Raw genomic sequence first — 126,884 nt, forward strand, 5'->3', positions numbered from 1 at the left:
TAGTAAATCTAACACAAAGGTCATCAGGTCAGTTCCTCAGATGCCACAGAAGAAAACCTAAAATAATATTTTGTTAATACGTTATAAATTTGTCAAGGACAAATTATGTTGTCAACCAAGGATTCTCCAGCTGTCGAAGGAAGGTGTCAATATCTTGCAACTTTTAGAACAATGAAGTAATGAACAAAGTGTACAGGACACTTTGGGAGATCATTTCCTTAAAGCTGAGAGTCATTTTTAGCTGATTTGATCATATTTGGGCTATTATAACCCCATATCAATGAAGTTTACAAGTTTGGATAAAACGTCAAATTTCGTTTCAAATATTGGCGTCAATAATTATAGGATTTTATATATTTGAAGATGTTTTTATACATTAGATTAACAGCAATATGAAAAGTGTCTGTCTGACAAAACATTCGACGATTGATTCGAATCTGTTAATTTCTCTCTCTTTTAACGATCATTTGGAACAAAACAATCCATAAAGAAAGATTATAATCCTACTTTGACTTAAACTTATATGTAGCCCAAATTTGGTAATAGTTGTCGAGTAAACACACACATACACAAAACTTTGGAACTTTCAAGAACTTCTCGTTTATTTTTAATCATGTTTTTCTTTTTACGAGTATACATGGGGTATATTACAGATATGTGATTGTTACAGTAACTCAATTCATGAAAAACTTACACACACACAAACACACATACATTCAATAATACTATAAATAAAAGATAAATCGATTTTGAGAAGTTGACACGTAGTATAAAACATATATTCTACTATGTTATGTTATGTTTTGTTAATAAAAATTCAATGAGCCCCCAACTGTTTGCATATCATACAATACGGTATAAAATATAATTTCCCTTACAATATCAGAATGTACATTTTTCCCCACCCGCAACCCATTCATGACGGAGGGAACATTAAAAAATACAACATGTATATTACGTAAATTAAATAAGTTTTTTAATTTAAAGTTAATACTTTGCAAGCGTGTTAAAATTTATAGGAACAATTATACGCCAAAATTAATGAACCGAATAACGAATGAAAAATTACATATAACTATAATGGAATAGTCACTTTTATATCCTTATTTTCCTTACCAATTCCTGATAAGACAACATCGCTTATATATGGTAAACATATATCATTGCACGAACTAGCCCGACATCATTGAAACTAAATATTCACAGATTAATGTGTCCAAATATAAAGGACTATGTTTGCATAAACCTTGAAAGATACAGAATACCGTATACTGGACGAAATTGCTATGGTCAATTCTAGTAATACTTTCTCAGGCTCCCCTCATATTCCCCTCCCCTCTCATCCCATACCATACCACCCCCCCCCCACCTCCCCTCCTCACCCATACCTTTTTAGGCACGTCTTTCTTCAACGTTTTCTTTTAATCTCATATACGAGATGAAAGCTGAGAATGGATAGGATATATATCTACAGGCATAAATAACACGAGAGTCAAGGTGTATGTTCACACTTAATGCGTATGACGTCATCAGTAACATTCACTCACTTATATAAACTTTTACTGATGAAGGAACAGAAGGATGCAGAGGCGTAAAGAATCCTTTTTACTATCCCTCCACCCCCCCCCCACCCCTGCTCTAACCCTTCAACCTCTTCCTCCCCTTCGAAGGCAATGCACCTCTTTGATAATGATTGGTTGTCTGCTGGTTTTCACGTGTTCAAGATCTCTCTTTCTTGAAAGTTTTAAGCATTTTAGAGAGCATTTCCATTCCTTCAAATAGCCCCTCGCCTGTTGTCGCACATGTTCCTTGGATGGACCACGGGTTCCTGCGAAAGTTCCTCAACTGAAGGTTTTCGATGATTTTGGATGGACCAACAGCTCCTGTTTTGTTAAGAATGAAAAGAGTCTGTTTTTTCGTGCTGAATACAAGGGGGGGGGGGCGAGGTGGCTGACTACCATCTGGTATCACATGCCTATAGCCATATTGTGGACCGTCAGGGACCGATACCATCCATACAATGAAGGAAAAATATTTTGCATGGTGGATTTGATATGTATTGATTTCATTCCGAAAATGGGGAAGCGGGGAAGGGGCGGGGGCCGCCAGGGGTGGGTCGGCAAAGCAGTCTCCTTAATTAGTTGCATGCAGACTGGTACAATAATCTCCATATTAGAAGGTTCTTGATCTTTAAAATGCAGTTTATGTATTGCAGAACATTTAAAAAGGTTGTGGTACCTGGTAAGTCTTGCTTGTTCGCCATGACAACGAAGGGTATATCCCTAATAATGCCGTCATCTGTCAGAATTGCTTCTATTTCTTCTCGGGCAATCTTAAATCGTTCCACGTCAGTGCTATCCACAACAAATATTAAACCTGTAGAAAATCAATGCAAATTTGTTGTTCTATTTTATACCAAAGATTTTAAAAGAAAGATTATCGATCTAAAGAAGCGAAAAATATGTAAAAGAAAATGTTGGTGTCTAATTATTTATGACTTGATCATCAGAATTGGTGAAATTAATGTGCTTAAATTCCTTGGTGTAACTCGATGGCCCTCTATTTCTTTGCTAGATAAAATCAAAGCAAAATAATTTTCTTCCACTTATATAGTCATGTTAATGACCCTTCATTACCCCCTTCCTCCCGTTACCAGGAGAAAAATATATGTGTAGAGAATATATGAGTATCTAAAACAATTCTCTGAAGTCGACTCATTTAAGTATACCTTCCGCTCCGATGTAATAATGTCTCCATAGCTTTCTGATGGTTTCTTGGCCTCCAACATCCCAAACTGTTAAAGTTAAACCTGGAACTGGTGTGATTTCTTCTACATTAAAACCAATTGTTGGTATCGTGGTCACCACTTCATTCAACTTTAACTTGTACATAACAGTCGTTTTCCCTGAAAAGAAAAGAAACCTCTGCCTAATTGATGTATCCAGTCACTCGAATGATATATTAACGGTAAGAGTTGACTTGGAAACATGTAGGCCTAATGGGGGCGGGCAGTAGTTGAGTGACCACTTATTTTACTGTCCAGAATTTTTGGTTGCAATACTGATGACCTGCAAATTAAGGCCGAGAACTATTTTGTCAATTTTCCCGGATTGCACAGGTACGTAATACGACAGTGTATTATAATATGGCTACGTGGGAAGTTCGCTTTGAAATCACTCACGAGTACGCCAAAACTGGAATTATTGCCTTGAGTTTGCTTATTATACTTAATAATGGATCTATGCAAAACACTGGGGCCTTATAGGGTGCCCGGGGAAATAAGTGTCAAATTATTTGTTTTTTATTGTAAACTATTGGAAATATGTGGTCTCAGAACCCGGCGGACAGCTGACACTCAACGCCACTGATTCTGTCACAAATTTATCATTCCCCCCCCCCCCCCACCAAGTGTGCTGGTTAGGTAATTGCCCAAAAATTGAACTGAGTGTAATCAGTAATTTTGAGTCTTAAATGACTTAAAAGAGAATTTAACTTGGAATAACTTAAATCACTTACCTGCACCGTCAAGTCCGAGAAGAAGTACTCTGGTTGGTGGTCCATAGGTAAACCAATCATTGTACAGTGAAGACAGTTTAGCTAACAGCAGACCCATATTGGTATGGTTTCTTTTATAGATGTCTCGATAATCGCTGATTTACATTCCCCGTGCGCGTTGACGAGTTTGGACAAAATGAATACAGATGCATGTTGTCTCCCTTATTATATATATTTTGTAGTTCAATGTTGGCAATGAACACGTTGTTGGATTTACGATGATAATTAGTCACTGACTAACAGTTTTTTGAACACCTTACCAAATCCACGTTTCAGAAAAGTACATGGGAAGTTCCCATATGACGCATATTGTTTTGGGGATAAAAATAGACGAATTTTTCGAAATAAAATCTTGCACCAGTATTTGAATATTGCAACATATCATGCTTTATATCGAAAAAGTTTTATTTCCCTGCAAAATATAATAATTTTAATACTTAACAATATAATTATTTTGATACAGTTGTTATTAATAGTAAAAACTATAGGCCTAGGTCTCTAATGACTCTGAGCAAATAATTTTACATCTGGCTGCAGCTTCCAAAATTAAGCAACAGAGAAACCTCGATCAAGATAATAACACCTTGCTAGCAGTTGCAAAGTTTCTACTGCATTTGGTTAACGCTATACACTCAAAGGATCTGGGATAGCAATCTTGTTCGATATTCTCTTTGTGAGCTTTATTCAGTGTGTCTGTTTTAAATGGCGGAGACCAGAAAGATATGACGGACAAAACTGAGTCTGAACAACTTGTCAAAATGTCGGAAACATACGGTAAGTTTGTTTTGAATGTAATTTTTTCTTTTACTCAAATAAATGCTTTGATGGAGCATCCAAATTCAGAACAAATATCGAGTCCTTCTGGAAAGTAGCCGAACTATAACTTAGCCTACTGTAACAGTGTAAGTACGTGCAGTGCATTGCTATTTGATGTGGATTCTAATTACTGCCCTATACTTAAGTGTACCGTAGCCTTTTACGGTACATTAATTCAATGTCAATACTTCACTGTAATATTTAGGCCTAGCCTAGGTTGAACCAAAGTAATTCGGTTAGACATGATGCATCATTGAAAATCTTCCTACTGCACAGACTACAAAGAAAATGTGGTCAAAAGGAAAAGTTAGACTAGACCCTAATGAGTAATGTATAATTATGAGCCTAAGTTTCAATACTGTGCTAGGCTAGACCTATTACTACTAGTCCTAGGCTATAGTATGTTTGTTTTATTCCCACTCAGATTGTTAAAAATACAAAAAATTACATAGACATAATAGACGAATAGAACGGAACATATTGAAAAGAACAAAAAGAGTAACAGGAGCTAAACCCATTGGGCTGACAGAACGTCGGCCTATTTCCAATTGGGCCCATATAGACGAAAAATTGCATTTTCAATGGTAAATTCTAATAAAACCAATTGATAAATAAGACTAAAAAAAACACAACTATTGCACATAAATCTGAAAAGTGCCTCCCCCTCCCCCCACACCCTAAATTACATGAGATGCTTCCTTAACTCAGCTTTAAAAAGACGAGAAGGCTTGATGGATTTGATATGATTTGGAAGAGCATTCCAATCCTGAATTGCCGTGAAGTAGAAAGTAGAGCTAACACCACCCTTAGAATCAATAACATATAAATTGTGATGTCTTGAACGAGTCCCATGATTATGAATGACAGAGGTTTTGGTGAAATTGGTGGTGAGGTAGGGAGAGGTAGGGAGAACTAGTATACAGTAGTATAGTCAGTATTGCGAAGTTCAGAACACTGCGAAGTTCGGACACCCCTAAGAAATACACAATTTCACCATGACAACCTACAGGAAGAGCCATTTGCACCAAAAAGTACGAAGCTACAGTTATTTTCTCTCCAAAATGACCTGTGTGCTAGCAAGTACTTACATATTTGTCAGTAATAGTAAGTTATAGTTTTGGGGTGTTTTAAGGCTTAGGCTAGGTGTCGGAACTTCGCAGTAGGGCCTACTACTAGTATAGTAGTAGTACTAGAAGGGCTAATAGTATTAAGACTTGGACCCAATAAATTGAAAGATAGATTCATTTCATGTGGAAATATTTCTGTGATTAAATAAAAAATAGAGCGTATTTTCAAGGGCTAACCTTGAATTTTCCGTTTTTTTCTTAGTCAAACATTTTTTTTAGTCAAGCCGAGAAATTCAGTAGGAATGGGATCTTACTTTATTCATTAAAATGTGTAATGACTTGTTGATTCTTTGTCAAATTAAAACTGTTTATTCTATTATTGATCCTTTCACAAACTTGGCTAAGCTTTAGCAACTCCTAAAAGTTTGAGGTTGGAAACTTATGACCTTAGTAGGACTAGTCTTATGATGAACAAATAGTAATCCCCAGCTTTACGTACAGATATAAGACTATAGTGAAAATTTTCTACGATATTACTGCAAGAAACATTGAGCAAACTTCTGCAATTCAGCTATTTAAAATCCATGAGTCAGCAGGGCAAGAGAGCCTTGTAGCACTGATATGATGGGAATCAAATCCACAGCTCATGTTTATTTGCCACTTTTGTACAAACTTTTAACCAACAAAGCATGCAGTAGCATTGTTGTGAAGTACTCTAACAACAGTAGGATAGTACTTGGTGTGTTTATTACACCAAAACATTTAAAATGGCTAAGTTTTATGACAGACAACCAATACACCAGACTAGAGGTGGGCCAAACACACTCACAAATTATATACTCCACATCATATTGTTCATATGTGACAAACTTTAAAAATTAGAATTTTGAAACAAATTTGCTGTGGAAATATCAACAATTTAATTTTTTTTGTGGAAAATCAGTGCCCCTAGGGCCTATTGATTGATCTCGCTAGCTGCTCTGTGAAGATGTCTAAACTTTAAAGTTTGACATGTGGACTATTTTAAATGCAACTTTCTTTTATCTGCCTACAGATTTCCTTTTCAAATTTTTGGTTATTGGAAGTGCAGGAACTGGAAAGTCTTGTATCCTTCACCAGTTCATAGAAAACAAATGTGAGTACCAGTTGACCAACTTTTCACTTGAAGTCAAGTTTTCCACAAATTGTCAGTGCGTATACGTAAAGGACTGAATCTAACAACACATAGTCATATGAAGGTCTATTGCCAAATTTTGTTGATTCAGGTTGAATCTCTTGTTGGGACTGAAAAGTGATGTCACTTTTCCACAAGTGTTGCAAAGCCAGTGCCATGTTGATTGTTCCTACAATGACTTGAAATGTTTAAGTTATCTTGAACATACATGTTGTTTTGTTGCTAAAGTACAGTACATGTTTTTGTCATATGGCTGCCAGAAAGATGTAGAGTTGCCAAGTTGGTTGAACAGATGCCAAACTGGTTCGTCTTACAGCTTTTGGGAATATTTTATAAAGAAAGGTGGAAAAGTCTCTTGAGAAAGTATTATTGTCATCCTGATGCCAAAATGAAAAGATCACATTTCACTTAGTTTTTGATTACTAATGTAATTTCCTAGGTTTTATGGAAACATGCATTTGTCAACACATTGTATGCACAGTATTTAAAGTCTTAATTTAAAAAATATATGTATACAATACTGATAATGTACAAAACTATCTATTGATCAAACTGCAGTCTTTGTAGCATGTTTCATTGCTCTGAAAATACTAGCATTAAGTGGGTTCATATATATATTTATAGAGGGTCATTTGGAACCTGTTTGTGATGTCACATACTGCAGGGATTTATTGAATGTATACATTTTGCTAATAGCAGATTTTAAGTTTGAAAATGTTGGGTTCTCAAAGAAGTGTTAGAACTAAGAAGGTTAGTTTACAGGAACTTGTCCTCATTAAAGTAATGTAACATGCTGATGGTGCCAAGCTTGGTAAGTATCACCTTTGTAAAAAAACACTCCAGCTACTGTATAGTTACTGTCATTCCATACACAAGATGAAGAGTATTGTGTAAAGTGAATTACATTTATTGAATGTTATTATATCTAGAAATGTAGTACATTTATCTGTGTCAATTCAACCATAACTGATGGGTGGTTATTAGTTATCAATATTGCTTTCTTGTCGCTATTATGGTTTGAAACCATATTGTTCTTACAGTTAAGCAAGATTCAAACCACACAATTGGTGTAGAATTCGGTTCAAAGATAGTCAATGCTGGAGGAAAGTCTGTGAAGTTGCAAATTTGGGATACAGCAGGTCAAGAGAGGTTCAGGTAAGAAGTTGGTTTAGGCAGTCATCTGAAATTTCCTGCGATAGATGGCAAAATTTGTTAAAACAAAGAGTCTTCTGTACCAGAACTATCTTGTCCTTTCACCCCTAGCAAATTAACCTGAGCCACATTCTACTCACTAAGTCACTTAACTATCATGTTACAAAAAATGAGCTCCAGAAAGTCACCCCAGCCGCACACGTGTGTGTGGTTTCAATCTTTCGGCATACAGTAACGCCATTTAGTATTTACCACAGGTAAATTATTCAAACATGAAAGAGCCTTATAATGCCCAAGCTGAAACTATTATCTCCCTTACTTTTCTCTATAATTATCAAGGAAATTTCAGCTTGTTATGGGAATTAGTATTAGGCTAGGATAACCACTGACACTAGTGTTTCCTGCACTATAGTAAGTGGCGCATACAGCGGTCATGTGGTCAGAGTGGCGAAAGTATGCGAAAAATTCCTCCCCCCCCCCCATAAACATGGAAAATATATACAATCATTTAGAAGGCAGATAACAATGCTTTTCATGGGTGTCTATATAATTGAAAAATTAGTTAATTGATGAAAATTTGTTTATCCAAACTTTTTGATTATCCGAACTACCTTCGGTCCTGACCAGTTCAAATAATTGGGGTTTTACTGTACTTGTAGAGGATATTTTTAGCCATCTAACCCATCAAAACACCTTCACCTTTAACTATGCAGTTTTTTTTTAGGGCTTGTTCATACACCAATGTAGCAAGTTGGTGGAGAAGCATAAGTGTTACTTTGCCTCATTTCTGACTTCAGTATCAGTAACTTTTTTGGCTAATACTGACTTTTTGAGTAAATTTGAGTACAGGTCAAGGGTGCCAAGGTCAAATGTGTGTTGGTATGCTTGTGTTCATTTGCTTGAGAATATTTTTTTTCTGGTTTAAAACCCATACTTTGTAAAAGTGTTACCAGAAGGAGCTTGTGACATTTTATGTACAGATGACTATGTAGTATAAAACCATATGTGTATCATGATATGTCTGGAAATATTCAGAGTGAAATATCAGCTGTGTAGATTTAAGCTTGCACTCTCTTGAAAGCTCAGATTGTATATTCTTTCCTCCTTTTTTGTTTATTTGATCAGTCCAGAGTTTGATCAGTCATGAAGACTTAAACATTTATTTCATTTTAAATTTGTTCTTCTTAGTAATAAGCAACTTGTGATTGTCAGCATTTTTCTCTGCCTTAAACAGGGCAATCAAAACATATATAGATGGTTTATACAGTCAATATCAAAGATATGTGATATGGTTCAAACTTCCTAATCAGCGTACCATTTTTTTTTTTTTTTTGGGGTTCACAATATCTCATCAAATTAAAGTAGACATTCACATTGCTAAATCAAGGCTCTATTGTGTATTCAAAATAAATGGAAATTGAGCAAATGCTATCTGAAATTAAGCAAAAATTAAAGCAGATTTAGAAATGGAATTATTGATATTTTTTTATATTACCCAAATAGACTTATTAAGGAAGTAATACTGTCATTGAGTTTCTTGTGAATTCAGTAATTAATTGTTTCATGTAGCATGCTGTGTATTAATGTTACATCCTTTTTCCTGATAGGTCCGTTACAAGAAGTTACTATCGAGGAGCAGCTGGAGCCCTGCTTGTGTATGACATCACAAGGTAAAGGAACTATTTTGCATGCAGAAACTTCATGCATATTCATGTTAGAGTGGCAAGCTGCACAATGGTATCTGTTTTAGGTCACAAAGGATTTTCAGTGGGTCGATGGCTCTGTGCGCTAATATCAGGATCGCTCTGTAGCCTCTTCAAGCTAAGATCGATGAACCATATTCCATACATATGATACATATAAGGGAGTGGGTGGGGGGAGGGGGAAGGGGGAGGGGAGGATTGATCAGTCATGACTGAATACCAGAAATATTGACTGAGTCATAGCCTAGCCAGGTTGTGGACTGTTGCCATTGATAATCCATGTCTACATCACACCAGATGCAAGTTATGTGTACAATGTGCTTCAAAGTTTTGACAGAGGAGAGTTTGGTCCTGATTAAGGCACGACAACGGTATATATACTGGTATAACGTTACACAGGTGGATAGCTCGATGCCGGGGTATGGTATATTTCATTGTAGTGGTATACCAAAATAGTATATGTAGTTACACAATACCTTGTTGAGATTTTACTGGGGTGTGGATACAGTATGTATGGCATATTTCATTGTGGTGGTATACCAAAAAAATATATCTACAGTTGTTTCACAAATTCACAATACCTGGTTGAGATCATGACATCAGTATTCCCTTTCCTCTGGGGCATGGTCCTTTACATGAATGATCATGCACAACATTTTACAATCTTGAATCTAGGCAAAATAATCATGAAGTCTAAATAGTTTTGAAAGTCTAAAGAACACAGTTGTATGCATGTCAGGCCAGAATTAAGCATATGGTGGGCTGAAAACTAATGGGAAGGAAGGGACTTAAATTTGGTTGAATTATTATATACAATTGAAGCTTGGAACATAACAAGGAAGAAAATGTGAATGGTAAGGTATCCTTTTACAGATTTTACTTGAGAAAATTTTGCAAAATAACCATTCCAAAAAAGGTACATATTGGGAATTTCCAACTCCAGATCTTTCAAATGAATGTTAAAAAATTATGTTTTGGAACAATTTTTTTGCACACCAGAAATACAAATAAAAAGATGAAATTTGATCATGCCTAAAAACACTCTCAATCCCATTGACGATCCGAATTGGGAGACCTGAATCCTATAACCTCATTAGGGTATGGGTTGATCTGGTCGTATAGTGATGGATTATCTTCATTCAAACTTCATTGACACTTTCTTGCTCTTCTATCTTTCTTGATTTCCAAACAAAAAGGGAGAATTTATATAATCAATAAAGTAGCTGAATGTAATTGCTCTATTCTGTTTCAGTGCACACAGAAATGTTGCAACGAATGTTTAACTGAAACTGGGATAAAAATGATCAGCTGCTACAAGATAAATCAAATTTTACGATGACATTGCAAATAGAAAACATAAACAAGTAAATGCCTTGATTATCATACCATGAACTGTGGTCAATAAAAATGATCACTATTCTGATGGAATTAAACATTTTGGCGAAACTTTTGTGTAGGTTCTATGCATAGGGTTATTAATAATGATTGTTGAATGTTGAAGATTGTGTGAGCTTTCCAATGGTCGTCATAAATTATGAGAGTTGAAAAGTTTCAGCTACTGCACATGTTCTTAAACTTATCTTAGATAAACCAAATAAAGGAGATTTTGCAAATCTCTTAAATTTCTTTTTTTAACATGATTGAATCCTATTCAAGCCATAAATTTATTTGCTCTTTTCCAATTGTCTAAACTTTCTCAGTCACTTTCCCATTATGCATGTACTTTATAATTATATTCATAAAACCTGTCAGATTCAAGTAGCTGTTGTTTGGATGTGAAGTTTCTCCATGTTCTTTTTTCTATGGTGGGTACTTGTTCTGTACAATTGACATAATAAATAATGTGAGTAAGGAATCACACAGAAATTAATGTCATCATTAAGTCAAAAATTCTCCTCTTGCAGCCGTGAGACGTATAATGCTCTTTCCAGATGGCTAACAGATGCAAGGACTTTAGCAAGTCCAAACATTGTAATAATACTCTGTGGTAACAAGAAAGACCTGGACGCAGATAGGGAAGTTACATTTTTGGAAGCAAGCCGGTTTGCACAAGAAAATGGTAAGATTCCACCAACTGCTATTATCTCCGTTTTTTTAATCTTTTTCACTTAATTAAAATTGTACAAAAAAATGTTGTAAACACTGAAGGTTTACTATCGTCCAAGTGTATGGAAAGAATAAACTTTTCTTTCCCGTATTTATTTATATAGCATAATTTCTGTGTTGTTCACCTTGGAAGACATCCCCATCTCAAGAGAATAGCATAGTCTTGTTGATAGTACAAAAGACGGTTTATACTCATATGCCACCTCCATCAAACCAATGACAAACATAGCATCTCCCTCCCACCCCCCCCCCCCCTAAAGAAAGAGAATAGAATAGGCAAGTAAATAATACAGAACTAAGAGAACAAGTAAGGATACAATGTAATGATTTGAATGTCAGTTTAATGGTGCATGCATGCTCGTAAACACCTGTCAACTATTGATCCTTCCAAGAAAAGTCCAGGGAGTCCCATGGTTCAGTAGTTTAATAAAAGTTCACATGATCCTCTCTTTTGCTGAATGTTAAAGGTCATACGTACTGCCTGTTGGAGTTCACTATAAACATGGTCTATTGAGCATTTGTCATGGATGTGTCTATAAGAACAGACACTAGGTTGTACGAAGGTCTTGAAAATGGGGGGTGGGGGGGGGGGAGAACACTGTCTACTTCTGAGAGAGGGATAAGCCTGGTGTGAATCATGTTTTGTCTTGAAAGTAACTTGTATCAATAACTAAACATTTTTCTTGGTAGTGAGAGCTAAGGTCAAAACTAGTACAGTATTGGTGCATCACCACTCCCCATCTTCATTCGCACCTTCCCATTGTGGTTTAATTGTTTTGGTTGTGTACCACCATTGCCTGCTGAACTCTCCCATCTATAGACTGCTTTGACTGTTAAACATTCCTACATCCTGTCACCAGAAATGATGTTCATGGAGACTAGTGCGATGACTGGAGAAAACGTTGAAGAGGCTTTTCTCAGGTGTGCCAGGTCAATTCTTGGTAAAATAGAAACAGGTAGGTTGAGAACGATATGGAATGATCTCAGTTGAGTTGGTAACATATCAAGTTGCATTAATGTTTGCAAATGGTTCAGTCTTTGAACGTAAGGTGATACAATGACCTTGATATTAATAGAGACAACCTACTATCCAATGTAGCATGTAATTATGGGGCATTATGTCACAAAATATATAAAAAATACCAAAACAACAATTTGTCCAGGTTTAGTTGCTTTGTGTGAACCCTCATGGTCTCCCCATAATGAGTACAAAGTAATATAGTGTTTGGTGGGGTCAAAGATCAGAGGTCGCAATGTGGACATCTATAAAGGAAGAATCTTCACTTGGACAGAGGTTTGACATATATGATAGGTCGCTCTTTGACATGGATCTAAACCTACCAGTGTTGGTGAGGTTTAGAGGTCATTTCGGGTCAGCAAGTTTTCAAACTACTTAAATCTTGAAAGCTTTCTATCTCAACATGAATCTTTAACCTTCAACAAAAATTGGAATAGCTCTAATGATGATTATTCCTTCAGAGAAATCCATTCCTTTAAGAATAGCAACTTTCCACATTCCCTAATCCCTACAAGTTTCTTTTTCTGACTCCCAAAGGTATATAGGCAATATTAACTTAGTTTATCGATTGTCAGTAATGGTGCATACAAAACAATAGGTCATAATCACTTCAGCCTGTCATTGAAAGCTAATGTGAGGATTCCTTTCAACATGACACTTAATTACATGACAAAATTTGACTGGTCTTCAGGTGTCTGACAATTAAGGGTTCCCTTCGAATATGAGCTACTCTAATGTCAAGTTTCAGATATATTTCCCCTTGAGGGGTCTGCATGCTGGTTTCCCTTTGGGGCAAATATTTTCAACAGGTTGCAAAAATTGTCAAAAAGCATCCCTCCCTTCCCCTAAACCCCCCTCCCCACCCCATAAACTAACAAAATGTTAGTTTGATCACCTGAAAGTACTCGGCTACAATGCAGTCTAAACTTGCAAACGTAAACAGCTCAAGTGTCAGACAAAAATAATACTTTTGTTTGCATCTCCTGTGGAATATATATTCCAAAGAAGTTTGTAGTGCCTGGTAGAAGTTTTTAAGACAGAGTTCTATGATGGAGTCAATATGCTGTAAACGTCATTCACTCCTTTTTTTTTTGTTTTTGTTGTTTACTTGCAGGTGAATTGGATCCTGAGAGAATGGGTTCAGGTATTCAGTATGGGGACTCTGCTCTCAGAAGAGAAGCTCGCACCCCGTCCAGAGCCCCGAGCAAATGTGCTTGTTGAGGGCCATGCCCCCTTCATTCCATGCGATGAGATCCTCCACTATAACCTTCAATGTTACCCAGCTCTCTTCATCTCTACATAAATGTTACTCTTGCCAGCAAGTTACGATCTGTAAGAAAAAAAAACCTGGTTATCATTGTTGTCAGTGGGTATTTTTATTTTATTTTTTTTCTCAGTTCATTCCTGCTGCGAAAAAAAAATATGAGAAGAAAACTCCAGATGATTTTCCAGTAGTGGTCTGATCTTTTTAATGTTTCTCACTTACATAGACTGCCCATGGTCAGTGTTTTGATAAAGAAAGATGTATATTTAAGATATTTCTGGCTAGATCTTTCAAACAGAGATTTACACATTGTCTAAGGCTCTCACCTTGAGCTGGCTATGTGTCGTAATTGTTTCATGCGCTAACCCAGTCAGTGGTGTGAAAGAAACACTTGGTATATACCTATCCGTTATCACGTGATCGACGCCATCATTGCGGGCCGTCCGAGAATAATATCTCTACAAAGCTAGAATGCAGAGTGCAGAATTTAGCAAGCTGTGAAGTAGTAATTCCCCTTGTCAGTGTTCCAGCCATTTTTAACAAACATGAGCACTTGACATAGACCGACTACGGTTGTAGCTGTGGTAAGCCTAGCTACTCTAGGCTGATTTTAATTCCAGCTAGAGCTGTTAGTGGCTTTAATAGTGATGAGTGTATTGCTCCCAGTTATGCTAGAAAGTCAGTTAATGGCCACTGATGCTCCAACTGTCAGAAAGCATTTTACAACATACACTCGGAGGCACTTTAGCTCACCTAGACTATTAATCCTCAAATATGAACACATTTCAATATCTGGAAAAATCTGGAGGAGTCGTAACTACCAGGAGAAATGGACTTTTGAAAACTTGGAGCAATTTTTAACGTAAAAAAATTTGGGGCCAATCTCGATGGACTTTTAAACTGTTGCATCTGTGGGCTATTAGTGTGCATTGATGGGATGAAATGAAAGACTTGACAGACCTCATACAGAGCGTTGCTCAAGTAAACTCGATTGAATCTGCTGCAAAGTGAAATACTGTTATGGAAGGCAACCAGCTACGTATTAACGAAAATGATGTGCCGGTCGTCCTTATGTCCGCTTATTTTGGTTTTTAGTCTTATGCAATCTGTTACTACAGTTGTGCTACACGATAATTTGTTTGGATCAAGAGATGGCTCATGTTAACTCTTGAGTTAGCAAGCTTCAAATCTCTGTAATATTGTGATGTGGATTAATTTATGCTCATGTATAGAAAGTTAGAAACACTGAAAATGTAAATCAAGCTAAAAAAGTTATGTGTAAAGTAATGCCCAGTTGCATGATTGCTGTTTTTCTTTGCAGTTTAAAAAAAAAAAAAAAATTCATTGGATATCTCTTCGAGCAGACTTCCATATCACATGTATCTTCAATTCTGTAAATATTTGTTCGCTTTCTTGCACAAATTGTTTCATAAAAATGACCTTGGAGATACATCTTTAAGTCTGTATATTAACTGCGGGAGGATATCTGAAAGAAAAGTTCACCAACCATGTTGGGAACTGTACCACATTCTTTCAATGTTTTTCAGAGAGTATTTAGCGCTCACTTTACAGCTAGGTCAATGTAAAGCATGCTGAAATTACTGGGACATAAATCGGCATGTTGTAGTGATTGTATGGCCGTGTCTAAAAAAGACAAAAAGTTGATTTGCTGTGTTTCATAGAACTAAATACTACTGTCAAGAAGTGTTAACCAATAAAAGAAACTTTTTATTGGGGGGGGGGGGGGGGGTTCCTTCATTGTTCAAATGAACAACATCCAAATGGAATGAAATCTTTACATCAAAACTTTCATCAATTTTTATTTTTACACATCTTACTTGACATCTCATTTGTTGCAGTAGAATAAAACTCCCATTATTGGAGCATTATTTAGGGCTACCTTTTCTGCTCCTGAAATAATCTTAAACTTTATAAAATTCTATCCAAGTCTTATACATTGAGCTCAATGGGCCGTTTAGCAAGCAGTCAGTGTTGTGATTGCAGTTATAATAGCAGTGCTTGTGTGTTTTGGTATGAAATTCCATATTGTGACTAATCTACAAAAGAAATTATAAAAAAAAAACTTGTATTGTAACATTAATGTCATCAAGAGGGTGTGACATTGCTTGTCCCGGTTGGATATTTATCGAAAGCGGACAACAGTTAATATTGGGACTTTATAATAATAATTAATTCACTTTAAAAGTGAAGCAATTGGACGCATGACTTAGTGGGTAGCATACTTCAGTAACAGACTGCCATATTCAGTTTGTATCATCTAGAAAACTTCTGAGCATGGAATTGTCCCAAGAAAATATGAAATATATAGATACTGAAAACTGTCAAAAAAGTGTTGGAAATTGTGTTGAAATTTTTGAAATGTGACCATTTTGGCATATATCTAAAAGTGTTTGTGCCATCTGGTAGTCCCTTTAAATAAAACATAAGAAGCCGTTTGTATCAAAGATTTTGTCAGTTATTTCTGTCCATCATATGGTTATTTCAATCATGTTTGAAACATTTTTAAATGATTAAAAAAAATCTTTTTATGTAATTTATAATGAACACTAAAGTTTTCATGACAATTGGAATTGAGGTATTTTCTTGTGTCTGGGCATAAGACAACTATTTAATTATTACCATTATTCTTATTATATTGTTTAGGTGGGAGGGGTTCCGTGTTCTTTTGTTCCCCTTTGTGTAGTCTGATATTTTTCTTCATCTTTTTATACCTTCAGGCTAAATATTACTATTTCTGTTTGTATATTGCGCATTTGCAACCTCTTCACATAAATATTTATTCATCATAACATTCTCGTTCACCCAATTATCCACCACCCTCGCTAGGATATATGTTCTTGTGTTCTTGTCTGTGAAGGATATATACAAAGGGAGTGCATTCTTTTGTATGTAGAAGTTCACTCTCCATGGGATATATCCCTTACAGTTAAGCTTAACTGTGATCATATGGTGATTCTCAGTGGCGGAGATTTCTTGTCAGAAGTGGGGGGGTTGCAGGCCATTGATGAAATAAAAAGTCATAACTGCTGGCTCACTATATAAGTGGAGCGCCACCATAAGTTGGCGCGAAGTGCACAAGAATTTTTTGGCAAATATTGCCTCCCAGATTGCAGTAAATGGCACTGCCCAGGCCTTGAAAAGCTGGATTTAACCAGGGGTGTATGCAGGATTTTCTAACCCGGGGGGCGCGTATTACTATCTAAGCGGAGCGCCACCATTGGTTGGCGCGCAGCGTACAAGAAAATTTCTGGTTTTGGTACCCCCAGATCACCGGAAATGGCACTTGAAATGGCTTGAAACTGACCAACCATATGTACACTTTTGCCTGACAACCAAGTTTTTTCCAAATACTTTTTTCTCATCTATAACCTTTTTGAAGATTGTCACCAGTCACACATCATGTTCGACTTCATCACATATCCTGTGGATCATTGCTTTTGTAGGTGATTCTTCATCACGGCCCACAATATCCGTCAGCCCCACTGTTCAGAATTTGAAAATTCACAATTCTCGTGAATAAATTCACTTCAAAACATACCCATAATGTTGCACAAAATATCATCTATGGACAACCGATATAGAAAAACCTCCTTCAAACCCTAACAGACGGGTCAAAATTGCACGAGTATGATGAAGTATGATGAAGAATGTTGGTTAGGGAATTTTCGAAAATTCAGACGCTACTAAAAAATTTCGTTGAAGGAAATAAAAAATATACCAGATATTTCCGAAACCGAACACTACACACATCGACAGTTTTGACCATGGGCGCAGATCAGTCTTGGATAATGGTGGGGACGCGTGTCTGTTCTATGACACTATCTAAGCGGAGCGCGACCATGGGTTCGCGCGTAGCGTACGATTTTTTGGGGCAAATATACCTCCCAGATCGCCGGAAATAACACTTCCCAGACCTAATGATGCTCCTAAACCTCCTTAAGTTTTAGATCTCATTGCTTAGAAATTTAGTTTGGAGAAATACATGGGCGTCTGCAGAAAGAAAATCAGGGGGCAAATAATCCAAGTAGACTTTTGTATATACGATGGGTCTGGGGTCCTCTCCCAGAAAACAAATATAGACTGCCGCAAATGCGATTTCCGTCCTATATTTAACAACTGTGGATAAAATACAATAAAATGAGAACTGCTGCATGTCATTTGCACAATGCTGGATCAAACTGCGCCAAAGTTCCATACAGGGGAACTTGAAATGCAAAGACAAATTGGTGGGGACACGGTATATCATGTCCCCACTACTGAAAAAGTTTGTGGGGACGCGTCCCGCTGTCCTCACCAGGATCTGCGCCCATGGTTTGGAGGCTGTTTATCGTGGAACGCCATTTTCATGCTTACTGATATGATGTGATATCTGCTGTTTGTTTACAAATTCGAATAATTTTGTCACTGTTCCTCTTCCTCTTCCCGTTTTCTTGCCGTATTTTCTACTCCATCCTTTGGTCCTTTTCTCTCTTTCTTCTTTTTCTTTTCCTTCCTTCACCTCGTTGAAGTTGGCAAGTGTATACAGTTCCAAAGCTATTCAACAGCAACAAAACGTTATTTTGTGTATTTCTGTTGTGGGGTGAAGTTAGCGCTATGAGCTACAAGGTCCAATGCGCAAGGTGGGGGAAAGGGGCTAGAAATAATGTGTCGGTCAATTCTAACTCGGTTTTCGGTCGTTAATTGTTGATGTAGCCTACCAGGTAAAAGGTTGAAATGACTTTAACAATTTCAAATTTAATAATTTGATTTATTATGCCATTTGGAGCACATAACATAGGCTATAACAGAACATTACTGGCAAAAACTAGGGGGGGTTGATTGTGTGGGCCAACCCCCCCTCTTCAAAAAGTGGGGGGGTTAAAACCCCCCCAACCCCCCCTGTTTCTCCGCCACTGGTGATTCTCCTTTGCTACCCTACTTAATTACAATTTGAATTAACTCATTTTATGTTGATTGTTTTAGCAATAAAGCTCTTTGAGGATGTTGAATTAAACATTGTCAAAATGATCGTCAATTCTGCTTTAAAAAGTCAAGATAGAAAACCTAATATGATATAGCTGTAAATAGTTAATTTCACTTGTAAAATGTTTGTTTAATGGTGTATGGAGTGGGCAACCTACGACCCGCGGGCCACATGCAGCCCGCCAGTGATTTTTTTGCGGCCCTTAATTTGTCTCAAAAAAAAGAAAAAAATCAATCTATTTTACATCATCACAAAAAACGAGCTAGCTGCTTAGAATTTATCGGCACTAATGATGCTGTCAGGTAGGCCTATTATTTAATTTTTTGTGAATACACACACCTATTTTGGAATCAAAGGTTTGAAATCAACAGCAGGTCGTTGGTAAGGTGCGGCCCAGTCCATTTTTCACTCCATATATCTGGCCCATTCATTCACAAAGGTTGCCCATCCCTAGTAAAATCTAAAGACACGACACAGTATTGATCCTATCAGTGTCAGTTCACTTCCTGTGCTCAGTATCAACAAAGTTTGCTGTCATTTTTAATGTACTGTGGGAAGAATAAAATTATATCTGAAATAGTGATTCTTGTTACCTCTCATCAAACTAGTGGCTGATAGCCATTATTATTATTATCTATATTTGTTTGCAGTGGCGGAGATTTCTTGTCAGAAGTGGGGGGGTTGCAGGCCATTGATGAAATAAAAAGTCATAACTGCTGGCTCACTATCTAAGTGGAGCGCCACCATAAGTTGGCGCGAAGTGCACAAGAATTTTTTGGCAAATATTGCCTCCCAGATTGCAGTAAATGGCACTGCCCAGGCCTTGAAAAGCTGCATTTAACCAGGGGCGTATGCAGGATTTTCTAACCCGGGGGCGCGTATTACTATCTAAGCGGAGCGCCACCATTGGTTGGCGCGCAGCGTACAAGCAAATTTCTGGTTTTGGTACCCCCAGATCACCGGAAATGGCACTTCTCGGGCTTGAAACTGACCAACCATATGTACAATTTTGCCTGAGAACCAAGTTTTTTCCAAATACTTTTTTCTCATCTAACCTTTTTGAAGATTGTCACCAGTCACATCACGTTCGACTTCATCACATATCCTGTGGATCATTGCTTTTGTAGGTGATTCTTCATCGCGGCCCACAATATCCGTCATCCCCACTGTTCAGAATTTGAAAATTCACAATTCTCGTGAATAAATTCACTTCAAAACATACCCATAATGTTGCACAAAATATCATCTATGGACAACCGATATAGAAAAACCTCCTTCAAACCCTAACAGACGGGTCAAAATTGCACGAGTATGATGAAGTATGATGAAGAATGTTGGTTAGGGAATTTTCGAAAATTCAGACGGCTACTAAAAAATTTCGTTGAAGGAAATAAAAATATACCAGATATTTCCGAAACCGAACAATACACACATCGACAGTTTTGAGCATGGGCGCAGATCAGTCTTGGATAATGGTGGGGACGCGTGTCTGTTCTATGACACTATCTAAGCGGAGCGCGACCATGGGTTCGCGCGTAGCGTGGGATTTTTTTTGGGCAAATATACCTCCCAGATCGCCAGAAATAACACTTCCCAGACCTAATGATGCTCCTAAACCTCCTTAAGTTTTAGATCTCATGGCTTAGAAATTTAGTTTGGAGAAATACATGGGCGTCTGCAGAAAGAAAATCAGGGACAAATAATCCAAGTAGACTTATGTATATACGATGGGTCTGGGGTCCTCTCCCAGAAAACAAATATAGACTGCCGTAAATGCGATTTCCGTCCTATATTTAACAACTGTGGATAAAATACAATAAAATGAGAACTGCTGCATGTCATTTGCACAATGCTGGATCAAACTGCGCCAAAGTTCAATACAGGGGAACTTGAAATGCAGCTATTGGTCAAGACAAATTGGTGGGGCCACGGTATATCATGTCCCCACTACTGAAAAAGTTGGTGGGGACGCGTCCCGCTGTCCTCACCAGGATCTGCGCCCATGGTTTGGAGGCTGTTTATCGTGGAACGTTTGCTTTACAAATTCGAATAATTTTGTCACTGTTCCTCTTTCTCTTCCCGTTTTCTTGCCGTATTTTCTACTCCATCCTTTTCTCCTTTTCTCTCTTTCTTCTTTTTCTTTTCCTTCCTTCACCTCGTTGAAGTTGGCAAGTGTATACAGTTTCAAAGCTATTCAACAGCAACAAAACGTTATTTTGTGTATGTCTGTTGTGGGTGAAGTTAGCGCTATGAGCTACAAGTTCCAATGCGAAGGTGGGGGAAAGGGGCTAGAAATAATGTGTGGGTCAATTCTAACTCGGTTTTCGGTCGTTAATTGCTGATGTAGCCTACCAGGTAAATAGTTGAAATGACTTTAACAATTTCAAATTAATATAATTTGATTTATTATGCCATTTGGAGCACATAACATAGGCTATAACAGAACATTACTGGCAAAAACTAGGGGGGGTTGATTGTGTGGGCCAACCCCCCCTCTTCAAAAAGTGGGGGGGTTAAAACCCCCCCAACCCCCCCTGTTTCTCCGCCACTGTTTGTTTGTCATCTAAGGACAAGTGAGACATTTCTAATGTGTCTGTGTAAGAAGTGGACTGGTTTGGATAACTCTGACATCAACAGTTGAAGACATAAGTCATTCTTTCCTTGTCATGGGGTTCACCAACTAATTGAAATTCACCATATTTCTAGAAATGAACCTGATGCATATTGGTGTGTGTGAAATTGATGCCTAAGTATCAACACAATAGAAGGATAATGCTTTGTATGAGGGCTTGCAGTTCTCTGAAATGGGTATTCGATGGTTTAGAAGGTGGAAGCAAGGTTTTGTACACCTGCTTATTAGGGTGGTACATTTGGTTGCATCAACATTGAAGATCATGCCTGGGTTCATATGAAATGTTGCATTAGTGGTTAGATCTAGAGATATAACGAGGTCTCAAGACAGTACTTACAACTTATAGACGCTTTCCACACAGCTTCGTTTTGGGGCATTGCCATATAAAAGTTTGCGAGCAGTAATTGGTATGACTTATGGGATCATTATTGAATGAAAATAATAGAATATTACCAAATTATGCAGAATTGACAAAAATGTGACAAAACCCAAAAAGATTATCAGAGTACTTTCCTGAATGCTTTGAGACCCAAATCATTCCTAGATTAAAGAAGAAGGCATTAAATGACTCGATATTAAAGGGAAAATGTTTGGAAGGAGCCAGTTTATTCGACCTACGGGTGACCATATCGAAGTATAATAGCATATTTGTCGCTATTATTCCTCCATCTGTACTGTTGTGGATTACTTTCTAAATTCTTGCACATTTGCTAACACAGATATGTGAATAAGTCAATCCTCATTTATTAAAAGCTGCTGTATCATATATAACTCGTTAGATAGAATGTTCGCCGCTTCTTTGTACAAGTAATATTCCACCAGCTGTTCTTACAACGAGGAAGCATTTTTATTCTGAAGAAAATTTGTGAAATTGTGCAAAGTTTCTTATTCCATTATATCACTTTCTGGACATTGTTACTTATAACACAATTCGATCGGAATAAAAGCCCAAAAATTGTTGAAGGCTCTGCAGTAAATGTGCAAACAGCTTGAAGGTGGAAATTCCTTCAGAAGCTTTGCTAACATATGTGGGTTGGTATAACTTAAAGATGTTATACTGTACCCCTTAGGGTATTAAATCCTACTGTTGTAAAGAAATTGATTAGACCAGGGTAAGGCCATTATAGTAACCTGCGACATTGCCAACACATAACCTACGGCTTACATTTGATCAGGTTAATATCTAATCTTCACCTTTAATGAACGGTTAGTCTCTGCCTGGAAACCGTTTAGCTTAAAATAGTTAAATTATGAACGTAAAATTAAAAGTCACATGTGAAGTTATAGTATATATCTTGCACGTGCTACTGAACATAACATGACTGTCGCAGCATAAGCTTTCAAAAATTAAGTAACCAGGTATGTTAAATTCTGATTGGTTGCTGTGTAATGTGTTCAAGGAGTAACTCTCAAGGAGAGAACAGCTCTAGAATACTGATACATGCTACAAAGTAAAATTTAATTTGTATTTGTAGTATTTATGTACATTGTCATAATGTAACCCTTTTTTTGATAAGAACAGTTTAATACCCTGAAAGAATCAACGTTCTTGCCCAGATATTGGTTACAGGAAGTGTAAACTCTCGGACTCTGTGGAGGTAAATATAGATGGTGAGAAAAGTTTTGCACAGAAGCTTATCGAATGGATTAATTTCAGTTCAAAGTAGTTTTTCTATTTTGATATATGGATAATGATTGCTGTGGATGTGTTTATCTAGCAGATGTAAGATACTGATTGTATTAATAATATGTAAGTCTTCATCGGTCCAAGTAAGATGAGGATGGGAACTGTAAACTAAGAGATAGGCTAGTCTGGAGTTACACCTCAGAGGAGTATTGTGCAATAGGTCACAAGGTAACAGTATTAAACATTATGTCACAGACATTTACGTGACCATACACTGTATAAAGTGTTGTCTGTACACTAACGTGTGTTAATAGGGAACACATACTACATACTGTAGATCTGTGATAGCCTGATACATCCAGAGTAGTCATCAGCCGATATTTCACATATTTTCATTCAGATTTGGAAAGTGTTAAAGGAAGAACTATCAATGGAGATGGTATTTGACTGTGAAAGGCTGACTGAGTCTTAAACTGTCAAGGTCTGTTGACAGAGAGGGTGGGGGTACATACAGGTTCTGCGACACGAGTGTTGTACATGTTACATACCACACGCAATCAACAGCATAAATTTATGCAAAGTGCAAAGTTGTTAGTAGTGAACAGGTTACCAAGAGCAGGAGGACGTTATAGAAATATGTTTTCTTTTCCAAAACCTACACGGTTATGAAACAACATAGGTGAAAAAGATACCCTAGTTGAATTACGATGTTTGGAAATGTTGTGCTGTGGTATAGCATTACAGTGAATGGTTACCGATTGACCTATTCAGAAAGGTCACAGACAGAAACAACACATGCACAGATGTCGTCTCCCAACTAGCTTTTCCAAAATGGATTGATTGAGATGGTTGTAGCTATCAGTTAAATTCATGGTATTCAAACTGTTTGGTGAGACCCTACTTGTCACCTTCCTAATCTTACCCTCCAACGGCTGAGTTTGTGGCATGGGGAGGTGATCTAATGGGATGGGGCAACCTCTGTCCTTTGAGAAACTTTTATATGATATTTGCAGTGATTGATAGCTGCAAAAGAGGGCATATGCAGAACCAACAATTGAGGAAAGAAAGTGATCTGTACTTTTGAAATTACATGTTAACGTAAACAACTGATTAAATGGAACATGTATTGCAAAAAAAAGTGAACTCTGTAAATGATATTTACAGTTAACTTAAGTAAAAAAAAAAATTAGTCATGTGCTTTGTTTTTAGTTGAGGGTATAGCTATTTTTCTAATACATTATTGTAGAAGTTATTGTACAGTAAGCCATGTGTATGAAAGTTTGTTTATCCATGTTTTGGAACCAATTAAACATATTAACAATCTCTATGGACTAACTCTTGTCTCCATCTCTTTGTACTACATAGTAGATTAATCCTGGTCTCACAATGTTTCATAGGGAAGTGGATGCGAGTTGCCAATTCAGAATTGCATCAAATCCCAAAATGAGATGAATTCTTCATTATGTTAGGTATTGGTCTTGCTCTCTTCATCGCCCAACTTCTCTCTTTTGAAAGTACCTATTTTTTTAAAAACCATTTTAAGAAATTCTAAAATGTGAAAACTCAGTAAATAGTACACTATTTATTGAATGAAAGATATTAAAATGTCTTCAAGAATTTAAATTGAGATATTTTTATTTTTACATTTTTCAAATGTCTTTTGAACCAAATAAAATGCGGCCTTCAAATACACCGCTACCAATATACAGCAGTAGAAGCTGCTCACTCAGCATTCCACCAGTTTACGTGAAAATAATTGAACTTGCACAAAATACATTTGATAAAACTATCGCAGAACAGTGATTTCAATTTGAAATGCTAATGATGTGTTCAATATCTGCTCAACAATGTGTCTTCCACAGGGTTCCCACATCTTCTTAAACTTGAAATCCCATGGCTTCTTCATGACATTCGAAAATCCCATGATGTTTTTTTCAGAGATGTTTTTTCATGAGATGTGGGCAACTCTTTATGGTAAAAACAGAACCAGCAACAAAACAATTCAAGAAAATCACTCCACTTTCCATCACTTTTTGGCAATTGTTATTCTTCTCCATGACATTTTTCAAACCTGGAAATTAACTCTCAATGTTCCATGACTTTTCCAGGTTTTCCATGAGAATCCTATGCCGAATATGATGACTCACTGAATTCCCTACCTACTTAAGATGTCCACTTTACAGTTGCCCACAACATTTCCAACATTTTGCTGACCTAACTTGACCACTGTCTACCAACCAAACACCATATATTTCTTGTACTAAAGTGAATTCACATAGACCAACATGATCTACACACAATAATTAATTTCAGTCTTGGTTCATTCTCACAATTCTGTCTTAAAAGCATTGCAAAATGCAGTGAAATATAGGAGATGTCCCCCATTTTTTTTTTAACCATCTAATAAAGCCTTGCCTGCCCCAAAATATAGATTTTACAACTTGTGAGTAAAAGAATGATAGTGATTTCCTCTGAGGGGTTTTGTCATTTCCCAATTTATTAAAAAGCTTGTACCCCTTGAAATGGGAATAGTGTCACTTGTGGATTGCATGAGCCTAACTTCCAATTGACCAGAACAAATAACTTATAATTTATGTTAAAATACATCTTGTGATCTTCCATCGTCATGATTTGATATCCATGTCTCAGCTTTCAGAAGAATGTAAAATTGATCATTGTTACCATGGAATTGGACTGCAAAATAGGACTGACAACATCAACCATGATATTTCCTTCCATCTTGACTTAGTAAACATCTAATAAATTGATGCTCACACTATTAATCCGAGTCAGACTTGACTTAGACATTTCAAAATTACATTAAGGCATTAAAACATTTCAGACTGATTAAAAAGACTTAAAAGAGACTCCTTCTTCCTTCTTCTTAAAGCAAAACTATGGGTTCTTTATAGTCACTACATGAGTTAACATCATGTATCCTTATGAGAGACAGACAACATTTCATCATCATCATCTCGATGGAGTCCTTGCAGAAAAGTTTCTTTGATACTCGGTCAGCCATATATCATCCTCCTTGTCATTTAGATGAGTGGAAGCATTGAAGAGAGCCCTGGTCCTTTTCTTCTTCAAGGTCTCTCTTCGTCTTTCCTCCTCGTTTCTTAAGATGTCCAATTCTCTTCTCTTGAATGCTCTCAGTGCAGCTGGATGAACCTGCGAAAGGTATTTCCAAACATTTTACAAGAATACTTGAACATTTTCTCACGAGATAGAAGACTTGTGTAACTCTACCGTTGAGTAGGTAAATGCACACTGATATACTTTGATATTACAGCAAGCAGTCAGTAACAACTCCCAAGGAATCAACAAACCAAAAATGTAAATATACATAAATCAGCTTGAATATACCAAATTTGCTTGTTGATATATAGGGAATGATTTATCTAGCATTGTGTAGCAAAAATGGTCTGATTGCTACATGTAATTTGCAAAATTGTCGAGTAGTTTTTTTGTTTAACGCAGCATTCTATGAGGGACAATATTTAGAGCCTTCAAAACTAAACTACTAAAATTGAACAATAAATTATTCCCCTTCTCTGATGTCCTGAACTCCTGATTTATACTGACTCTGTCAATGGCTAACCAAAGTACGTATAATAACATTTTAAGCACAGTCTTGGATTTAAACTTACCAGTATATAATTTTAAATTGCCATATATATGCCACATACCAAATTTAAACTGGTGTACATTTTCAAATGCCTGAGATTTGTGAATTATAGACGTACCATAGTAACACTACATACTAAAAACGATTCATCTGAACTCATTAATCCAAGATCAATTCTCTCACTATGTAAAGCCAGCCATGCACTGCTTGAAGTGAATGCGAACAGACTCAACTTTTGTCATCCGTCGTTGTCGACACGCAGAGCCTCACAACTGAACCTAACACAATAAATGACTGCATATAAAGACATTCTTCTGTTGAGGACCAGTTCTCCTTAAGGTCACATGCAAAATTTATATCCCTGTGACTGGTTACATTAAATGAAACTGGGCAGTTGAAGTTGTGAACTGGCATGAAAGAGGAGGACTGCCAGTTAGGAAAACACTACATGTTGTGTTTCTCCGACTAAAGCTGACATTTATTTACAAGAGGCTGAAGTCTTATCATGATCAATCTCATATATATTCTTAAGCACACACACACTGCCTGACTAGACACAATTCTCCACCTCACGATGGTCAATTTGAATCGGTTTGCAGTCAGTCTAGAGCAGGTGCAAACATGTCACCCTGCCCACATCTAACTTTTCTTCAAATAGACCTTTCAGCGTAGAAGAGAATAGTGTGATCTGGACGAGTTGTCTTGGAGGAAACAAAGGCGCTGTGGAACAAGATTTACCTCATTTGCAGCTCTGACGTTGAACGTTTGTTTTGCGCCGACCCCTTTTGTGGCATCTGCCCAGCCAAATGCAAGGAAAGGTGGTGTGAGGTCACTTCTCTCACATTTAGCATCCTTATTTGGAGATGAGATTGGTCTAGACTTTCTCTTTTGTCTCAAACCTGACTGTTTCTTCTTTCCTGATGACTTTCTAGCTATTACGAGAAAAAAAGAAACATCTTTGGCGAGCTACAAAAAATATGATCTCGCTGTTAATGTGACTCTTTATCTTCCTTTTTTACTAGTGAAGAGAGTACTTTTCAAAGTTTCTCACATAAATAATTACAAACTTGTAAACCAAAAGACACAAAAAAGTACAAACCAAACAAAGTATGGGCGAAGGGAAGGAAAATCCCAGAGTAGTTTCGCACAACTAGTACAAATACAAAAAGTATATAAAGCAAAACATGTTTTGTAATTGTTACATATCTTTAAGTCAGAGCAAAGTAAGACACACACACGACCATCATCTTTAGCTTATAAATATGTCAGAGATGGTTTTTGATAGACAACTCCTGCAAACAACAAAGAAAACCCTTGTTCTTGTTTGGGAGATATCCTAATATCCTCTTTGGGATCTATAAGTTTGTAAATATGTGATGTCATAGTGCCACTAAAATATGAAACCTTTCACTTTATTTTTCTCTCTCTATTTTTGTTGTTGTTGCATCCTTCTTTTTAAGACCGTAGACTGCTAACAGTGCTGACACTGAAACCAATGACATCATAAATTTTGTAGTTCATAGGTCATGTTAAGAGGTTCAGTATGTTAAGATTCAGTATTTGCAAAAGCCAGCTCCATTACAGAATCATAAGTTAATATATAAAGTGAAACATTACAACATATGATGTCATAATCAGACTTGATAAAGTCTTCAACCTTCTTGGTAAGGAACATTAAGTCTGTGGTATCTCCCACACAGAATTTAGCATATTTAGCTCGGCTGTTTGAGGAAGTTTTTCATGACAGTTTTCTTCATCACATAGACCGTGGGTGGGAAACCTACGGCCCGGGGGCCACATGCGGCCCACCAGTGATCTTTTTGTGGCCTGCGAGATGTCTCAAGAAAAAGCAATTTATTTTACATCATCACAAGAAAACAAGCAAGCTGCTTAGAATTTATCGGCACTAATGATGCTGTCAAGTACAGTACTGCAGGCCTATTATCCCAATAAATTATCAACTGTACTGTATTGACATTATGTTTTTGTGAATACAGATTAAGTACACACACCTATTGCTTGAAAGTCCTCGGAATCAAAGGTTTGAAATTAACAGCAGGTCGTTGGTTAGGTGCGGCCCAGTCAATTTTTTCACCCCTTATATCGGGCCAATTCATTCAAAAAGGTTGCCCACCCCTGACATAGACCAATAAATGATGGTTAGTGTTCTGTCTCCAACTCTCCATTATGGGCTGAACTTTGGGAGTTCATGTTCTGAACACCTCAGATATAAAGAAAACCATAAAGAGACTTTGTTCAACGCATGTCACTGCCGATATTCAACCTTGAAAAGTTCAAACTTTTGTCTGCTTGATTAATAATATATTAACAAGTTTTATAACCCACTGTACTGTACCACTATGCAGTTCCACAACAGTGTCAGAGAACATGTTTCTATACTTCTAGCATAATATGAAATGTGAAACACATGTTTCGTGTTTGTTATCAAGTAATTAAGTTTTATTACTAGCTTTTACTTGAACACTTCCTTGTTCAGGAAGAAATGTTTTCTTCAGAATAATACACTAGCATGTATACATGAGATGAAACCAAGTGAATATGGTGAAAATTGAACTTAGGTTGGTTGTGCAATTAGTACATAAAATCCAACTGGCTGATTTTTAAAGTCAGAATCCTGTCTGTAACTTTCAGTTTCTTGTACAGAAATTTATTTCATGGACAAAAGAAAACACAAAGTTTTATAACAAACGCAAACAAGTGGTACCTGGTGGTGTTGGTGTGTTCTTCTCAGAACTGATATGACGGTTCCTGTCTGGAGTAGAACGAAGATGTTCCGGCCGTTTACCGCTCCATTCTGGTGTTTGAACTTCCTTCTCAGTCCTTGCTACATGTATTTCATTTTCATCTGGTAGTCTCTCTCTATTACTGTTGTTCAGATTCAGTTCATTTCTGCATAACTTTCCATTCTCTGATTCACTGTCCCAATCCCATTCCACGAAATTATGTTGATGTTCCAACTGCCTACGCAACACGCAGTACTGGTAGTTGCTCCTATATGCATCGTGCGTGTGCCTTGAAGGTTCTCGAAACTGTCTCTTGTATTCCGTCCTCTTTCCCATCTTTACTCTCTTATGCAGATGTCAACTGCAAGGAGGAAAATAAAGTCAATTGGACATAAGTAAGCTTGAGGCTATGGGACTAAGGACTTTTTGGGGTTAAGAGACCTTGTATAAACTGAGCTACTAAGTTTCTCGGTACTATTATCTTAACTGGAAAAATCATATTTCATATATCTGTAGTAAAATTGCCGGTGCAAATGGAATTATATATAGATTAAAACATGTTCTTCCGAAAGATACATTATTGACTTCATATAATACTCTAATACTTCCACACCTGAATTATAATTTACTTGCTTGGGGAGGTGCAAATAAATCACTGTTGCATAAATTATGTAAACTGCAAAACCGTGTAGTTGGTGACATTTGTATTGCCCCGTATATTGCTCACTTGGGTCCTCTTTTTAAGAGTCTGAACGTCTTAACTATTTTTGATTTATTTGATTATCAGCTTGGTATTTTTATGTTTAAGTTTAATAATGGAAATCTTCCTCTTATTTACAACTCATATTTTCATTATAGATATAATCTGCATCATTACAACACTAGATCGATGTATTCTCTAAACATTCCATATTCAAGAACTAGACTTAGACAGTCCCAGATTCGTTCAAGTGGTGTTACTCTCTGGAATTCACTCTCATCTAATCTCACTGAATTGAATATTACTTTATATACTTTTAAAAATAGGTTGAGAAAAAAATTGATGTTGACTTCATATTACATGTAATTATATGCATATTTAGACCAATCTTAAATGTTGCTGTTATTCTTTTGTAATTAGCACATTGCTAATTATTTTTTTAATTTCATTTCCTTTCTTTATTGTTAGGGGTCAGACTCGAAAAGCTTTGCTTATTCTGACTCCTCTACCCATCATATGTATATATAAACTGATTATTGCATATAATTTATTATATTTAAGTATATTAATTTAATAATTATCATGTTATAAAATATAAATTAATGATGATGGTACAAATAACTTGAAACTTGATGGTGTAGATGCTCAGATGCATTACTTAGTACCTAACCATGTTTTATGAAGAAAAGAGAGGTATGAAACCGTGACTGTGAATCGCAGAATTTGCAAGGTTGATTGAGACTACTCCAATGAAGTGTATATGATGTGTATAATCCAATGCATTTGGCCAAAACTACGGATGGAAAATAGCCACTCTAAAACCATGGTCTTTTGCCACATGTGGTTGTATATTTTGTGTTGTCAAGCCAATTATTAGGATACCTTTATTTTTTATTTCACTTATTTGTGTGACTGTATTTTCCATTCCATTTTTGGAAAAATCTGATGATCCATTGACTTTGATGTGCCATTCATCATTAAGGCTAAATATTAAATAAAAAGAAAAGCTGGGCAATACGTTGGGTAATAAAGTCTTTGAATTGTTGTTATGGCCCAAGTTTAATAGCAGCTTCTTTTCCTTGCATTGTCTTAAACTTTAATGGCACTATTGCATTGGTCTGGATTTTTTAAAATTCCATTGTCACTTTCATATGATGAAAGAGCGATTACTGTGATAGAATTTTTACTAAGCAAACCCAAATTAACCTTTTCGTAAACATTAACAATTTTGTTCTCCCAAACTATTATGCGTTCATATTTTAAACTCAACCAATCAAATCATCTCTAGTATATGACGTCAGACATTAACAAATGCTCCTGTTTTGCTCATAATACGTACTGTACTATGTTAAACATGCATACAACCTATACGATATACTGTACTATACTGTGTAATGACATTGCACACAATCACTTGCACAGACAAGTTTGCCAATGCACTACAAAATGACAAAGCTAGTATTGAAAGTGTTATTCCCATATCTGCCCTATTGTTCTTGTCCATAAAGATTCTTTTCCGTAGGCAGATTAATAGTGCATTAGGCCTTGGGTATAATCGTCCAGATCACATGATATGTTCCAAAAATTTTGCTAACTAGGCTAGGTACAGAACGTTAACATGTTGTTCAATATGACCAATCAGTGTCCAGGACTGGGTACTCTAGGTCACATCCGAAACAGACATGATTGACAACAGCTACAACACATTAATGAGCTTGGTCTTTACCGTTAACTGTGATAGTTTAAGTCATGATTTGTTTGTTTGTATCTCAAATTTTGAAAAGTTAAGTTTCATTTGACATCTTAAAAGGTTAAATTTGGAACAGGAAAGCTGGAAAGTCTTGCTAAATAAACAGGCTTTCAATGCAATATTGCCCTATAATGTACATCTGTAATCGAATTGAAGTTACTGTTTGCTCAGATGGGATTTGATCAAAATTTCTGGAAATTTAATAAGCATGATCTTTATTGCACAACTATAATCCTTGAAGATTTGATGAAACTTTGATGTGAAAAAAATCAGTGTTTTGTGGTCCTGATCCTTCTCTCATTCACACTTCACAGGTGTTGCCACGGTATTCCACAGTATTCACATATAAAATCTGTAATGTTTGGCGACGAGCTTTACCAAAGTATGGACGGCTTACAGTAGTCTGCCTTACTACGTAATAGGCCAGTGGCTAATTACAGTATGTATTGTATTGAGTCTAGCTGTTTATTTGACCCATTAAAAAGCTGATATGGCGATATTACTTTGTAAAACCTGGTCAGCAAACATTGACTGCTGCTGATGTATTAATTATAATTTGAGAACACTCCAATCCTATTTTCGAAACCTTTGTTAAATCTCTGTAACTGTGTAAGAAAATTTATCACTTTTTTATACCCCTCAAGAAAACACATAGGCATATCTGAATTCTGATTACTCTAGTCTAACAGTAAAAGGTAAAGTAACGCTGAAATGCAGCTCTAGAATAGGCCAACCACGTTTGTGTTGCCCTACGTTAGCGTAGATTTGAGAGATTCTTGCCATTTTCTCCGCAATTTTGATATACAAAAACTGTGGTATACGCTGGGGGCGCAACTATCTGCTTATTAACCCTGATCTGTACACTTAGTGTACAGATTAGTGGCTTATCATCGACCCCCTGTTGTAGTATTAGACCTAGGCACAGTTCCACGAAAACCGAGTAGGTGTAACACAAAACGTATGAGAATCATAATCAACATGGACAAAGAGATATTTTCAAACCTAGAAATACAGGGATGTGGAGAATGAACAACAAAGGATAATGTAAACGATACCTAACTCTTTGAAACCGAAAAAACGTTCAAACACGGAATACGGTTGCTTTTGTTCTTGCTTTTTAGTCTGGTGCACTCGTCGTTGCTAGTAATGAACATTTTGCATTCTGGGGATATTTAAATTTACCAAAACAATCAACAGCCTCGTTCAAAACCTCAAAATCTTTATGGAGCGCCGTTAATGATCGATAGCAATCTTAACTGAGGATTTTGAATTAAATTGTTGGAATTCAAACAAAACAAAAAGTGAGGAAAATCTCATTTTTCAGAGGCATAAAAATCATGCTGGTGGATAAGAATAAGGAGAGGAAGGGGAGGGGGTTGAGCTCAGTTCGCGCTGTTTACTTCTTCCTGTTCGGCCTCTTTTTGGAGTTCCAGAATAGAAAATATCCGAACATGCATAGGTCAATGTAACAAATTAAAAATCCATGATATGAAAATAATTCCCCCCCCCCTTTGCTTCCCTTTCCTCCCCTCAGTCCACCCTTTTTTCTCAGCTGCCGAACCCCTGCATAAAAAAAAATACACTGTAGTACCTCCATACTTTGCAGCTAACATGAGTTGACAGTGGAAATCCCACGAATCACTGAATCCGGTCACCTTCCAGCGACAATTCAAATCATGTTCGAAAGGTCAACAGTTTTGAAATGCCGTTAATACAGCCTAATCTGTCACAGTCGGAAGTTCATCAGGTCCCCAATATATGCTTACCATATGTATTACTGAAAGCGTATTTGCTGTTAGGTAGTGCTATAGACGAAGAGGTGGGAGTTAGTAAACGTAACGAATTTAATGTAACAACATCTGATATTTTTTATTTTGGTGTTTTAGTTAGCAGATTTACAAAACAGTGTTGATGAAACCGGGTTAAATTACAATGATCCAATCACATGATTTTCTTTATCCATCGAAAATTCATGGATGATTTTATGAGCCCAAAATTCAGTTTGATATGTCACAGACCATCATAGGCTAAAAATGGCACTGGCTTACATTTTCTGGTTAATTCGAGAATAACATAAATTCCTGATCAATTTATTTTGCCGAATTGACCACACTTAAAAGAGGTGGGCAAATAATTTCACCCAACACTGAGTAGCGTGTGTGACATCCCTCCGTAAGGGCCTTAACATTTACAGTAGAAATGATCTTCTGTCACGTGGAAAGTCTTTTAACTTGAAACTTTTTACCGTTAAATACATCAGATTTAGGCTAGCCTAATTTTCAATAATCTGCATATCAGAATCATATTAAGCAGTAGCTTTTTCTCGTTTGTCGAGTGGCGTCGCCAGACATTTCAATCTGGGTCGGGGGGGGGGAGGTTGGGCACAGTATTAATGAGGGGGCACAATGTTTATTTGTGAATGCCGTCATGGGGAGGGGCCTAAGGGAGGGGTGTCCCTCTCCCCTTTGAGAAATTTTTGAATAATTGAGGGTCCTATATTTTGCATTACAAAACAAAATCTATATTGCGACGGAGAAAGGGGGCCCAACGGTGTTTGTGTGTGTATGTGTGGTGAGGGGAGGGGTGGGGGTGGTAGGCCTGTATTGCGCACTTATAGGAATCTAGGAGGAAGTTATGATAGAATCCACATGAAGCGAGAAAAAAATTATTATATGATCTTTGCACTACTTTACTGAAAAGATTATCTATGACAATATATAATGTAAGTTACCGAGCAGACTGCTTAACAGAAGAACAAAATTATATCTTATAAGAGGCATTGATCCTGGATCAGACACATGAATTTAAAGAGATGATGATCAAATTTATAAATAGTGTGTTCCGATTAGAATACGATTAACAGAATGAAATTGATTTATCGTATTCATCGGCACTGTCAGTATGAAGTAGGTCACCAGTTTAGTTTATATATAGACGTATTTCATTTGCCTTGAAACCGTAAAGTTATATGAGCAATTGAGTTGGTCACATATGTAACCGAAGTTTGGCTACAGGCTTGTATATACAGGCAGCCCCCTTATTTTACGGAGAATGCTACTAATTTACTGACATAAGCCCATAAATGCAAGTTTATCAAAGCAGGAAGTCGAGGATATCCATCCTTTCCCAAGATATTCATTATTATGTTTACATATCCTGCTACGTGTCGTTGTCTTAAAGGGTAACATTTTTTCCCGACCGTACTAAACATATAATGTTTAGAAGCGTAGACTGCGTGTTTTATTATTTATTTGCCATAATGTCAAATTACTAATGCACAAACGCAGAACAATGGTGAAAAGAAGGTATGTGCCCTGAAAAAGGCTTCCTGGTAAATTCCAACAGCGTAGTATTACTTTCAAAGTACCGCCGTGCTCAGAACATTATCTTTTCTCAACCTAGATATATACTTACAGTTCATGTTGCCAAGATTAGAAAAAAGTAACCTTTTCCCCCCAAGAAGAAATACAGTGGGTCTGTACAGTTGAAATGGTACTGTCGCCCTCTATTTATAAGGGGCGGAGCTTCCGTGGCTATGTGTAACTTTCCCTACATGCTCCAGCTGCAGCTAGCTAGCTAGGTACGGTACGGTTTCAACTTCGGTGAGTATTCTGCGGTTCAACTCCACAGTACATATGCATGCTACACACTCACACACAGAACGAGCAGACTTCAACAATTGGTAGTTCCCTATTCTGGAAACGACTTTCCTGTTTAACGATTCTCGGTAGAAATCTTTTTTTCTTTAACACACAGTCGCCGTTTTCATCTCCGCGCGGTGATTCAGATTTGAAGTTCGTTGTGCTGAAAGAAGGACAAAAACCCCCGAACTTCTCACTTCAGAGCAGTGTCGTGAAAATGGCCACTGCGGACTATACTGTAACTTCACTGGCAAGTGGCAGCCATGAAAATGTTGGACATGTTAGCATGCCGTTAGATGTACAGTCAGTCATTGGGCAACCTATAATAGACGTTAATGGACTTAATGGAGATTCTAGTGATTCAAGAAAGCGACCATTAGATACTATGGAAGGTGATTTCGAAGCAATATTAACAAAACGGCAAAACGTTTTAATAGGTGAGTAGCGTTCGACAAAGAGTAGTATGGCTATCCCAATTTACCATTAGACCAGACTTTTAAGGTATCTGGGCTTAGACCTAATTTAGAGTTAGACCTTTTATATTCATACCACTCAGTAACATTCAGGACCTTTGCCAAGTTTAGGGTCCAATGTAGCTCTAAATAGTAGGACATAAGTTAGGCTTGTCAAATTAGCTTAGGATAGGTAATAGAGTTTGTTTAGACAGCACTGTGGTAGAAAGTTCCCACCGTGGAAAAGTTCATTAGAAATATCACTACGATAATTGGTATAATATGCTAGTAACCATATCATGCCACGCTTGTTAGCTAGACCAGTTGTGACCTACTCAACTGGTGCTCAGTGGTAGCCAACCATTGCCAAATCAACAGCTAACCCCAAATTTTAAACATTTAAGGAGGGACAGGAGCTATACAATTTGTTGATGTAGTTTATAATAAGTTTGAATTAGCGCCCAAACGTCAGTCTTAGTTTGGCCTAGTCCTACATCAACTTTAACCTCTGTCACTGGCAGACTCTTGTTGTGAAGAACAGATCAATCAAGCTTTTCTGAACCAAATGTTTTGAAGACAAAAGCACTTTTTTATATTTGACATGGGGTAAAATATTAAAATGCTTCACAGACTTTTCTAATATCAGATGAATTCAAATGTAGCTCCTTGCCTCAGATGACGTTAAGCAAGGTACTTGTTGGTCTTCATTGGGCCAGAATCTTATTATGGTATATGATCAAAAACTAGTATACGTATTTTTATTGAATGAGCCGAAATTAAATACCATACTTTTTCCTTGGTCAATGAGAAGTTGTCACTAATCTAATTGGTAAGAATGAATCCTTTGCACAATAACGTAAAAAGGAAGACTTAAATTAAGCTTAAAGTTGTAACAAGGTCGTAAGTTGTATTAACCGTGAGTTATTAATTAACTAAATATATGGTGAGCATGCCCCTATGCTACCATAATGCATAATGCAATTGATGTATTGTCTCCCTCAGTATTTTTTTCCTTCACAATGAATAAAACAGAAAAGAAGGGAAAAAGTGACTGGTTTCTATCGGAGTGTATTTTAAGAGGAACCATTTACTGTAAAACAGGCACAGATGACAGAGCAGTTTAATTTACTAAGTTGCTTACATTTCTTTTAGGCATATCATATATTGTTTACAGTTTGTGTTATGGGCCTGGCTATCGTCTCACCTGGCTAAGACATCCTAGGTTCAGTCTTGTATTTTGAATAACTGTACTATAAGATAGTACAGAGCATACAATGTTGTACCTTATAACTGAAATAGTTCCAACATTCTAATGAAAATAAACAGTATATAATGGTCTCCAGTTTTACAGCTTAACCCGCACAATATTGTATTATCAAGTTCATGATTCACTGTTTGTTGTTGTTATCAGTTAAAATCAATTACCTGTACAGGTACCACTGTGCAGTGTTCTTGAAAACTGTGCAAACCAGTCTGGTGCATAAAGTGTGTTCCCAGGGAACTAACTACAGTATATATGTGAATTTTTAAAGTAGTTTGCTGTTACAGTAGTGTATCTGATTCAATTATGTGAATCTAAGTGTGTGTGTTTTTTTGTTTTTTTTTTAAATTTCAAATTTATGCTGCAGAAAGGAATCCTGGGGATGAAATCTGAGTGAATTAAACTGCTTAAGAGAAGAAGCTGGGTTGCACTGTGTTCTTAAACATTAATTAATACAACTTATGTGATCTTTGGAGAGGCAATGATGTACCTGAAGATGTAATATTTGTTACTATAATACTCTAATACAGCAGCATGAATAGGAAAGACTTCAAAAACTTGCAAAGAAAACAAAATGTCTCTCTTTGCAATTTGTTAGACATATAGACAGTAAGTCTTTAAAGTGGAGTACTTTAACCAAATGGTTGTAACCACATTGAGGGCATAGTAGATCGTCATGGTTACATTTGCGATGTCTAACTAAAAGAAAAGTTAAAACTATACAAAATGCAGAGCTTTTAAGTAAGTGGTGCAAAAAAAAAAAAAAAATGGTGCTAAACTAATGGGAATGAAGTATTTTCACTTTCCCAAAACTGAAGTAAATCATCAATCACGAGTATATAAATCACAAGTTCTGAACGTTTTCAAAACATTTAATAGTTTCATAACCCAGAAAAGCTGTGATTGTAAACGCTTCAGATCTGCTCCTGAGTACTCATTGTGCGTAGTAATGTCAGATCCACTACTTCTAATACATTGCTACTCTCTGCACTGATGGTACACTGAAATCAATGGAAGACAGTACACACCTGTATGTCAAAGACAACCAGCTCGGATTTAAAGCATCACTTTGGGATCAAATCTTGTCCTTAAGTACCAAAAATTCTCTTTGCTTAAACTGATACGTCCCCCTGCCCCCTCCCCCCTTGCATTTGATTGAACGGTAGTATTTTATTGCCTGCATGTGATGAAAATCTGGAAAAAAAATGTGTTTTGATAACATTTTTTTAACCAGAATCATTTCCATTCCTATTTGAATTCAGTCAAAGAAGAAGCTACATTCCCACTGCCCCATTCACAGTACGTTCTTGGTAAAATTTCCCCAAGCTATGCGTTCTTGGTATTTCCCCAAGCTATGCGAACATCCAAAAAGATAATGTACTCTACAGCTCCCTGACAATGGCAAACCACACATAACAAATCTGGTCATGCTTCATTGTAACCTAATTGCTTCTGTTTTGTTACAAGGCTTGAGTCTTTTGCCTATAATGCTCTGCAGACAAGTTCATTTCAATACAGAATTTTCTTTTAACTTTGTCCTAGGTTCAGATATATATGCCAAGGCTATTAAGGTTATCCATCCAATACACTTCAATATTCCAAGGTTAGGCTACAGTACTGTCTAGTACAGTAGTAAGTAGTATCATTGATAATATATATACCAATGTATTGAATGGGTTTTTTCCACCAGAGCTCCTTTCACTGTGCAGAAAATAAATAACAAATAACAACCCAATGAGTTATACTTTGGAGACTAAAGGAAAAGGAAGATTATACAATTGTGGTTAAAATTAGAAAAAATGTTTAAAAAAAATTGGTAAAGAATGTAGCTCAGATATGAAAGATGTTAAATTTGTTATGTTATCACTATATTGAGAGGTAATTTAATTTGTTGAAATTTCTGACAAGTATGGCAGAAAAGGTTGTGACCTTGAGTAAAAGCTTAAAATTATTGAATTGCTTACTAGAAGGATGTGAAGAAGAATGGTAAAGTATGTGCCTTTTGCATAATTGGAGATAACTGGTGTTAAAAGTGTTGCTTTGTGATGTTTTTAGTTCTTAGTTCCTGTTTTCTGGTAAAATTTATAATCCACATAGACAACACAAAAGTATTACCGGCACATTTCAGTAAAAAACTAAAAATTATAAATAATTTTTATTATAAGATTGGTGGTACTGCAAAATGTCCAAGATACTTGATTACAGGAGAGTAGCCTCACACCATTTTTCGTTCTAATGACGTTGCCAATGTTTATCCGGGGAAAAAAAAGATAGATTTTTCAGTTAGTTGCAAAGCCTTCTTAAATTAGGTTGCGCCGTACCAGGTACATTAAAATTGTTCCGCAGGAATTAGAACCTCTTTGTTTGCTCGGGAGCTTCATATAAAACACTAATGAAGACTGTGCAGCTGTTTCAACAATTATCACAATCTGCATTCCCCACTTAAATCCTTAAATTTGCCGGTTGCCATGGATACCAACAAATTGCAACTATAATATCCACTTGACAGAATTTATAATAGGCATCCAGTGCCTTTGTATGTGCATTTCTGATTATGATTTTTTTAAATTTTGTTAAATTGAAAAAATTGAGAAAAAGAATACTATTCCTTTTTTTTAAAAGTTTTATGTTTGGGGGAAATTATGGACATTGGGAGCATATGGTGGAGTGAGTATGCAGCTTTTAGTGTTTTTAAGTTCTGAGGTAAAACTATTCATCATCTTGTAATTCTGTGTCTGTGCTGAATCAGTAAAGTTTGTGTTTATCTAGATTGAAATATGTACATTTTAATGATATTTTTGGTTTAATTAGGTAAATCTTATCTTCTCTTACAGGTCACATTGTTAGCCTGTTATATATATGTGTGCCTCAACAGATGTTTATCAACTGTTAAGTGTTAACCCTAAATACTTTAGGTTCACAATACTGTATGTTGTGGCAGCAGGTTCTTGAAAGAACATTACCTAGGCCTAGCATTATAAATTGCTACATTGGAGTTGTTATCTTTTCATAAATAGCTCTTGATGTTAATTACTACATGTTGTCATCATTAACTGATAATACAAATTATGAGCTTATGCTAATTGCATCTTGATAACCCTTTTCCCCTCTCCCCCCCCCCCAAAAAAGACTTAAAATACTCCCTACCTAGCCTTCATATGACAAACCTCGTCACACACATCAACTTGATTGAATATATTCTGGAAATTGAAATCTAGGTCTGATAATTGTACTGCCACAAACTGATGTATGAGTCACTGTACACAAATTTGATTTATTTAACATGATGCAACAAATTGTTAGAATTGTAGCTGTATTGTGCCGTATGAATGATTTCAGGAAATCATCAAAATTGATATGTTCTATGTTAGTGTGGAAAAGAACCAAATTGGCGAGATTAGTCAAACACTGATTAGTGCTAAAACAGCATTGCCACAAAAGGATGGATTTGTGCATATATATCTATGTTAATCCGAAATGTAAATTACCAAATCATTTTGTAACATTTCTCTTCCTGTTTTGAAACAAATTCTTTGGTTAATTGTTCAAATGGATTTTTGTAATTAAATTTCAAAATATTTGTCGTTACAGAAAACAATAATTTCCATTACTGTTAGACTGTTAACATTTCTTGTATCACAGTTAGTAGTGATTATAGAACCAACCTGTATGTGACCCGGTTTGCTTCCAATCTTTAGATTAGCATATTTTAAGGCAGCAGAATTACCTCCATGTGTCAATACTTTCCTCACCACTGTAATAGAAGGTAGGTATTGCATGATGTTTTTTTTTTTGTGGTCTAGGCAAGTGGTTACCAGTACTCTACAAGAGAGTCTACATGCATGAATGTGTGTGTGTTTATGTGTGCGTGTATGTGTGTTGACCTTGTACACCTGAAGTACATATGGAAAGGTGCCTCTAGGCACCTTTTTGAAATTTTGTGTAACAACAATAACATTGCTAAAAAGTAGGTTAGCTACTTTAAACGGTTGACTTATACAGTGAGAGTTGGTCTTTTAGTACAGATTTTTTCTTATTGAGTATAAACAGTACACAGACAGAAGACAATGGTTAATTCTGGACCTGACAGTGTACCCTACTGCCCCCCTCCCCTCCCTTAGCATATTTTCCTGTTTTATTTGTCAAAGACTCAATGTTTAACCACTACATCTTCTAAGTTTCCAACATGATGGTAAGTTTATAAACAAAAAAGTAGGATGATACTGTCACCTAGGTCACAAGTTTGAGGTCAGATGTATAGAGTCTGCTGGTATGGTATTATAAACCTTGGTGTTGTGGTCAACTTTAAACCATGGAAAGGGGGGGGGGGGTATGGGTGTGTGTGATAGGTAAGGAACTGTACATATATATCTTACTGTATACACTCAAGTTTCCTAATTCATGGTTGACCTACAGTAATGATGTTTCCCTTGGGTTGTAGTAATTTTCTTTCCTCACAAAGTACAACAACACAAAACAGCAATGCTAAAACCCATCACTCTCAAAAGGCAGTTGAATAACACCTATTGTCAAGGTTTATGGGCAGAGATAGCTCCATTCTGAAATACAATAGCTCAGAGGTCTTTGTTACTCTTCTGCCCACTGGAGAGTAAAATCCTTATGGTATGTTGATAAGGAAAGGAAATCCATAGTGATTTCTATAGGGTACCTGCTCAGTGTTTTCAATAGGTTTCTAGAGGAATTTCAAAGAAATGAGAGAGGACCATAAAAATCACAGCATGATGAATAGATTGAGGATTTGAAAGGGCTTTGACCATCCATATCATAGGATGACTCTTAGGCAGCCAACTTAAATGCCTAGTTTTAGTTGGCTAAGTTTGTCCATTCAATGGATTAGGCAATGGTGTGGTTGTCAGTGTTAACTGCTAAGCCAGTTTTGAATTGCCATTAAAAAAAAGACAATTCTTGTTTGATGATATTATGACTGAAATACCAAATCTCATACCCGTGTACAGTAGTGCATTTAACTCGGCTAGTTAAGTTTCATTCCAAGTATTGAAGTACAAGTTGGAAAATTCCAAAATTAATCATATTTGAATTTTACAGATAGATAGATACTAGACAGACATAGACAGGCAGACAGATAGATAGACAATCTTTTGCCAACTGGTGCTCATTCCACAAATTTACCAAAGTTTACAATGTTGCCTTATATTGGCATTGTTTCATCTACAGCACTGTTTAAGCACATCTTGTACAAATAGAAAGAGAACAATAAGGACAGTAGCAGGTTTCACTTCCTAGTTGCACTATTATAGATGGCTTTACACATTCACATAAAAATGGCAGCCCCAACACATCTCTGAAACCCTCCATGCACAGAGCAAGATTTTCCATAGCATTTTGCGATTGTAGTCTAATCCAAGCGTTGCTATGATTTCGGGTGAAGAATATGCCTAACTTGTTGTGTAGAGAGGACAGGAGTCTTTTTGCTACTGCGAACTTTTGCAGTGAACTCAATAATCTGGGAAACTGCAAAAATTTATCCTCAGTGTGTTCTGAGTCCAGATCTGCCATACCTTTTCTTTAAATATAAGAAACTGTATATTCAGGTCTTTACTCGAAACCAAATTCAGATAAACTGAAAAAAAAACTAAATAATTGGTTTGTTTTGTATAACAAACTGTTCCTCTCATTTAAAAGTTATGCCTTTCGAGCAGGGAACCACTACTGCCTATACAGCTCCATGATTCAAAGGTATATATGTTCACACAGCAAGACCCATTGGCATTGTTGTACCTGTGCAATTTTTACCCAAATGTCTATATAAGGTGAGAAAGTCAACACAAGTGTGCACTACAGTAGTTGAACTGTTATGCTTTTAAATCATGTATAGAACACTACATTGCTTATAGAAGTTTGCATATGTTACTACCGTTATACATTTAACCCTGTCAGCAGTATTACTGACTGTCTTTACCGGTGATGAATATTCGATCTAGATTAATGAATGCTGCTGACTTTTTCTATGCACTGTAGCTATCTTAACCAGACCAAGAATCTGTTTGCCCAATTCCCTCAAACATTACTTGTGACATATGGAGGTGCATGGCCTTATTACAAAATTGTAGGGCTTGGCCTGGACTTTGAGACATTGCTTTTTTTTTTTTTTTTTGCCTGTGTGGGAATATTGGAAGTTGCTTCATCTGACTGACTGATGGATGTTGGAATTGAAAACACTCACCTGAAAGGTTTACAGAGAATTTACTTTCCGAGGTGGTTTTTAGCTTTCAGAGATTGTTTAGGTTAGAGGAACAGTTCAAAGCATTCATTCCTTGATTCTCCTCTGTAGAGACAATTGTTCGCTTGTGAACTAAATTATTAGCTGCCAAGATTGGCAGTGGGAGGGTTATCGGGGTGCAGAGTTGGTCGTCCATTTGATATATGTTCACAGTGTCTGCGGTCTGATGATAAGTTTTTCCTGCCTAGTTACTGGCGTAATTTTGCCCCTAGTTTAATACAGATGTAGTTAATATTGCTGTTCTCGTTTCTCCCATGATGTTATTACATTTATTGATATTTAGGTTTCTTCTAAGAGTTTATGGGACAGTCTGTATATGAATACTGTATACTATAGGAGCTTTAATCTTGTAGCAAAAAATTTACCCTACTTACTATATATACAGTGTTAACTACTGTACATCCAGTCATATAATGGGTCTGTGTTCATGTGTTACTTCCCTTCCCCCCCCCTCCCCCCAATTCCAGTCAATATTGCGGCTGTCCATGATAAAAACATGGTAAATCATAGATTATTGATTTTATGATTTTAAATTAAAAAATCATAGTATTGTGCAGAACTTATATATTAATTGATCAGTCATGTTCAGACCGTACATATACAGACTTCTGCTTCCGTCGTAACTCATTCAGTTTTTAATTATCAAGGCACAAAGGGTTTTCTTACATTGTAAAATCATACAATCGGTTTAAATGCAAGCATTTCAGTGAATGCAATCTCTATGGGTCGTAGTAGGTTTTGAAGCTTTCAATGCAATGAGAAGAAGATGAAGTTGAATGGGTCCAAAGACCTTGGCTATTTTACTACCTAATAAATAGATACTGGGTGAAGTTCAAATGTTCTTATATGAGTAACCTTGCTTGGTTTTCCCTTCTTTCTGATAATGTCCTGTATTAAAGTACAAAACACTATCAGTCAGTCAGTGTTATGAACCAAATTTTAATAATTTCTAAATCCTTGGAGCAAAATTTGGAAGTTTTGAATTTTTACTAATTGTTACTTGTTGCTATCGAGAATTACTTGCAGCTACTTCTCTGTAATGTCACAAACTACTGTAAGTACAAAATTGCAATGATTATGTTATAAATATGCACAAAACCACCCACAGTCAGACATTTTGCATTAGTGTGTATAGAGAGATGTGTATATTTTGGTTTGAAATATGCTGTTTGCTTTACTGAAGTTCAAATTTGTTTCAGGTTTCAGGAAGGAAACCTGTAGGTCAATTTCTCAGAGATGTTAGTTAAGTGAAATGAAGTTGTTGTTTTTAGCCTAATATTAAATATCCAAAGGGATGTTAAAGAAAAAAAAGGCTGGCAATTCATTGTTTGTAGTTCTGTCAATAAATTTTTGTCGCATTTGTTAGTAATTCAGTGAAAATGCAGAAATGCAGATTTGCTAACCATAATTGGTTCATTTCAATTCAACATTTTTTTCCAAAATAAGGGCAGACTTGTAGTGAGTCCATCCGTCCCTGTCCCATCCCTGTCCCGTCCCTGTCCCCTTCCCGTCCCATGTTGTCTGTCAGTCTTACTCACCCTCATGGGTTTTTACTCGTACTCATACTCATACTCGTGGCATTTTGGAATCTGTACCACAGATAATAGTACAAGAGAACTACTGATATTCGTACTGTCTGTTATTTTACTTGTACCACTACTACAAGTCGGAAATAATTTTGTAAAATATTTTGTTTTAGTTCCATTCTAGATGTACCTAATAAGCAACTATTTATATACACCAGAAAAAGGTGATGACATGTGTGAATGAGACACTGTTCTGAAGCTGGTACACAACTGGTATGCTATCGCTTCTTGCACTTAAAAAAAAAAGAGAATTTGCTTGGGATTTCATTCATCCCGGTTGTAATACTGTGAGTTATTTTGGATTTTGAGGAATTAGTTTGTCTGAGGTTAGATCCATAAAATATTGTTATACAAAGCAATATACGGTCAAGTAAACTACATTAAAAGTAGCTTGACAACATTACCATGCATTCCTTTTGCCCTGGAGATATTTTTGAAGTTGTTTAGTCCCTTTTATTAACAGGTAGCTAATAGTTTTGACTTGCCTGTTTCTTGCCCAGAGGCAGTTGTTAGGTGGTAGTATCTCTCTTGTGGGAGGTTTATCCAGGTCTTTGTACTCTTCTGGGAGTTGAATAGAGGGTTTATATTATAAAAATGTTTATGTAACAGGTAGAAAAAAGGCGGGGGAATAGTTGTTTTCCTGTCAAATTTGCTAGTAGGTTCAAAGTCACATCAACTTTGTTCATCTTCCATGTAAATTTGATTGATGTCAGGAAGTAGAGATCAGAAGTGTAAGAAGTCTTGGCTTGGTGGAAAGGATTTCGTAGCATCCTAGAATATATACACAGTGCTAAGATACATCAGTTGTCATGATGTTACTATGGAAATTCCAGATCGTTCTCCAGAAGTGTGTTAATAGACTACAGCAAACATTGCAACCAGTCGGGTAATCTTTGTTGGTGGGGGACTACCATTTTGTCTACCCTGTGATGCCATCATGCCATTACCAGACTTTGTAGCTCACACCTAGTTTCTGATCTAAGTTACTTTCGTCATGTTTGTACGTGAGCGGTTTTAAAGATTAACAGTTTTATATCGATGTAGTCAATAAGAGTGGTGGTAGAACTAAGTTTATAAAATTATGAGAGAGGAAAACAAAAATTATGAAAGTCCTGCCCTGTTGGTTCTGTGATGTTTAAAAGTTCAGGACAATGTTCTTTTGGTCTACCCAGATTAATGATGGCTTTGTGGTTCATTTGCCATATTATATCATTCATACAATGCAAATGAAAGGAATGTAATAACATAATCATTTGAAACTTTTCATCAGTTGAAATTGAAGAAAAAATTAAGACAAGTCAGATAATGTTACAGTCCTGACTTCTATGAATTCAAAATTAGGAAACTTGGAATGTCTCTAGTTAAAAGTGTGATTTGTGAAGCTGAATGAAACTGAAATATGGATACCTCTGACTAGGGTTGACTTTTTCTCAGCCTGATCGTTAAATATTGGTAATGAGTTATTTTGATTCCTCAAAGGCTGACAGAGCCAATTATGTTGGATGCCTCACATTATATTAATTTGTAGCTTTGTAATTCACTGAGATGTCCCCTGGAAGAGCTGCTTTTTGGGTTTCTGTTTTACTTTCACAAGTTTCAAAAAGGTGTGCAAAATTTGATAAGTTCAGAGAAAGAAAAGGAAAACTATCGAGGCCAAAAATGATTGTATGATGCATCAAAGCCAGTGAAAGGAAAAGAGAAACACATAAAAAAGGAGATTAATCTGGTCATCATCCAGTATACTGAAACATATTCAATATTTCAAAGTACATATTTCATTGATTTTGTAGCCAACCCGACGTGCTGTTTCATCGGACAAGGATTCATAAACATAAGTATCGAAAACGAGCAGTGGATTGACATAATAAACAGACACCTGCGTGGCTGTACCGTCTCTGCAGGGATTGTTTGCAAGTCACATTCGCTAAAGTTGTAATTTCATTTTCAGCTCGGGTTGAGTCTGTCAAGAATGATTTTCTCGCCTGTTTTGATCCTAATGAAGCATAGTAGAAGTTCATGGGGGAAATTCTTGCTCGTTTCTTAACATTCAATCCCCACCTTCAAGTTGTTTCTACCAAATATTTTAAACAGATTCTTTAGATAGCTCAGACAATTAAACAGATGATTTCATTTTTTCTGTTGATACATTTGATCATTTTCTGTAGGAATGCAAATGATATGACCAGAGCATGGTTGGCTATTGATCGTTTATATGTAAAATAACCCTTATTTGTATCCAACTTCGTTCGGAAATTGGAATGCTTCGGGCAGAATGAGGACTGTCCTGCACTTTGCGTCTTACTGTGCTACATAGGACTCATTCTGTTTGCAAGGGCATGTAAGAGAGAGAGGGAAAGAATCCTCGTTTACCCATGAAATGGCCCCTTCAGCAAGTTTGAGCAAAGTACATCATAAACATTTCATTGAAAGCCGGTTTTTGAGTCGCTGCGGTAAATTAGCGGTAACATTTGTTACTTATTACAGTTCACTACAGTGCAGAATATAAGCTTGACTATAGGAAATTCTCATTTTAAGTGAATCAAATTTAAAATATTAAATTTCTGAAAACTTCTCAGTCACAACTTGCATGTTTTCAAATTAAATGTAAACTTCTCGTAAATGGAAGTGATTTACAATCATTGGTGTTTTTAATGGAATGAAGAAAATGGCTGTTTAGTTAGTTGTATATGCAGGGTAAAACCTAGCAGCGGGACATGTGCTTCAGAGGGTCACAAGTTGGGAAACTGTGCACCCACAACTTGCCTGTTCGAGTTCTTAGTACTTTGTGTTTCTTTGTGTTTCTTTGCATTCTTGTTATTTGTCAGTGCTTTTTATGCCCTGAATGTATTTTCAGAATAGACTTGGTTTTGTCGTTGCTCCCCATCTTTCTAGCTTCAACTTGTTGTGCTAATCAGGTTGCAGCTAAGGAGCCTAGGTAGGTTTGAATGAATAATTCAGTGATATAGTTAAATATAGTACTAGTACTATACAGATGTTATGTGTGTTAGGCTTGTCTATGTGCTGATATGTGCTGTGATATATATGCAGGCAGAGTGTGCACTATCGGGTAAGTTTACACTACACTAGAAGAGGGTATACACAAGTGCATTAAGCTTAGTCAGTTTCAGTTTTTTTCTATACCCGTTGTCTGTTCGTTTGCACTTGTTATAGAAATGCTGGTATAGGAATATAGACTTTATATCAGCAGAAAAGAACACATTCAAGGGTGGAGTGGAACCCAAACATATTGCAAAGCTTCAACAACGATAACTACTGACCTTTGACCCTGACCATATGGCAGCATGTTAAAAGGCATTAATGGTAGAGTTGTCCCCCCTCCCTATCTTATCTAAGATATTTCCACTAGCGAAGTCTTAACTAGCACAGAAAGACTTATCATGACTGGTTAATTTAAAGCTTGTTGTTTGTTTGATGGGTAAATATCAACCTTCCTTATAAGGCAGAGAGGCATTAAAGGTCGTATTTGTTTAATCTGTAGAATCTCTATCTGGTGATTGTCATAGGTGATGTATTGTTTGTAATTTGGTAAACTTTATCTTTTCCTTTTTTTTTTGAAGTGGTGTGGGAACCCTGGGAATGAAATCACTGATAACCCACCATTTAGCATCAGCACCCATGAGTTTAATGGCTCTGTTTGTGATCATGTGATGTCATTGTTGCTTGGTAGGTCTGATTACTATTAGCTGCCAGTTTACTTAAGACAAGCAGTGCCATTGCTCTAACAAGCATTTGGAGTGAAAAGTAAAGACCATTATTGTATAACCCGACAGATAAGATCAGAGGTAAACAGTGATTTACTTCTTACCCAAAGGTTATGGTCCAACTTATATTTTGAGTCTCCAGGTTGAAAAACACACATGAAAAAATAACCTAGAGCTCATAGGAATTAAGGATAACTTGCACTTTGGCATACATGTACTTATGTTATGTACAGATTGTATCCTCGGGCAACACACTTTTAAGACTTTGACATCGGAATCTACATCTAGGCTGCTTCACCTTCAAGGAAGGATACATACAATTGTGCCTTGGATTGGTGGTCATTACCAGTAGGTATAAGAGTAACAGGTGCAGGAGGTATCAGGGTATCAGAGTATCATGGTATCAGAGTGTCAGGTGGTATGAGGTGCATTCGTTTGTCGCCTTGAATTGCCAAATGTTGTGCTCTAAACTTAAATAACCGAACATAAGGTCCCACCCTCCCCCCACCCAACCCTCCCCCACCTATCACAAGCATGCTTGCAATGGAATTACATATTTGATATTAAAATGAGATCATCTATCCTGTGTACATTTAAATACAAAAAGTGGCAGTTTTAGTGAAAAACACTAACCACATTGGTTGATGATATTGGCATCAGTTCTGGAGAGACAGCCTTGACTAGTGACCTGTGACAACATATAGCTAACGACCCAAAGCTGTAACCGTGACTACCTTGCAGATGAATGGTCACTCTTGGATGACGGTATCAATGTATTTTAATATCTCTAGTGTTGAAAACCGATTCTCTTTGAGAATTTGATTCTGAAACATTTGTTTTTGAGGATTGCAAATATACAACTTAAATTACTATTTAACCTTGTCTGGAAAGGTGAAAGCTACTTGCCTAACAGATAGAAAATGTGTCAAAATTACAATGAAATACTATAACAACTCTTTCTAGACCACTTTTGTTTTGTCTGGCTCGGTATCACTTGAGACATAAAGAGTTCATGGATACATCTTTGCAGCAATAAACAATTTTGTCATACAAAGAATGGTGCTATATAGTGCACTGTCTCTGCACGTCTCTGCAATTATTGTCCTACATAGCAATCAGTTACAGTGTTATTCTGCACAGTTTGAAACACTTAGACCTGATTCCACAGGCAATTGTTACAGCATTAGGTCAATTTTAGACTGGAAGTGGAGACCGCTTTTAGCATGACGCTCCCCGCAGGTTCAGAGTGTGTCAGATTCACTCCTGCTGGTGCGAAGTTACCGAGCAGCTCGAATTAATTGAGACAAATTAGCCGAGCTGTCGGTCGACAGCCCGGTACAGATAAAACCTGTTGCTCCTAACGACTGAATTTGAAGAAAAAACGGCAGCGGAAAAAGGAGGATTTTGTCACTTTACATCTTTTGAAAATGAGCAGACAAAATGGCAGTAAAATTCATGCTTGATGAACTAAATGGGAGCTAATCATTCCTTTGAGATGAAATTGATAGTGTGTTGTGAAACTAATTGAAGCTAACAGCGCCTCGCGGAAAACAACGACATTCACTGCCTAAGGCTTCTGTATTGGAGGAGCATCTGGGAATGAATACAGCATGCGCAGAGAAAACTTAAAAAGAGTCAGATTGTATCAGAATATTATGAGTAAAAGACCCAGCGATCCGAGAACCGATGAAAAGTTAAAGAGTGAAAACATGTTTCTTTTTACCTGTGTGGAAAGGAAGCAATTTTTGAAGTTTTTTATTTAGTATTTCAAGTTTGATCATTTCTGCAACAACAGAGCAAGTGTTTGGCTGAATGAACTTTTATAAAGTTTTAGCCTGAAGAAATTTGCAAGTTTTGTACTTTTTAAACTCTCACTCATGCATTGAACCATAGGGTTTATCAGATTCGTCATTTCAGTACTTTCTCTCCTTTGGGAATAAATGAAGACTTTTCTCAAAATTTTAGAGCTCTTGAGTAGTTAAAATGGAAACCTAATCAGGTGTTAAAAATAGAAAAGCATTCATGTAGAGTGAAGTGATTTTTTGTTCTCAATGCTTCATTAATAAATGTAATGATATTTTCTACATGTATTGTACGACAATGTTCAAGATACGACAAATTCATTCGTTGCCTATATCCCAAATTATGCATTATAATCATTTTGATGCATGATCGTATAAGTACAGACTTGATGTGAAATTTGCTGCCAGCCAGTGGTTTTCGACTTTCTGTTGTTGAAAGTTTTCTTTTCAAATGAACAGCATACAGTAACTGTTCAGTGTATCTGTTAGCTTCTGTAGACTTGAATGTCGTTTAGTTAATATATATAGGCAGTACGTAACTCTTGCAGACTAAACTGAACCCATTTAGAGCTAGAAGGTCTGGTTTGTACCAGAATCGCTTTATTTTATACTTGACCCCTTGCCTAACAGTACAACATAAAGTTGACTTGTCCAGCCAGTCGTTTGGATTTCCTTTATCAACATCTTATCATCGGTATCTTTCTGGACATCCTGGTAGAGAACTTTAGTCTTCTTTAATGAGCATATCTTGCATAACATTCATTCTTGACCTAGAGATGTGTTCCACTGAATATGTATTTGCTGTCCAGTCATGGTTTGGACCTGAAGGCATTTTGACAAAGAAAAGCTGGCTAGAACCCTGCATGGTTTGGTTTATCTGCAAGACCTGCTGAAACGTTTTTGCCCGGGTTTACAGTCTCAACAGTGCAGGCATATCTAGCCTAGCTGCCGGCAGTTATCGTATGCCATTCTGTACGATTAAGAAGTATCAACGGATGTGGTGCTTTCACTTGACCACACAGGAAGCATTTCAAAAATGTTAAAAGTCTGCAGTAGTCAAAGATATACAAGAGGCTTCCCTAAAATGGATCTGTACACGCAATGCAGGTCAACTGATGTCACATTGTCCATGGTCGTGATGTAATAGTATGCTTTGATAACATAGTAAAGAGCCTGTAAATGGTTGGTGTAATACTGCTACTGTTGTGACTCTTCTTCGTTGGCTAAATATTTGTATCAAACCCTAGAGTATGCCTTAGTCCCAGACAAACAATACACTAGATACCAATACCAAATGTTCATAATTCCTTTGACATTGATGCTAGAAGGTCTCCAGTAAATGATGGATACACATTTCCAGAAAATGTCCTTCTTTCCTACCAAGTGAATATTTTTTAAATTGCAGAATTACTTCGATCATGTTTTATTGATGTTTTATAGACTAACAGCTCTGGGAAAATTATCAGCTTTTATACCAATGGATCATAAAGCAAGACCTACAGTTGCTAAAAATAAGTCAGTGATTGATTTGGGAATATGTCTTAATATTTCCATGTTTTTAGCTGGTCACTGGTATTATTTCATTTCATTTTAGTATATATATAGGTAAGAACTAAGTAGAACCATGGTTACCCAATGTTGTTTGTTGTTCATGTATACATCGGCTTTATACAGAAACTTCCTGTGAAATAAACATTCTGTACAGTTAGTAACTTGCACAGTACAGTATTATTTGTGTATATAGCATCTCAAACTTTTGTTTTGTACTCTTACATTTGTTCCTAAATTGTAGATAATTATAGCAAAGTCCTCAACAAATGATTCTTCTCCTATATGTTCAGAGTTGATAATTTATGTCAACTGTAATTTGCTAATACTTGAAACTAAATCGGGGAAGAGTTGGGGGATTGGAGGGGGGGGAGGGGTGTTGGTGGTGGAAGGAGGTGTGGGTTGTTGAAAGTGGGGAACCAGTTTGAATGAATTTTCCGAAAATACTGGAAGAATTAAGTGGCCGCTTGATATGATGTATAATGTATATACCATATGTTAGCTTTTCCTTTTAGTATCAATTTCAGCTCTGAATGAAATTAAGATGACTCAAAGAGAAACTTATTAACTTCTGCCCAGCATCTTGTGAGACTTTTCCAGCTGTTAGTTAAAGTTTTAACTGTCATAAGGTCCAATGTATAAAAAATCACACTGGATTGCAAACAGTGCTTAAGTTAATATACCAGCTAGCTTGGTGTCAAAATTCTCTTGTAAGTTATAGCAGATGTTAGCCATAAAAGTTCCTTTGACCGGATTTGGACAACTTAACTACGTCATCTGTATTCTCAATGAGGGGTTATTACACGCATGGACCAATACAAATAGTATTTGAAATGCTTTAAGCATACCGATCGTGGAGAGCGTTAACATATAGGAAGTGCTGAGGGATAAATGCTTCACAAATCTTTCTCAATAAACCTAACCAATAAAAATGGGATGGGGGGGGGGGTGTGGAGAGTTTGAGAGAGAAAGAAATGTTTTGCATGACCAAATTTGAGTAGAATTGTCTGACAACTGCAATGTAAATAAAGCAGTGTGCTTATAACTACAGTACATGGGTTACTCTTAACAATGGAGGAATTTTATCTTCTTAGGATGACCCATTCATCTTTTCTGTTAAACAGGATGTTTAGATGATTAGATTTGTATGGTGTTTCCAGAATCCAGGCTGGTATTACAGCACAAGGTTCTCTACAGATGGATTAAAGTTGTATTCATCTTTAGACAATAATCAAGAAACTTTCGCTTTTCCCATCAACCTCAAAATCTGTTTTACTAAGAGGTGTGTACAATATCTTTAAAGAATGTACATGGCATATATTCCAATGGTCAAATTTAAGCAATATATGAAAAAAGGTGTAAAGGATAGAGGTGGGGGTGGAGGGACTGATGTTTTTATCCTAGCTCAGGATCCTCTTCAAGGGCAGACTGAAACAAGTAGAGAGGAAGCAAGTAAAATGGACCAATAGTTGTAACATTGAGCAGTGAAAAGAGTAAATTTAGACGGAGCAAAGTGTAGGAGATGAAATTGCTGCAGGAGATCAACCGTGCAAGAGGGATTTAAGAAATAGAGTTGAACAAAGTAGTTCGTGAGGAATAGGGAGGAAGGAAACAAAGGGGGGGGGGGGAGGTGTGGAGGAGATACAAGAGAGAGAGTTGAAAAATGAAAACAGGGACAAATACTTAATTCTCACAAACTAGAATACTAGCAGCTAGAGTCAACAATGGAACTGGCTCTACTAAATTCCATACACCCAAACACACAGGCTTGGCTTAAAGTTAAAAAAGAAGCCAAATTCTTTTGGTTCCCTGACGTGCAATATTTCTATCAATTGAATAGAGAAAATTTTCTGGTGGAATACTTAAGGAATACGTTGTACATGCCTCTTAGCATCCTTCTTGAAGTCTAAGATAACTCATGTGATTCATGTCATACTTGGAAATAATACCTTGTTCCTTCTCAACCCATCCTTCTCCTAAACCTGTTCTTTCCTCTCAACCTATCCTCTCTCCCTCAACCTATCCTCTCCCTCAACCCATCCCTCCTCAACCTATCCCTTTCCCTCACTCCCTCCATGGATGGGTTTATCCCTGTTGACAATCCAGTTGGAGTTGTTGCGAATAATGTAACACACATGGCTAATAATGTGGTTTGCAACATGATACTGTGGTAGGGTCTATGAAGTACCGGTAGTCTTTAAGTTCCTATCCCACCATTTTGTAGTTACCTCACCAGGGCTACAGTCTATACTCAAAATGAACTATGGGACCTGTTTGCAATAAACGTGCAATTATGGTGATCTTGAATTATGCCGTTTGTGACTCCAAACTAAAATAATGTTATCAAGTTGATGGATGTGGACGTTTATTATCGGAGGTACCTGGCCGCCTTCATTTTACTACACAAGTAAAAATTGGTACATGTGTTCACTCGTCATATACATTGGTGTTACGCATAAAATGTATCTCTAAACACAGAAGAATGAAGAGACCTCCTCTGGGGAGACTTTTGCTCTTTGAAAGATAACATTCCTGATGAAAGGAAGTGAAGAATCTTGGGTTGAGGGCTCGCACATTGTGAATTTTGTTGTAGGTGAATATTATTTAATCACTGGTAGCATGTATATCGCATATAGCTTGCTCACCTGCCACCTCGTTACCATCGTACTCTCATTTACCTTTGTTTTGGAGTGTTTAAAATGTTATTTGGTTCCTCCATTAAGTGTGAGAATGAGGAGATACAGTAGTGTAGTTCAACTCTAAACAATGAAGAGACCCACAGCTACATGATTAATGAAGAAAGTAATTAATTAAACGTAACTGTACACATCACATAAAGAGAGACTAATGAATAATGTTTACCAAACAACGAATCTATGTCATAGGTCTTCATAAAAGAAGACTCTCACAAAATATGCAATGCAGGGTTCGTCATTCTAGAATTTATTGATACATCTCAAAATGCCGTGATCTTTTGGTCCAGGTACTGTATCCTAGCATACTTTGTGAATAATTGTCATTTTAGGTTAATATTGTAAAAAAACTTTATGGCAGCATGGCTTGAAAGAGAGAGTATATATACTAAGTTCTGTGATCACCATTAGGGAATTTAATACATTTTAGTTGCTTTAATAAGCCCACAGAAAGTCTAGAATTTCCCAAATTTGATTATTACCGTTGAAACGCATCCTGGTTGTGGATATTTTCCCCTGACGATTCCTTGCATACGTAGTCCTGGGCCTTCTCGTGATTGACGGGTAAAAATGAACACGATACGTTTTTTCTCATTCGTGTACCAGACTGCACAAGAAACTCTCGCTTCATACGACGGAACCGTACTTAATTCTCAGCTTTACCCGTTCTCCCATCTCATGGCGCAAGGTTTGATTTGCGCTATAAGCTCTCCTTCGATTCTGTGCGGATAGACAAACACTGCAAAATCCAGTCCAAACGTAAAACCATCAAATTACTCAGACACACTGTATTGATTATAATAGTGGAAAAGAGGACTCTAATACACGAAGAGAAACTGAGAACGTTTGGAGTGGCTAAACAAAACTGTGGATCAATTCTGCAAACATTTCCTGGAGCCTTTCGTACTAAAATTAGGCAAGGCCCAACGGTCAGAAACTCTGTGATGTTGCACAGTCTGTTGTGGGGAAGGTCATAGCTACTTGTTTCACAGTCAGCCTTTGAGGAAGTGAATGTTTTCCACTGTACATTTCATGCTAACAATGTAATTCAGCAACAGGTTACACATCAATTAAAGAGCTCTAGGGCAAAAAACAAAAGGTTTTAACAGGTAGCTGGCAAGTTAATTGGGTAGCAAAATGCTAACCTATGGTTGAATTGTAAACTATGCATTTCCTTGCCTAAAGATAGAATTGAGATTTGGAAAGATACAATGCAATTTTTTTGGTACATATATAGAGTTTTTCATGTTTATCTTAGTAGTAGTTCATTGCTTGCTACTGCAGCTATTGTCTTAAATTTTTCTTAACAAGTTAATTAAAGAATAAAAGGATAATCCTGGATTTTGTCTTTTAATTAAGTAAATATTTACTGATACAAAAAGGAATGTAGCATGCATTGTTATATGCAATCGTTAGGCTGACAGGCCTATCCTAAAACATGAATACATTTTTTTGAAACATTGGTTTTGTCTATATTTTTACTGATAAAAAGGAACAAAGTATATAAGCATGCTGTTGTTGTATGCATTGCATTCGTTAGGCAGACAGGCCTATCCTTAAAATTGAATCAAATTTTGAAACCAGTACTGTTTTAATTGTCGAGTCATCTGTTTCTAGTCTAACAGTTTCCTCTCAATACATAAAACAGTTGCAAATTTTACACCTGTAGACTAGTGCTTGGTTGAAACTTGATTTACGCTTGTAAATGTTTACCTATGTTCATTTAGACAAAAGGTTAGATGATGATTTTATAATTGTATTGTCACTATTTATCAATGTTGTTCCATTAATAACTTTGCCAGCTGTTGCTGAGCTAATTATTTACAACCTCTTTCATATAGCTAGAGAAATTACTGGCAGATGAAATTAGCTTTCATGATTCATCTTTCCTTCATTGATAATGATGACGACAACAACCGCGCGTGTACAAGAGCATTATCAGGGACTTGAATAAACAATTGACCAGATTGTTTGAGCTATTAGCTTATTTTTTTCAAAGAAAAATTGTACATGAATCTGCAAATTGGACAGACTGAACATGATGCTGAAGCACTTGATTATAACTTAACTTTGAAAAAGTAAGAAAGAAAAAAAACCCCTCAAATTCCATTACCTAGCAAGCTGGAATGATGTGCTGTTTTTGTATGAATGATGTGGAAATTTCCGTCTTTTCACTCAACAATCTGCAACAAACTGGCATATTGAGTCTTAACAGTTAGTTGACAACACTTGGAGCTTTCTCTGTGACTGTTCAATGTATATATGTGTGTGTGTATGTGCATACAGGAATATATGTGTGGAAAAATTATCTGCTGTGAAAATAAAAGGCCAAGGCCTGAAGTATTGATATAGTATTTGTTTTGAAAGTCATTAGACAGTCATTTATAATAATCGCCTTACATATGGTTCTGAACAAATATGCAATACTGTGTGGTTGTTTCAATTCATTTGTCTCTTAACTGTCTCCTCGGAACAAGCACAAACAACAAGGATGGCACAGGAAGTACAAGCAAAAGCATAGAGAGAGGGCAGTGTCCTTCCAAAGATTGTCATTGGGAAGTAAAGTTGCAGGATGATACCAGTTCTTCGGCCTAGGGTAGATAACACATAAGTATCGTCATTAGTAAATGCCCCCTTAAAACAGGTAAATATTGGGGTCTGCGTATTTGTGTACGTTACAGACAAAACCAGCTGTTTTTACCGTCAACGCTCTCACGTTTTTACGTGAGTGGCATCCGGACTATATTACATGTTGTGCACTATGTCTGATCCCTGTTTAGATACGCACAGTCATCTTAAAAGTATTGCAGAAAAGAGAAGCTTTATAAATTATTAACCTGTGATCACTCCAGAGGGTTTCCAAACTTTTTTTGGATCTTTCTGTTATTTCTTCGTTTTGTCGACTGATTTCAAGTATGGTGTACATACTGATTGAGGACAGACATGAAACGATTCCCTGTGTTGCATAAATTCTTCCCTTTGCAGCTTCCATTTATCAAAAAAAAAATTCAATGAAATGTACCCAATATATTATATGCAGTGCATATTGTTTATCATTGGGTTAAAACAGTTTTGTCATGTGGCATATACAACCAGGTTCGCAATGAAGTGACTGTTGTTTTCATTGGGGGTATTATTACCATGGCAGGTGTTGTTTATAGAACCTTGATCTAAATGATCTGCTGATCTTATGTTCTAATAATAAATTCATAGGATTGAATCCACTTTACATACAGAAAATAGAATTATTGCCAAATATTTGCTAGACAGAGACGAAAAGTGGTCAGTCCAGTTCATAACGAGCAATTTAAAGACTTGCTCACCCGTTGGGAATTGTAGAGAATATTTGCATCTCATGTTTATTTATATAGATGCAAATATTGGTGGCTTTGGCTTAGGATCCTACCATGGGTGTGTTATGTCAAGAAATTAATCTCAGTTCCTCGGAGATACCGTATCTACGAAGAAAGACATGTTATAACAAACAGTTCAAGATCTTGCAGCCTTTTCTTTAGAAATGGCATATCTGTCATTTTTCTCCACTTCATGGGATGCTTGACTTTGTCAAACCTCACCCAAAGCCTGCTAAATTATGAATTTATTTAAAGAGTTGATGGAACAATCTTATGAAGATAATAATAAATTGCTCATGTTACAGACTCATTATAAAGCACTGAAACTTACGATTTGTAACATTATTATGATTTTTGTCACTTTTTGTTTTGCAGATGATAACAAATACATTGTTAAACTACTAATACCAAGCACAGTAGCAGGATCAATAATTGGCAAAGGTGGACAAACAATAGCACAACTTCAGAGAGATACAGGGACCAACATAAAACTCTCCAAAGCTAACGACTTCTATCCAGGTATGTTTATTTTGTTTTTGCTTGCTTGCTCCATCAGCGAAGTCGGTTAAAGGGCTCCCTGGCTCCATGCATGATGGGTTCTCCTCAATAGTGAACCACTGTTATCTGCCTTTAAGTAATATGTGCACTCTGACCTGTATACATAGACTGGCAACAAGTTTCTGCTCTCTCACATGACGACGGCATGAGAGGTCATACAGTACCCATGGTTAGGATTACCCATTTTCTGGTGGACTGTTGCACAGAGACCCCCCTCCCTTGCATCCTTCTCATCCAATAATGTATTAGTTAGCTATTCCAGAGGGAGTGGGTTGGTTGACAGGAACTGTTTTAAACTTTGTAGCAGGTTTGCTTCCACTTAGACCTGATCCCTGAACTGACTAGCGCCAAAATTCTTCCTGTGTAGGTTCCAATTTTTTTCCTTTTCTCTGTTTGAACATAAACATGAATGCTGATACCCCAAGAGTTTGTGCCATCACATAGTAAAATAATTTATTACAACTGTCTCACAACATGCACATATTTTACTTGAGATTCATTAGGCGGGAAAATATTTCCCAAAATGCTGTTGAATGGTTGCCAGGGCAACAGTTTATTCAGATAACATAAAGCTGGCCACAAGTGATTGCCTAGAAATGACAGACTGTGTTTGTTTAGTTTTGGAATACACTGAAGAGAGAAAGAGAGAAAATGAGAAGGAGAGAGAAAGGGAGAGGAGAGAAAAGGTACATGCATCCATTACTGGAGATAAAACTGAGATAACGAAGTTATGAATCATACCTTTGTCTGGAATTAACTTTCTCTTGTCCATGGAATGCCAAAAGGGACAATATTTTCCAAATTCACATACATGTATGTTAAATTAAAATTCTTGACATCAGGCAATGATAAAAACTCAAATAACTGGCCTATGCATTTGGAGTTTCAAGGTCACTTTGTGTCCCTGCTTACCTGTCTCCTCACAAGCTTATCACTCTCACTAAACTGTGTCAAGAGTGAACTGGTAATTTTTTTTTAATACTGTTATCACATAGCAGTTGGAAACTCTATTTGTGTCCCGCCTCATATCATCAATTGCAAACAAAATACTGTAATTTAGCCAAAGGACATCAATTTGTTTAAAGAAGAAAAGAAAAAAAAAAAAGAAAAACATTGTGGCATATTTGCATTTACTTAAACCAATATAATACTGTTCACAGTACACTCTACAGTTTGCTATTTAGGGATGAGTTCTGTGCTAAAAAAAACTGTTGTCTAGTGATAATGTAACTTGCACGTGTACATTAAATGAGGTCTCCTTGCAAGATATTATCAGCAAAATTGAGATGAGAAGTTTGCCGTTTCCTGACTTCTCAGTCGTGTGACAAGCCTTCATTTCTCTACATTAGATGATGTTCTGAATAGCCCTGGGGCTCACTTCTCATTGAGCTGATAAGTTGGATCTTAAGGGGATAACTTGCAGTTTCAAGTTGAACCTCAAAACCCCCAGAGGTGTCTGTCATGAGTACATAAAACAGTACATATCCTGATTCGACTACGTGATTATTCCTTAAGCAATACTTCAAGTTGGATTCCTCAATGTTTCCATAACTCTTAATTATGTATGGATGCACATATTGGCTGGCTGAGAGTGAGGGCCTGTGGTAGTAGTAGTAAGATACCATAGGAGTTTGAAAAAGATTTAGAAAAAATTGCAAATGACAAAACTGAAATGAAATCGAGCAAGATCTTGCGATTTTCTCGTCAATTTTTTTAGTCATGTATCTTGTATGAGTGACCTTGAACATATCCCCTCAAGGGTTACTCAAATTTAATTCTGTTGGTGATTGCCTACTCAGAAATTGAGTTTGAGCTCTTGAAACACACAGTAACGTTAGTTATTGAAGAAGCTTCTCGTGTTTGGGGACAATTGACGATGATGATGAAACCAGTCTTTTTACGGAATCTCTCAACCAGATGTGTCGGTAAATGTCCTAAAAATATGAAGCAAAATGTATACGCATATATATATGTGTGTGTGTTTTCTCAAAGAAAACGAAAAAGGAGAGAGGAGCAAAGATGTATAAATATATGTTAACAAGTTCTAAGCAATACTCTAACTTACATCAATGAGTTGAAGGGTTCCTGCAAACTATTTGTTGTGATCTGATTAATTCAGGACAACAAGCTTGATAATTATTTGTCAGAATTTGTTTCAGGTAGTGAAGTGAAAGATTGTTCATGAATGAATATTCTAGTTAAGAACATGACCATTAAAGTGCTTATAATAACAGAGGCAACCTGGAATATCTCATGCCTTTTCAAGACTTGTAGTTTTCCATCTGTACATGTTTGTAGGTTCCGGCAAGTTTTGGAGTATTTGGCTCGTTATACCAGGGAATAAATTAAGTGTTCAAATTCTGTGTAGCAGTTCTGAAGGCAGTTTGCACTCTCACTTATAAAATACTACGGTTCATCTGTATAAAAACTGCTATTACAACATTGCACTTGGTTCTAAAGCATTGTTGCCAGTTTTGCATAGCATGATGCCACTACTAGACAAATTATTTCCTGTAGAAATTCCTCCCAAAATTGTTAAATAGTCATTACGCAGGTAGATTAATGTCTTTCCCTTATTTACTCTGCTCCTCGCTTACCTGTCTCCTCACAACCTAAGCGCCCATTCTACCGTGCCTATAGTGTCCTGGTAACATTTTAACACTCTGCGCCCTCTGTGACCGGCCCCGCGGTCATTGCCATTTTCATTCTACCATTCTTAGTGCCTGCAGGAGTTTTTTTCTTCGATCGGAATATTTCCTTCGGATTTTGTCCTTGCGGTAGCTGAGGATTCAGGAGTTGTTACTTCCATCGGATTCCATTTATCTTAGACGTCCTTTCCAGCCGGATAAGTATCCTCTTCTTGTATAGGGAGGGATTTTGGGGCTGTTTTGTGTGAGCGACCTTCACACGAAGGTTTCCTTTTGTTGTTGTTGCAGGGAGGGTAGCAGTTTGTTACATAGTCATTGTGCAGATAGATTATGGTATCACACTTACGTGACTAGTACATGTGAGCTTGATACATTCTACTGTCCACAGTCTCTGTATTAACAATCGAAATTGTATGATTTATGACATGTGTGTATGTAAATTCTTCTTCTGTTTACTTTTGCGAAAGTGCTCTTTGACCTTTGTAATATTTCCACAGTTTGTATCCACTTGGAATCTTCATATTTGTAAAACTTAATTTACAACCACAATTCTACTGCCAAAGTTGCCAATTTTTTTTTTCCTATTGTTCGCTGCAAAACTGGTAGGTATTTACCAAATCGAAATGAGAAGTAGTTGTACCCTATCAAAAACAGCATCTTGTGTTTTAGAGGAAGTGATCCACGAATGGGAAAATAAATAAAGTTTTCCGTGCATTGATAGTTCAAGTTTATTAAAAATGGATGTCGTGGGAAAAGTGATCAATGATAATCGGTTGGAATGAGATGGCTGTAGTGACCTTGATATCACAGAAATGAACTTTTAATAGCGAGTTCAGTTTTACACACCATTGTTAATATATATACCTCCTGTATTACGTTGCATGTACTCTTGTAGTTTTGATCAACTCAAAGCTTATGTGATAAACAGATACAGGGATTCACTATTGGGATGTGGGCAGAAGTGGGGGGGGGGGGGGAGGAAGGGGGCGGAGGAGGGCAGATCTGAAATAATGTATAATGGGGTAATCATGGCAGAAACCAGATAGGAAATAGCCAACATAATATGACCAAAAAATAAAGTTATGGCTAAGAACAAAAATATCAGCCAGTTTTCCGTTGTTCATTTACTCACTAGTTAAAATGATGATTATTATTATTTTTATATTACTAGTTAGCGGTTACAAATCAAACATACAATGATATACTGTAATTTGCTTTCAAAAATTTAATTGCCTCCTGTTTGGTTTTTGCTATTGAAGTGCACATGTATCTATTGTAATTTTACTTAAACTAAAGCAGCAATACAGAAAAAGGGTTTGTAAATACTTATTAACAAATCGTGCAGAGTTAAAGAAACTTAGTTTGTTAGAAATAGGTTTAGAAGTTGGTGACCTCCAAGCTTTATTTAAAGAACAGTGTTCTGGCTAGCATAGGCATTATATAAGTTTCTAAATGTGATAAATGTATTGATAGTAGTTTGTGGAAGGGAGTGGGAGAGCGATGGAGGGGTGGGGAGGGGTGGGATAGGAAGAATGAGAATCATCCACAGTGATGCAGCACTTTTTCAACTTTTTTGATAAATTGGTCAGAATAACTATTGTATCCACCAACTCTTCAATTTTGTTGAATTTAGTTTGCTCCTTGCTTACTTGTCTCCCAACAACATTAGCACTCTCGTTCTACCGTGCCTAGAATGAACTGGTAACCTTTTAACACTGTGCACCCTCTATGACCTGCCCCTCCGAATAATGTTCTTCCTTCTCATTCTACCATCCAAAGTGCCAGCATCGTACCTTTTTTGTCTGGATTAATTTGTACGTAATTCATTCGGAATTGTGACCCAAGGATTCTACTTTAGTATCCATGTGGATACTAAAGTAACCCGATAAGTATCCTTTTTGCATTTTGTTCGATTTTGTTCCGCTCATTGGAAAACACAACTAACGGAAGGTTCAATATCTCCAAAAGTTATCTGTTACTCATCAATAAGCACATAATCACAGGCCTGTATTAACCCTTTTCTAGCTGCAGGAAGTACTACTGTATACCAGGGCATTCCATAAACTTGGTAAAGGGCTGATCTGCACTCACCTTGACACCATTTTAGGCAGAAATGAAACATTTGATAACGTTCACTATGCGGAGTGAGTAGTATCTTGGACGAAGCATGTGGGAAGTAGTGTATGGTATATATGAATATGAAAGTTCCAACCAACTTAATTAAACTGTTACAGGTGTTAATACTTCTAATATATATTACCTTGAAGAGAGAGAGACAGAGATAGATAGGTAATTACCTCATCCAAGGTTACTTACTATAAACAAGGAGGTCACCACAGGTTAAAAAAAAAAACATAGTCTTTAAACCTCAACAGTCTGTGTTGAATATGGCAAAGTCAAGTGGAAATTCTATTTGACGTTTTGGAGGAAAGATAAGAAAACTTTGATCTGCTACCAAGTCTGAACCAAATCTAAATTAAAAAAAAACGAAGCTATAAAGTATATAATGGTTTAAAATTGTTGATTCTTGAATTTTCCTTCCATATTGGGTGGAACAGTTAAGTAACTTGCTAATTAAGATCAAGCAGCCAAGTGATTGTAACCGCATCGATGCCTCGGCAGTGAGATTGATGGGTATCCAATTACGCACAAATAGCACATGTATGACTGAACCAGATGGCAGGCAGAAAGATACAACCAAACACAAACTATAGCTTGGAAGCTGAGGCTTGGACGCTGAGGCTTGGAAGCTGCATTTTGAATTGGGTTGAAACCTTTGTACCGCTCTATAGCCAAGCTGTGTAATATTTATAAATGATCTACCTATTCTCCTATCCCGCCTCTCCAAAGTCTAATTAATGGATCCATTTTGACTAAAATGCAATCTGCACAGAGTAAGCAGAAGTTAGGAATACATTTGGACCATATGAAAACAGTTGGTCATGATGCTGCGTTGTATGGTTGTATGTGTCACTGAAATGGCTTGTAAACATGATAACTCAATATTCTAACGGTGGATGGACTTCAAACTTTGTATGTAGATGCACCATATTGAATTCTTAGTTGCTTTTGTGTTTGGCTGGGATCAAAGGCCATGCCAGGTCACCACAGGTCAAACTTTGAAAACCTTGTAAATACAACATCTCAAGAGGGAAAGAATTGATGAATCTCATATTGACATGAGGATGTTTAGTAGTTTCCATATTAAGTAGAAGAACCCTATTTATTTTGGTGTAGGCCACCACTGATCAAACTTTGAAAACCTTGTGAACAAGATGACTCAATATCACAAAGTTGGATGGACTCTAAACTTGGCATGTATATGCAAAATATTTACGTCTTGACTGCTATTGCTTTTGGTTGGGATCAAATGTCATACTAGGTCACCAGAGGTCAAACTGTAACTCAAAAAGGTCATGATGGATTAATTTCATACTTGGTAAGTGGATCCGTCTCATTAAGTACAAGAATACTATTTTTTCTGTGAAGTTCAGTGGTCATTTAGGGTCAACAGACGTCAGTCCAAAATCTTTTAATCATCCAAAATTAAAGCTACAATTTACCTGTGAATTCATCAATGCTATGATTTTCTTTTGGTGAACATAGTTTGGCCAAATTCAGTTCAGCTTAGTTTTGTGAATGTGCTCTATAATTTTTCAGCAAAACATACAGTCATCCAGGAAATTAAATTTGCTTCAGTATCAATAGTGTTACTTTAACACACTTATGCAAGCCCTTATCAGTTTTATCCTCTGAGCTTCAATAGGTCAACAAGACTGTTCTTTCTGGATATTGAAACATTTTGGAATAAAAATTCCATACTGTATAATCCTTACCAGTGGATTAAATGGTTGATGCCCCACAAGGGAGTGCTACAAAGTAAGAGTTGAAAATCTCTGATCTTTTCTGGTTTCACACTTAATTCTTGGACAAATTTAACTCGCTTGCTCTACATCAGTCAGATAGAACTTTATGTGGAATTTTGAACAATTGTATGGCAAGGAATCACAAAGCCGACTATCTTTCTGGTTCATAAATTCTTACCTTTTGTATTTACATTTTTCTGTAAATCAACAAGGAAGTATGGTTTTACATTCTCCTTCTTAACTCTTCTACACATAATACTGTGTAAGCTGCAACCAAAGCCAAGCTCATTATCTTATATCTAGATATTTCTTGCCCAGGAAACCTGAAACCAAAGGGAACAGAATGGTGATTGGAGAGAGCAGGAACTGTTGACAAAAAGTGTGTACTATATAGTGTTTCTTTGTATCTTGTGTTCAACAAGTGTTCTTTATCAATGTGTTAGGATGATTAATAGCTCTTACCCTGGAGTCAACAGAGTCTACAACTTGGAGCTATACAGCTCAGATACCAAAAAGTTGCTGGTACCTTCCAATTGTGTTTCTTTGTAGTCAGCCCATGGCCTCTCTGTTGTAAGCAGGCTGGCTATATAGCAAGTGCATACATATTTAAACAAAGTACAAAAAAGAGACTACATGTTTTATCGTGAAAGTCAGACTGTTGATTGTACTACCAACACAATACATGACCTAAGGTATCATAGAAGCTGATAATGCAGAAGCCACAATAAATCAAAAATGTCAAAATGTGGACCCACCCTTCTCTGATTAACAGATGCAACAACAACAACAAAAAATCCATTAAATACATGGTCATGGACACATTTCTCTCTGTAAAAATCCTATATTTTGTAATAACAGTTGGTGAAGACTTATGATCCTAAAGTTAAACCTTAACTCTTAAAGGGTGTGAAGACTCGCGCAAAAAGAAACGTCTAATGCCGGTAATTTGACCTAGTTTCGAATGAGGTGTAACAGAAGTGTTAAACACCACCATCGATCCCAGAAAATACACACACAGCTTGCTACCGTCGGTAATTAGACACTAGTGTTCAGTCAGTACATACAGCTGCGGTCAATACCCACAGTACAGTATACAAACGATACAGCGATGGACATCTCAGGTCCAGCTAAAGATACCAATTAAGGTATCACGGTTCATTACTGTCTGCATTTTGTAGCGACACGAACAAAATGTCACTAATTGCAAGCAACAGAAAGTTAACTTTTTCAGATGGCCGCACAGGGTTTGGGGCGAGTCTTCAATGCCTTTAAAGCATGTTGCTAGGGAGTTTTTATAGACTCTGCTGAGTCTTTGACAATCCTCCTGAGCAGTTGCTGCTGTTTGTTATGGTATTGGCTGACAGGATCAAATAGGAAGGTACTGCCTTGACTGTGAAGAGGGATGCGTGCAGTGTAGTACAGTACTGTGCATTTGATGTACAGGCCTGTTAGGATATATAAAGCAAATTTGAGTTAAAAAGGAGATGCGAAAGTCTTAGCATTCTATCTAGAAGTTAGAAGCTATCAAAAGTATATGTACTGTAGTTCCAGCTCATTAGGGTGACAATTCATTCAGGCATGGATGAGTTTATACTGACCATGCTAGACAAAATCCTGTAAAATTATTTATGGCAATTATAATAGACTACTTTTGTGTAATCTTGAGGTAAATTGACAGTACTTACATGTATTATGAGGGTCTTCTAATGGCTGGAATCAGTTAATCAAAGGGACAGTCAAATCAACTGAAACATTCAACACCAAAACATACTGTAATAACATGCCATGTACAAACTTTTCCATATGGTGAAATGCTACCCAGTGTTTGCGCAGTCTGTGTATGAACAACATCTTGTGAACCGCCAGGTTCTAACTTTAATTTGCATGAGTACCATGCCTTGTTTGTTCTTCCATCTAGGTATACATTAGATTTAATGCATATATTGAACAATTTTTGTTAAGCTAATTTCTTAGTGGGTGTCACTTGACATTTAGGACTGTATAGAAATTTATAGTTTATGATTTTAAGAAGAAAGGTGAAAATGACCTTCTGAGAGAGATATTTACCCAGTGGATATCATTTAATGAAATGTTAAGTACAGTGTAGGTGTGTTTGTATAGAAGTAATGTGTTCTACAGAGATGTGATATACAGTAGTGTTAATATACCAACGCCTCTTTTTCGTATATATTGCTTAAGTCTTTAACAATTATCCTCCTTCCCCAACCCCCTGAGTACCACTCAACTTCTCTTGACCCCCCTGCTTACCACTCAACTTCTCCCGACCGACCTGCCTACCATTTTACTTCTCCCGACCCCCCATGCCTACCACTCAACTTCTCCCAATCCCCCTGCCTTCCACTCAACTTCTCCCAACCCCCTGCCTTCCACTCAACTTCTCCCAACCCCCTGCCTTCCATTCAACTTCTCCCAACCCCCATGCCTTCCACTCAACTTCTCCCAACCCCCATGCCTACCATTCAACTTCTCCCAACCCCCATGCCTACCATTCAACTTCTCCCAACCCCCATGCCTTCCACTCAACTTCTCCCAACCCCCATGCCTTCCACTCAACTTCTCCCAACCCCCTGCCTTCCACTCAACTTCTCCCAACCCCCCTGCCTTCCACTCAACTTCTCCCAACCCCCTGCCTTCCACTCAACTTCTCCCAACCCCCATGCCTTCCACTCAACTTCTCCCAACCCCCCTGCGTACCACTCAACTTCTCCCAACCCCCATGCCTACCATTCAACTTCTCCCAACCCCCATGCCTACCATTCAACTTCTCCCAACCCCCATGCCTTCCACTCAACTTCTCCCAACCCCCATGCCTTCCACTCAACTTCTCCCAACCCCCTGCCTTCCACTCAACTTCTCCCAACCCCCCTGCCTTCCACTCAACTTCTCCCAACCCCCTGCCTTCCACTCAACTTCTCCCAACCCCCTGCCTTCCACTCAACTTCTCCCAACCCCCATGCCTTCCACTCAACTTCTCCCAACCCCCCTGCGTACCACTCAACTTCTCCCAACCCCCTGCCTTCCACTCAACTTCTCCCAACCCCCATGCCTTCCACTCAACTTCTCCCAACCCCCCTGCGTACCACTCAACTTCTCCCAACCCCCATGCCTTCCACTCAACTTCTCCCAACCCCCCTGCCTTCCATTCAACTTCTCCCAACCCCCCTGCCTTCCACTCAACTTCTCCCAACCCCCATGTCTTCCACTCAACTTCTCCCAAACACCCTGCCTACCATTCAACTTCTCCCAACCCCCTTGCGTACCACTCAACTTCTCCCAACCCCCATGCCTACCACTCAACTTCCTTTAGATACAGGAAACTTGCCGATATTGGCAGAGTGTTCATTGCACTTTTGCCTAGCCAGTTCTAAGTTTGGACTGTTTAAAACTTCAGTAGATAAAGCAAGTTATATATTTCAATCTACCTGTAATGAGTTGCATAATCACAGAACCATTCATTACCTCATGTCTTTTCATGAATGCATTCATACCAACAGTAAAAGTTTGTCTGTCTCTATGTACAGTACATATATAACCTGGACTCTCAAAAGCACACTGCAGAAATTTTCAGTTTTAGTCTTGCAGAAAATATCGGTGTGAGAGAAATTGAAGGCATTATGAGATTAAGGGAAGTTGTAGATGAAAGTAAAGAAGACCATTACTGTTGCTGCATCATCATCCTCCTCATCTTTCTTTTTCTCCTCCATCAGACTTCTTCATCTCTATGCTCCTGTCTGTACTTCTCCATCTCCTCCTGGAGTAATATTTCTGTCAGTTAGGCCTTTCATGTGTTCAAAACAAATCTGCCTTGCAATTAATTTGAAATGTCTCTGTGTAAACAAACCTTGTTAGCCAGGGAGCATTTTTATGGACTCCTCCATAAACTGACTTCTACCTTCTATAATTCCTTTGTGTATCTCTTTAATTACCTAAAAGACAGCATTGTTGATGAAAATGAATTTTTGCAAGGAGGAAAAATTATGACACAGGTTTTTTTTTAATCAACATGAAATTCTAAGGTTTAAGGAAATTGGCTTTACCCTGTGAATTTTACCTTGCCATCAAATTTGAAATGGATTAAAATAATTGCTTATGTTGCCAATGTGATGTTTCCTATTAAAAAAATAACTTTGGTGCACACAAGAGTTAGGTAGTACTAGATTATTAACTCCAAGGAAGAAATGTCAACCACACCAGTCTTGTTAACATACAAGGTAGGTGACATTAAGAGATGTCGATAGTTAGCCAATATCCCTGCCCCCTCCCCTCCCCTCCTGAGCTACCATCATCTTGTCCTGTTTGTTAGATTTCGCTCCTCTCTTACCTCTTTCCAATCTTATATATATGCACTTTCCTATCTACCTAAACCACAGGACTGGAACCGTTTTTGGCACTCCCCTATATCACATATTCATGACATGGAAAACTTTCTACTCTGAATGAATCTGCCATTCAAAGGACAGCTACTAGAATTTGCTGCAGGCTTTGCTCGGGAGCATTCATTCACTTTGTATCTACTTCAATGATCCTCTTCCAGTGCACAATATGGGGGGTATAGTGCTAAAACCTTTTCCTTTCATGTAGTTTAGGTAGATAGGATAAGGCTATATGTTGATTGGATGCAGTTAAATATCATCGCTTGCAAATCGCCAAACTTGTTAGATTTGGGGAGTAATTGTTTGGTTTAGTCATTTTCAAATGAAAGTAAATAATTATGACCCACAATAGGATTATTCCATTTGAATTTCATACAAAATGAGCCAAATCCAAGAGATGACCTGCTAAGATTTTCTGAAAATTTGTTGATTTTGTGCAACATATGGATTGACCCAATACATAATTACAATTCTGTTAATTCAAGCTTTGATAGTTAACATAATTTCCATGTCCAAAATGTCAAATACTCTAAGTGTTCAACCAGAAGCATGTTTTGTGTCATTGACTGTGTTGCAATAGTTGTTAAAATCATGACATCTCCATGAATACTGCACAGGTCCATAGAATATTATGCACTGAACATGACATCCTCAGCTTTTGTCACAAAAAAATATCGTCAATCAATTTAAAGGAGTATAGATTTGACTTCTATGTATTAAAGTTATTGGTTATTATGGTTTCCATGCACGATAAATAAACATATTTTGCATTTTGGTAAAGTTTTTGCAAAAAGATTGGGGGGCTAGTTATCATTTTATAGTATATTCACTTGGAACAGTTTTCTTCTCTTGTGTAACACTGTGGAGATATTAAAGCAAACTCTAGATGTAATCAATTTTTCTGCATTCCTAGCATACCATTCTCGCCACAACTGTAACACTCTCGTTCTAAGCACCGCGGAACGAGAGTGCTAAGGTTGTGGGGAGACAGGTAAGCTCCTGCCTCGTAAATATCCAAACCAGTAAGTTTGTGAATAATTACACACTCAAACACACACCTATCCATGATTGCTCTGGTTGTGAAAGGAAACTCTTCAGCTTGAATGAAGAAGTAAAAGGTACTTTGTAGCTGCTAAGGTGTCGGTCACAGATTTAATGCCTTCGGAAGAAACATTTGAAGGGTGCTGACAGTTAAGGCTTGAAAAGATTTTAACTTTCGATACTAACAAGGATGGAAGGTGCCCCTATTGCCTGAGAAATAAGAGGCTGCAACAAAGGATCATGATGAAGGTAAATGGAGACTTCAGGCAAAGCAGTACCGATCGATGAGATGTTTCTATTTGGAGGAGTATATACGTTGCATTCCAATGGAAAGAGACAAAAAATTGGATGTATTCCAAGAGGAAAATTTTTAGCTACTGTAAAGTAATCATAATTCAACTTTTTAAGTTGCAACTATTCCAGATGACACAAAATAGGTGGCGGTCTGTAGGAACTTAACGGCTTTACAAACAAAGTTCCATTTTCTCGTATATATGGTCAGGACTTTTGACAATTTGTTGAAATAAAGCATATTGTCAAATTCTAAGTTACTTGATAGCTCATGTGCTCAAATATACTGTGCTTAACACACTGTGTGGTCCTTTAAATGGTTGACTGCAGGTATGCTGACTTGTATACTAGGGATGTATGGACTAGCTAATGAAATAAAATATTTAGGTTAGGCCCTGTCACTTCTTGTTTGTTGATTCAAGAAATTAAGTATTTGTTTGATGGACATTCAAGACACTTTGGGTCGTAGATTGAGAATGGCGGTTACTGACTGGAGGAGACCGGTAATAGAGGACGCACAGGGTTAAAATGTCACCAGTTCACTCTGGACACGGTAGAACGATAGTGCTGAGGTTGTGAGGAGACAGGGAAGCTTGTCACTTGTAAATATCCGAGCCTCATAAGTTTTGGATGTCACTTCTTGCATGCTTGTTGATTCTAGAAATTAAGTAAATTGTTTGAGAAATCCACATTTTCCGGTTCACTCTGAAGTTTACTTTATTCCTCTAACCACGTCTACACTAATTAATGCATTACATACATCCATCCTATCAGAAATGGTGACATCTTTCAGAGTGGTAGGTCTATCCACAGAAGGTAGGTATAGTTACCCAAAAGTGGGTCAGTTGGCATGTCAGGTCAGTGGGAATATAGTCCTAAAACTGCTATCAAATCTTGTAGGCTGGATATGGGGAAGTGGGAAGTACAATTGTTGAGTGGAGACAGGTAAGCAACTTTATCTCAAAATATCCCAGGCAGTGATTTTTAGGTTTTCACAGTAAAGTTATATTATTAATCTATAACAGCTTTAATAAACACTTGCTTGTATGGCAATCCTATACGTATGTACCAGGAGTTGTAATTCATATTAGTGAATGCAGTTTTGTATTGTATGTACAGGTCAGGTGCTTTTTTTCATCATTAAGCTAAAAGTGCAATCTATATAAGTTACTGGATAATCAGGCCAAAGTTTATCACCATAGCAACATAGAAGATGTAGACTTGATACCAGATTTTTGGAAGGCAGGAAATGTATTATTAGTATCATAGAAAAGGAAAGAAAAACACCATAACCCTAAGAAGGATCTATTCTTTAAAGCAGCTCAAGGGAGCCGATTTTGATCACTTTTTCGATACTTACATGTAGACACTAGAAGCCAATGACAATGTTGAACATTTGAAGCTAGACTAGGCAACTTTCAATTCTTAAGACAAAGTTTATAACAAAAAAAGTGAATTTTTCAAATTGAACTACATAAAAAAAAATATCTGTGTATTAAACAGAATGTTGATGATGGGATGGAATCATGAATTACTTTGGTGAAAAAAATGTAGAAGGACATCTTAGTTTGATCAATCTTAGAATAAGTACACGGTAAGTCTTTGTCAAACACTGCAACCAAACTGAAACAAAAACTACTTCAAACTTGCTGGTTAAGATATTGTAGCTTGAAAAAGTCGCAGCCCACCATCACTTTAGCTATTGGCTCAGTCTGTCTTCATATCCTCGCATAGGCCAGGTACCTGTGAGATGATTCCAAGACTAAGTGTGGATAAAAATTTGTTTGCAAAGCAAGATTTTTGCCAAATTTCGATCATATGTGAAGACAGTGAAGTATGATATTATTTCAAGAAACGGAGGTTCTATTTAAAGAGTATTTGATGAATAGAGCAATAACGATACAACCTCGACCAATTACTTTAATCCGCGCTGCAGAAGCACCACTTATCTCTTCCTTGTCAATTTGTCTCGTTCTTCCTGTCATTATTGTGAAATGTCTTCCTGAATTAATTACTACTGTACCTTTATGATTTTTTGTTAGGGTCATTTTCATAAAAGCTGGGAGTGGATGTCTTCTTCTTTTAATTGGAGAACACTGTGCTATAGTACCGTAACCTAACCAGTACTCGTGCTCGTGCCGCTGGTAAAATTTATGACATTGCCCAGTTGGTGTACAGTCATTACATGTTCTTCCTGGGCTGTGACATACATACAACAGTTGCTATGCTCTGCAGTAATTAAATTATTCAGGTTAGTTCATACAGTATAATTCCACCTGTCAAATGCAATCACTTTAACCAACTCAGCCTAGGTCATAATATGAAATCTTTTGGAGCATGCTTTCTTTATTTTGGTGAAATTTCCCAGTCATTTATCAATTTATGCTTATCTCCCGTTGCCGTGGTGATCCATCAGACAGAAGGAGCAAATCTTGTTTCTTTCTTCCTTCTTTTTTATTTCCCTTTTTGGCCAAAGATGGAAGAGGATGAAAATCAATTTGATGACTTTGCCCTGTTTGATTAATCTGATCATTTTAGTTAAACTTGCTCTTCTGTACCTTAGAAAAACAAACTCCACAATTGATTACTTCATCCTGGCTTGATAAAGATGTAAAGCAAGTTGATTGATTCTCAGTTTTGACAAGCCTGTATCAGAGTAAACAGCACAATACAGCATTTCTAGTGATACCATTATTAAGGTATTATTAGATTTTCAGTGTTCAGACCTTGTCAACAAATTTTACCACAAAATTTCATATAAAGGTCCACAAGTTAGTTCTAAGGATGGATAGATTTGTTAAACTAAGTAAACTAGTCAGTAACCTATTGCACATGAGAATTCAAAAGTGGTTCAGGGGAAGGGTGGAGAGGAAGGGGATTGGTGGAGGGGGGGGGGTTCTTTAGAAGGGAAGAGTCTCCTGTGTACTGTAAAAAGGCTATCCCATTTACCATACTTCGATGAAAGGAAGTAATTGTAAAGACCTCCCAGCAACTTGCTAAGAATTTATAGCTTCAATTTATCATATGTGTGTCAGGCTAGATTAGACAGATAGCCAGCCAGACAGACCTTCTAGTGTATAATGTAGATTGCTTTACAGTACAGTAGGGCATTCATAATACAGTGAATCAGACACACAGAAAATAGTAATGCTTGACATCCATTCTTTATCACATTTATTGGCCAGTCAGATCCAAAAATTTGCTGGTCTCCATATGTTCCATTTGCACTAAAATATGAGATGATACAGGAATTTTTTCAATTTTTTGATTCCGTGTAGGGCTACTATTATGATTAGTGTTAGAAGTTAGTATGTTTTTCACATCCATTTACACATTTAAGCCAAGAGAAGGATAAAGCTGTACAGAAGAGTAGGTATGGAAGCCACCTCCTCCCGCCCCCCCTCCCCCAAGAAAACATGCAAATAAACTTGTCATATGAAAGAAGTGTTGGGCGAACCAATCTGATTGGTTCCTTTAGTTGGTAGGTTGGTGTAGAGGATGTTATTGCTAAGTTAGTAAGTCAGTAGACATGGAAGAGATGCCTGTGTTTTACTGCAGTGATGTTGAGTTGAAGGAAATGGTAAAAGAAAAGCAGGTCGTAGTCACCTCCAAATAATATCAGTAAAAACAACAACAACAACAAGAATATAGTTTGTATAGCGTGTTACAAAAATGAACATCTCAAAGCACTTCACATAGACCTATAGTAAAATATTCAAAGAAGTACAAATATAACATACATATATACAGAGGATCAATAAAAGAATTAATCAATACATTAATGACAAATAGACACAACAACAATTACAATAAATTATATTCTTCAAGAACTAATCAATAAACAGACCAAAAGATATTTAATATTTGAGAAAAATTGCCATAAAAATGTCACAGGACAATGCAATATATATAAACTAGTTAAACTGACATTGGGATAATATAGCTGCCAGTGAATTGTAATAATTAAGCTGTTTTGTTGTTGTTTTTCCCCTTATTTTCTCCTTAACAAATGCACTCGACCCATCTTGGCCAACAAAGTTTGGTAAAACGTTGACATAGCAGTTGTTGACTCCATCTTCCTCAAAGTGTTTATTTAATCCTAAATATACTCCTGTATGTATCCTATATAAGTGCAACACTCTGTTAGCATGCTGTGATGTATTTCTGCTCTCAAACGTTTCATTGGATTTGTAATTATCCTTCAGGACTTAATTATTTAATTACCTGTCTACTCATCATTTACTTCACTCCTCTTTTACCTGTCTGTTAATTATTTACTTCACTCCTCTCTTACCTATCTACTACTACACTAACTTTAATTATCACTGATAATCAAGAACATCTTGCAATCCTTATTCATATCCATGTAGGCAAAGAAGTTTCTGCCTTTGACTTGAAAACATATCTGCTTGAAAGTTCTAGATAGACGTATGATAAAAAGTTTACATAAAAAGATAAAATAGGGACTTACTTTTAATGATTTGAAACAAGATGTAGTCTATTTGTGCTCGGAGGTGCTACGTTTGGAAAGCACACACCGGTTCGTTGAAGTTTGAAGTGAATTCAAGTATAGATATCATACTCTTCGGATCTGACGAACGGTGAATTGCGGAGAAATGCCTCCTCGGGGCCGCCTCATGTTTCCAGAAGTTTTTTGACAATTTCGTGGTTGGCATGACAGGTTAAACTTTGTAAGTCCCAAATCTATGAGCAGCGTGTAAATTACATAGGCTCAATGTTATTATGTGACTAAAATGGCAAGTTGGTTAGATAATGGAGCTGCTTTGTTATTGGTAGTGAAAATATACAGCTGAATTCTATTCTCAAATGTACCTGGTTATAGAGGGTTCTGTGGTATCTAGTACAGTAGTTACCATTCTGTCCCTTATGGACCATGTCGTCATTAACCTACCCCTGGGTATTATTCCAAATCCTTGTACCAGAGGCTAGTATGCTGCATACAAGGTAAAGATCTAGTCTCTCAAAATATGTTTTTTTTTTCATTTAACATTGCACAATGTTTGAGAGTCGTATATTTCAAGAGAAAAGGAAAGAAAACTTTTATTCCGGGAATAATAATAACCAAATACATAAGAAATCACTGTTTCACAACATATAGCGTGTGTATACAAGAAGTGCGGGAAAACTAGCGTAAGCAGTTCGCGGAACTGCTACCCATGGACCCAAGGACTATATGAATTTTCACTGGGCGTTACTCGCTCCCCGAAAATAGTCCTCAAAATTCCTTACCTGAGCAAATAAAAGGATTCTTATCGGGCTACCCACGACTTCTGAAGACTTGTATTATCCAATGGATAGAAAACTATTTCCTAAAGTACTTTTCCTAAAAAACTCTGTCAGAAAAAGAAACAATCGAAAAACGTGTGTTTTCCGCAGTTTGGATTGTAGAATGAGAAGGAAGCGCATTGACCAGAGGGGCCGGTCACAGAGGCCGCACAGTGTTAAAAAGGGTTACCAGTTCATTCTAGGCATGGTAGTACGAGGGTGCTAAGGGTGTGGGGAGACAGGTAAGCTTGTCACTCGCAAATATCCAAACCAGTAAGATTTGGGATTTCTGGGAATATTTTGAATCTGAAGCGGAGGTCACTAGCATTGCATGCTCCCAAGCATGATAGAAGGTTGGATAATGGTCACCCAAGCTCAAATATCAACAATTAATTTACTGCCAGAATGAAAACAGTTATCCACACTGGGAAATGATATTGTTTATTTTAGCACTTCCCGTGTGCTGCATCAGAGCCTCTAGGAAGCTACTCAAAATTGGAAACTTGTAATTTAGCACTATAGATCAAGATCGGCGCCAAAATTTGTGGCCAGTACTAAGTTATGGCTTTCGCTTTCTAATGTGACTGCTCTGAAGTGAAGGCTAATGAGCAAGTAATCCATGTTTCCATATCGGAACTCTGCATTTCATAACTCAGACACACATCAGTCACCGCATCTGAAATGCAATTGGAAATGTTTAAATATTCCAATTTTTTACTTCATTATTAGAATTGAAACTTCAATATATTTTAAACCAAATGACCTACCTTTTAGTAATGGGGTTCTATCATTGAAATAAAAAGGATCATGAGTAACTCAAAAAGCTGATGTATTCATTATTGCATATATGAGAGCTTCATAATTACCGTTAAAGCCTTTTTCTATTGCATAACTCATTACTCGTTGGTGAATTATTCATGCCTATGAATTTTATGTTCAACTGGTAGACTGGCAGCATGTGTGTATATATAGGATTAAATTATACATCACATAGTCTCGACTGCCAGCCGGGCATAGTACTGATCAAGCTAATACTACCAGTCAGGCATAGTACATGATCAGCTAACTGACGCCTCTCCTTGTCAGATAAAACAGCAGACAGTTGTAAATCATCAGATAATACAGCTCCAAAAGAATTTATGAAAAGTTCACTCCATCTTGGCCTTAAGAAGTCATCCTCATCTATCAGCATGGTTGGTATATAAGCCTCTGGAATGGTTGATTGGCCATTGGGTGTATTGTACATGTGTACACATGTAGGAAGAGAGAGAGAGAGAGAGGGGGTCTATACAGGCTGGCAAGAAGCCAAGTTAGCCAGATTGTGAATTGTAATCTGAAACTGTTAATTAAGATAATTGTCATGGTAAGGAGATTTGTGTGCCAGAGTTCAAGAGCTAAAACACAGGCACAAATAAACATGTGACACCCTTTGCCTATTCCTGTAATTCAAGTAGCTATATTTCCTTTAATTAATTAATTAGTTTATTTACTTGTTCTCTTATTTCGATTACTTTTTGTTAGGTAGATCTCCTAGTCTTTCTTGCCTGTGCATGTCATTTGAACAATTATTGAAATCATTGAGCCTCTATGTTTAAGAGCAAAACCAGTAGGCCCTCCACTGAGTTTCTTTGGAATTGTGTCATTTTTGATGGAAATACAGTCCCAAAAATACCCAGGCTGCATAATTTGGCTATGAAATCATAGTGGTATGGGTACATATTCTGTACATTCTAGCTGAGCAGTATTTTTTGCACAATTTATAATTAGCATAGTGATGAAATGCTTGGTCTTCTGGGTGACCAGATATTCCATGATATGAAAATGATGTATTTGATGAGCTCCTAGTGCATTATCTTCAATAGTTATGAACACTATATTCAACTTGGTTTGGTTTTTTTGGTTCATTTTCTCGTTAATGTCTTGAAAGATGAAACGACGAGTCTCATGGGATACATAAAACAACAGAAACCTACATGAATATAAAGCTGAATTATAGCCATTTGTCAAGGATGCTTAACATTCTTGCATGTTCACAGTTTTATCTGTCTGTAGTCTGTACACCATGCATTCTGCATACATATATATTGTCCTTCAAGCTCAATGGTCAGCAGCCATCTTAATCTGGAGTACTTTGTTCTTACTTCATGTTAGTATTAGAGGTAGTTCACAAGTGGACTTTGCCTTGGGTTTATTTGCACGCTGGCACCGTTATCCTGTCGGAATGGTTACGGATCGGTGTAAATACAAAACTATTCCTTTTAAGAGGGCAGAGCCTATATTGACTCAATTTAGAACGTACAGTAAGGTCTGCACTCTGCTGGTTTAGCTGAATAAACACTGTAAGGTATGACGAAGAGAGAAACAGGTAACTGAAGGTTGGGATGCTGTACGTTATTGGTGTCCTCTTCACTAAGAGATGGTTAAGTGGGTCATTGAAGGGTTTGTTGAGACCCATTCTAAAGCAAATGTGTGATTTATTTGATGTTAATTTGAGTCACCCTCCTTGTAACCGCCTCGTGTGGGCAAGCTCTTGAAGACAGGTTACATTATCGAGGATTGCTGTTAGCTGGAATATTTACCAGCACTTTTACTCAATACAGTGAGGGCTTATTCATACTGTGAGGTTGTTTGTATTAGTAGGGATCTGTATTTGATCTCAATAAGTGTACTGAGCCGAAATATATTTGACCCTCAAAAAGATAAGGTATGCTAGTTAATGTAGTCTGTGATGGTAATGTGCCAATGAAATCACAATATGAAAGAGAACTAGTTCCATCAAGCAAAAAGAATGCTTTGAAGCCAGGCAAGGTGCGTGTGGACTTGCAACAACACAATAGATCAGAACACAGAGCACTTCCTAGCAACAGTTGGTGCTCTGTATCAATCAGTTAATTGCAAACTGATTTATGTAAAATACCTTTATAAGAACTTATACCAAACGGATGCAAGGTCTATACCATGTCCCAACTTCAAACCGTCAAATAATTTTTTTCAGTTTGAGAAAGTGGAAGGATGTTCCAGGCTTATGATTTGCCCAGCTGCTCAATACTACGTAGCAACAGAATAGAGATAATAAAAGTTCAGTGCAGCAGTGCCCTCAACCCCACCCTTCCCCCCCCCCCCTTCACCGGGCTATTTCCTTGTACCTCTTTCTGCTTTGTGGATTTTTCGGCCAGCTCCTCAGTAATCGTTATCTATGTTTTGAATGTTATATTTAATATGTCGGAGCTTCCACTGCCAGGAAATATAGGCGGCCTATAACCTGGTTTTTTGTAAACAATTGTGTCTAGTGACATTCTTATTTCCTGTATATGAACATTTCATTGTCTGTAATATATACTCCAAAAGTTCTCTCTTTGGTGATGTACAAATAGTACATGAGAGGGTCAGTTGCGTACTGTATGTACCTTGCTTTGTCTTTGCAGACATGCATACTTATGCTGGCAATGTCTTATTGTAGTCCCTGGATATGAACATCTCACTGCCTGCAATGTATTCCAAAAGTTCTCTCTTTGGTAATGTACAAATAGTACATAAAAGGGTCAGTTGGGTATGTACCTTGCTTTGTCTTTGCAGACATGCATACTTATGCTGGCATTGTCTTATTGTAGTCCCTGGATATGAACATCTCACTGCCTGCCATGTACTCCAAAAGTTCTCTCTTTGGTAATGTACAATAGTACATGAAAGGGTCAGTGGTTTGCCTACCTTGCTTTGCTTGGTCTTTGTAGACATTCATATGCCAGAGCCTATAAATAGCCTGTGATCGGCTAGGAGGGATTCAGGATTGTTATTTGAAGATTCAGTGTTAATTTACCCATCTGGTGATGTGACAAATTTATGCATTTGTTTAGCTAATTGCTCTAGTTAAGTATGTTATTGTTCATTTAGACGCCTTTAAGGAGGCAAAGGGACCATCAGGAATTCTCGTATTATCCAGTCAATCACCCATCACCTCCCACGAACAATTATTATTCATGATACAAAATAGCCCACATCATGATCTGTCAGGTACTTTACCCACATCATGTGACATGAGCTATTAGAATTCTTCAAAGTGCTGTGCTAATGTAATGATAATTAATGGGAAGCAGTTCAGGATTTGTTTTAATCTCGGTCCAGTGTCTGTTTCCACGTGCAGGATAAATCTGTGTGCAATTCAAGTTTGGCATTCTGATGAGAATGCTTCATTAGTGTGTGCTGCTGTAACAGACTTTTGTTTAATGTAATGACTGCACTTAATATCTATAAGTAGTTGCAATGAATGTGCCAACTTACTAAAGTGCACACAAATGTAGACTGAAGAAAATTCAAGTACCATGGTACTTCTTGAACAATAGAACATGTCAGCAAATACTTGAAAGCATGTCCTTCAAGTTTGAAGTTTTCAAACAAGTTGAATTGTATAAATATCAATGATACGAAATGGTTCTTAACATACAATAACATGCCAGAAAGTATTCACTTGCAGTTTCATTGAGTACTGGGTGCATAGTCTTAGCCATCACAGAGGTAAGTAGCACCATCAAATATGCATCCAAATAGTTAAGGAAGTTGCATATATATCTTCAAAAAGTTTATATGGATCACATTCAGTTAAATTGAGGTTTTAAGTTCAAGTCTGATGGTGTGGGATAAACAAATAAAATAAAGCTATACACTAAATTTGTGGGACACAAATTGTCTGTATTGGAACAAGAATAAGAATAAGTGTTAATGACTATGTAGAGCTCTAGAAACATTTAAGTGATTGTAACAACATAATGTAGTTATCCTAGGATGGTTATTGATCTTCAGTTATTGCGTCAACATCGACTTTGTCACGTTGCAAACTCAACACACAATGCAGCATTTACTTCACTCCTCTGTCTCTGGTCAACATGCGCTAAATTTGGATTAACCGACCGGAATCGGTAATGTTTATCACTGCACCTGCCCCCCCCCCCTCCCTTCACTGTATTACTTCCAAGTCGACCCCTTCAACCTCTTACAAATCTTCCAATCTGTAGAGCTACATGTGCTAGTTTTGAAGCTTCATGTCAAATGGAAAGTTAGCTTTAGGGTAACGTGTTCAGACGTCCTGGGAATTCTGGAGCCGTCCCCAGATTAAAAGTGTCCCAGTAATTGTCCCTTAATTCCACATAGCTGTCACTGATTAATTCTCAAATTGATCAAATTCCCAGCAGTATGGGAACTTTGAAACAAAAATGCCTGTTTCTAGAGGATGTATCACAGAATCTCGAAACATAGCACCCATCTCAAAATCCCACCTGTCTCTCAAAACATATACTGTAGCTATTATCCCTTGATGTCAACATGGGGAGGCCAACATCAATATCATCTCCAAGTATTTTTTGGGGAAAAAAAAACAATTTGGATCACTATTCCCTGCTATTGATATTGTGAGTTGACCACTATTAATAGAACATCTGAGGAGTTATGGTACATTCCATTGTGTAGTTAGGATATTAATGTGCCCCTTCTCATTTTCAAGGCTGATTTCAAAGAACCTTGTTTGTACCTAAATTTTGGTTACCAAACTGTCTGCTGGATTAAGGAGAAAGATTTGTGTTCTAAAACAACTATGTACATAAAGGTTACTAAAAAATATCATCTGTCGTTCAAGTCTTTTCAACTGTGATATTTTTTTTTATAAAATTAAGCAGTTTTGGTCGATGGCTCGTACTGTTACACAATGACAGTTAAGTTGTGAGTTGAAAAGCTTCAGTTTTTATCACAGTCAGTTGTAGAGCTCTTAGAGTGCTACGTGTAGGTAGTTTGTGTGGACAGTTAAGTATGAAAGTAGATACATCATGTTTAGCCTTGAACTATTAAAACATTACCTATTTAACACGATGATGATATGAAAGTTATGTTGCTAATAATACCGTGTATACTGAATGGGACCCTTTCCTGTGTCCTAGCCATATATATGGAAAAAACCAGCTGGTTTTATTGCCGTGACACTAAAATTATCCCACCTTTGGCGACACATCGTTAAAAATGATGTGGATAATTTCACCTACTCCAGGAGAGTATATTATTGGCTGGTAGACCATCAAAAAATCAACATGACTCTTATGATCAGAATGTGGTCAAAGTTGGCTGTTTGTGAAATACTTTGACAGCACAAATTAATATGTTATTCATTGAACACTTATATATTCCACTCGTAGGAACTTTCAGGTGATATACTGTAGATCTGGCATTTGTGGATAACACATGTATCCTCTCCCAGTTTAGACTACATTGTAGAACTCAATGAATGTTACCTGTGAAGTAAGTGGAAGTGGCCATTGACCCGAGGTCAGATGAGCCCGCAGTGCTAACATGTTGACAAGTGGTAGACCTATTAGATTGAAAAGTGCATTAATGTAGATAGTAGACTGGTGTACTTTATCATCACTTGTAAATATGCAAATCAGTAAGTTTCAGATCATAAATATGGTAAAATCATGCATCTTGGTGGATTGTTTCTCTACGTATATAATTAGAGTAAATCTTGTCTCCCAGCTCACCCCCTCTGCCAAAGTGAGGGAGTCTGCTGCTCTGTGAATTCCGACTCATTCATATATGACCTCAGAATATAAAGAACCAGCAGATCTACTTTCAATTGTATGAACCACCTTCCCCCTCTCCCTCACCTTGTAAACATGTTATGGGGTGGGGGGTACAGTGGAGATGAGGGAGCAGTCGGCCGCAGGAATGCATGCATCACATGGAGTTATTATAGGGAAATCTACATAAAACTGTGACCCAGCCATATATTTCTTATAGTCTGCCACTCTTAGAAGAATACCATGCTCATGTATAGATCTGATGTTTTATGGTTGAATGATTTAATATTTCATCTTGTCTGGATTTAAAGGGTATTGTAGACCTGTTGCGTCTTCCCAGCTGTACATCCTATAGCTATGTAGTCTAGTCTTAATACCCTGCTTTTCTTTATCCTGGGTCTCAGGTTTTCTATTCTCAAACTGATTGATTCTCTGTTGTCAGTCCCTGCTGTGTGAGGTCATAGGTGAACGTGTAGTGATTTGTCACATGTTGGGAAGTGTTGCATCTTTCTTAGTTTGCAGAGACACAGTCTAAAGATAGATGATCCTACATGGTATTATTATCAACCTTTGTACAGTATGGGTTGCTGCTGCTGGTAGAATTTAATTGGTAATTGTTTAAGTTTGAAACAAAAGATTTTCAGTTTTGCTAGATCTATTTGTCATCTGTCTGTTATTATACCAACCACTGTGGTCTCACAAAATAATAGATCAACAAGTGGTTGATGTACAAAAACCAAAGCCTTGTGAAATCTCAGAAACATCCAGGTTCGGTTGAGGTACTGTAAATGATGCATTTTGTACACTGCAGCTTTTAGCCAGTATAAAGTAATACATTCATTGCACATTGTCTTTGAATTTGTTAACTTGTAACTGGACACACGCCGCTGCTAATTTCAGAAATAATACCAGAATGGAGAATTTGGTCTTCTTATTACTTTCCAGTCAGGCTTCCCTCATGCCCCCCCCCCCTTCTTTCATACAACATGCACCATAGCTAAGATTGTCTATTTGTCACATAGCTGATCTTGAGAGCATCCCAACATTTACAGGCTGTAAGGCCAGATTTAAAACCGATGTTGACCAATTTGGTCTTGAGGCGGTTCAAGTCTCCTTTTAAAAATGAAAGAATTATCTATAATATTTGAAGAGACCATCTATATGTTAGTTACTGTCAATAAGGTTAAATGGGCGTAGGAGTGATAAAAACGGAGATACAGTAGATAAGGGAAACAAAATTTTGTGATCAGATAATATCCTTAGCCAAAACTGACATGACATACTTCAATGAATTCAACCAAAATAAAATAACCCGTAAGGCCTTTTACTGTGATTGCTTTCAATTGCTAAGGTTGTCAGTATCCTACAGTGGTTATTTGTCAATTGTGTAAAGTACCCCTCAGCTCCAAAGGTATAATTTGTGTTCATAGACGCTCGCTTCAAAATCGATAGCTTCCACCGCTTTGATCGACATATGAACTGGCCTACCTATCCCCTTTGATCAAATTTGCTGAGGTCATATTTTATGTGAAAACAGAATTAGAACCTTGCACTGGGTTTAAGATACATAGTCATTTTGAAAAAACTTTGAGTGGATTACACTTAGACTGTATGTATATATGTGTGTGTGTTTATTGCAGGTTTGTTGTGTTTTGTCCCTTCCATCATAGCAGGTACATTGATACTATTAATCGATATGGTGAGGATGCACTGTAGTCAGTAAGGACTCTGAACTGATAAATTCATTTAACTAGAGTTTTCTCATTTGGAATCTCAGCATGTTGATTCAATAGGTGTTATAAAAGACTGAAGGAATTTTGGATTTTGATAGACTCATCTGTTAGGTGCGACTGTTAATCAATCCAAAAGTGTCCATGTTGTTGTAGCCACAACTTCTCTCTTTTTCTTTTATGTATTTGTTCTTGCTTGCTTTCTAACACTGCACCCCTCCCCTCCCTCAGTGCCAAGCCTCTTCTGCGTCCTGAAGTCTGAACCCTACAAAACCTTCTTTCTAACGAATTCATTACATTACCCCTTGTTGCTAATAGTTAGGTAGAACTGACTTAGTCTGTTCTATTTAGATGATTTAAGTGATTTCAGTTTCAACTCTCTCACTCTTTGCATGCTTTATCTGGTTTACATGTTAAGTATATACTCAACATGTCATCAAAACTTTCCAAATGCTCTGTGGGACATATAGACACTTAACATAACAAAAGAAGAAGAGGAAATGTCTGTCCTGGTTTATGTCAAACTATTCAAACCAAACTCACATTTGAAGTAGCGATCAATAGTAGTATCTTTTCAAATTTACGTTTACTTTCAATTTGAACATTATTTGTTTCATTTTAAGCCTACAGAAACAAATAATGTAGTTTCTGTTGTCACAGAGCCTCTCCTCCATGCAATCTGTAACAGGTATGAGAGAAAACAAAGACACAATCTGAGAGAGACGCCACAATATATGATCGGAGTTTAGTTGCTGAAACTATATAATGTATTAACGAAGTACATATTGCTATGGACTATGGCTAACCTACTATGTAATTACTAATACTACCACTAATACTATATTACTACTGTATAACTAGTACTACTACTACTTAACTACTAGTTTTGGGGGTTTTTTTGTACACAGGAACCGTTCTAGTATTTTTATTTTTTCTGTAATTGACAAAAAAGGTTGAGAAGAGCCATTGGTAACTGCTGTACAAGATTTGAACACTTAATTATTCTCTGCAGGAATGGTGTATAGCATTAAACATGTATTGGATGAAAGGTTGGAACAGCAGAAAGTTAAAAACCCTTAAAATGTAAATAGTAGAGATCTGAATAATATCTAATTTCGAATGACATTATGATGATTCTTTGGCCTTGGTCACATTTGAATGGATGATCAGTATCTTGTCTTCCCTCTGGGAGGCAATAAAGGCTGATCCCGGGATGCGTCCCAATTTGAGAACAGGCGTGTGGTTGATCGAAGACGTACTAAAAAACATTTTGCATGTGCGAAAAAGGTTGCTATGATTTTGATATTTATAGTACTACAGTACGTCCGTCTTCAGACTGCCGCTGGTATTTTGTTTTATGCGTGAGCGTTGAGGGCAAATAATGAACATTCTCAATACAATCTTGATCACCCTGGCCCGGTCCGGATCAGGTCCCCCTTACCGTATCAGATTCCCCTTGTGTTCTCTAATGTGAACAAGGCATAAGTTCTAAACTTAGGCCTGGAGGTGTTTAAGTATTAACACTAGCTGGGTGTAAAGGGGAAGGAGGTCAAGTCAATGGCATCTTGCGATAATCTTGAAATAGAACAACTTAAGATGATATCTCTTGTAGTTACTGTAACGTCTCACATTTGGCCATAAAGTTGCATTTTTGATCGTATACAGAATTTTTTTGCAGAATTTCTCATTTCTTTGTCGCTTTATTGAAATATTGGTGGACTCATATAACAAAGAGCCATTCCAGATATGATATGTAATTGATATTGTCTAACTACTGATCCGTCTGGTACCACCTTATTGAAGCCAAGTTACAAACTTGGTATCCAGCTTGAATGTGTATATCGTTTCCTCAATATTAGTGAGTGCTCTTGTTTCGTATGGTACCTTTATGATGAAACAGCATGGAGTGGTCATACATAGTGCATTTATATACCAGCAGCATTAGATGGTTCACCCTATCCAATGTAATATATATTGGTATGACAAGGCTGCTACCAGCATGCATCCCAAAAATCCCCTCCGGGTCACTGCATATCAAGTTACAGATTGTGCAAGAAAATCAACAGTCTTGTGGACATTGGGCCCTCTATACCACCAGGTCCCTTAGTAAACGTTAGAAAGAGCAATTTGAGAGAAAAGAGGATATTAACGCTAGACTTAATTAGTCCACTTATCTCCTCACAATAACTGCACTCTCTCACTGTATCCAGTACTTGGTATATAAACCGTTTCACACTGTTCTCTGCAAGTGAGTAGCCAATTCTTGTATAGCACCCTTCTTCTCATTCTACCACCCGAAGTATCTGGCATACATTACCATGAAGTGCTGTACATTAACCAACAAAACTTGGATTTCGCTTCAAGACCCGTTGGTTGGTGGGGGACCTGATGATTGGGGGGACACGTCGGTTGGTGGGGAGAACCGTCAGTTGGTGGGGGGACCCGTCCATTGGTGGGGGGACCCGTCGATTGGTGGGGGGACCCATCGATTGGTGGGGACCCCTCGGATGGTGGGGGACGTGTCGATTGGTGGGGACCCGTCTTGGTGGGGGGACCCGTTGGTTGGTGGGGACCCGTTGGTTGGTGGGGACCCGTCGGTTGGTGGGGGACCTGTCGGTTGGTGTAGGAACCTGTCGGTTGGTGGGGGACCTGTTGGTTGGTGGGGGACCCATCGGATGGTGGGGACCCGCCGGTTGGTGGGAGACTCGTCCGTTTGTTTGGGACCCGTCGGTTGGTGGGGGACCCGTCGGTTGGTGGGGGGACCCGTCGGTTGGCGGGGGACCCGTCGGTTGGCGGGGGACCCGTCGGTTGGCGGGGGGACCTGTTGGTTGGCGGGGAGGGGCGTGTTCTTGTTCGAGTGGAGAAATAGTTGATAATTTAGAATACTTCAAAATAGTTGACAAGTTTGAATAAGTGAGTTAGCTTTTTACTTTTGAATGATACCAATATATTTGATCGTAGTTATTCTTTGTTATATTTACTTCACTCCTCTCTGACCTGTCTCCTTAACCAACGCACCACCTACTGTATCTACCCTAGCCTAATTAGCTGGTAACATTCTTACACTGTGCCTTCAATGACTCTCCCATCTTAGTTATTATGATGTCCTAGTTTACTGTATGAATTTAATTCAGTGATGGTTTCATTGTCTTTGTTTTTTCTTCAGGCACATCAGAAAGAGTAGCACTTTTAACTGGGACAGTCGAAGCCCTCAACAATGTGGCATCTTTCATCATTGAGAAAGTAAGAGAATCACCGCAGCTGGGACTCAAAGCTGGCGTTGAAAATGTGACAACTCCAGAACGTGCCAGACAGGTGAGCGTGTCTCATTTCTTACCGGTAGACCGGGTGTGACCATGGAGCATTATTACATTCAACTATGATAGAATAACGGTCCGCTACGAACCTTGCGGTCGGTAGCTGTAACAATTGGGACATTTAAAGAAGCAATTTTCAAGATTGATAGCTAACTTGCTTTGGAAAACAGGAAGAAAAAATCGAGTTGCAAAATTTAGAATATTTGCTTATTTAGAATATTTGCTTTTGCCAAGTTATAGTTGTTGGACGGTGTCCACCTAACGAAATTTGCAGAATCCAATGGAACGTTCATTCACTATAAACTCTGGTTATCATCGGTGAAAATAATTCTGTGGCGTTCTTTCCTCTTTCCAGTATTTCATCGCAAAGGTCTGGAAAAAAATAGCTCGTAATTGTTAGACCAAAGCAAACTGATGTTTCTATTTCCCTCCCGACAAATTTTATGCAAGATTTTAAGATCTAGTCACCATTTATTGGTGACTAGATCATAAATTTCTTGCTATGGGTTGAAAGATCGAAAACAAAGATCCCTCCTGTATTTATAAAAAGGAATGAATAGTGTTTGAAAAAGCTCTAAGAGTAATAGTTGAATCAACATTTCAGCTATTTTTTATGCCCTATAGAGGTTGTCAGTAACAGTTTGTGTTAGTATCATTCAACATGTCATACCCTTGCAATGATGATTGAAGAGACAACACACAACAAACACATATACACACAACACACAATTAACACGCAGACACTCGCACAGGCAGGGTCAGTAGTAATCTACTGTGGGTAAAGTAGCTTCCGTAATCCCACTTCTTGCTTGAAAACTGTGGCAGTTAACTCAGTTAAAATGTATATCACTCACTCTATTTCTACTTCATAGTGATCTTCTTATGGTCTATATATCTTTATTTTAATAGATGCTGGTTATTTAAACTCGCGTAGTGAAGGAATCAGGTCCAAATGCAGGCTTTAGCAGTTGAGCCTTGATTTATTGACCCAGTCAATACTAATTTCATATTTTCAAACACTTGTAGGTTCTTGTACCCCATCCACTTGTTCTGCAAGTTTAGGCAACAATTTATCTGATAAAACTCAGTTAATTGAAATTGATTCCTAGCAACTTGTGTTCACAAAAATTTTGAATTCTCTTTGTTGTTCTATGCCATATAAAGTCAGTAAACAACAAAACTTCCTTGGACACTGAGATAGATTGAATAATTCCTTGAATGTCCTGCAAAGCTTACTTCAAGCATTATGCAGTATCCTGACTACATTGCTAATTGCTCCAGAGATATTGACTTTGCTGCTCGCTTACCTGCCCAGTTACAACCTGAGCACTCTTGTTATACCATGCCTTAGAGTAAGCTGATAACCATTTAACACTGTGTGCGCCCTCTATGACTGGACCCTCTCGGTCAATGACCTCCCTTCTCATTCTAACACCCAAAGTGCCTTTGCCTATGTCTATGTAGCCTGTTTGTAATCACACAGCTATACTTAGCCTCTAGATACAATAACTCATTTGCATTTGTTAGCCAATGGCAATTTCACCAAATTTCTGTGACGTTTGCATACTTACTTTAAGATAATAAATGATAGATCAAACCAAGACACACCAGTCTAGTTAAACTGCTTTGTTTTCTTTCACAAATTGACAAATCAAATTTGTTATTCATATAATTAATGTTAATATCATTGAAACATTAACTTGGAAAGTTTCAAAGTGCTGGGCCTTTTCTTTCTTTTTTTTCAAATGAAACTTGGCTAGACAAGGGATGTTATCATGAATTTAGCATCAGTCAGTAAAGTTTGCATTTCCAGTAAAACTAATCTAGAACAACATAGACAATTGATTTCCTGGGAATTTGTTTCCACTTTTATGTCTTTCCACAAACCTGAATCACTTGTTTAGGTCATTTATTACCCACCCAAAACCTAACCATCATAAATTATGAACATAACTTGCAGATTATGCTACATTTATTCTCCTTCATTAACTGGGAAACCACCTTTACATGGTTGTTAACTCTCCTCATAGGTTTCTTTTCTTTGGAAATCACAGGGGAGCATTTATGTCAATCCCTTTTCTATTAGCCTCATTCCCTGTGGCTTCAGTGATTGACCTTCATAGAGGTTGACCTCAGGGGGTCAAGTGTACCTATACGCACCCCCTTGGGATACCTGTGGTGTACACTGACTGGGCTTTGTCTGTATAGGGAAGTAAGAAGTCAAACATTCTCCTCAAACATTTCCCATATATATTCATATATTTATATGTATATACATAACTATTTTGGTCACAGTGGTGATTGTGTGGCAAACCTCTTAAACTCTAAAAGCTACTTGAAACCACCAGCGTCAGACGATGGAAGCTAAAAACTGTTTGGTAGAGAAGGAACAAAAGAATTACTAATTTTGTCAAAGAAATGTATTTAAAAGAATTGATTAAATGAAATAAATGTCTAACAGTTAAAATACATACAATGTTACAATGTTCTATGTATGTATCTCATATGATTGATATTTAATGAGCTCGTTTCAATAGAATTAAAGCAATAGAAGGAACCAATTAAATGCTTATCAGTATCCTAAATTAGAATGAGAATATAAAGGCGGTGGTGATAGTACATTATTCAAACCATAAGCTGGCTATTATCAGGAGGCAGTTAATACCAGAAGCTAAGAGGTTGGGAGAACTCTATCAGTGGTAATCTTGTCTCTAATCTCTCTCTCTCCAGAAGATGTGACATCAAGCATCTAGAGTGCGCACATTGTAACTAATACTGTAAAAGAGAGAGTGAATGGAAGCACCCTGATAAATAGCTCTTATACTCACATATATATATCAATGTCATTGAATAGCAAATGGTCCCTGAGGATAAGCCCTTCATGGCATCTTAACATCTGTGATATGCTTCCTGTGGTGTTTTATTACTCCAAGGGACATACATAGTATGTACAGCAGTTTGATGTTTGATAAATTTATGGATGGTTTGTTATGAGATGAGTTTGGGAATCTTAGATTCAGTACATGGACATGTATAGGTCATTGTTCACTGGTGGTAATGCTGTGTTGCTTCTTCTGTATTCCTTTTTTCTTTTTTATTCATTTTTCATTTTATGAATATTATTTAAACTGCACAAGCAGGCACGGATGAACATTTAACTGACTCACATTGCACATGGAGACTAATGTTGGCTGTGTTCAAACAGGGATGTGTTATTTGAAAAACACATCCCTGGTTCAAAATAAGGCACCATTTTAAAATCGCTCTAACACTGTACGACCACGAGAACCGCATATATCTGCTGCCACCTACTATCCATCAATTATTACCCTGTATGACTGACATACCTCCCTGAACAATTTCATCATCTCCACAATAATGTCACTACTGATGGGCAATTTCCAACTGACTGATACTAATGTAACATAATTACAGGGCTTTGATGTACTGCCTGCAAGTTTGTTTTATGTCTAGTTTAACCTGGGTTTTACACCGTTACTGGTGCCTGACTTTAATAAAGACCAATATATAGCAGGTACAGTAGATCTTGAAAATGAAAGGTATTTGGTGGCCAACAGCTGCAAACAATAAATTACAGCTTAATTAACCTGCTTTGAGTTGTGTAGCATGGATGGCAGTCTAAGCATTATTAGACAGTACTTATATTTTCAATACTACCCTTTACTCTGCATACTGTACACTGTAGGTTGGTTCTAGACTCTGATTGGTCAATTGGGATGGTGCATTACCGGCTATTGTATCATTATATCACTAAGTTGTACCCATCTTAACATCTGTGATGTACAGTATGCTCCCTGTGGTGTTTGTCATATTACTCCAAGGGGACGTACATAGTGTAGCAGTGTAATGTTTATTAATTATCTCACTTTGTGGTACCTCAATAAATTTGGTTGAGTTCCCTAAATTTACATAATTGTACCCATGCCATATGTTTATTTATGAAGAAATTGTTTTCAACATGGCTAAAAGTTTACTTCATTCCTCTCTTACCTGCTCCCCATTCCAAACATGGATTTTTCCATCTGCCTAACCTCACAAATTTTGGAAACACGTGGAAAGCACCTTGCTCACACAGACCCATAGCCCATAACCCATATAGAAATACAAAGAATATACTTGTGTAGTCTACCTACAATAGCCCACTTGAATGTCTCTCTCCCCTAACCCCCTCCCGATTAAGCTGTCTGAAAATTGTCTGCAAATATCATATACCAACACTGGCAGTACAAGCACATGTCCAGCTCACCTGCATTAGAGCATTGCTTGGCAAGGTGTGCTTGTGGTTGCCCACATTCTAAGTGCTGTTACATATTCACTGCTTTCATTTTGTCCTTCCTGACACACAACGATACTTTTTTTCATAGTAGTCCAGGCATTGCCTGCTTACAGGTTTATCACCCATAATATTAAGGTCAATCACTAAACCCTCCGAAAATTGCACCCAATATAGAATTTCTTTGCGGGTTTTTGTTTCTAGGTCGTTTTGAACGCTTTCTGGGAGCTTAATAGCTTGATGCAGACACAAGGTCAGAAAGAGACCTTTAGGCAACAATTTTAGTGCTTAGCTCATCCTATTATATCAAGATGAACAACTGTTTCTTCCTAAATGGAAAGGATTTCATTAAACATACTCAAATTTCTTCATGCAGTTAATTTAGTTTTTTGTTCTGGTCTTTGACAACAAAAAAAGCTATCTCTATCCTTGCTTGAAATAATGGGAACAGTAGACCACTCACCAGTACACTTTAAAATCGAGTGCGCTTCTTTTTTTGTTACGTCAGTTTTGTAAGTCTTGGCATGCCTTGGATTATCAGTGTTACACATAACCGTTTCAATCACTGTGGATCTTTGCTGAACTTAGTCACAGTCAGTGTTGAAGATAGTACCTTTCAGGTAATTTCTTGCCACTGTGACTTTAACAAAACCTGTCTCCGGTGAGAGTCAATTTATTTTCACGCGAGGTTTTACGAAAGAGAAAGAACTTGACAAGTGAACGGCAGGGAAACCCTTGAGATTATCTTCTACAGAATGCCTTTGCTGCCGAGAAACTTCCAAAGTGTTTCTTCATCTCGGGCAAGATTGAGATGAAAAAGAATCAACCAATTAAGTTTCATCTGCAGGCAGACACTTGTTTACACAAAGTTGATTAGACGGATGGACTTTTTTATTTACTGTCATTTTGTGGAAGAAAAAATATCAGCGTCGGTTGGTATATATACAACCAGACTTTTTCTCAGACAAATTTATGGTGAGCAAATAATTAAAGGTAAAAGTGGCAACATGAGTTAAGAAAGTGCGTAATGCTGATAACCCAACAAAAATTACATTGTTTGTAAATATATAATATCATCTTGTATGCATAAGCTATTATTGATAAATGTAATGTCTTAACTTATTTGGCTGTTTCAACCAGGCTCCCAAAATAACATATATGTAGTATTCAATCACAAGACTGCTGAATATCAAATCAGATGAGAGAGAGAGAGAGGACAAAATTAAAAGTGATAGGTTGGAGAGATGATGGAAATTTCAAATCAGATCTTTGGTCCCCATGCAGCCTGGCAAAGTTAGCAACATGGAAATACCTTAATTAATTACTTATGTTACTAGTGATTGGAATATTTAATTGCCCAATCTTACTAAACATATACCTGCCTCCTGTCGACGTCCCATGCAATATTCCAAGCTGGGCCAATCAGAATCCAGATACACTACGTTTGCTTTGATAAAAGTAAATGAATAACAGAAAACCTGACTGCAATATTTTGGACATTGGAAAAGAGGCAAGGAAGCTATGACCCAGAAAGCAGCAGGGAAGGGATTTCATGGGAAATTCAGCATCTGTAACTCCAGAAGCAAATCCTGGAAAAATTTCACACATAGTCTGCATACATTAATGTTAGTTGTTTTCTCTGGAGGTCAGATGTCAACAGAGGTCAAATCTGAAACTTGTTAAACACACTAAACTCCAAAAGCTAAAACTTGAATGGACTTCTTACTTGATACTTACAGATGGAAGTACATTGGTGCAAGAACCTCGCTGTCAAGAATGGTGAAAACTTGAAAATCTTGTAATGTTGTCATTGAAAATGTTAGCAAGGAATAACTAACTCTATTGACTTCCTAATTATATGTTAGTTATTGACGAATTTTAGTGAATAAATTTTAACACAATAAAAAAAAATTCCTAGTCAAAGTTCTTTCCTTGATACATTGATATAGAGGCCTATCAAATGGAAATAGCATTAGAGAAACCAAAGCCACTCAACCGAGCACCCTGTTGATGTATATATTATACGTGTATTCTAATCTCTTCCAGTTGTACACTTTATGTGTATATGCAGCTTTGTGGCACTCCACAGGGCTGAATTCTAAGAACTTGATTATATCTAGGATAAAGCTGGAATCTTTTCTAAGGGTTTCTGAATAGGAAGTTTGTTTTTCAAGAAAGATTAATGAATAATGGTATGGTACGACACTAGGATTTGACTGTGAAGTTTGTAAACATATTGCCAATAATGGATAAACCAAATGGGCAGTTTTGGTTGTTGGACAACAAATTTTGGGGGCTTTAGAACAATCATTTACGGCTGTTTGCTTTTTGATGGCCTATTTAATGGTTACATTGCCTGATTGCCATAAGTGCTGGGCATCAGCTTAAAAAAATCCCAATATAAGTGTTAAGCTTATTCAGTATTCCATTTGATTCTGAACATCACTGACATTGCTTTAAACACTTGGTTACATTTTGAAAAGGTGAACAGAGAGGCAATGGAGATAAAGTGCCTTGCCCAAGGACACAACGTAATATTCTGGCCAGGACTCAAACCTGCAAGCCTTAGATCACAAGTCCACTACATTAACCACTTGACCACAATGTTCTCTCATATACGTGCACTTTCCATCAACAGTAATAAAGCACTATAAATACACCTACACCGTATGTTTCTATAACTATCGCACAATGTGACTCAACAGCCACCAGTTTGTAAACTGAATTTTGCCATTTATTCAAGGCCTCTCTCTCTCTCATACATAAACTTCAAAAACCTCACAAATTGTCACTTTTCTTGCTAGAGTCGTCTTCCTCCTGAAACATAAACAACAGGTATGATTCCTGTTTAGCTGGATGTGTTGTTTACCGTAAAATTTGAAATATTGCCCGTTGCAGCAACCGTAGCTTGGATCCCATAGACAAACTGATTGATTATGTTTACAAAGAGGTGTTCGATTACGAGAGAAGTTCGGCTCTAGTTCCAACAGGAAGACAGGACTGTACAAGCTTATAGATCTCTGCACAGTTTGTGTTACAACCTTCCTTGTGACTTAGTTTTGTTGTTTGATGAAAATGCGTACAATGCAAAGGTGGATCAGGGCACTTGTTTAAAAAGTGTGCTCATGAATGCATCTTTCGAATGTTGTGTTCCCCGGCAGTCTTCCTCTAGTCTAGCATTGTGCATTATTACCATTCCGTAGATCCTGGCAGATCTCCTCTAGTCCAGCATTGTGCATTGAGATCATCCTGCTCACATATAAAGCCCTGCATGGATTAGCACCAGAATACATGAGTAGCATGATCAGTCGGAAGACCACCACCCGCTCTCTCTGATCCTCAAATCAGCTACTGCTCCATGTACCTAAGTGGAAGCTCAAGTCATTTGGTCAACGACCGTTTTCTAATGCCGCTCCTACTCTTTGGAACTCACTTCCACTGCACATCAAGTCGGCACCCAACGTTAACATTTTGGAAAAAAACAGACTCGAAACTTATCTATTTTTGACAGCCTTCTCTGAGCACTAGCGCCACTGAGCATTGGTTTTCTTCTGGATATTGGCGCTATATGAATTTGCATTTATTATTATTATTATGATGATTATTATTATTATTATTATGATTCCCGTTCTGTAGATCTGTGCAGTCCTCCTCTATCCAGCATTGTGCATTATTCCCATATTTTTATAGCCAAGACACCAGCAGAATTATGTTAAGAAATTGGTTTGAGAAGCACAAGTGGTTTGATGGGGGAGGGGGTGGAAACTGTCAAGTTTAAAACTATAAGATGTTTTTGTGCTAATGTATCTGTCTGTCAGATCTGTCTTTCCATGGGGTTTTTTTGCATATATTTTACCGCCATTTCATTTTTCCCTTCCAGTAAACAGTACCAAGTCCTTTCCTTCCAGCCTTCTATTTTTACCCGCAGTTTGAATAAATTTTGCTAGCGAAATTGGTTTGTAACTCCTCTTAGCTGTACTTGAAGCTCTTGTTCCTGTCTATATCCATTTTTTTTTTGCATCAAAAAGATTCCTCAGTCAATCATATTTTGCAATCTGTAACAACTATTGAGTGGGGTAATATGTTTAATGTACAAGCCAATTTTCTTTCTGAACCTGAAATCAATGTACATTGCTCTCACTACTTGACAACTTTGAAAAGGTTATGAAACTTCAGAATGCTGTCGTTTCTCACAGCAAGGCCAGGGAAAGTTTGTCAAAGAATTTGTCAAGACCTTTGATTAATGTCAAGTTGCCTTGCTGATGATTCTTGGACAAAATCCAAACCCCAGGCTATATATAGTTATTAATGATATTGGTGTTAATTTTATGTATAGAGTCGGTCCAATGTTAGGCTCACTGGGCCTAACCTTATTTCAACAGCTTGTTAAGAAAATTACAAGTCAACTCTCTGAAGTGGCAAAATACCTTCTTCGGTAACTTAAAGGGAATAAGATCTTGAGAGATGAACGGTTGAGAATTTCTCATCAACCTTCTGAGATACTTTTCAAGAAAAGTCACCCAGGAAAGAAGCTAGGCACGAAAAACCAAACTACCAAATGACTGATCCGCTGTCAACCCCAGTCCCCTTTGCATGGAGACTGTGACTGTGTGATCATCGTCATGTGTGTATCATGATTCCCCTAGAAGGGGAACATAATGCTACACATGATCTTAAAAGGATTGTCTGGTGGCCCAAAGAAGTTACCTTAAAAAATAGTAAATAATTTTCCAAACATGTTGTCAAAGTATGAGAACGCTAATGTTGCGTTTGACAGAGAAACGATTTTTTAATCGTTATGGATAGACATTTCAAATATGATTTGAACAGTACAATACGTGACGTCAGCTCTGCCATAGCAGATTGCGTCATAACCCACCCTCCGCACAGTACCTATACGGTAATCACAACAAAAACCGCGTTTGTATGCAGATAAATTTCTTCCTTAATTTCCGGTGAAATTTCTTAAAAATTAGATATGTTTTCAAAAACTCCTTAAGCCGCCATGTACTTGAGCGGTGGTTCCGTGGTCTTTGTGTAACACAAGGTAATTTTTAACAGCAGACTCTGAGTTGTTCCGGCTATACATCGCGCTATCCAGCTCCAACGCGAAAAATGTTCGCATGTAGGCTGTACTCAAACGTTGACAATCGGACAGTTCTGCGAAGCCTAAGCTTGTCAGTGCTATATTCTGCTCTGACAACGATTCGATCAATTTCTTCAATAATTTCCGGTGAAATTTCTTATAAATTAGATATGATTTAAAAAACTCCTTAAGCCGCAATATATGTAGTAGATCGGTGGTTTCGTGGTCTTTGTGTAACACAAGATAAGTTTTAACAGCAGGCTCTTCGTTGTTTATACATCCCGTTATCCAGCTCCAGCGCGAAGCATGTTCGCGTGTATAGGCCACTCTAACGTTTACAATCGGACAGTTCTGCGATGACATCGATCCCGCCAAGTTTCATCTTTCGGTTTAACGAATACTTTATAAGTTTCCTTTTACTGTTAATTTGATCCGTGAATTTTATTTCAGCGATTTCGAAGAACAGTTAATGAACTGTGGTTTGAGTGTGAGTGTACTATGTGTAACGCTATACAAGTACACCAACTGAGCATCGTAGTATATACGTTCGCGAGTATGTACGTTATATATATGAGGCAATTCAATGTGCTTACACGTGAGTTAATTTGCTGCGGAATTGGGAGTGCTAACTTCAAGTCGCCTGTTTTGCCTATCTGCAAGCACTACGTCATTCACCATATTGAAGCGTTCGAACAAACGGTACTTTTGGTGAGAAACTGGTGAATTTGAAAACCAGATTTCTACAAGAAGAAACGTCGAATGGGGACAATTTTTACATGGTTAGAAAGAGAAAAATAATAACTACAAGGACAATGTATCAAAATCTTCCACCAGACAATTCCTTTAAGTAGCCAAAAGGCCGAGAAGCAATTCTATGATTGTTGCATATATTTATTTGTCGTTAGAAAGCATGCAGTGCGACGGTGATGCTGGCAATTGAGAAGTGGTATATGGAGCTGAGGTGTTTTGTTGGTGTTTAAGGTTGCGTTCACATGTAAATACTATCAGACTCTTACAGGCAAGCAAAGCCTCACATACAGCGCAGAGCTTATAATTACTGATTCGATGACAGATTAGGCAAGCAATTCAACTGAAGACTTGGGAAGGCCAATGGATTGTTTTCTAGGTTAAAGCAACTTATGATGTTAACAGTAGTTAAAGTTTCATACTTCGATGGTTCTTTTCTTTCCCCCCTGATTTTTGTCTTTCTTTCAAAAGAAGGGGAAAAAAAACGAGAACAAAAGTGCTAGGGGTATGCTATGAATGGAGGTCAGCTTGAACTGTGTTTCTTGAAGTGATACGGTTGACTTCATTCTTGGAACTGACAGCAAAACAAGGCTGTTATTTGTCTTACATGAATAAAATCAAATAGCTAGGCTGCTACTACTTCATGGACAGTGTATGTGTTGTATATACTACACACCTTTAGCCTAGTACACTAAATGCTGTAGAGATATATGTTGATCTTTACGAGGTAGATGATCTGTCTGTTGGGAGACAGTATGTGTAAACCATGTGTGTCATCATGTCATGTATTCCTGATATATGTAGTCCCAAACAGGACTTCTATTAGTCTCAGCTGAGTCTGTCCACCAGAAATAGTACAATTTGATCCCAGGGGAAGACTGCTACATGTGGTTCCAAACAGGGAATTCCGTACATGCTGAAATAGTATTAAATGTGAAGACTACCATAAAGTATTTACACACATTTGTGGATGGGGTTTTTTTGCAAGCCAAAAATGTTCAGATCCTTGCACCTTCTGAAATTAAGTCCAAAACAAAGTGTATTTTCTATCGATGACATGTACGGAAGTGTTCTCAATTTTAGAAAGCTGGAATTTAGGGCCAAGGCACGTTGACCTTACAATTTAATATTAGTTACCACAATGTGGATATATTTTTCCCAAAGTCAAGTTGAAGGTTATCCAACTCCTCCCAAATATGCTACAAACTCAACAAGTCACTCATACTGGTAGAGTTCTATATTTTACTTCATGTTATATGGACTTACAAGTGTATGTTAGGCTCATCGAAAGATTCAAAGGAGAATAACTAAAATTGTCTATACTGTAATAACTACAGAGAAACACATCTGGCAATTTAACTCTAAAATAACAGTGAGAATTTAACAATAATAACAGTTAGGATATAATATTCATCACAGAGTTCAGTCTAAATGTTGGAAACAAAAATTAATCAAGTCGTAAAAGGTTTAGAGAATTAATTAAATTTGTTTCAAAATAACCATTCACTCATTGCAGGTGTGTTGCCACGTGTGTTTAAAATAGTACCTACCATAAATTGCCAATGTTTAATCATTTCACCTCCTGTTTCATCATCTCCAGCCTGTGATTTTGGCCTGATTTGTTATTTTTTACCGAGATGGAGAAATGGCTGCAATGTCTTTAACAATTCCTCCTCTTGCTCTCTCCTGTCGATCGTTTTTCTCCGTCCCTAGTCTTTTTCTTTCAAGTGGGTCAACTATACACAGAATCATTGATTTTACCTTCGTTGATTTTCTTGCCATCCTAGGAAGTACAAAGTTAGCGTAAAGAGCTCTCAATATTTTGGCCGCAATTTCTCTCGCAGCGTCGTCTTTCGTTTTCTCTGTACGGCATCTTCATTTTCCCTCTCTTTTTTGTGTGTTTTCATCTCGCTTTTTTAGCAATTCACAGACTTGAAAAGTAAGATGAAGTTATGTATGAGCGGTGCCCTGATTTATGATAGTAAATTATGTGTCCGTGGTACGGTGTATTGATGGCAACCCGCTGTCTCTTATCATTTTCATCAGTTGAGTGCTTTCGATTTTTTGTTTTTTTAAAATATATATTATTATTAGCTATAACAAGATGTTGAAAAAGAGTTTTGTCAAATATATAGCTTTAATATTAAATTTGAAAGTTTGTTTTGTGATTAGAGTAAATTGAAGCATTTTTTTTGTTAAAGATGATGTGCAAACTTTAAATAACCCGTACAGCATGATCAATGCACACAGTTATCTTCAATCAATCTCTGACATCATCATCATCAACATTATCAGTTAGTTAAAGCAGCATTTTGCGTCCTCGACAATGATATTTCTCAACCTCACTGACTTCACTATGCCATAACGACATACATAACTAGCTTATCTATTTATATTTTACTTCAAATGGTGGCATAAAAGTCGAAAAATTTGCAACTTTCAACTGTGTTGTTCTCCAAGATATTTTCCGTTGGGAACCCAATAAACCTCGCCCATAATATGAATATTTAAACACTACGAACGTCATTGACAGATACGTAATATAACACCACGCTTGATTTGTGTACAGTCTATATGGCAGTTGTACCAGGGAGTTGTACCAACGCAAAGTCTTGAATCTATTTTTAGCAACGGCTCATAACTAAACCTGCATCTCTGATTGGTTGAATTCAAACTAGTGGGTTTGGGAACTGAATGCGATTTAATTTTGTATGTGGAATACTCGCCAATTAACGTTTTTGGCAGGGAAAAACGTGGCTAATATCTTAATTTGCTGTTTTGTGATTTGATGTATGTAAAAAACTTGATGGACATGTCAAAAAAGTAGAAAACGGCGACCAAACGCAAAATGCTCATGAATAAACATACTATTCACTGATTGGTGGAATTCAAACTAGTGGATTTGGAGATATGAAAACTTTGTCGAGGACACTTTTACTCGTTATCGATATAAATCGTTAATTACTCGTTAATTAACGCTCTTGGCAGGATGAAACTTGGATGGTATCTTAGTTTGCTGTTTTATGATTGATACATGTAAAAAAATCGATGCACATGTTAAAAAGGTGGAAAAAAGCGACCCAACGCAAAATGCTGCTTTAAACTGCGAAGGCAATTATCTTAGGGATTTTCATAGGAATAAGGAACAAGGACTATCGCTTGTGGTTAATAGTCCTACGTATTGTGTTACCCTGTTTCTCACTGTAATGTCTGTAGAGCATTTAGAATTTATACTCCTCCTCGTTGACATATAAAGGCACGTAGTGGATTTTCACAAAAAGAATTTCGGCCAGGCAGTATTTAGACGATGATGGCTTCATCAACGGCTTGTGACTACGTGATGATTGGAGTCTTAGCAGAGAGGCAGATGTTAGGATTTGTAGGATCTCACTCTGATCTGCTCTTTGTCTGTTCATCGTTCCTCCTTGTGTCATTTGCTGTTTGTCTATCAATCATTCATAGCAGGAGGAGGAGGACTTAAAGCAAAGTATAAGGGTGGGTCTTGTGGTGTAAGTAAAAGGGTGGGTCATGTGGTATAATTGCTGTCTTCCATCTTGAAGCATTCCTGATGAAATATGGAAGTCATCCAACAACAACAACAACAGCAGAAGAACTAAGATATCATAGCAGGCCTTATTGCAATGAAAAATAATTGGTTCATGGGCAGGGTAAATCATTCACGAATATCAATTATGCAAAAGAAACTGGAGCAAAAAAAGTTTCAGTAGGCTCATTGGATCACAACACTGCAACAGAGGGGGAGTGGGGTGAGGGGGAGGGGTTGGGGGAGGTAGCTCTCCCCTCCTTGGCTGACCTGGAGAAGGTCATGCACTAAACGGCTTATTGCTTGCATGGAGGAAAGTGTCTTCAACTCTCGTTCCTTAGTGACAATCACCCTGACCGTTATCTATATGTGTCATTTGTACCAGCACAATGGACAGGTTATAACATGTGTGGTACCTACCTAATAATAGGACTGTGCACCATTTACGCAACATCCAACTGGTTATACACTGTAAAAGCCTAAATTTTTTGGCAATGTTTCTTTTCTATAATTATTCCTTTGTTCAATGTGAGCTCTTTACAATTACCAATTCAACTTCTGTCAGATATTTTCCACGATGGGGTTTAAGTTCCGATAAAATAAGGCTTCTCTGTATTTTCTAACATTTTTAATCTCCCTATCCAACGGCTAATAGTTTCTTGCATTTACTGTACGAGTGACAAGTGAGTCATCATGGAAAATGACACAAAGAACATAAATTTCAAGCACTCGTTCTTTTCATTGCACAGAAGATATTCCTTAACGATGACAAGGGCATGGTTATCAACATATAATTCTGACTTCTTCTTACCTTCATGAATCCACGATCTTCTTCGAGTCATTCTCTCACAAGGTTATGCATGATGTTCAGTATGCGTGTGACGGCCTCCAGATTTCATTGGTAACGTCATCAGAACCTGTCCATGCAGAAACAGAAATCTGTTGTCGTAGCCTTGTTCCTTGATTATGAACCAGAAACAGCAAAATCGTTTTAGGAGAACAAGTTTTTGTGGCATTTGTTTTTTATGCCAGTTTGACTCTTCATCTTAGCCAGTAGCGAAAGAGATTTAAAGGGGGTGGCGCCATTCATATAATGAGTGACATTGCGAGTAGGTTTTCATTGAGTCAGAATTCAGATTGAGACCTTCAGACGAGAAGGCTAAGAAGGCTAGCATAAACCAGTTGTAATGCTAAGATTATTACAATACTCAAATGTAAGAAGAAAAGCAAATGCTCTCGTACCACAAAAAAAACAATACCCCATTGTAAATGTGTGATGTCATATATGATGTCATACTTTGCAATGGTTTTAAATATCCAGTGTAAACAAAACTTCAAGACTGCTGAATGAAATATCTTAGCAATGCATGATGATATTTCTCAAGTCTGTAGAAGATGGAAAACAATCTATTTTATACACTTGTACAATGTGATGGTAGAGAACTGAGGGGAGAGGAGGGTTGTGAGGGGTGGGGGGAGTGGGAGCAATACTGAAGGTTTGTCAACAAGATAGGATATCAATTTAGTTATCATGAATTAAGGTATATTTTAGTTAGCCTTAAGAAATAGAGCATAGATTTCAATTATCATATCATAGGAATGGAAGAGAATACAACATTAATTGGGATCAGGATGGTCTGCCTGTACTCCCTCACCTCATATAACGTATGCCTTACCGTATTGACCTCACTCTAGCATCTGGCAATTCTTTATGTGCTTGTATGGCCATCTTCTTTCCATAATTTCCAGGTAAGGTTTGATGGAATAGATTCATCTTATTTGTCAAAAAATGTATATGATACTATTAACCTTGTTTATGTGATTTCCAAAATCAGCCTTCACTATATATACATCTGCAAGTATCTATGAACAAGGTTGCCTGCCCATGTGAAGAGTCTAAAATATATAAGTATGCCACACTCTTTCTTCTAAAGGGTCTAGCCGTGCTCGCTTTTCTCTACAATTGATGGAAATTGAAATTTAGTACATTATACACAACCCCTTTAAAAGACTTCATGTCATCTCCAATCATATGTAGAGAAATTAGAGCCAAAACGACCGCTCATCAACTCTCCCTCATCGTTGGTTTGAGATCTGCTAATTAATTTGCTTCTTTGATTGAATGTATTGGATGATATCATAATAATCAGTAACCACAAAAAAAAAAAAAAAAAAAAAAAAAAAGGTATTAACAGCAAAACGAACTAGACATGTATTCATTATATTGATTTCAACATAATGGCCCAATCGGAAGTTGTTTTTCAAAGTTTATTAATTTTGCTGGAACTGTAGACCCTTCATTTCATTTCAGTTGATGCTGTAGTATTGAACATCATTAATGCTATATATGCTGGTAACTTTATTCTTGATCTAATCAGTTTAACAACTGAATGGGTCATGCACAAATTGCAGCCATTCGTAATTAACTACTTCTGGATCCTGGAATGATGGGAGGGAAATCTTATAACAAGAAATCCCTTGTGGATCTAAGAGAGCAAGTTCAATTGCTTTAATTTTTGTTTTGGGGCCATTTTACATCATCAGATCTGATTGGTGTTTCTTCATTTTAGGGATATTTTCAATCACTGTTCCAGTTTTTTTTTTTTTTTTTTTGCAATTTGTGGCCTAATTTCTTCCATATATGTCTTGGATTTGCAGTTGTTTATTGCTTTGTTGAGTACTGAGAATGCATCTTGAAAATTGCTAAATCCATCCATCCATCTCCTACTCCTACTTTTCTCCCTCACCTCCTCCCCCTGCTCTCCACACATAATTGTAACCAAAGAAAATACAGTTGTTTTGTTTTGTGGCTTCTACTCCATAAGATTTGACAAGGGAATTAAAACAGCTTCAACGATAACAAATTGATTTTAAACTTGTCACTTTGGCCTTTAATAAAATGTACTGGTCTATAGTGCTTCACCACTAGTCTTTGGATTTTAGGCAATTACTCTGTATGCAAGCTTCCCACCCCCTCCCCTCCCCCTCCAAGGTATCCTTTATGTTCATCATTAGGAGAAAGGTTTCATAGACTTTTCTTAAATACAGCCAATTTCATTATTACTCATGACAGCAGGGAGGATCAGAGTTAAGTTAAAAGGTCACTGTCTCTGTAATTCTAAACAGCATCCAGTAAAGTAAGACTTTGCAACGTTAAAGTCATGACTATTGAACTGAGAGGCCTAGCTAGCCGGTCACTATCGGCAAAGAATGGACTTTTCCTCCACAAATTTTTCTAGCGCTGGTAATAATAATAGTAATAAAAGAATAGAAGTACTTTACACTAGTGGTGGTTAAGTCTCCCTGGGAGAAATTGTTGTACTGCCTTTACAATCTTTGGTTTAACATTAGTATGGGTGATTCTATAGCAGTCACACAGTACTTCTGCCAAATGTCCAAAATAGATATTTGACAGTAAGCTGAATATATTCAGGGAATATATTAATATTCCCAGTTTTCTTCTGGTGTGACAAATTTTTGTGTTTATATAAACAATGGTGATGATTTAAAAATTTGTTGGAATAGTTGGAAGAGCTTCTTCTGCATATACTGTCAAGGCAAGTAACCACTTGGAGGGTTTTCACTCTGGTTCCTGGAGGGGGGGGGGGTGGGGGATGCTGTTTTTGTATAGAAAATATTTATTCATTTTGGTTGAAAATATTATCAATTAACGGGTCGCTCACCTCATGCCTGTCTCTAGTCTACTTATGATGTTTTTTTTCTTTTTTTCTAACCTGCTAACGGGTATCATGTTTGCTCTTTGCATTAGCGTAACAATTTACTATTATTATGACAATACCAGATAAGTGATACCCTTGTTCTGCATGTCAAATCCCTGACAAATTTAAAGAGCACAACAGTCAAGCTGACTATTCAGCAGTTAGGGATGCCATTCCGTAAATCTTTTATGATAGGAAACAAAGAATGTGTCTGGCCATCGTAACCATCCATGTGTTGATGGATATGAACCTTTTGACGGGATCCTTCATCTGCAACAAAAACAACAAAACACTTCTACTGTGCCTTCAGTCAATGCATATGGTACACACATTTATCACATCAGAGGATGAATTAGTTAAGCATAAGTGATAGTCTGTATGTTGTAGGCTTGTGGCGGCTTCACTGTAATCAGTGACAGCTGGAAGAAGTTTTGTAAAATATTGTCACATCTGTGACGGTATCCTCACATTGTTATGCAGGAGGATGCTGTCTCCAATCGAAGAATCGTTTGTACAGATGTACACTTTATTGTTTTCCTTTCATGTGTATAAAAGACTCTTGCCCTCATTCAGTTGAAATTAAATTATATTAGAATGAAAATTAACAAGTACTCATAATCTATTAAGTTTGCCTGTACTCATACTGTTCATTTAGAGCCTTGTACTCATGCTCTTAAAGTACCAATTGTAATCGACTTGTACTCATACACAACGCTGTTGTATTTGTTCTACAAGTTCTGCACTCACAACCACGGAGGGATACATTGTGGCTTGTGCCCATGTTCGTTCTCACTACCCCAATCCCTTACATCCTCTCCAAAATTCTTTTTTACAGCTTCTTTGTATATAATATATCTGCTTGACTGATGAATCAAGTTTACACTATAAATAGAGGGCAGCAGATACTTTTTGGGGAGGGGAAATACTCAGTCAGGAAACTTTCAAAAGTGGCAACTAAATGCTTGTTAATATAAATCTCAAGACAAAGGTGATGGTTATTTGACTTTTAGCATATTTGGGAACAATACCAAAGACCGGTCGGACATTGATTTAAAGATACGACGTCGCTAAAGCTTTGCTACTGTCATTAATAGTCAGCAGGCAAAGACCTCATTCACAATAGGCAACGAAAATGGTGTTGAACCTCAATTTGTTCAGACCCTGCGATTTGAACCTCGCAAAAGACTCGGACCGGGGGGTTTACCCGGTGCTCTGTGTATAATTTGTTATGTAAAATATATCTCGAGGTAGAGCCCGGATCAGTGGTGACCTTTCACAGCCATGTTGTTCATTACATCCTTAATTTGATGCAATAGTATTAGGTATTTCTAACAGTGCTACATATCACATTGCATATGGTTTCGCACCTTTTCCTCTAAACAACCCTCAACTTCTGCCTGTTTGGTGATCACAAGCATTGGGTAACCGTGCAGAGGTTCAAAATGAATGCGAAACACCAAGCACAGGGTTTGATCGGTAACGTTAACACAGCCAAAGGGTTTGGCAGGGGTACAAAGGCCTTGGGCAATTCACATTGGAAATGAAGCTGCCCTTCAAATGGTCCCTCCCTTTGACCAAGAGCTTGTTCCCATTACCACTTTTCCCCTTGGTTAATCCACTAGCACATCAGTATACTAAATTTTCACAAAACTTCAAATGATTTTTCATGATTTTGTGAATATTTAGTCAGTCTCCGTGGAAAGACTTTTGACTGATTCGACATTGCATCTGCGGAAGCAAATTAAAAGTAAATCGTTATTGGTAAAGTGTAAAGTTCATCATCATTTTTTTCTCCTGTTTTATTCATTTTGCATCAGTAAATATCTCTTTGAGGTTCAATTTAACTTGATTCAAAATGTCAAAAACCCCAAAAAACAGTGAATAATTTGTCATATTCAGGAATATGCTTATATAATGATTTTCTAAATCATTCTTAATTTTCCATTTTGACTTATAAACAGTTTTGCTTCGCTTTTTAGATCCCATAAAGATACAAAGTGCATACATTCAGTACGCATAGACCGTAAAGCTTAACATCGGTTTTACATATAATTGCTTGTCTCATTGAAGCCATAAATTAAGCTTCCCTGTGATGCCAGGGACTTAGTTATACATATATACCTGTATATATACATACATATATGTATGTATGTATGTATGTATGTGTGGATGGATTATTTACATTTCATTCCTTATTTCTGAGAAAAAGTAAAAAAAGATCTTTCCGGCAAATGTCTCCGATGCCATGAAGCATCCTTATATGTCAGCTTTTTAAAAGTAAAATGTTTCTTGTTTGCAAAAATATTTACATCGTAGATTATTCATATATCATAACTGGCAATCAATGTGAACCACTTGCTAAATGACAAGAAAGTTATCTTGTGTTGGTATAATTTGTGATACATACCCAACCATCTTTTGTTTAGCTTATATTTCAGGTCTTTCCAAAGTTAAAAAATCTGAATATCTAAGGAAAATCTTGCTGCAAATCCAGGGATCACCTTCAGGATCGGGGGGGGGCCCTACCTTTTAGTTAATTGATGATGTCATAGTGCCACTAGGAGGGCAAACCTTTAACCGTCCCATTGTTTTGCAATCAATATTGTCAAGGGGAATGTAAACAGTGTTGACATTTATTTTTTCGAGATTCAACATAATTTCAAAACTGATTTCCAAAGTTTTCCGGTAAAACAATCAAGTCTATGTGGCTCTGTGATGTTATTTGTGATGTCATTCTTATGTGCAATGGAACATTAAGTGTATTAAATCTCCACGTTTTAAGATTTTCTTAGTTTGTGTTGCAGCTCATTGTTCATTACTATGCAGCGTATAGTCAGTCCAATGCTGATGCTTGGGTTTCCTTTCTCCTGTAATCCCCAGTGCAGTGACACGGTCCAGACCAAAAGGAGTGCATTTCATTTAAATATAATTCATTGATATTTTTTTTCTCACTTTTTGCATAACTTTTTTGGGGGTTTTGTCTTTGGCTACTGCAGGTCAAATTGGTCGTTCCAAACAGTACTGCCGGACTCATCATTGGAAAAGGAGGATCGATGATAAAGACCATTATGGAACAGAGCGGAGCCAGAGTACAGATCTCCCAAAAGTCCGAGGGCGTGACGTTGTCCGAGAGGGTGATAACCATCACAGGGGAGCATGACGCAGACCTGAAGGCGTTGTCTTTCATCGTATCCAAAGTGCAAGAAGATCCGCAGAGCGGGAGTTGTAATAACCTCAGTTATGCGACTGTGACCGGCCCCGTCGCCAACGCCAACCCGACGGGGTCGCCATTTGCAGAAACCATTCCAGGAGTCGCAACCAATCTGGCTGCCGCTGCCGCAGCTGCGGCATCGCTAGGGAAGAATCAAATGGTGAGCCCCGTCGGTGGACCCATCACGAACCACATCCCACAAACTGCCCTCCCTTCCGGCCAAATAGCTCTTGCTCCTTCCATCGTCAGGATACCCACCAGTCTGCCTAACACACCCAGCATACCATCGAGCGAGGCATCGACTCTGAATACAACTTTCGGTCACCACCACCACCACCTCAGTGGCCTTGGTGGCCTCGGTGGCTACACGCTCCAAAACCTCGGAGCTTACGGGGGACTTCCATTTGGCGCGAATAACCCCATCTTGGGAGCCACCGCGCCGTTTTCTCACATGCTTCCATCCGGACTGGTCAGTCCCTACCACTACACTTTCCCACCTACAGCTACAGCAACTCACACACATGCGGCCATGGCAGCCGCGGCTGCGGCCGCTGCATCACCCAAGACAGTTCCACCTGCGTCTTCTCCCACCTCAATTCTGGAACAGACCCTGCCTACAACCAGCTCACCCAATTCCACCATGGCGGCCACTCCTGTCACCATTCCTATGGCCACGGGTCATGTTCCATCCGGCCACGAAGCTCTCATGCAAGGATACCCGTTCACCTCCACTTTCACAGCAGCGCCAATTCAGCAGTTTCCCGGGGTCGCCTTATCGACAGAATCCCCGAGTCAAGTAGCAAAGGAGAATGTTGTTGAAGTGGAAGTCCCTGAGTCGTTAGTAGGTGCCATATTAGGGAAGAGCGGCAAAACGCTAGTCGAGTTTCAGAATTATTCCGGCGCTAAGATTCAGATATCCAAAAAGGGAGAGTTTGTACCGGGTACGAGAAACAGGAAAGTGACAATCAAAGGTCCTTTCACGTCAACTCAAACTGCTTACTTTCTAGTGACGCAGAAAGTTGCCCAAGAGGAACAAAACAGAGCCTTAAAAGGAACCACTTAAAAGTGTTGAATCATGATGGATTGAACCCAACAAAAGTTATCACCAAAGGTTTTTTTTTTTTTCTTCTATTCGTTTGTTTGTTTCAGATCCTTGTGAAAATGGTGCCTTGACAAATGATGATCTCTCGAAATTATGATTAACCTTTCAAAGAGATGCATCTTGATCTATATAGTCTTTCGAAATTTTTCGCTAAATCTTTAAGACACTCCAGGAATAAATACATGAATGGGCTGTTGCATTTATATGTGGACCATATTGAAAAAAATGAAAGAAAAAAAATAATGAAATCACAGCTCACCTATTTTTAGAGAGCTTTCAGAAACAGGTAGGCAGATTGCCAAAGTTGACAACATCTTTTCTTTCTTTTCCTTTTATTTTCCTCTCTTTGTTGTGAGGGGGGAGGAGGGGGGACGCGAGAGGAAGCATGATAACAACCAAAGATAATTTAAGTTGTTTTTCAGACAAAAGATAATGATCGCATAGCAAAAGAAAGATGACATGATTTTAACCACATCCTTGCATGCATTTCCAAAACAATATCGAACGGTACTTTGAAAACTAATTTCACTTCCATCTATAATTTCTGCTGTCCGAAGGGACTACATCATCGTTAACCACGGAAGGTACGTCCAAAAAAGTTAAATCCATAACTGCATGCTGTCTTTCTACATCGCTTTTTTCCTTCTCATTTAATCCCGTATATCGGTACGGCTTAGTCTTCAGGAATCACCTCCTCGATAATGGTGCTGCTGTAGTAGGAATCAACCATTCTTTCTCCCTAGTTTTTTTTTTTAAATTAAATTAAATTTAATGACGATCAACTTAAATACAGCGTTTTTAAGGTACAACTCATTTATTTAGAGCAAGTATCCATGTTAGCAGTTGATTTTCCTAGTATTTCAAGAAATATGCATATTTTCGTTTTCACTTAATATGACTCCGACAATTTTCAACTTGATTGATGATATCCTTATTTTTTAATTTAACCAAATTTAAAATTTATACTTAACCATGGAAACTTTTTTTTTTTTCTTTTTTTTTTTCTTTTTCAAGACATAAGTTATATCCCACCTCAAAATATAGAATTACGTGCAATTATTACCAGAGAGTTTAATTTTCATGCATAGTGTCTTTTTTTGTCAATCTTTTCAAATTTATGTACTCAGGAGGAATGAAAGACAATTTTGCCTTCAAGTCTTTTCATGAAAATTGTCACAGATTCCTTAAAAGTTTAAAAGAAAAGAAGAGAAACAGAGAAACCTAATCATGTGTAAATAGAGAAAAGATTTAAGGAACAAGGGGAGACATAAATCTGAAGCAGAATTGAGCTAAAAACAAAACTTTGAATGATTGATCGACAAAAAGATGAAATATCTTCAGCCTAAAAAGTGAATCAAATTGGCATTGCAATTTACAAATTGATGTGTATTTGTTTTTTGTTGTTTAAATTATGGACAATCATGCAAAGATTTTAAGGGAAACAATTGTGATTCTGTTACCTTACTTTTTTCATCCTCATCTTCTGTATTTTCCTCTCTTTACATTTTTACTTGGAAGTAAGTTTTAAAGCTGCCAAGAGATCTGCCTCTTTGGAAACCAATCTGCCTGTATGTTTCTGTCAGTGTCTATTGCTGTACATGTGTCCGTCAGTTTTTTATTCCTGCGCCATTCATTCATTCATCCATCATAGATTCACACTTTGTGGCGTTCCACGTCTTCATTTTTTTTGTGGTTTTTGTTGTCTTCTGAATGGTATATTTTTGCCCTCAAAAACCACCTCACCCATCCGCCGCCGCACTAAGCAAACTCATGTAGTTTTCATCCACTCATCCTTACGTGTCTTACCATCGTCAACGTCGTCGTTTATCAACCTTTTGACATTCAGCTCATCGTGAACAATACACGCACGCACACACATAACTATGGGTTTAGGAGCATGTTGTTTATCCAGGCCGACAGTCTCTTTCGTAACGTCAGCACGTTTGGATGGAGATCACAGCCGGTATATTTTTGAAGGACGAGTAGAATATATATTTACCTGGGAAATGATGGACTCGGGAGGAACAAACTCTGTCAGTCGCAAAGATACTCGGTGAGCAAAATTTCAATTTTCGTGAGTTAGAGATGGGTCGGACCTGTTTACCATTTTGTTGTGTTGTACCTTACGGGGAACCGAGGCAGGAATATCCACCGAGCTCAACGAACAGTATAAGTTTTGGTGCATTAGCTATCCACTGTACATTGTTTTATTGTATGCTGTGTGCACTTTCAAAATTATTATGTTGTCTTTCAGAAAAATCATCCCACCTATGAATTGATGATACTCCCACCCCTCCCCACCACCAACCCACCCCCTCGACCCATCCCCACCACTCGTGGTAGGTCACTCCAGTATAATTATCGACATAATGTCCCATCTAATGGATCTAATGCAAGAACGTTGATTGGGTTATTGTTTTGATCCTTCATTATTGTTAGTATTGTTTATGTTTAGAAAAAGATTTCGTATTTTAAGTAAACTCTCTTGGATAATATAGCAACTCATAGTTTTGTGATTTAAGATGAAATGTGAAAGGTTTAAATGCCTAATCAGCTGCAGAAAGTTACATTGCTGCAGTATAGTCATCTTCATTTTCCCCTTTCTCATTATTATTATTATTTTAATTTTTTGTTAGTTCATTCAGATTTTTATTCATTTATACTGTGAAAAGGGAAAAACTTCAGCTTAATACAACCTAAAATTATATATGTGGAAGTGTATACATAAGAGATAAAAACACTGCATATTTTTTTGGGGGGGGGTGGGGGATTTATGAGGTTTGGGAATGTCAGAGTCTGCAGATGTTGAAATGAGTAGGTTTTACCTTCCAGACAGTATTGGAAATCGGTGACATAAAAGTGTGACATCTCAATTTGCCTTTGATGGCAGGTGCTTTAACTTTCATGTAAACATGAAAAATGTACTAAATGTGAAATATTTGTTTAGTGGACATTCATTAGCCCCCAAATCATCTTATTCTTATTTAATTTTCCCTAGTTTTGTCTTCTTTTTTTTTATCTTCTGGGAAATATTTACAATAAGCAGGTCCTGTCTCCCAAGTTTTAAACATGACAAATGATTGTAGGAATGCATTGGTGATTGAGCACACTCCAACCGAAGCAATTCATAAGGCAATCAAAATGATGATATCTCTAGCTCTGGATAAGACATTTTGACAGAAATGTTGACTTTCATAGCTTTCAATGTTTTGTAAATTGGATGTAGATAATTGGACAGAGGTTTGAAGAATTAGTTTTATGCCCAGGGCAACCAGGAAAGAAATTTCAATGTCAGCTACATGATTAATCAAATAATTTTTTTTTTTTACAATAGTTTTAAAATCTGTGTGAGTTTTTTCACATTCACTGCATGAATGTAATGGTGACTGCCTGGGCTAGGGCTGTAGGAGTCTTTAGGGTGTAGTTTGGATCAACTTTTGATGCCACATCATATTTAAGTTTCATAGCAAAGTGTTTGGTAGGTTTCCCAGTCGAGTGTTAGAAAGTGACATGTAAATTTTTCTGAATACTAACAGTCTAAAATCAGGCTGGGTTGAAATGATTTCTTTCATTTCCAACCAGTAGTGTCTACATTGAAGAAATATATTCACTTTCCATTCGTATGGGTGGGTGGGGTGAGATGGGTGGGTGGGTTGAGATGGGTAGCGCAAGGAAGAGACTTTATTTGTAACAGGTTGGGTGGAAACACTTGTGGATGTCATTAAAAAAAGAACATTTTGTAGTCTATAGTGATGTTGAGTTTAGGAGCTTAGCCTTTGAGAAATAGTGGAGGGGTGGGGTGGGGGAGGGGGAGGGGGAAGTAAGAGATGGGATTGGGGAGAGCATGGGAGGTGACATCAAAGAGAAGCAGCATTTTAGAAGATGGTTTAGTGCCATATGAGCTGCATATTGTTGCCTTACCGTGTGCCTAACTTCCATGCCAGCCATGCACCATCCATTGTATATTCATATTAGAAACCAGTCTGCTCGAGTTGGGAAATCACTTGTAGAATAAACCTTTTATACCACAATTTTGTCAAGTTTTTCATAACCAAAACAGTTTCATAGAACATTTGACACATCTGCATAGAGTCGCTTTAAAACTTGAATGTTTTCATGAAGAAGTAAGCGATGGATATTTTTAAGTAACCTTTGCAAAAGTAAGACATGGAAAGTTTTGTAGAGTAATGAAGACGTCATGTGACGTTGGATGGTCGTCATGTTGTCATGACGATGGTCAGATATGTATAAAGATGGCCGGATGGTAAACTCTAGGGTAACAGTGTGTGCATGTGTGTGTGTGTGTGTGGATGGATGGTAGACAGTAACATACACAGCCAGTTCCACCCTCTTTGTAGTCCGATAGGCGTAGAGCGTGAGTTCTCTTTTCACGAGATGGGCTCATGGAGAAGAAACAGGACAAATAAAGGCCTTGAGCCGTGAGTGAAAATTCTTTTGAAAAATACATTGAAATGTTAAGCTTTCTTTATAAGTGCATGAAGAATGTTTCGGTTAGTAATATAACTTTCTGCCTACATCAAGTGGTATAAGCCTACCCGTATGGAATATGTGAATTTCATACCTATTCTAGACTTGTTAATTTATGTATGAAGGATTTGGCTGGGTGGATTTGTTTGTTGTTCACAGTGTACGTGGTTTCTTTAGTACTGTGTTGTTTCTTTCTTCTTTTGGAAGGTGGGCAGGGCGGGGGGGGGGGGAGTCAGTTCTTTAAATGCTTTGTTAAAAACAATTTGTGACAATTTGTTGGTATTTTCATTCATGCTGTATGCATTTCACCTTATTCAATTGTTGGTGACTGACAAAAGTATGGAACGTTGACGTACAAGATAATGAATTTTCCACCGACCCTGGAGAGTTGACATCAACGTATGATGAACGATAATTGACCATACCTTCTGATCATTGCATAGTAGTGTACACTACTCTGTGATAAAAGCATTTTGTAGAGATGGAAAACAATTTTTTTTTTCCTCATTTTAAAAACCTAAAGGGAAAAAACCATCCTTAAATGATTATTTTGAGTTCTAGAGCTAAGAGGGGTGGGGGGGGGGTGGGGAATGAAATATCATGGGATATTCTTCATCTCTTTGTACAAGCTTACATTTGAACATTAAAAACTGGTTTCATTTATTAACCCCATCTCATTATTCATTAATCGGTGATCATTATCTATTTATTTTGTTTTTTTTTCTTTCTCCATATTTGTCTTCTTCTTGTGTTTTAATCATCATTTTTTTTTGTTTTTCATTGGCATCTATCAGACATTCATTCATGCTTGGTTTCTTTAAAAGGCAGATCTCAATAAATTTGTTGTAAGGTATGTAGACACAACAAGATAAAAAGAGAAAGAATATAAACATGTGTGATACAAGGACAACAAGAAAGTCAAAAAAAAGAGGAAAAAAAAGGGGGGGGGAGAGAGAAGAACTACATTACGTTTGTCCAATCTGTAAATAAATAAATCTAACTTAATTTTCTTTAATAAGATAGTCTACATAAACATTTAGATTTAATCTGGTTGTTAGGGAAAAGGTCGTCGGATGAGTATTTTGGGTTTACTTATATATATTTTTCCATTACTTTATTTCTTTATTATTATTATTGTTATGATGATTATTATTATGATTATTATTATTGTTACTTTTATTTACTTTCCGTGTGTTTCTGTCAGTTAGGAATTACTTGCTACATGTCATACAGTGGTGCTACTAAAAAATTGTTAACGATTTATGAAAAAAAATATGATTTTTTTTTTTTCCGAGGGGGAAATGAAAATTGTCACGGCGCCCTTTGTAAAATTCATCGGGGGCAATCAGCATGTCTTACCTGCATCCATTGTTATCTAGTAACACTATGCTGAGGTTTTTAATCATGGGCTTTCCTAATTAATATCTATATTTTTTAATCAATCAAACATTCTCCAATCAATCAATCAACCAACCAACCAACCAAAAAAAATAATCAAAAGAAAAAAATTGGTATTATTATTTAATTTTTTTCTGTGCTGCTCATAGTGCTAGCTAGTTTGGATCACTCTTTTTCTCCATTTTATGCTTTTTGATTTTCCCCCTCCTTGCCACAAAATCAAAATATTGACAGTTTTTCACTTAGTCTGCACTTCCATGGCTGTTGTCTTGAGCCAGCTTCTGTAATCACTCATATGATTGACAGAATCTATTTTTTTTCCTTTTTTTTTTCTTTTTGTTTCCTCAGCACAGTACATGAACTCATTACCCATTCTCATATGTTTAAACCATTATTGCATACATTTGTATGGAAAACATTGTTGCTTCTGTAATTCTCTCAACTGGATATCATTGTGTCTTGTGTGTTCTTTTCCTACTCCATTAAACATTGCGGGCACGCATGTTATAGGTCCGTGCCATTTTTGATATGTATATATATCTTCTTTTTTGTTTTTTTTACAAATATTATATATATGTATATGTATATATATATATACATATATGTAAATATATATATATTTATATATATATATATATTTATATATATATATATATATATATATATATATATACATACATACATACATATATATATATTTAGATATATATACATATATATATATTTATACTTTGCAAAAGGGCCAATCTTTTCCTGACCACCCAATTGGAATCCAACATCAACTCATATCTGGGATTCATTGGACAAACTGACACATATTACTCCTGGTGAGGGATCAAGTCCTTTATTTTTTTTCATTACACGAAAAACTCAAAATGTGATTTTTTTTGGGGGGGGGAGTGTGTTTTTTAACTAATGCCGATGCTATAGTGTTCTTTCATCAATGAAGAAGCTTTGCTTTACGTTTTACATCATAGTCAGTTGGGAAGGGGGAAGGGTTGGAGGAAATTTAGTACCCGGTTATGAAACCTATACCTCGTCATAAACTCTTCACCGTAGTTTTCATACTTTGCATGGCTATGTAACTAGGGAACACCAGCATGCATTCATGTGGAACATTTACTCAAAGTTTCTATCGGCAGCAGCTCATGATGTCATGCCTTCTAACTTTTATATATGTCGGCCAGCTGTGTTAATATTTCGGTCCACCTCATTGAGAGAATTGAAAATATTTTTCTCTGAACACTTTGCCCCATTTCTTATCGAATATGAAAGTCTGCAGGTGTGGCCAAGTGCAATGGTTAATTCCCTTTTCTGCACTTGTGAAGTATGAAAGATTTGACACTAGGTTTGAGAGGGAATCTGAATGTCAAGCAGCAGTGATGGTTCTTTATACCTCAAAACAAAAACAAAAGTTGCTAATAAACCGAAACGTGGAACTGATCGTTAAATCCCACGTCCTCGTAGCAAGAAAAGAGCTTGCCACTAGAAACTGCTCTCTCTCTCTCTCTACTTCGTTATACTTAATTGCAGTTGTGTGACGATGATCTTTGAAAACATCTAATAATCCAGTGATTTGCTTCTCTCTGAGAGAAAACTGCCCCTTTTTATGACAAATAGTTGCGACATTGTAGAGTTTCATCTTCTACATGGTCAATCTGTTTTTTTTTTCGTATATATTTATATGTATATTTTTTTTTCCTCACTAATTATTTATTTTCATGTAGCAAATTAATTTTTAATCTGCTGTGATTTTTTTTTTTTTTTTTCGTTTTTTTTGAACCCAGAAGAATGAAACCACACAAACATGCATTGCTTGGAAACATAACCTCTGATTAACCAAATTGGCAATGAAAAGCTTGCAGTTCACAGCCTCTTACTAACCTTCTCCTCTAACCACTTAAAGAAGACCTTACACTATAAGCGAATTATGCTCAACGTATAACCTGGAATAGTATGGAACGTATCATCTGCACCAAGGATGTTTTTCTTGATTTTTTCTGAAGAGGATTGGGAAGAGGATGGGGAAGAGGATGGGGAAGAGGATGGGGAAGGGGGGAAGAGATGAATTTCATTTTTATAGGAGAGTGTAACACAGTGTGATTAATAATTCAAAGTATATTATCACCTAACAAAAAATTAAAGATCTTAAATTTTGCAAAAGTCGTCAAACATGTCAGTTTTGTTACAATAAGACAAATTATGGTTTGTTAGTTTGTTACTTGTATGGCAATGAAACCTAAGAGACATGTTTATAAAGTGAAATTTGCTCGATGAGAATCGCAAGGACTTTTTTCTGTGAGATAAAATGATATCATAGCAAACCTAAAAAAATAGTGATTTAATTATATCTCTTTCATCTGTGAGGGTTTGATTATGACAACACTAATTTCTGTCAAACATTCTTTGACCAAAACAACCATTTGCCCTAAACAATGTTTTACCTACTGAAGCTAAATGTTCACATTACCACTTTGAAATATTAGTCGTGTGGTGTGACTCCCCCACATCACTAACAATTTTTTTGACCGGAAATTAAATTTAAACTTCCTCCCTCCCCCTCACACCCTCCCCTCCTTTTTTTTTTGCTCGTTTTCTTTTGATATCACAAGTGCTCTTTCTGAAATAGTTGCATGGTGTTGATATTTCGGAATTGGTCATCATACTCTCCTACACTGGATTCATTCATAACCGTGATCACTTAATCTATTTTGTCAACAGCGGTAGTAATTTTTGAGTATAATATGGTCGCCCATTTTTTTTTTTTTTTTTACTATTCGGCGAACTATTATCTCTCTCACACACTGCTACTTCCCTTTTTCCTAACCCTCCCCCCATAAATATTGTCACTGCTTTTGGTGTGACCCACCATACACCTCTATTTTTTATTTTTCTCACTGAAACACCTACTGCTTTTAAGTTTTGAGACTTGCATGAGCTCTACACAAGATCAGCCATTTTCTTCACGTCGCCCGCCAATATTAATACACAAAAGAATCACTCGTCCGGCTCGTGGGGAATGTATCTGAAAGTACTACACATTTCAATCTCGTTTTATTATTATTTTTTTTTCCTTTACTGTCTTCATGCAACTGCTAGATTAACATGTCTCTCTTACATCCACCTTCTCTCAAAAGCAGGTAATGTGGGGGGGGGGGGGGTATCTCGGGAGTTATGTCCCGGCGGGGCTGTTTACTAACGACATATAGCACGTATCCCAAAACCATGTTTGCACCAATTAAGGTCAGCTTTTCTTAGATCATAGGCTATTAACTATATATCAATTCGTAGCGTATTCAATACACTTTAAAAGCTTGTAGCGAGAGAATGCTTTTATTACGTCATCGTTACGTCATCTCAGGGATAAAATATCTTGTCTTTAGCAATATGAAGAAGGAAGATGAAGAAGAAAACCAAAGGTGCAATATATATTGATTTATTTTTGTATTTGAAAGAAAATATATTTATTGAAACTTTTCTAAAGAACTTATTTTTATGGTCAGGTGTAGTATTTCTGGCTGTTAACATGAATGTTTGGTCATTATATTTTTCTTCCCAGAAAAAAAACATCCTGTGATTGATGCCTTTTATGTTTTTTAGAAAAAAAGGATCATGTCTGGCATTTTTCCCCCCGCTCTTCTTGACAGTTACGCGTGACGTTTCGTTTTGACGTTATATTAAGCACTGATCTGGCCATGAGACTGATGGTGCATCGCAGCTCTTCCGTGTCATAAAGGACAAATTGATCTTATAACCACGTGGTGTTTATAATAGATATTTTCCCCCAAAGAAAACACACAGAGCAATACAGTATACCATCTACGTTATCCAATGCTCAATCAACACAACTGCATAAGAGAATATTCACAGACGGAATGGACAACCCTGACTTAACACACACACAAACATGTTTGTTGAAAGCCAGGTCCGAGCCTCGGGGACATTTTATATGTCACCCGGACATAAATGTAAATGTATACCCCCGGGTGAAAAAATGTCTCGTCTATATTTACGTATACAAGTAGGAGTATATATATATATATATATATATATATATATATATATATATATATACATATATATATATATATACATATATATATATATATATATATATTATTACACACATACATATATATCCACACATGCAGTTCGCATTCACTTCGTTACCCACTTACACTGTGTATATATACTGTTATTTATATGGTGTATTACCTACCCTGAGGGAAAGCTTCCATGGTTATATAATCGTCGACGCCTGTGTGCGTGTTACGTTAGCAATTCATTGACATAACTTTTCTGCTGCTGGTTCCAATGTAGCATATAGGCTGTCATGACGTTTTAGTTTATAACGGAAGTAATGGGAAGTAGTCGACATTACCACACAGGATGGTGGCTTTATCTATTGTTCCTCTAAAGGTAGATAAATTGTTGTTGTTACCCCTCTGCTCCACCAATTCAACCGTTCCGAGATGTTTTCTATTACACATCATTTATGTTATCAACGGTTACGGAAAAATAGCTTATCAAATCTTTCTACCCGTCTTGGCCTTTAAGGCTTCGTATAGTTAAATCATTTCGTTTAGGCAAAACTTTGCAGCAGTTATATACTAGTTATGGGCGGTTAGTTTTACCCATTTGTCTCACATTGCATCGCTCAAAGGGAGGTCTTAATTTCGTCAAATGGTAATCAACAGCCTTTTCCAACTCGAGGCAACAGTTGACCAGTTTTTGGAATTGAATTAACATATGCCTTTGACGTAGTTTGCATTTATATGTAGTAAACCTGCTCTCTGTCTCTCCATGAGATGTAGTAGTAGTCGATACATCTACATAAGAGAACTATACACTAAATGAGGCGTATATGAGAACTAACGATTGCGAGAGGATGTAGGGGTTCTATCATAGAAAGGCACAGTTCGGTTATTGAGACAGTTCTTCTGCAAAGAAAAATTAAAGAGTGACAGTATAGTGCATGACGCTATTGAATTCGATGGTCGCCCTCTTTATCTTTTCGCCCCTTTTTTCTTATTTCTTTTTGTTTCTCATCCTTTTTTTTTTGTTTCTTTATTTTATACCTTTTTGTTTTGGCTTGCACTTTTATCAGTGATTATTTTGTTTGTAGGAAGATTAATGATCTTTAGTTTTGATGAAGTAAAGTCGGTCTACTTTTCAACTGGAAACCTCAAACAAGTGATTATTAGTCCAATTAACATTACATATATGAACATGTAGCGAGTTTTGATTACCGTATGCCCCTATATACTTGATTTTCGTATATATATAGACGTCAGTTCGTCACGTGGGAGTTGTGTGCACTCTTATTAAAACGATGTAGGCTGTATTACTTACACACCTATATAGAACACATGTCCACATGCGTTCAATTGTGGGCAAACCGTTATGAACAATTATTATGATTAAAATCGTGACACCTTAATCAATCAGTTTAGTTGCTAAAACAGTAGCAATAATTACCAAGGGTAAATATGCCACAGAAGCTTATTTACAACCATATCGATGTGAAAACCTTGCACGAACAACAGCCTTTATTAAGCCGTCTACTTTCGATACGTGTATACGATCGGAGAATTACGGGACCATGCGTGTTTTGTCGCACCCATTCCTGCTCCCGGGACCGCCATTCCCTGCCAGACAGACGAGAGTGTACTTCGGCATCTGGTCGACCTTTCCCAAACCAGGTAGGTTTAGGTGACGGCTATAGTGCAGTCATTCATGGCGAAAGAAAGTTGTTTCGAAACCATGAAAAGAGCCGAATCAACAGCATATGTTCCCAATCTGCCAACCAAGAAATACAAAATTCATGAAAGATTTCGACCAACAACGCATAGCATCAATATTTGAATAGGTCAATAGAGTCGTTGCTGGTACTGGATTTTGAATCTGTTAACTTAAAAAAATTTATAAAATAAAAGTTGTGGGGAGAACACTATAGTACTAGTACGAACTTAGTATATGATAAACGGACCACAGCGTCCTCACAATCGCCTATAGTTGAGTATGGATTACACAAGATGCCTTTGTGTAAGCAGTTACGTCATAAAAGAAAATCGCAACTTTCTTGATTGACTTTAGTTAGATGGGACATCTTGAGATAATCTTTAAAAAAAAACGTTATACTCAAATCGTATGATTAATGGTCTGGAGTCTTTGTCTAAACAGTGATACGATGGAAATACGTATAGTTTTGTAAGCTGCCAATGAAGCAAGGCCGGACCTAGGGTGGTGCCAACGATACTATAGCCTACCCCGGCATCAGTTCTCACCTCTCCTGTAAAAAAAACATCGATGTCTGTTAAAGATTAGCGTTATGATATATATCATAGAAAACACGACAATCTCATCGCGATCTAAATACCCGAGATTCGTTTACTTTATATTCAAATATACTGTGAAGAAATTATATTGAAAAACCCAAATATTTCCGCTATCGGCGTAACGCATTAGTGCTAAATTTTCAGTTATGCATATCAGCGTACGATTTCATATGATTAAGAATTAATTATTTCGATGAAATTTTATTTATCTCTACCGGTTTTTGGTTTCGGTATATATCGTGTATATTATTGTTATGTTAAAATGGCCCCCACAATCGACTGGCCCTAGCCCCCTACAAGCTAAATCCGGTCCCACAATGAAGCATCTCGAAACTCTGCTCCAAATTTATCCTCTTTCTGTGATAAGACTTCTGACCGAGTTTCTTGGGGGTAAAAACACAAGAAAAACAAGAAAACACCACAGAGTCATCAGTGCACATGTGTTTCACAAGTCGACGGCCATTTTGTTTTGCTTATTGCAGTTATACTTAGCCTACATTGAAAGTTTGTGCTTTGCACAGGGGTACTGTAGACTAATTCTACAACGGTGAGTCTCCGAATTGGATCAAATTTCCGGCGGCTGTTTCACAAAATAAGATATGACTCATAGTCATAATTTGGCATATAAAGGGTACTTTATTTAAATGTTTTTAAATTAATTTATTTTAAATTTCGTTTTGTCCTTTACTTTATAAATTCCAACGTATCTTTCGATATTTGCACAAGATGTACATTGGTGGACTTGGAACTTAGTCCCGTACGTACGTATTTGAAGTGATTAAACCGACTAACTAATTACTTCGCATGCAGCTATATATACAGTGGCGTTATCGTTTCTGGCGAACTGACATCTTATCAATCCCTATCTGTAAAACATGTCGATAAGTCGTATGTTTATTTTACGGACGATACAGTTGCAAAGGAACCAAGGCATAGGCATATAGAAGCTTCCTAAATGGACATTACTTTGCAGCTGACCACATCCCATCATTCACGTTAAAACAACACTATACGACTATCACGTACCAACATTGATTTACTACATTCTTCAAGTACAGCGGTGTGTATCAGCTGTTGTACTCGCAAACTATCTTCGATGCCGCATTGCACTTTTCGTGAATGCTTGTTCGGAATTTACGATGACTATAGATTGTTTTTATACTCAGGCTCAGCCTTTCTCGTCGACCTTTTCCAAATAACAAGGGACCGCTTTTAATAAAGTTCATCGTAAATCACTGAGTAATTCATTGCTATATACATTAGAAGTTTTTGCTGATGTGTATTAGTATGTACATCAAAAGAAGATGAAGTATCCAACAAGATTCTCTCTGAGATAGATCGTTCACGATTTGATACATATCAGTATATGGAACGCCAATAGAGACATTTGTATATATATATATATATATATTTATATATATATATATATATATATATATATATATATATATATATATATATATATATGTATATATATATATATATATATATATATACATACATGTATCGATGACGTGTTTACTGCTGCGCTTGAGTACTTATATACTCGCTATAGGAGGTAACGGTACCATTAATATCTATTCGTGCAAAGGATTAATTTACGTATCACACATAGACCTGTATCCTTTTTTCTGAACTTCAGAAAAAAGTATAGTATTTATCTGAGATCATTACGAATATAGCAAATATTTCATTACATTAGCTTTGTGTTATATGTTCTCTGCAAAGACTCATCAGAAGTGAATGATTTGCAATTATGGTTGAGTTTCATAAAGTTTGGTCACAATGATTCAAATTTCATACAGAACGAAAAGCTCAAAATAACAATAAGAACAAACATCCGTACACTAATGATACAACGTGTTTAACAACGTATAAACGCCAGGAGTTGCCCACTTAGCTTGAGAGCTAAATCTTTGCTGAACGTTAACACTTTTCAGCACATGAATATACGTATGCATTTAGCCTAATTTGCATACACAACAAAATGGAGGGGAGGGGGGGGGGGGTTCATAGTTGCTTTTATCAGCAAGTGATTTGGTATACGGATGTACCTATTGCGTATCGCCTATACACTTCTAGAACAGCAAATGGACATGTCGAAACGTACAATATAGTTTATAGTTTTGTAACGCAGTAGCTTTCTTTAACAACTAAATGTAGGACGCATTCAGCCCTATCGTATAATATAGTACTTTATTGCGTGATTATAAACATGCGTGTTTTCGAGGACGGAAACTAATCCCTGAGAGAATAGCAAATACTTCTCACGCTCAAAATAATACTAAAACATGATGCACTTTCTATTATTTGATGATCTCATGCAAGGCGAGAAGTGGATCAGTATATAACCCATGTATGGCCTATACGATGTATAGGATTGTTGGCTGTACCTATAGGTCAGTTGAATCAATTCTGTAACCTTTCTTTACTTCTCTTAGTTAAACAAAGATATACCAATACTTGAATGGTGACCGGAAATGATCGTTAGTAATAGCTAGAACCGATAACACTAATTAAAAGGTAAAGTAAACTGACTATAGGATATCGCATTCGAGATAAATATGTAGACTATTTGTTGTTGAATAGTAACAAATTACCAGGTCGGCTCTAATCCTAATCCATCCTCTTGAAAGCAGAGTGAGACGTGTACCACTTGGGCGTTTGAGATGTCTCTTGCATGTAGTTTGTAAACAAGGTCCGACCAACTCCCCTTACCCCCTTTCCCTCGCCCATTCCACCTCACCGTTCATGCAACGCATACACTGTTCCCACAAAAATGCATGAGGTGTCATGCACTGGTTATCACAACCCAAAGTACTGAAATTCTGACAAATGGCGTAAATTAACGAATACGTAGTGCCTATATATCCACATACCAGGACAAATATTTTAAAGAGGAATATAGGAAATTATTTACCCCAATTGTGGCAAATCCAACATCTCTGCAGTATACATCACGTCTTTAAAGGTATGTTTAATATCAAGTGTGCTGCATATTTTGAGACAATCTTCTTAAGCGCCTATACCCTCCCCCACCCATCTACCTCCCTATGTACTTCACCTGCTTCAGTGCAAACTCTGTATCATTTACAATGCGTAACAGCACGGGATCAATTAAGGTGCCCGTGGGGAGGGGGGAAAATAAGTAATGCATTCTCAAAACTGAAGGTTTCAAAAAGAAGGGGGCCGTGCACCTTGTCACCGGGGCCTGACGTGACACTCAGTATATACGTAGAACCAGTAGCATGTATATATCGTGACTTTCTTGTACATGCAGCTGTCATGATTGATCATTTTCCGTGCAAGGGAGCATATAACTTACGAGACCACACAAGGTTCGTAACAATCGCAGAACTGCTACTACTACTACGGTATACTACGAAGGCTACATTCTTTATTTATTATAAAAGCTATTATTATATACTTGAATAATACTTTTGCAGTACATTTTGCTTCTCTGACACGTGCCACGGTGACGATCCGTATCGCACGTTAGCTGCTTAACGTCTTCTTTTTCTTTATTTTTTCTTTCCTTTATTTTCTGTTTGCATACTCTGTTGCTGTAAAGTACCGTATATGAATGTTACTTAATGACTAATCTCATACTTTACTTATATAATTGTGGTCCGAAGGTCGATCTGTAATGCGATTCTGAGAAAGTTCTTTCATGGCTAATTTGAGTCTCAACGATGCGATTCTTACATATATAATTGTCATACACATAGTAGCCGTTACCAGCGCGTAGCGGCTGGTTTCGGGTTACCATGGCAATCGAGATATCTGCATATAAACAGCAAATTCGGACACAACGAGCTTTGTGACGAGGGTCCAAGTTGAATGATTTCTTTGATTAATTGATCTTGTCAAGCTTCGATATATTTTAACAATTTGACCATGGTTTATCCAGTTCCGTTAGACAAGATGCTGGCAACAATATGCAACGTTCAAGTTTAACATATAGACTAGAACAGCACTAAGTTAAGCAAGCTGACTTTAAAGTCGTACACATTCCCTGATAAAGTAAGTCCTAAGTGAAGATTTTGCAGCTGTTTGAACAGCATGATTTATTTATTTATTTTTTCCACAAAGTACAAGTGGAGGGAAGTCTTTCATAAAGCTTAACAGTGTGGAAGACTCCCTGAAGAAAGAAAAGAAAAGAAAAATTATATAAACACATATATAAAAATAAAAATTAAAGGTCATAACATATGTAGTAATTATATACAAGTATAATTTGGTAGTAGTCAGTAACTAGTTATTCTTTCCTTACATAGCCACTTCTTAAAGGATGTGACTGACTTTTTACTCTTTAAGTCGTTCGTTAGTAGATTCCATGTTTTGTTGCACGGTTTTGTAGGCTTAAAGTTCCAATGGTGGTATGGTATAGTGGGCATGATTAGCATGCCTCGTGCTATGATTATGTACATCTCTGTTACTGGTTAAAAAATAGTCAAAGGCAGTTGGTAGTAATCCATTCCAGGTCTTGTAGGCAAATAAGGCAAGGCTTAGCTTACTTAACTTTAATGAGATCGTGCAATTTTAGTAAGTTTAGTTTCTTTAATAGGGGACTGGTGTGCTCTCGTGCATGCATGGGGCTGAGTGTGTTATGGCTGCCTTTTGGAGTATGATAAGATTGTTAGGGTTGGTGTTTTATGTACCAGACTAAATAATGGAACAATAAGTGAGATGCGGGACAATCAGGGTCTGGTATAGTGTTCTGAGTATGTTTTCCGATATAACTTATAATGATAATATGCCAACATTCCGTGCAATTATATATACTGCATATAGTTGAGATATGGTTGCGCCAGTTAAGTTTACAATCAATACTTACACTTTAAAACTATAAGCAGTAGACCCTTGCTTAATTGTTTTCCCGTCCATATATATATATATATTTATTCCAAGTAAGTGTTTTACGGGTATTAAAGACAATGTAATTACTTTTTTGTACATTTATTGGCTGAAAACCAATTACAAAATTTATTTAATTCAATTGACACGTTAGAAGATAATATGATTTTGT

The 126,884-nt window shown here is 37.1% G+C and overlaps 4 protein-coding genes across 5 annotated transcripts; 2 read left to right on the plus strand and 2 right to left on the minus strand.

Moving 5' to 3' along the window:
- Positions 1 to 1,362: 1,362 nt before the first annotated feature.
- On the minus strand, positions 1,363 to 3,771 carry LOC139971760 (uncharacterized). The gene is made up of 4 exons (XM_071978492.1): positions 3,517 to 3,771; positions 2,729 to 2,905; positions 2,239 to 2,376; positions 1,363 to 1,883 (listed from the first exon to the last, which is right to left on the minus strand). The coding sequence occupies exons 1-4, from the start codon at positions 3,611 to 3,613 to the stop codon at positions 1,720 to 1,722; spliced, it is 576 nt and encodes a 191-aa protein (XP_071834593.1). The 5' UTR covers positions 3,614 to 3,771; the 3' UTR covers positions 1,363 to 1,719.
- A 404-nt stretch (positions 3,772 to 4,175) lies between these two features.
- Positions 4,176 to 24,425, plus strand: LOC139970642 (ras-related protein Rab-4B). The gene is made up of 7 exons (XM_071976505.1): positions 4,176 to 4,329; positions 6,493 to 6,573; positions 7,653 to 7,767; positions 9,372 to 9,434; positions 11,372 to 11,526; positions 12,434 to 12,529; positions 13,706 to 24,425. The coding sequence occupies exons 1-7, from the start codon at positions 4,278 to 4,280 to the stop codon at positions 13,810 to 13,812; spliced, it is 669 nt and encodes a 222-aa protein (XP_071832606.1). The 5' UTR covers positions 4,176 to 4,277; the 3' UTR covers positions 13,813 to 24,425.
- On the minus strand, positions 15,182 to 33,134 carry LOC139970640 (uncharacterized). 2 transcript variants are annotated; one of them, XM_071976504.1, is made up of 4 exons: positions 32,981 to 33,134; positions 29,452 to 29,831; positions 27,465 to 27,658; positions 15,182 to 26,269 (listed from the first exon to the last, which is right to left on the minus strand). In XM_071976504.1, the coding sequence occupies exons 2-4, from the start codon at positions 29,804 to 29,806 to the stop codon at positions 26,069 to 26,071; spliced, it is 750 nt and encodes a 249-aa protein (XP_071832605.1). In that variant the 5' UTR covers positions 29,807 to 29,831; positions 32,981 to 33,134; the 3' UTR covers positions 15,182 to 26,068. The 2 variants fall into 2 exon arrangements, with proteins under 2 accessions (XP_071832605.1, XP_071832604.1); XM_071976503.1 differs by having other exon boundaries at positions 32,976 to 33,129.
- A 2,390-nt stretch (positions 33,135 to 35,524) lies between these two features.
- Positions 35,525 to 115,964, plus strand: LOC139972181 (RNA-binding protein Nova-1-like). Its single transcript, XM_071979182.1, has 4 exons — positions 35,525 to 35,998; positions 58,616 to 58,759; positions 87,778 to 87,926; positions 108,315 to 115,964. The coding sequence occupies exons 1-4, from the start codon at positions 35,560 to 35,562 to the stop codon at positions 109,590 to 109,592; spliced, it is 2,010 nt and encodes a 669-aa protein (XP_071835283.1). The 5' UTR covers positions 35,525 to 35,559; the 3' UTR covers positions 109,593 to 115,964.
- Positions 115,965 to 126,884: the final 10,920 nt, after the last annotated feature.

Source organism: Apostichopus japonicus, chromosome 8 (assembly GCF_037975245.1).
Source record: "Apostichopus japonicus isolate 1M-3 chromosome 8, ASM3797524v1, whole genome shotgun sequence".
NCBI lineage: Eukaryota > Metazoa > Echinodermata > Holothuroidea > Aspidochirotida > Stichopodidae > Apostichopus > Apostichopus japonicus.

What these genes read in the sequence shown, in the direction of transcription:
- LOC139971760 (XM_071978492.1), bottom strand. Translation starts at nt 3,613, where the DNA reads ATGGGTCTGCTGTTAGCTAAACTGTCTTCACTGTACAATGATTGGTTT. An exon ending in TCTCGGACTTGACGGTGCAG is followed by an intron (nt 2,906 to 3,516) that starts GTAAGTGATTTA and finishes TTTTCTTTTCAG; the next exon opens with GGAAAACGACTGTTATGTAC. An exon ending in GAACAAGCAAGACTTACCAG is followed by an intron (nt 1,884 to 2,238) that starts GTACCACAACCT and finishes TTAACAAAACAG; the next exon opens with GAGCTGTTGGTCCATCCAAA.
- LOC139972181 (XM_071979182.1), top strand. Translation starts at nt 35,560, where the DNA reads ATGCTACACACTCACACACAGAACGAGCAGACTTCAACAATTGGTAGT. An exon ending in ACGGCAAAACGTTTTAATAG is followed by an intron (nt 35,999 to 58,615) that starts GTGAGTAGCGTT and finishes TTTGTTTTGCAG; the next exon opens with ATGATAACAAATACATTGTT. An exon ending in AGCTAACGACTTCTATCCAG is followed by an intron (nt 58,760 to 87,777) that starts GTATGTTTATTT and finishes TTTTTTCTTCAG; the next exon opens with GCACATCAGAAAGAGTAGCA.
- LOC139970642 (XM_071976505.1), top strand. Translation starts at nt 4,278, where the DNA reads ATGACGGACAAAACTGAGTCTGAACAACTTGTCAAAATGTCGGAAACA. An exon ending in CAAAATGTCGGAAACATACG is followed by an intron (nt 4,330 to 6,492) that starts GTAAGTTTGTTT and finishes ATCTGCCTACAG; the next exon opens with ATTTCCTTTTCAAATTTTTG. An exon ending in CTTGTGTATGACATCACAAG is followed by an intron (nt 9,435 to 11,371) that starts GTAAAGGAACTA and finishes CTCCTCTTGCAG; the next exon opens with CCGTGAGACGTATAATGCTC.
- LOC139970640 (XM_071976504.1), bottom strand. Translation starts at nt 29,806, where the DNA reads ATGGGAAAGAGGACGGAATACAAGAGACAGTTTCGAGAACCTTCAAGG. An exon ending in GAACACACCAACACCACCAG is followed by an intron (nt 27,659 to 29,451) that starts GTACCACTTGTT and finishes TTCTCGTAATAG; the next exon opens with CTAGAAAGTCATCAGGAAAG. An exon ending in ACGTCAGAGCTGCAAATGAG is followed by an intron (nt 26,270 to 27,464) that starts GTAAATCTTGTT and finishes TACCTTTCGCAG; the next exon opens with GTTCATCCAGCTGCACTGAG.